The following is a 144,179-nucleotide window of genomic DNA, read 5'->3' as shown; positions in this document are numbered from 1 at the left end:
TATTTATGATGTTAGTTACGACTTGTACTTTAAAATTAACCTATTGAACAAGTCATTAGCAAGTTATCTATAATTAAAAAATATTATTATTATGTAACCACAATTATTCGTACAAGAATCTACAATACTTATACCCCAACCAAATACAGTATATGCGTACAAGATCACAAATTAAATAATATTCCACAAATGTTATAACAACACCATAAATTGACGTTATCTTATCACAATAGGTTGTACCAAAAATTCTTTGACAGGTATGATATTTCGTAACAAAATCAAAATATGACGTATGATATTTCGTAACCAAATCAAAATATGACGTACTAGAATCAACAATTGTTATGCCCAAGCAAAATACATGTCTAAAATACCCAAAATTATGTAAAATTACTACAATTGTTATGACAACACCAAAATTTGTCATTTTTGTTACCACAACGTGTCATATCAAAAGAAAACATATGTCATATACCACAAATTATATGACATAATCACAATTGTTGTTTTCTTACAACAATGTGTCGAATCAAAGGAAATTGATTAAAATATTCCGTAACAAGACCAAAATATGTCGTACCACAGTCACAATAGTTATACCCAAGCAAAATATATGTCTAAAAAATCACAAATTCAGTAACAATACCATAATTTGTCGTTACCTTAGCACAATGTATTGTACGAAATTTAATTCCAGCCACATTATTTTTTCAAATTTTAAAATTTCTGTCATATTATCCTAAATTTTCAATTCCATCCATATTATTTTTTGAAATTTTAATTTTTTCCTATACAATACCTCAAAAAATTAAACTAAAAATGAAATTCTTGATCAAAATTTTGATCCAAGAAATTTACCAAAAAGTAAGTACTATACCAAATTTTTTTAATACAACTATAATTTTCTCTCAAAATATTTCTCCAAATCAAATTCTCTCTCTAAAAAATTTAATCCAGAAAATCATAACCCTCCAATTTTTTCATCGAAAAATAGAAGTTCACTAAAAAAATTAATTATCCAACTGTCACAAGACAAGAATTTGGGTTCAACCTTTCTGGTGAAATGGGTTGAGTATGACCGTCAAAAGTATGACAAATTTTAACTTAAGTTTTATTTTTAAATTTTTTGTTAGGATGATCGATCTAAACCGTTAGGATATCAAGTCTTGCGATATCTAACATTGTTACTAAAATCAGAGATTATCGGATATTGCCAAGTACATATCAGAAGATATTAAAGTTTAATAATGTCATGTTGATCAAATTGGACTAGAAAATTGATCATATTGAACAGTCTAACTTTATTGGTTAATTAAATTAGTTTTAAATTATTTTATTATTTTTATAATTTTAAATTTAATAGTTTAGAAAGTAAAAAAAACATTCCTAAAAAACCCAATTTCTAGCATTTCTAGTCCACCCAAATTAATAGTGGACAACATGTGAAAGCCTATTAAAGATAGAAGAGAGAGAAACTCAACAAGAGAGTGAGGGATGACCGGTTAGATAGGTTGCTCTTTTTTAATTAAAAAATTAAACGGTTAAGATTAGATTATCTCAAATTCAAGAGAATATATAGAAGGTGTGTACGGTACACATTTACTAAGGGGTGTGTATCATAGGTCTCCTTTTTTTGTTAAAAGGGGAAAAAAATGGTTACAATCACTTAACATTTATTTTTGCTTTCTCTCGACTTTAAATAGACTTCTCATTAATTAGTTGATGTATGCGTAGAAGGGTTCTGACACCTGAATTATTTGAAAAATTTGCTTGTTGTACTACAGTCAACACTGCGTAGTGGTAACTAATTGGGGCTAGCTCAGTTGGTCAGGACTCTTGCATCTCACTAAGAGGTCAGGAGTTTGAGTCTTTGCACTTACGTGTGGACGTTTTTTTTGTTGTATTTGTTGGGTTTATTTCTCCCCTTAACGGGTCTTGTAATTGAGTTGGGCTAATAGTGATTATCTCATGTACTCTCACACAATGGATGTAGTGTCCCGTGATTTGTACTTTGTACTTTATAGATGATATAATATAATGATCTCTTCTACCGATTGGCAAAAAAAATAAAATTATGTAGTGGTTGTTAATTTCAAAAATATTAAACCATCATTCTACTTTTCATTGGGCTGGGGGACCTTGTTTGTTACCTTGATTTGAGTTCAATTGGGCCCATTCTTATACCCACCTGGACCTCTAACTCGGCTGACACTCAGGCTATTTTCATTGGGCTGGAACGGAACTTGTCACCTTGAAGTGGGCTTAATTGGGCCCATTCTTAGCTCTCCTGTCAAAGCAATATGTCTTGCGCTCAATTGGGCCCATTCGTGTCACCTTGAATTGGGCTTAATTGGGCCCATTCTTAGCTCTCCTATTAAAGCCACAAAATTTGTCTCTGTCTGCAAATACATATTTGACATGCAATTATAAATTCAGATTTGCAATTAGTTTGACGGGTGGGTTGAGTGAACTTTCACTCCAAATAAATGGGTTGGGTTGGTTGTGAGTGATAATTATGCAGCTAATTGGATTTGTAAAATGGATCAAGGATCCATTAAAAACTCAAATCCATTTACATTCCACACAACTTATATTCTAAATCCCTCGTTTGATACGCGCTATCACGTCATTTGTTATCTAAGGAGATGAATAAAACTTCGGTTCGATTAGCTTGGTTCATTTACAGTAAGTCTAGGTTGCTTGGTCTCAGCCCCCAACCCATCCCCCGATGCTAATGTGCCGGGTGGGTCCAACGTCAGCTACATCAAAAAAATAAAAATAAATAATACTCCCCCAAATTCAACCCACATGTCTCTCTCTGTCTCTCTCCACTTATTCCACAGATTCAACCCACCTCCACCCTCTCTCTTTCGACAAATGACCCACCACACCACCACCGAACTCCACCGACTACCACCCTCTCTCTCTCTCATTCCGACTATTGGAATGGTGCCCGTGCCTCACGTCAGGGTTGGGAGCTGAGATCGGACAACCTAGACTTATTGATTTATTTAAGAGGGCTCATTGAAACAGACGACGAAGAGCCAATTGATCATCCTACGTACGTTGTCATTGTGTATTTAGAGAAGGCCCCCTCCCCCCATATTTCCCAACGGACGCGATCAGAAGTACAATCTGACAAAGTTATATACCACGATGGCTCCACAAATTTTTCTCGTTGGGAGGAAAAATGAAACGAGTTGCACATTTGGCCTTTTTTTTTATTGAAATTCTGTTAGATCAATTATAAAGAGCATAGGAGTGGAATGTAGAATAGTTTCTCAAATATTACTTTGCATGACACTGCGATTACAAGATAATAGGAGTAATAACTACTAACAAATATGAGCATTTTGTTAAGTAGTTGAAAGATTATATTTGACTAATGCCGTCACTGTTGTTTTTTTTTTTTTTTTTTTTCAGTCACATTTTCTAAATTTTTTGTCTTTAGTAGCTTTACGGCACCTTATTTTGAACTCTTTTTTTTAACTTCGATCCATGTAATTGTATTCTTAATTGTTTTAGTGGCCAAAAATTGTGTCAAAAAACCGCACAAAAGATTATTACTAGCCCCTGAAGCACCGCCATGCACGTAGGACTAAATAATCAATCCTATAGTATCCACAGTTTCTAGAGAGAAATTAAAATTAGCCCAACGCCGGCCTTCCATACTGCAGTAAATTCTCTGATCCAGGATTATGTAAAAGAACGAGTAAAGGACCACATGGTATTATTTATTTATTTATTATTACCATATGGTAATATGGTAGTATTTTAATCATAGTACCAAGTTGGTACTGGGATTAACCTCGTAGAGTCCATCATATATGGAAGGACAGCAAACTGCCAACCCTCACTGCTCCCAAAGCTACTGGATTGAATTGGATTGGAGTAAAAAAGTTAAACTTCAGACTTTTTTGGGTTGCCTCAATGAGTCAAATTTTCCTAATTCCAACATGTATCTATTGGGGTCACCTTACTCGATCCTATGCGTAAGCGTGTAAAACTATGAAAGGGGCCGTAGAAAATAGTCCAATATGCAGTGCGCAAGGAATTCATGAGGAAAAAGAGAAAGAAGGTATCCATGGAAACTCCAAAGGGTTTGGCCAAGTGTGTATAAAAAAACAAATAAAAGACTTGTCTCTCAAGAGATTGCAAGTTTGAATCCTCGATCTCAAGGCCAAACAATTTAAATTTTGGGACCACTGCAGGTTTGTCGGGTCGTTAACTTCAAGACTCCGGAATCAATCGAGAAGAAGAAGGGCAATATGAGTATGACAAGACAGTAGATATATTTAAATCATATACCCTCCAACCCAACATTGCCATAATCTTATTAAAAAAACAAAAAAGGAGAAGAAGAAGAAGAAGGTATCCATGGGTTTTAAAGACAATATGAGTATGACAAGACGGTAGATATATTTAAATTATATACCCTCCAACCCAACATTGCCATAAAATTTCTAGGTGAGGTAGGGTTGCTTTTGCATCTTTTCGGGTGGCCTAAGTTTAAGTAAAATTGATAAATTCACTGTTTCCACTCCATTTTAGCCTGAATTATTTGAAGCAAAAATAGCAAATGCACTTTGAGTTTGCCATTATTGTGTGTTTCTTGAATCTTTGATTTAACTCTATTGCTACCCTTTGGAGGCCAATTTCTTGATTCAAACCTAATTTTTGTGTTTTTAGATAAAAATAGTCTACGAACACAATTTTAAAATACAACTCAGAACACAACTATATCTGCAGATGCGTTTCAAATGTGTGTTGAAAAATAGTGAAACAGTATAGTACTTGATCCTATATGCACAGTAGCAACATTTTTTTTCTCTTAACAACAATGTTATCTCACTTTAGTCTCTCAATTTATTAGTAATTACTACTGCTTCTTCTTCTTCTTCTTCTTTTTTCATTCCGCTATTTTGTAGTATTATTATGTCAAAACTTAGGATAAGGGTGAATGCAAGAAGACTGTTCATATAAAGATCTGGCCTTAAATTTTTTTATCCAGATATATATGCAGATCATTTTAGGCATTACAGTCACATTTTGATGAAAAAACACATTTGAGCACTATTATGGGCTCTTGGACAACAATCTGTCAATCTTCATACCATTGAAGTCTAATAAAGGGCTAAGTTGAAAGGTTTAGGTAGTTTACAGTGGTCAAATCATATCAAGTTTCGTAGTTTCCGGGTTAATTCGATAAAAATGTGACAAATTAAGGGGACAAGATGTAATTAATCCTAGATTAAAAGTATAGATAAAAAAAATTAGATTACCCTTAAACATAAGGGAGATTGCAAAAGATGCGTTTTATTGTTTGTTACCTCTTGCCATGAAGCGTGGTTTAATTTTCAAGATATGTAACGGTAATGGTTATGTATATATAAAAAAAAAAGGTCTCACAGAGTATCGAAAATAAAGTAACTTTTTTTTTTTTTGCCCCTCTAAATTCTTGCTGACGATCGAAGAAAAGTTTTAAAGCATGTAAGTGGCCACAACAATTAAGTATATTGGCGTTATTGACCATGAATCGGACAGTGAAGCAAATACAAATAAATTTTTGTTTACTATTTTTGTCCCCTCGATAAACCCTCTTTTAGTTTATAAAATTTTCATTTGCCGAGGAAAAAAAAAAATTATGGAGCCATGTGTAAACGTGTTTTGAATATATAATTTCGTGGCAAAATGAGGACTGAGGAACTAACGCTTGAGTAAACGCTTGTGATGGAGACGTATGTGATGACTGTTTACATACCACCTGGAATTTGTTATGAAAGAGAAAGGAAAATGGCAAGAAGATTTCATTCTTTCACAATACCTCACTTTTAGTTATCACTAGCTAGCACGGCGAGCACTTGCAATAAATAATTCAATAGTGGCCAATATGCTTGAATTTCGAATTTTTATATATGAATGAGCCGACTATCTCGTATAATAATTTAAAAATTGATATATTCTGTTAACTGAGCTAGCCAGTAGGAGAATCTAAATCCAAAAAAGATAAATTTAAGTTGGCTTGGCGATGTGGCGTTGCTAGAGCTTGCCTTAGGAAAAAGTTACTTTTGGTTAATTTGTACCATACAAATTTTATTTACTATTTATTTTTTGTCAATCATAAAAGAGATCATTATAACATCATGATGTACGAATTATAAAATACAAATCACGAGACACTACATCAATTAAGTGAGAGCTTATGAGACAATTAAGCCCAACAACTAGACCATTATAAATCCACCCAACTACAAGCATTTACTTGGGAAGGAATAATCTTAACGAAAGAATATCCACACGTAAGTGAAAAGGCTCAAACTCCTGATCTCATAGTAAGATACGGAGTACAACAGTATTGGTAATCTGCTAGCCCTAGTTGGTTTGTACCATACAAATTAGTGGGCCTGTTTTCGTGAAAAAGACTCTGAGGGCGACAAGCGGACAAGGGACATATCACTTGAAATTTTCAAACAAAATTTTCCTCATTTCCGCGTTAAAAATTAAATTGGTCAAGCCACACAATCAAGATAATTTAAATTTGAAAAAATCCTAATATTAGTTAACTCATTCCATGATTTATGGCTTTGGTCAAATTTTGGATTGAGAAAAATGAAGCATATCTCTTTGATTACAGAAATCAAATTCAAAATGATTTTGTTAAGATATTTTTACTATAGACAAAGAAGATATCTCGATGATAAAGATATCTCTATTACCAAAATTATTAGCCAATATTACCTTAATAAGTTTAGGTAACATATTTAACGAAAATCAAATTAAATATATTCTAAGTTATTGTTGAAAAATATATGCATGATAATTTGTTGAAAATTATATGCATTACTATTTATTATTTTGATGATTATTTTGATGAAGTTTTTATTTGGCAAAAGAAAATCTTTTATCTCAAAGTTCTTTTTCGGACAAATTTTTCTTTGCCTTGATATATTGCATAAAGTCTCTTGGATTCATAAAGACTTAGTGAGCTCAATACATGCTTTAACGGATTTATTTAGATGAAATTTTGAGCCACAGGTTGACGAACCGGCTGACAAGCCGGCTGTCTGAACAGAGAGCTGTGAAAACCGGAGACCATCGGATGACCCACCGGATGACCGGCCGGTCGACCACCCGGAGACCACTCTGTCAACCGGCCAGTGTAAAATGGCCTCCAACGGCTAGTTCCAACGGATAGTGCTCCCACTTCTCTCCTCAACAACTCTATTCACTTTCCAATGGCTAGGAAGCATATGAAGGGCTATAAAAGGCATCAAGAACTCATTAATGAATACCCATACAAGCTACAACATTCCATATTATTGCAAGAGCAATTTCTCAAAAGATCAAAGTCAAAAATTCTCCTTGTCCTTCCACTTTCATATTTTTCTTGAGAGAAAATTTGTACAAGTCGTGAGCGATAATTTTCATACCTTCTTCACATACTTGTAATTCCTAAGCGAGTGTTTGAGTCAAATACTTGAAAGCTTAGAAGACCAAATTCGGGTTGGAATTTGGGTGTTATTGTTTTTGAGCGGTTTTCGGAGAAAACTCTTGCGGTTGCACTAGCTCATCGGTTAAGGTCGTTGTAAGCACCCGCAAGACTTACAAGTTGTAATCTTTCAAAGATTAAAGGAACCTTCAAGTAGTTGCTTGAGGAGAAGTGGACTAGGCCGGACCGTGGACAAATCCGGACCGAACCACTATAATCGGGTTCTATCTCTTTAACTCTCTCTCTTTTACCTGCTCATATTATCTTGGATATATTTGTTAGAGATTATTAAGCAACCCGATTCACCCCCCTCTAGGTTGCAATTTTTGGGTAACAGTTATCATGACCTTTTTTCCCCAAAGGTTAATTAGAAGAGTTCCATTGATAGAAGGAAGACCATTACATAAGGGGAGAGAGTTTCCACATACAAATAACTCCCTCACACAACACTCTTGGCCACACATGCACTGAATCACAGAGTTACCAATACATCTCATCTAACTCACACCGAGTTCAACAAACAATTAACCCAAACAACACCCACAAAGGGTTAGGAAGACTCGCAAATGGGAGAAAGACCCACATAGAAAAACAAAGTTGAAACAGAAAATAACACCAAAAAATCCAAAACCTAACCCTACTAGTGTAAAATACGAGAGAAGAAAATGTTTTATTGAATTCGATATATGAAACCTTACAATGAGCCCTCTATTTATATCGGAGAGAGAGCCTAATTATAGAATGAAATCATACTAATTAACTATGGAAGAAAATCATCCTAATTACAATCAAATCACAATCTCAAGATCACGATTTTATTTATTATCCGCCACACTACAGATCTGCCACCCTCAAACCACCAAGCTAGCAAGTATATGCGACCATGAATGGCAACGCCACTACCAGTTGTTGTAGACGACAAAGCCACCACCACGACCCACAGATGCAACCACAAACGACTGATGCCACCACCACCAGACGCCTCAGACAACAGAGGTGGACGAGGAGGAACTAGTCACCATCAGAACCGCAAGCAGATCTGACGGGAGATAGAAAAGAACAGGCCAGGGAGAGGGAGGGAAGGAAAAAAAGAAGAGAGAGGGAAAGGAGGAACCAGATGGAGGCCGGCGGAAAAGATCCGATTAGGGGAAGAGACACCCCCCCCTCCCGCCGCTCTATTTAGGGTGAAAATCCTAGGAAGAGGTAGGAAGCTAGCAGAGGAGGCATCTAGGGTTCAGAGAGAGAGGGTGAGAGAAAATTATCATAACTTACCTTAGGTAAGATTATTGTACTTTTATACTTTTAAGAGATAAAAGTTCATTATGATTAATCCCTTGATGTGTAGCTTGGGCTAGCTTTTGAAGGAGTGATTTGTTTGATTTGGCTCTCACATAAACCATGAAAGGTGGATTTTCCCAATCAATTATTGCTGATTTATACCATAGCGTACAGTAACGAAAATGGACCTTCTTTTTTTTTTTTGTCCTTGTCCAAAAGGGCTCCATGATCTCGAAAGTTCTAATCAATATGTTAAAAAATATACAGTATTGTTTAAATACGAGTTCTTGTGTCTCTAAATGAAATTCTAAAATTAAAAGACTGAAATGGATCTCATGTATGTGACTTTAACCATCATTACACTTGGTGTTTTCCTTCTTTTTATGCAAAGAGGAACAATTTGACCCTTTCAATTTGATTCTTATCTTATCAAGTAGATGTTAGTCAAATGGTGTTTTACAATTCTCTAATATAGAGTTTGAGCGCAGTGCAAAGATTGAGAGCGAGAATGCAAAAATGTTTTGAAGAATTATGAGAGTAGCTAAGATTTTGATCACTAACAGTTTTTGGTACCGGAGTCGCATAGCATCAATACTCTGTAACTTGATAAACTCAAACCCCAAAGACGTTTAGTCAAAGGTTGTAAGAAAGCAATAAGTGTTCCTTCATAAGATTACAGATTCCATACTCACGGAGGTCAAATATTCCAAATCTTGCGGCCACTGAAATTATACCCAGTTGTTATCTTTAAGGCTTTGGAATTAGTCGAAGTACGCATAAACTGGTCCGGACATCTGATCTTGATAAACTCAAGGGGAAAGGCAAGCTTCCTCTCCTGAGGACAATCTTCCAGCTACGAGTGCCATCGTCACAGATCTTGCATAGAATCTTATAGTGCATCCATTTCAATTAGTTTACAGAAGCATGAACTCATTCTATTTGTTGCGGTGTTCCACTAAACCTCCTTAAAAAATTAGTGCTTATTTGTAATTTTTAAATTTAAAAATAATGAACATATTGAAATAATTCTTTGTGCAATATGGATATTATTTGATAGATCTCAATTAGATCTTTTGAATTGTGCAAAAAAAATTGAAAAATTATTTTCGTAAATACATTTTTTTAAAATTTAAAAATTAAAAATAAGTAATTTTTGTGAATCTGGGTTAAGATAATCTCCTTCTAGATATGCTTAAACACGAGTCGCTGGATCTAAAGGATAGGTCAACATATAAGATTTCAATTCTGTTATTTTTTGTGGATCTGGATTAAGATAATCTCCTGGCCTCTATCCTTGACCTTGAGTGAGAGCCAGATCAGACCACCATCGATCTGTGGTTGATTTAGAGCTCTAGCTTCCACTTTTGAGGAAGACGTCGGCAGTGGAGTTTTGGCAGCTACGTAGCGGCGACAGCAGTGACGAAATTGATGCTCCAGCTTGATCTAGATTTCGATAGACTATACCGAGTCACACAACGTCCCAGAGTGTGCTTACGCGCCAAGGAGACCCCTTGTCCTACTTTTTAAACGTTAATCATCGCCTAATAATTTGAGATCATTAGCATTTATCGTTGTTTAATTGGCTTAATTCAATGGCCGAAAAAAAAAAATCCTTCGGCACAAAATCAAAACAAAGAATTCTTTTCATATGTTTCGTGACGTATGTCACAGTCATGATCCCCTCGTGAAAGTATAACCAAATTATAATGTTGTAAAATGATCGAGCTCGTTAATTTCCAAGGCCAATGCATAAATTATTTATACGTAAAAACGTAATATAATCGGACATTGAAATCTATAAGTTTGAAAGAAGATTTAATTTAATTCTTTGCGAGAATAATTATTTCATTAAGCCTGCAGAATGAACCAATAAATCTGGTTGAATCGTCAAAAGGAGATCGTAGTACTCATCATTTGGAATGATACACGGTACTATGAGGATTTATGTATAACCTAAGAGATCTTGAGGCAACCCATCATATGGTACTTAAGTGATACTCTATATTCTTATAATGTATAGCCAATAATGAAAAGTCGTACCGTATTTTAACGTTAAAAATAGTAGTAGTTTTGTCTATAATTGTTTAATTATTTTGCATCAAATTGAAGATCTTATTAGTTCCACGAAGCGTTAAGAGGATATTGTCATTTATGAACATTATTATCCCCATAATATTACGAACGCGACAAGAGAATCATCGAGAAAAACAACCACGTGGAAGGATCTCCTATCCAAAAGCCAAAACGTCGGCCCGCATACTACACTACTATATCAATTAGGAAAAGATTGGTACCAGTACATGCAGAACTCTGTGAAAAATCAACTCAATTCGATATGTATAGGTGCTTGATCCAATCTTTTCATTTTTCATTCAGATTTGAGGATCTTTTTTAAAAATCACGGTTCGAATTTTTCGTGCGAGACCCGTAGTGAGCCCCACGTCACTGTTGGTACGAGATCACTCCGTGTCGGTGGCCATAGGATTTTCGTGAGAGGAATGTCTTTTTTTCTTTTTTCTTTTTTTATTCCTTTCTCCTCCTTGCGGTGGGTGCAATCAATGGAATGCTGCTACTGGTACAACAACTTCAACACAGACAACATGTACAGCGCACGTTTGGACCTATCTCGGATCCAATAAAGAGAATCGGAGCTGCTCATTTTGTTCAATATATTTTTCTTAGGGTCCCTGTAAAAAATCAGCTCCATCCAACATCGATAAGGGCATTTACGAAGCGTCCAAAATCGCTTCACAAATTTTCTAAAGCAATTTTGGACGCTTCGCAAACACTTTTATCGTTGTCGGATGAAGCTAATTTTTTGCAAAAACCTTAAAAAAAATATATTAAACAAAATGACCGGCTTCGATTATATTTGTTAGACCCGAGACAGGCCTAAACGCGCGTTGTATGCGCTGTCTGTGTTGAAGCTGCTGTACCAGCAGCATTTCTGCAATCCGGTACAAGCCGTGACGCGTAGGTGCCAGAAGGTCGTTGTGGAGCGGACGCGGGGGGGCTGCTGCTGTCCCAATTTTGGGGTTCATCCTGGTCTCGCTCCGATGATCTGAATCGTTCACTTTGTAGAGCTCGTCAAGTAGAACAACTATACAAAAAATCAGCTTAATTGGATATCATTAAGTACCTGATAGGAGCCCATATAACTCTCAGTCCATGGGTTACAGTGGATTTGATCCAGTGTTTCGGATCCATTCTTTTATTGATAAAAAGGTTCCGATCAGGTACTTAATGATATCCAATTAAGCTGATTTTTTGCATAGTTATTTTATTCGACGAACTCTACAAAGTGAACAATTCAGATCATTGAAACAAGACCCAGGTGGGCCCCAAAATCCCCTTGGGGACAGCAGTCCCCCCTCCCTCTTGTGGAGCGTCTTCGGCATAGTGACTTACAACACGTGTCGTCCTTCAATTACCTCGTGCTTCGGTTACCTCGTCCTTCACGGCGGTGTTAAAAAGGTGTGAAAACTTATTTCGCCATTTTGCGCATTCGAACTTTATTTTTAAAACTAATAAACATTTTGAATTATTTGTGTAGAGCCTAAAGTAGGCAGGTAAAAAATTTGTGTACATTCTGTGCACAACATAATACACTTATGGTCTGTCTCGGTAGTTCGGACGGATTCCTAGACTTTGGGAATATTCTTCAAGGTTTGGAGTTTGATTCTCTATCGGGTGAGTATTCTGAAGTAAGTGGGGGGGGTCATGACTAATGTTGCAGTGCTAACTCCTCCAGAGGTTTGAGTTGTGCAACAGTGGCATAGCCAGAAATCTATGTAAGTGGAGGCACATTTTAAACACATTTCAATCAAAAAAATTTGTACTAAACAATGTTAAAACGTTTGTGCTAAGAATTAAAAAACCTAACATATTTATAAATATAGTAGATTATATATAGAATATAAAAACAATTGAATTGCTTGAATTGTCTTAGTGTATCAAATCTAAGAGCAATTCACTATATAATATTTAGCAATATTGCTCCCATTGTTAATAATTGCTAAAATATAAAACGTATAGCCCATAGTTTAGGCATTTTTGAATTTTGGATATTATGCATTAGAGAAGTTTCAATTAGTTAGTGACTGTTATTGTAAAATGATTGAGCTCGTTAATTTCCAAGGCCAATGCATAAATTATTTATACGTAAAAACGTAATATAACTGGACATTGAAATTCTATAGGTTGAAAGCAGATTTAATTTAATTCTTCGCGAGAATAATTATTTCATTAAGCCTTCAAAATGAACCAATAAATCTCATTGAATCGTCAAAAGGAGATCGTAGTACTCATCATTTGGAATGATACAAGGTACTATGAGGACTTATAACCTAAGAGATCTTGATGCAACCCATCATATGGTACTTAAGTGCTGCTCTATATTTTTAGGGCTTGTTTGATAACCTAAATTCAGCACTTAAAACTGAATCAATTAAGTAATAAGTGATTCAGTAGGTTTGATAATCACATTTTACATTACTTAACAAATTAAGTACCACTTAAAATACAGGCTAAAAAGTTGAAAAAAATTAAGTAGCTTTGAGCTACTCAATTCTAGCTGAATTTTTGTGTACTTACATTCAACCACCACTCCACCACCAACACTACCAGCACTACACCACCACCACCTCCACCATTCCACCACCACCACCACTCCACCACCACCCCTTCCTCTACTACCACCACCACCACATCATCACCACCAGCTACACCACCACCGCTCCTACCACCACTACCACCATTACACCACTTCCACCACCTACGCCACTCCTCCACAACCACCACTCCACCACCACCACCTACACCACTCCACCACCACCACCACCACCACCACCACCACCACCACCGCTCCTACCACTACTTCACCACCTCCACCACTTTACCACCATCATCACCACCGCCGCCACTCCACCACCACTACCATCACTACACCACCATTCCCACATACCACTCCACCACCACCACCACCACCACCATCCCTCCTCCACCATTACCATAGGTATATTGGGACTGTTAGTAAATTAAAAAAGAATTGGAACAAAATTAATTCATTATTTTTTTAATTCAGTACTTAATACATTTATCAAACAGCTTTTCAACTTAAAAATTTCAGCATTAAGTTTTCAGTACTTAATTTTTCAGCTTTCAGCTTTCAGTTTTCAGTTTTATCAAGCAGCCCCTTAATGTATAGCCAATAATGAAAAGTCGTATGTATTTTAACGTTAAAAATAGTACGGAGTAGTAGTTTTGTCTATGATTGTTTAATTATTTTGCATCAAATTGAAGATCTTATTAGTTCCACAAAGCGTTAAGAGGATGCTGTCACTTATGAACATTACTATCTCCATAATATTACGAACGCGACAAGAGAATCATCGAGAAAAACAACCACTTGGAAGGATCTCCTATCCAAAAGCCAAAACGTCGGCTGGCATATTACACTACTATATTAATTAGGAAAAAGATTGGTACCAGTACATGCAAAGCTCTGTAAAAAATCAGCTCAATCTGATATATGTAGGGTGCTCGATTCGATCTTTTTATTTTTCATTCAGATTTGAGGATCTTTTTTTTTTAAATCATTGAACGGTTCGAATTTTTTGTGCGGGACCCATAGTGAGCCCCACATTACTGTCAATGCGAGATCGGTAACTCCCTGTCGGTGGCCATAGGATTTTCGGGAGAGGAGTGTTTTTTTTTTTTTTTTTTGCCCTTTCTCCTCCTTGCGGTGGGTGCAGTCGGTACAAGGTGGGTGCAATCGGTACAAGCCGTGAATGCGTAGGTGCCAGAAGGTCGTTGTGGAGCGTCGGCATAGTTAAGTTCCCCTTCGCAACACGTGTCGTCCTTCAATTACCTCGTCCTTCATGGTGGTGTTAAAATCGTGCGAAAATTTATTTCGCGATTTTTGCGCATTCGAAACTTTATTTTCAAAACTAATAAAAGTTTTGCATTATTTGTGTGGAGCCTAGAGTAGGCTGGGAAAATGATTTGTGCACACATAGCACACTCATGGGCTGTCTCGGTGGTTCAGACGGATCCTAAGGTTTTGAGAATATTCCTCAAGATTTGTGGTTCGATTCTCTACAAGGTGAGTACCTGAAGTAAGTGGGGAGTCATAACTAGTGTGACCGCGCTAACTCCTCCACAAGTTTGGGTTGTGCAACAGTGGCGTAGCTAGAAATCTATGTAAATGGGGGCACATTTTGAACACATTTCAATCAAAAAAATTCGTACTAAGCAACGTTAAAACGTTTCGTGGTAAGAATTAACAAACATAACATATTTATAAATATGGTAAATTATGTAAAATATAAAAACAATCGAATTGCTTGAATTGTCTCAGTGTATCAAATCTAAGAGCAATTCACTATATACTCCATCCATCCGGATTTAATAGTCCATTGTTCAATTCTAACCGGATAAAAAATGAATTATATCTTTAAATTGTAATGAATTTTATATTTAATATGAATTTTGTTTGGTAGATCTTAATTAGTCATATAGGATAATGTTTTCAAAATTACATAAAACATTATAAATTATAAGATTTAATCGATTGAAAAAGAACACGAACTCCAAAAAAAGACTATTAAATCCGGACAGAGGGAGTAATATTTAGCAATATTGCTCCCATTGTTAATAATTGCTATAAAACGTATAGCCCAATATTTAGGCATTTTTGAATTTTGGACATTATGCATTAGAGAGTTTCAATTAGTTAGTGACCGCTATTTTTCACATTAGACATCTCATTTCGCTAGTGTAATGACAATTTTCAAATATGTGAAACAAAAAATTGAGAATGAAAATGATATTCGATATGTCTTACAAAGATTAAAAGTAAATTTATGAAATACAATTAACTAGACAAAATATAAAATATACATTTTAAAATCTTAATTTTTTTTTAAAAAATTGAGTGGGGGCACGTGCCCCTGCTCGTCTCATGCTTCCTCCTCCGCTACTATGCAATCGAGTCTAGTTTGTAGCCTGGCGGTAAGACTATTTCTCTGTTACCTAAAAAAAGAATATCTGTGCACGTAATATTATCGAGCTGGAGCCTGGAGTTGAAAAAATGGAGTGCATAGAAGAAAGTTGACACAAGTTTGGATACAGTAGTAAAGTGACATAGTTCAATGTGTGTGGGTCTCGTGAACCTCATATTCATTGAATGATTCTAGAAGCCTTTATATTCGGATTTGTGTCTTTCCCTCTACAACAAGTTAAATTTTCTGCGTATAATAAAAATGGATATATTCAAATCTTAAAAAAAAAAAAACAAAATGCAATGAATTTGACGTTCCAACGACTCATGGGACAAATCTCAATCGTTTGTCAAACAATGGGAATATTCCTAAGTTTGGAAAATTTTAATTGGTTCAATTTACTATAAACAAGGGATCTTAATCACGTGAGAATTATGATTAAGCCGGTTTTGCACTTTTGCTTTTTCTCCCCAAAATAGATAAAGAAATGGGGTAAGCCGGTCTTGCTTTTCAGAAAATCTGGTCTTGATTGGATTGACATTTTGGAATTAATTTTTAACTCTCGATACAGTTTTCAATAAATTTTTTTCTTTATCTCTCTTCACTCATTATCACTCCAACTCTCAAAAATAACTTTCTAAAATCTAAACCAAACAAAGTGTAAGTTTCCCGACGGAGGGATCCGACCGGATTCCCGACTGCGTGCCGGGCCCACTCCGACCACCGGACGGTTGATCCGAGCCGTCCAAAAATTCTAAAAAAAAATCCGAGTGGGCGTTAACGAAAATCAATGGCATCCAACGTGTGTGGGTGCCCGATCCAAACACTTGATTTTTGTGTGTATATACACTCTATTTTTGTGTGTATATATACACACAAAAATGAAGTGTTTGAATCTGCCACCTACACACGTTCGATGTCGTTGATTGTTGCGTGGGCCCACTCGGTTTTGCTTTTTAAAATTTTTGGATGGCTCGGATCAGCCATCTGATGGCTGGAGTGGGCCCGGCGAGCCTTCGAAAATCCGGTCGGTATCCCTCCCGTTGGGAACTGTAGCACCTCTCTTTGCTTTTTTCTCCCCAATGTTTCTCTTTTGACGCAGGAAAGGAGAACATTTATTAAGATCATGATGGCCTTTTTTTAGCATTGAGTAAACAACATCAACTAATTTGTGAAAAGGTAAAGTTGTATATATGCTTTATTTATTAGTTATTTACGAACTTTATGTTCATGTTCATGTGTTGAGCACTTTCGTGGTTTGATTTTGTTACTTATTTTTGTTTCGTTTTGGTATTAATTAACAAAAATAGTTTTAGCATTATTATTTTTCATTACTAAACTACTCCCTCCGTCCGGATTTAATAGTTCTTTTTTGGAGTTCGTGCTATTTTTCAATCGATTATATCTTCCAATTTATAATGTTTTACGTGATTTCGAAAATATTATATTATAAAACTAATCGAGATTATCAAACAAGATCCATATTCGATATGAAATTCATTACGGATTTAAAGATATAACCCATTTTTTAGCAGGTTAGAATAGAACAATGAACAATTAAATCCGGACGGAGGGAGTATTAATCTATCATAAGATTTTCCAACTAACTAACCCGAAAGGAACGCAGCAACACTATATTAGAAATATACGGGCCGAGATATTTAGAGAGAAATATAGAGTGAGAAAATTATTGTATCTTTTTTTTTTTTAAGGACAGAAAGCTACTTAAATTGGTGAGGAGGAGACATAGCTACTAGAGATAGATAGCTATGTTTTATCTGTCATATGTTAAGAGAATGTAGAAAGGTTATACGTTTTGGCTCTACTACTTTGATGATTAGAAATCAAATATTGATTAACAATTGGCCGAACCAATTTGTTTTCTTACAAAAATAATGAGTTGTACACATTGGATTAGAACTTGAAAATTTCTTTTTTCGCCCTTTTGAATTACAACTAAAAAATACTTCACCCTTCTTCCTTCTCTTGTTTCTTCTTCTTCTTCTTCTTATTTATTTATTTTTTTTATCTTTGATTGTTAATATAATCTGTTTATTTTTTATTTTTATTTTTTGATCTATTCTTACGTTGCTCAGTCAAAATTCTCAACACGTGTATACTTTGCATATATAACCAAACCCTTCCTCACTCTTAACTAGATCGTGAGTTTTAAATATAGATAAAGGTAAGATTGACATGGCTTGATGATTACATTAGGCACCCTATGTTTATTGGCTTTTTCGCCCCTATAGGCAAAGATTGGGGTTGTTCGATTACAGAAATCAAATTCAAAATGATTTTGTTAAGATATTTTTACGATAGACAAAGAAGATATCTCGATGATAAAGATATCTATATTACCAAAATTATTAGCCAATATCACCTTAATAAGTTTAGGTAACATATTTAACGAAAATCAAATTAAATATATTCTAAATTATCATGACTTTTTTTTTACCAAAGGTTAATTAGAAGAGTTCCATTGATAGACGGAAGACCATTACATAAGGGGAGAGAGTTCCCACATACAGATAACTCCCTCACCCAACACTCTTAGCCACACATGCACTGAATCACAGAGTTACCAACACATCTCATCTAACTCACGCCGAGTTCAACAAACAACTAACCCAAACAACACCCACAAAGGGTGAGGAAAACTCGCAAAGGGGAGAAAGACCCACATAGGAAAACAAAGCTAAAACAGAAAATAACACCAAAAAACCCAAAACCTAACCCTACTAGTGTAAAATATGAGAGAAGAAAATGTTTTATTGAATTCGATATATGAAACCTTACAATGAGCCCTCTATTTATATCGGAGAGAGAGCCTAATTATGAAATGAAATCATACTAATTAACTATGGAAGAAAATCATCCTAATTACAATCAAATCACAATCTCAAGATCACGATTTTATTTATTATCCGCCACACTACAGATCCGCCACCCTCAGATCATCCTAATTACAATGAAATCGTGCAGTTTGACCTGGCTTGATGATTACATTAGGCACTCTATGTTTATTGGCTTTTTCGCCCCTACAGGCAAAGATTGGGGTTGTTTGATTATGGTTTTGAGATAGGTTTTTGAAAAAATAAGTGAAGATCGAAAGACAAATGGAGAGATGAAAGCAATATGCGAAGAGAAAATTTATTAAAAACTATGTTAAGAGAGAGGGTGATCATGGGAACGCCAAGTGAATAAAGTCGGCTTGGTCATTGTGACTTGGTCACTAGGCGCCCTATGGTTGTGGGGTCATTGTTTTGCTGTTAAAATGAGTACTTAATTGGGATTGGCTTTTCAACAACATCAAACACTCACAATACAAATTTTCAGAGGGTTATCCTTTAAATGTACTTATATAATGTTGTCATTTTGTGGAAAATTTGCTTGGCAAGAAACAGGAAAGTCTTTGATAATTAATGTTGATATCAATCCATATGAAATCTGTGTTAGCAGTCATGATCGGCTTTGCTGATAATATTGCTCTTAGTTTTACTTCTATTGCGTGTGTGAATCCAAGACCTATAAAGAATTGTCTCATGGACTTTTCCAGGCACGGGAAAGCTCAAATTGAACACGGATGGAAGCACTAGTGGCTTAGAAGACTGCACATGTTTAGAAGCGGAGCTATGGGGTATCTGAGATGATCCAGAATCAAGCGTTAGATTGCACATTTTAACTTCTTGTGTACATCAAGCGTTAGGTTACTGAAAACAACTTAAAAGATACCAAAAAAACAAAAAACAAAAACGACTTAACATTTGGCGACAACTTATTGGTTAGTGAAAACAACTAGACAAAGGACTTGTTGTTGACAAATCGTTAGTTGTTTTTACTAACCAATAAATTGTTGAAAAATGTCAAGTTGTTTCCACTAGCCAATAAGTTATATATAGATGGGTATGTGAGTGAAAAATTGTTCAAAAATGTCAAATTGTTTTCACTAACCAATAAGTTGCTGCCGAATATCAAGTTATTTTCACTAACCAATAAGTAATAACTTTTTGTGCAAAATTATTAGCGAAAACATGGCCTTAACAACTATTTTTATGGGAAAATGACGGCTCAGGACGTGTTCTAATAATTAATACCCGCCAAGAACATGCTGAGAACATTTGTTAATACTGAAAATATCCTTAGCGGATATTAATTATCAAAACACGTCATTGACCGTTATTTCCCCTATTTTTATCAGCTGACATGCGTTGGTTTGAAACTTTCAATATCAAGCGTAGAGCTAGCTTTTTGGATATTACTTTACCAGAAAGAAAATTATAGACAGAAAGTGATCGTCTGGGAAGGTGAAAATAATTATTTTTTCTTATATGCGTTTGGTTAAAAGTATTTTTTTGGGTATGAATCGTACTAATTAACTACACACATTATGAATTAAACTTTTAAATTTTCCTCCAACAATTTGCCTGCATATAAATTAAAGATCAAGCGAAAATAAAGTCATAATTATAGAAGAATTGACATTAAATTATTAAATACTCCATATAATTCGAAAAACATAAACTATTATACCTATTTTAAATTCCTTGGGTATGTGCATCACTCCGTGCACGCATAGATAATACTTAATAGACAGGACAAATGAGAAAATTCATAATGAAAAAGTCTCATATATAAACACAATTTGGATCTGAAGTTTTAACAAACACGGCCTTAACTATAAACTACAGCAGTTAACCCCAGGGCCCAACGCAAAGCACACGCTTTGTGTATGAGAGAGAGAGCTATAGACGAAATCCTGCAGTGCAAGGTCCTGCAAGGCATTTGTAGGGCGCACACGGATCATTGATCTTGATAGTAAATGATTGAGATATAATTTTTAATTATGATCGGTAAGAATAATTTATTACCGATCATAATTGATTTTTAATCTGGACCGTTGATTGATGAGATCAACGATTGTGCGCTGCACTATCAACGGTTGTGCGTTGCACTACAACCTCTATAGGGCACTCCGCCATACAGGATCCTCGGGTCCGCCATAGACACAGGTGGAAGGAGAAATATAGAATGAAATATCTGGTCCTAGGCTGGGCTTTGGCCTTTATGTTGTGAGCTATGTCCCTATGGGTGTCATCGGTTGGTTTCTTGTCAATCGATAGTTTGGGTCTAGGATTAGGCGTAAGATTATTCTTTGAATTTGATGTTGTCTTCTTGTCCCTATTGATCTTTATAACAATTTCAAATATTAATGAATTTTTTTTACCTTTCAAAAAAAATAAAATAAAAATCTGATTAAATAGTGTCAGAGTGGAAAAGGGAAGATATATATTAATAAAAGAGATAAACTTTTCTTTTAAATGGAATATTTAATATAACTGGGTAGTCTAAGTTATACTTTATTTTCGTATTAATATAATTGAGTTGATCTTTATTTTCGTTATACTTTGTTTTTATATTAATATATTTGAGTTGATTTTGTTCGTGAAAAAATGTAATATTTACTAGAAGTACGGCACAAAAATCTTTTTTTTTTTTTTTTGTTTCGACGATCAAATTCACTCTCTGGTTCAATCAAAAATAGGGCATTAACGTCACGATTAGACAATTCGTAAAAGAAATTACTTTGTTTTTCCTTCGGGCTAATCCCAGAAATTGAATCCTGATAAATTATGTGAGGATCAAATATACTCACCAAAGAGAGACTACTTGATTAAAATATTTATTTTATTTGAATTTTCCCTATATTTTTACCATTTTCACTGTTATTGTTTTTTATTTTCTTAAAATTGTCACTCTTCTCATATCCTAAAACTTCCAATCTACTCACCAAAGAGAGACTACTTTATTAAAATAACAAAATGGATTTTGATCTATAATTTAACACAAACTTGGCCTTAGCATTCCTACAGACACATCATATTTGCACAAATCCAACCACAATATTCTATTTTACGTATATGAGTACAAATGTGGTTTGTACCAATCAAAAAATTAATTATGTTTTTTAATTTATAATATTTTTTATATTCAATATGAATCTTGCTTTATACGATCTTAATTAATTTTGTTAAACAAAAATTTTGAAATTATAAAAAATATTACAAATTGTAAATATAATAAATTTTTTGAGAGGTGCAAATAGAAACAGACAACAAACCGACGGAATAGTGAGAGAGCGGAGAAGGGAAGAGATATTGAGAGAGAGAGAGAGAGAAAACTGTTCTTTACTGTAGTAAAATGGAATGTAGTATAGTACGGAGTGAATATTACTCTGAATATAGTTTAGTTACGCATAGAAACTAGAAAGCTATTGAGAGAGAGAGAGAGAGAGAGAGAGAGAGAGAGAGAGAGACTGCTCAAATACTGGAGACGGACGGCTCACAGAGAGAGAGAGAGAGAGAGTCAGAGAGAGAGAGAGGCAAAGGAAGATCTAATTGGAGAGAGAGTCAGAGAGAGAGAGATCATCAATGGGGTTTACAGCAAAGGGCAAGAGAGACAGCAACAACAACAATGAAAGCTGGGGACTGGGCTTTTTCCTAGTCTTCTTCCCCGACAACGAACAAGAACAATCATCACCCATTGACAATATCAAAAACACCACCATTTCCAATTCCTTCAAATCCACCATCCACAGCAACACTCCTCCTCCTTCTCCAACACTCACTCGCCGCCCCGCAGCCTCATCTTACCCCCTCCTCCTCTCCAAAGCCCAATCCACCATCTCCATCTGCGCCCTCCTCGTCTTCCTCTCTCTCCTCTTCTTCACTCTCTCCTCCTTCGAACCCACCTCCACCCCCTCCTCCTTCTCTACTCGCCGCCACCTCTCCTCCTCAAACCACCCCCAATCCCTCCCCAAACCCATTTACCAAAACACCCCCCAACGCTCACCTCACGCCTTACAAGGCCTGGGCGATTTGTACAGAAAAGGCACCAAAGCCATGAACGACCTCACTGTCGGCCACGTCATAGAATCCGTCACGGAGCAAGAACTCCGTTTATTCCTCAGATTATTTTACAAATCTCCTTTCTCCTCTAAATCAGACCTTTTATTCATTTTCCCCTCTCCATCGCATTCCTCCGCATTCCGTTCAGTAATCTTTCAAGAAACCGAGTCGTTTTTCAAACTCGTTAATCCAACCCAGTTCTTCAAACCCCCCGAGTCAACTAGTTTTGATGATGAAAGAGAGTTTTTGGACAAGGAGAAGGAAAAGGGGGAGACAATTTGGGGGAGGGGGATAAGGAGAGAGAACTTGACTGAGTCGACCCGGGCGAGTTACGGCTCGGTGGTGGGTTTCGTGGTGGACGAGCTCGACCCGGAGACCTCGCTCTCGGGTTTTTTGGACCACGTGCCGATGAGCATGAGGAGGTGGGCGTGTTACCCGATGCTGTTGGGTCGGGTACGGAGGAATTTCAAGCACGTTGTGTTAGTGGACGTTAAGGAAGTGTTGCTACTCGGTGACCCGCTGAGTCGAATCAGGAACCGGAGTCCCGAGTCCGTTCAGCTGTTATCTACCGAGGCAGGCGGTGCACATAATACCAACAAGCAGCACGGGAAGAGAAACGCGGCGAAAACCCAGTCGCGGAAGCCGGTGAACTCGGCCGTGGTTTTGGGCGGCACCAGGGGAGTCCGGCGGCTCTCGAATGCCATGCTGACGGAGATAGTCCGAGTCACGACCCAACACAAGAATAAGAACTCGGTGACCGAGTCGGGGCTGTTCAACCAACTCGTTGGCAATGAGTTCATACTGAAGAATGTGAATGTGGTCAGGTCGGCCGAGTCGATTCCCGATTTGAGTTCACTCACTGGGTTGAACTCAAACTCCGGTTCATCCCTGTCTTTATCAAATTATATCATGCTTCGGCGTGGTAATAGCAATAGTGATAGTACTTCTATCATTATGAAGCATGTCTGTGGACTAGAATTAAATTCCTCGGTTTATAGCGATTGTTTGTAAATGTGGTAAATAATAAGTTCAATTTATTTAATTGGAGATTTTGTATCCCACACTTTTAGTTTTCACACAATGTATAAAACATTTTACGATTATATTCTCATAGTTTTTTATTTATTTATTTATTTTAATGGTAGTTGCTTTGGGTAGTTTGGTGTTGAAATGTTGATTTACTTTTGGGCGTAACCAGCCAGGATTCATAACTGGGGTGACACTTACAATTGTGCGGTATTTTAAATTAATCATTCATAATACCAAAAAACGTACACATTTTTAAAGTTCAGTCGTTTGTCATATAGCAGAAGTAATTTAACGATCTATCAAAATGAAACTCGATGTTCTTTTCAATCCCGATAATTGCCCGGAGTCATTCTAAACTAAATTTCAAAGATTTTTTTTGAAAAGAATGATATTTCTATTGAATTGGACTGAGAGAGAGAGAATAATTTTTCTCAGCCGATGGAGCGATGTGCCACTCCTTCCCACCACCTTCCCATCAATTGCCTCCGCCACTGCGAAACTTCGCCCATATTGCATGTTGAAATTTTTTTTTTGGAGGAGGGGGAGACAGAGACTTGTTTTCTTTTTTTAATCTATTTTGTTATTTTAGGGGAATAGGGCTTCGATTTAAACAATTCTATTGAAAATATACCGAGCAATCTTGTTTTGTTTAAACTTTTTAAAAAGATATCCGGGTAGAAAATGTCTCGATTTGTGTTCGATAGTATAATATTTCTAGCAATGGCGTATTTTCTGAAGGCAACAAAAGAAGCTTAAATAAGATAGACAAATAGCTTAATATCTCTGTACTTTTGCATTTGGCAAGACTAAAATTAGGTGCTTGAACCTGAATCATCTCGTTCGCGTGTTTGAATTAGAGTCAGAGAGTGAAACTGTCTTTGAAACACATATTAAGCTATTAAAATCCTCGAAAACGAGAATTGAGAGCGCGTGAGTGCTGTTCGAGGATTGAGAGCAGGAGCACAAAATATTTTGGAAGATTATCACGTATGTAACTAAGATTTGAACTAAATTATAATGGTTTTGAACTGTAATTTCTCAGAACTAGCGTAATTTTTAGTGGAAGTCAATTTGGAATTAGTCAAAGGTTATTGTAAGTTCATTGAACTGAATTCCAACCGTGTTCAGAATTTTTAAGAGTAATAATGATTATGAATCTGTCATTAATTACTTACCCGGGATGCACCGTGAATTATCTTCTTTTTTTTTTTGTTTAAAAAATAAAATAAAATATGTAGCATTAATTGGATCTCTGTTCAACATCAGTTGGACTGGCGAAAATTTACTTGGAAAATGAGGATTTTTTTTAATAATTTGGTGTATTTATTATTGACTCATGTCCAACTGTCAATTTTCATTGATTGACTGTTCACATGGAGAGCATTCGGTCGCATATATTGCGAGTTCCGTTTCGGTAACCAAAAACGCTTATTTTTTGTGAATTAGTAATACGGTCTTGCTATTGTCAGCCCACGGGACTGACGATAAGCACACTAGAAGGTAAGAAAAATATGTATTGCTGTTTATTTGTTACACCCTTTAATATACATTCACACACCTACTATTGCCAGCCTATTGGGCTGATTTTAGAATTTTCCTTAGTAATATATTAGGAGATCAAGCAAAAATTCATCTCAGTTGAATAATGATAAGTACCCGATCGCAAAATTCCAATTTTACTCTATCCATCTCGAAACTGTAGATGTAGACTTTTCGATTAAGCACTTAATTACTGATATATGAACGACTTGAATTTTTGCATGATCCCCTATCAAAATAATTCATAAAAAATATATTGTTTTGATTCAAGAATTATAACCCGCAATGGTAGACATCCAGCCCCTGTTCGTAGAGGATTCCATCCCTGCTTTTATTAATCAGCATTACTAGTAATTTATATTACACTTAAAAAAGAATGTTTTGCGTGACAAAGCGGAGAGATCTGGGAGTAAGCAAGGAAACCGCAGGCCGAGAGCGTGATTTGGTGCTGCTTTCTAGAAAGAGAAAAATACACACATGTAGAGAGAGAGAGAGTAATCCCAAGTGTCAGCTCGCAAGAGATTTCTTTTTTTTTTTAGAATTTTCTAGTCTCAGCGCAAATGATTTGTTTTAGTTAAGAACGACTCGAGATGTGTTTAAGCTGGCCCGGACGTCCTCACTGTCGAACAAAAAGAGAGAGAGAGATAGAGAAGGAGAGTGAGAGTCATGGAGGGAATGTGAGGCAACTACATCTATGAAGGGGATTGGGAAGGGAAAGCGCATTGATTAAACCCCCCATCCCCATGTGCTTGGTTGTTGTTTCCACCTCTATGCATTTGTTGCTCCTCGCACAGAGGGAGAGAGAGCGCGCATTTGTTGCTCCTCACACAGAGGGAGTCGCTGTGAGTGTACCGAGTTATTTTTCGGCTGTTAAATTTAAAATATAAACAAAAATTCACACAATTTAACGGCCGAAAAACTCTTCGGCATAGAAACACAGGAATTTTCGGGACAGAGAAGATCGGACCCTGAAGTATGGACTGTTTGTTGTTGTGTTACTAGTATTATATAGGAGTAATAATTTTGACTTTTGGTATTAACTTTGCCCAGCTTTTCCCAACTAAACAAGCCTAGCTTCTTATTAATTAACCATATGAATAAATGCAGTAAAACAAAATGTAAGCATCAATGCAATAAATGCAGTGTTATAAAAAAATAAGGCTGGGTTTAGGGACTACGGATCCTTATTGGAGGTAAATGTGGGTATTTTTTTGGAGGGGTCTTTGAAACTACTGTCCACTAAAGTACTAGATAATATGTATATAATGCAAAAGAAGTTACAATCTCAATAAACATTTCACGGATATCATTACGTTTTTACGAATATCAAAATACTTTGCTCGGATACAGTATTTTTTGCACATTATTCATCTCCCTAAGGGTTGTGATTAGCATTTCTCTTTTTGGATTCTCTCCACCATTTTCATTTTTGTTCACGTCAAGAACACCAAATTGTCAAAAAAAAAAAAAAACCAAATTGTCAAGATCATTCTATAATTTTGAAATACATTTATATAAAGAAAATAAACTTTATATCAATAAAATAAATTTTGATCCAGTGTGTTAATTTTTTTTTTTTTGTAATTTCAACATAAAAGCGTACTAAGATCACATTAATTTACAATTAATCAACTTAATATTTGAAGGGTTAATGTTCTTGGCGAGATTTAGAAATAAGTACTCTGGGGGATCCTAATTCTCTAGGTTTTTTCCATATCGCAATCTCTACTATCTTTCAGCCTTAAAAGCAATGCATATTGCCTTTTCCTATAAATAACTAAACTGATAGGATCCTCTTTAACTACTAGAAAGTTATGTGTGACAAGCCTTTCAATAAATTGATGTCAATTTCGAAATAAATTTATGTTAAAATATATTATCATTAAGTTGTTTTATTTTTATTTTTTCAACATAAATATCTTTTGAAAATCATCTTGACTGATATCGGATTGACATGATTTTAGCGTGTTTCATGCTTCCGACAAATTTTAAAAATAAACGATTTGAATCATTGAAGCAAATGACTGTAGTTTGTAGAGCTAGAGGCTCCCAACCCTATTAATAAAAGAAGGAAAAAGAACCCATCGAGATCTAGTATTTATTATTAGAGGGTAGTGTTTTTAATGAGTTTGGAAGTGCAAAGTGTGTGGAGAAGTGTGTTGGAGGTTATTTGTCACTCCCAATAGTACTGTTCTTTAATTTCCTTCATTTAATGGACACAGGTAGTATTATCCTAGGTCGGTAAAAGGAAAAGGAACAATCTTATATATAAAAAAAGTTGAAGCGATTAATAAATATAATACAACAAGGACCAAAATAATTCAAATAATATTATTTATAGGACCATTTAATCCTTTGTTGGCAAATTCAAGATACATCAAGTTAAGACAAATGGTGTGAGCTCCAAGAACGGGAAGTAATCTCTTATTTATTTAGTTTTAAAATGTGCTAAATTTCTAATAAAATACTCTATCCGTCACTTAATTTTAGTGCATTACAAAATTGTGTATTTTTTAGATAAAAAAATAAAATACATATATCTATGCATTATTTGTCACTTTTTTTTTTGCCAAAATTTAAAGATCTGATTGCGAAGTTTAAAATTGATGCAAAACAGTTATATATAACTTAAAACCCCACAATTAATATGAATGGTAAGTCTTAGGCTAAGCATTTTTTTATTTAGCGACAACTACGTATTACATTAATTTTGATATATTGTTCCTATCAGCCATAATTGCTTGAAAATATGTTTACACGAATGGCTAGTTTAAGGCAGCGACAACTACGTATTAGACCAATTTCGATATATCGTTTATATCAGCCGTAATTGCTTGAAAATAAGTTTACAGGCAATTACGACAGAGAGAGTGACATTAATCAGACAGAGAGAATGACATTAATCAACGATCGACAGGTGCAATAACTTACGTACACATATTTGACCAAGACTGTTAGACGATTCTAGACCTTTTATTAATTTACAAAATTCACGTACGTGAAAAGATTTTCTCGAATAATTGAAATTTATATGAGGCCTGTTATAACAAAAAATTAAAAAAAAAATCAGAAGAGGCCATTGTCAAACCATTTGGACTTTGGATGCTCTCTCACCCATTTTAATAAGTGCTTGATCATTTATCCAACTATAGATTGCAAAAGCTAATTAAGCCACCGACACCAACATAAATGTGTGGCACGTGGCACGACTCAAGTCATATGGGACAATAACTAGCCTTTATGATTTGAGGTGTACATGGTGCACTGCGGACCCCTTTTGCCTTCCACATTCAGAGAGAGAGAGAGAGAGAGAGAGAGAGAGGATCTAAGGTTATTTGAGTGGACGTGGAGAGAGACAGAGAGACTCCTGATCTAAGGTTATCTGAGTGGACATGGGGAGAATTTTAACTCTGTTGACTGTTCTTATGAGAGAGAGAGAGAGAGAGAGAGAGAGAGAGAGAGAGAGTCCTCTATAGTTATTTGAGTGGAGATCATGGGGAGAATTTTAACTCTGTTGTTAATGGGTTGGGTATGGAATGAAGTTCCATTATCGATCTATGACTTTTCTGAGTCAACAAAAAAGGTCGAGAGATAGATATGTGCATCTGAACTGAACAAATTAAAGGACTAGGCTCCTCTCATGCTACTGCGCCGGAAAAGTTAGGCTAGTTGTGGATTTTTCCCAAACTTATTTTAACGATGGAAATCGTTTACCTTGTTGAGAATATAGATGAGTTCTAATAGCTTATCAAACGGTACTCGATCAATATGAATTTTTTTCCTATATTGTCTGATGTTTGCAAATAGCGATGAGGTCTAATAACGGTTCTGATCATTGAATTGGACCTGTGAATAGCCCACGACAAGCTGGACTGCCCAGTCCATCAAAATGGCTGGAGATCAAGATCTTCCTATTAACCAAAAACTTGAACATGAATTTTATTAGAGAGAGAGAGAGAGAGAGAGAGAGAGAGGCTTGTGGCTGTCACTATTAATGGAGACTGGAGAGTACGTTGGAGACAAAAAAGAAATTACTCCCACAAGTATTGTACAGTGGAAACAAAAACTTTAGGCTCCACATGAGTGATGAAAGGGACACTGGGAAAGATTTTGAGTGTCCTATTGAATCTTTCTTCTACACCGTATGTCTCCTCCTCCATTCCATGTGGCCCATTTCCCTTTCCTTACACACGTGTATAACATTTCCCACACACTTGCATTATTGATTACTACAGTACTCCTGAGTCCTAACTTAATTAATTGGGTTATTAAATTTTCACCAAGAGAAACAAGGTTAGCTGAATGACAATGGAATGGGATATGCTGCTGAATATCCATGTAGAGCGGTCGATCTGGATGTTTATCTCGACAATCGACGGCTCGGAACTTAATTGAGTAATGGACGGTTCATATATGTTATGCATTCAAATTCAATCCGAGCCATCCGCTCGAAGATGAACTGCCGGTCGACTACTCGGCACTGCCCGTTCCAATGACAATTGGTGCATACAATATTACGCCCCATCGCCTGTCGTGGATTTTCATAATCTTCCTATGCTAAAACCGGATAAGCACCCTTTTTTTGGATGAGAATGGGATAAGCACTTCGATTATTTCTTACTATAGGCACATGTGAGGTAAAAAATTAAACAATATCTGTGCAGCTTGGAGTTGGATTTACCAATAACCATCTATTTTTCTGTAAAAAAAATATGGATTATATCCACCTGGTACCGAAGTGGGAGTTCTTAAATTCCACCATTTTCGCTCCTTTTAGGATAAAATTAGTAAAATCCCACCTTTATTTTCTCGTAAAGATGTGGATATCCAATGGATATCGGTTGGATTGTCAATTTGTCATTCCTAGCTATTTCGACTTATAATAGAGGGCATCAATCATGTTAATACTAGAAATAATTTATGGGTTTGGCCCACCATTATTTACATCTCTTGCAACATGGTTGTTACGTAAATTTAAGAAACCAACAATATTGGCATCTATGCTTATTTATGCATATATACCAATAATATACGTATATATGCTTATTTGATTATATGTTGACAAAGTTTGATTATAACATCTTAATGGTTAAAGAGAGAATCTTTTTTTATCACGTTAAAGAAAAAATTAATTTTATTTTCTCGCTTTAAAGAAACAATCAGAAGATATGAAAGCTACGTACAACTATTTTCTTCCATAATTTATATCACCAGATACTTCAGATAAAAGTGGATGCATGCATACATATATAACGGGAAAAAAAGAATTGAGGCTTATGACATATGTTAGTGAAAAAAAAAAAACATATTTTAGAAAAATTGATTTGGCAAAGAGTAACATAGTGGTGAAAATTTTGATCTTGTAACATGTGCTCTCCAACTGGAAAAACCTATTTTCAGACGAGAAAGTGGCCTATTTTTGTGGGGCTGACGGTATTTTAATGTTGAAAATGTTAAACTATTGTTTGATACGGTGCCCGGGTGCGATTACGCATCTTTAATTCTAAAGTTACGAGGTTAATGACTGAGCAAACCTACAGAAACTCTAAGGAATTTTTTTAACTGTGAGTGTGGAACTTGCAAGCTTGAAGTAGTAAGAACCTTATTTGCTGCCATGTTGCTATTTGTCCTGCCCATTTTTTTCCCCAAGTTACAACGTAATATTCAAAGGCAATTCAAGACTGAAGTCAAACACAAAAAAATTAAGAGAACACGCGGGCTGTCACAAGTCACATCCCGCACAACGTTTTCACGGTTCAAATTATTAATGAAAACATAATCGAGGAACTACCTTTTACCTTCTAATATTGAACCCGAGATTTCTGTTCTCGTGAGCTCATCTTAGGACACCAACGTTGGCGTTGAAAAAGAAGAAGTTCGACTATCTCCTTATCAAGTTAATAGAACACGCAGACTGTCACAAGTCACATCCGGCTCAATGCTTTCACAGTTCAAATTATTAATGAAAATCATAATCGAACGACCTTTCACCTTCTAATATTAAATCCGAGATTTTTGTTCTCGTTGAGCTCATCTTAACACACCAGCGCTGGCATTGAAAAAGAAGAAGAAGTTAGACTATCTCTTTATCAAAGCAAGATTGAACCATAGATTGTGATGGAACACTGATGATTAATCAAAGTATATTGGAAAATACATTGCATTGCTCCACAAGTAAACAATTAACTTCTTCATACTTTCTTGATGTGAATTTGAATTTTAAACTCTCTTAATTTTACAGATGGCTTTCTTGAGATGACATGCTTCTTAGTCATTGGTCCAAGAAAACCACCCATGACCTTGATATAGCAAGTATGTGGTATCATATTGTGATATCTTCTAGTTTAATTATAAAGAATGACAAAGTATTGAGCTCTCTTTTGTTTTCTTTTGATAAAAAAACGGTGAGCTGGGGCGACTAGAATAATTTACGCCTTTTGGGCGTGACCATATGGAAATCAATCACCTTAATTTTGGACCATTTGTTTTGTGTATAAGGAAGAAGGGATTAGACTAATTAACAAATAGTGTCCCCCTTTTATTTTGCATTTAGTTGTCGAATTAGTTTGTTCTTTTTTTGTTTCCGATCTATTTCCTCCACCATAGCAAACCCTATTAATAATTGTGGACTTTTCCAATAAATTTACAAATCCTAGAAACTAAAATAGATTGAAGCTATTATAATACCATATGCTTTTATCAAAAAGAAAAAAGAAAAAGTACTATATGCTTTGAGCTAGCTTTGCATCTTTCAATCCTTTCTCTTTTGTAAATCAGGGGGAGATGATCATCTAAAACATTAAACCAGCAAGAGTCATCTTTCAACATCGCATATAACTGGTTAACCTAAAGAGTTGATCGAGTGAGAACGTGATAGCAAATAAGAATCTTATCATCCTAAGCTCATATGTTCGACCTCCATCGCTAGCAAAGAGCCCGTGGAGCAACCAGATGTTTGCCCGGCCGTTGATTTCGGAGTTCCGAACTTAATCAAGATGCACGTAAGTTCACCCAGACGCCGGTTATTAAAAGAAACATTATAGAACTGCTAATCATAATTTGGAGATGACTCGTCATTACAAGAAGAAAAGTTTGAGATACCATCAACAAAGTATGTGGGGCCACTCAACTTGAAGTTTACTTGTTCACAAAAACAAAACATATTTTTAATTTCCTCACCCCTTTTTTTCAGGTTACAAGTGGCAGTCGCACATTGAAGGAGTATTCTTTTTGGTCACGGGCAATTGACCATATATCATTTCTCAATCCACCATCGTTAATGCTATCGGCGCCGCCAGCATTTGAACTGCTGGGTACTGACAGGCACGTCCGATTCAATCTTTTATTTTTTATTCAAATTTTAAGAACGCTTTTTTTATAAAATTATTGGAACAGTTCAGATCATCCGTGCGGGACCCGAAGTAGACCCTGCATGTCTGTCGATACTTTTCGGTACTCTATTGGTCGGTAACAATGGTAGGATTCCTGATCCACAATGGTATAAAAACTTGATGGTTTTGAAGTCTAGAAGGTTACATAAGCCCTGAAAGGCACATGCACTCACGGGTAGCTTATGAGCTGAGCTGAGCTAAGGGATTCTTTCTACTTGCTTTCACACGAGAGACGAAATTGCAACAAATTCATTCACGGACACTTGTGTACGTACATATACATATATAGTCTTGGAAACCTCCCGAATAATGTCACGCACGTCATATGTGATTTTGAGTCATCGGTGTTGTTCATCATATTCAAATGTAGTTTTAGAGGGATATTTGACTCTTTAATTGTGCCGAAACAAGTTGCGCGCGTCTTGTGCAAATATAAGGCACTCGCTTGTAATAGGATCACACACTATATAGAGTTATACTAACCTTACTGTTGATGACTTGATTCTTGACTATATTAAGTCGTCAACAATAAGATTAGTGTAACACTATATACCGAAATAATCTTTCTGCCTAAAAAAAGTTTGTGGGCATATAGCTTTTGTCATTTGTTTTACCTTGATACCTAGCTAGGTCGAGGGACTTTTCATCTTATGGACTTAATACTCATCGATCAAATTTGTTCCGACAGGGGCTCCATCATATCCCCATATTCATATTCTAAAGAACTCCCTAGAAAAGGCATACTTCCTAAGATAGTCACTAAAGTTTCCAAAAGTTGGATTTTCTAAGGAGGTAGAAAGCTTCTACTTTGGAGTTCAGAAAAAATACAATAATAGAAGAATCTAATTCGGGACCCCTGTAGGATATGTGTACTCTCACTATCAATATGTGGGAATAATCCACTTATGATCACTTCAACATTTTAGTATCAAATACAATACCATTTTCTATTGGCCAAAAAGGAAAGGATGATATGAAATACTAGCAGTTGGTGCTGTGGATAAGCAGTGACTGGTATAGTGGTATCGTTGAGATGACGCTCCGAAAAAAACTGTGGTCCATAGCTTAGTAGGGGCATAATGATCATTGGACCGAGCTCCCATCCAGTCTGGTTTGGTTTGTGCCTTATGGGCCTTCTCCGAACCCCACAACAATGATAGAAATCGTTCATTTTGTGAGGTTCGTCGAGTAGGTCACTTGCCTACAAAAGTTAATCGAACATCGATAGGTACATAAAAACACAACAGACTTGTACAAGAAAAAAAAACCCGGGCAATTGAAATTTTAAATTATTTTTCCATTCCCATTTTTCTTGTTCAAGTCTGTCTTGTTCATGTACCTATCGGTGTTTGATCAAACACTTTTTCTACGTGGATGACTTACTCAACGAGCTCTACAAAATGAACATCTTAATCACTGCTGTGGGCCCAGGAAGGGCCGTCGAAGGCCCAAACCGGAAAAGAGAGAATAATAGGGGATGGAAGCTCGGTCCTTGATTATTATCGAAGGGGACAAAATTCCAAATGGTTATCTAAACAAAAAACAGCTTAGGTGAAGGTGATGGTTTACCTCTCACAATATGCATTCGGCGAGGGTACTAATCAGTACATTAATTGTTAGCTGGGCCAGTGAAATTCAATTCCCATTGCACTGCTCATGGACAGCCACAAGGCGCTCTCTCTCTCTCTCTCTCTCTCTCTCTCTCTCTCTCTCGCCAGGCACCCCTATCAAGCGGGGTGCCGAACAGCATTAGCGCGTTTATCTCGGCACAAACGGTTCGAATTGAATCTAAGCGCATTCAATCGATTTCTAAGATAAACGGCCAAATCGGCCGCTCGGCACCGGTGCCAAGTGGGATGCTTGCCAAACGGCTCGGATTGAATCTAAGAGCATTCAATCGATTTCTGAGATAAACGGCCGAATCGGCCGCTCGACACCGCTGCCACCCCGCTTGGCAGCATCTCCCAATCACAAGAAACCTATGTAATTATACACTCCTGTAATGATACTATATATTTGAGCTTATATTCGATTTGGGGAACTTAATGGAATGCCACAATTCATCAATTTCCACATTGGTGGCTGAATTTGAACTTCGGGGAGCTTCAATAATGGAGTTTTTTTAATCTCCTGTTATTCTCTAAACAGCGTTTCCCCAAAATTGAGGTACAAATTTGTGAGGATAGATCATTAGCCATCTAAATAGACATGAATTTGGCCTCATTTATGCTGTGTTTGGATAAAAACTTTCATGAGAAAATTATGCAAATGAAAATAAGAAGGCAAAGGAAAAGATGAAGTCAAAAAGGCTAAAATTCAATTTCTATTCAGCTTTGTCATATTCTACTTCCGCCAATAAATATCTGCACAAATTCATGACCCAAATGCAACTTTATTTGGTCTTCGACCACAAACTGGAAAATTTAAAATCTCCAAAGAATATTTAGCAACAGTCCTACGGACAGATAACCAAACACATTTCCGGCACTGAAGCTGTCCGATGTACGTGGGTACCAAAGTGCATTCACGGGACCCATGTACATCGCACGGCTGCAAACATGTATGGGTTTGGCTGTGTACCGAGCAACATTAGAGGTCTTACGCTCTTAAGCAAGACTATCTATCCATTCTAATTAAATCATATTGGAAGCATAGGACAACTCTGAAGCATAGGACACGCGTACATTACCCCCATCTTACAAGCAACATAAAATTCATGTCTTTTCAACTAATAATTGGAATCTATTACAAATGCAACAAATATACACCATTCCTTTTGACAAATAAATGAAAAACAAGAAAAATGGACTCCGAAAACCACAAACACCAACCAAATCAAAGAATTTCACCAGCCTGCGGTCCCTGAAACTATGATCGGAACCAATGCAGCAGCAGTCAAAAGAGGGTGGATAAAAAACGTCACTCTTCATGCGGGAATCACAATATAATCAATACCGGCACTAAAACCTAAGATCGTCATATGGCATGGACATACTCAAAATGCTAGATACGGAACATCCAACCACTTTGCCTAGAAGAAAAGAGGCCATAACAAACGAGGCACTGAAAATGAAGTTCCAACGGCAGAGATATAACTTACTTTTGGCGAACTCAAATTTCTAGAAGAGATCAAATTTCTTCTTATGCATGTCTTGCTTCCATTTCGGTAATTTATAAAATGCTTCTTTCGTCACCCCGAATATAGTCTGGAATTCTTCATCAGACAGATAAGCCTGAAAACCCAAGAAGGAAAATTCTAGAAAACTAACCAAAAGGAAACAGGAAACGCATAGATAATAAACAAATAATATCAACCCACCTCTCTTCGTTTGAAATCAATTCCGGTAACCGGGTTTTCCGAATGAGCCTTCAGCTGTTCATAACTAAATGTACTTCGATTAGTTTCACTACCATTTTCATCCTGCTCTGCCTCTTGCTTCGATTCTGAATCATTCCCATTGCTCTCCAGCACAGTCTCATCTGCCACTGTGTCCACTTCGGAATCTTCTTTAGAATTCTCCACTTCTGAAAGTTCATGTTCACTCTTTGCTCCAGCTGCAAGCAGTACTTCAAAATTGTCAAAAGAATACACATTTGCAAAACCATGAGAGCAAGCGCTGATGCCAAAAGAAGAGCATAACGATGCTATTTGCTACTCCCATGTCCATACAGATATTAAAGTACATTGTAAAGAAAAGTTGTTCCCATATTGGGCATTCCTCAAGAATCCAGAGGATGACTTCATTCTTATGAATGAATGGCCAAGTATAAGCCCGCTTCCAGAATGCTCTTCCTAGAAATTCGAGGGAATCACAGTAAATACCCTTAAACAATTTTAATTTGTCAACTCATGTTAATTACGAAGTCAATAGTTAGTGGAAATATTCGAATGAGCCAGAAAGAGAACCAACCAGATGAAAATTGAAGAATACCAACAGGTGCTTCTATGAAATTTGGTACAAACATAATACATTGAAGGAGATGCTGCAAAGAGTTGTACATAATGGAGTTGTAGAGATAGCAAATGAGATACTCCCTCTGTCTCATTTAGTTTGTCCATCTTTCCATTTTGTAGTGTTCCAAAATGCATTCCCATTCGAAAAGAGTGTCAAACATAAAACTTGCCATTTTCAAATAGTATCCTAACAAAGGATTAGGAATAAGTAATAACTTTAAAAGTGGAGAGAAAGGGGCAATGTTGAAATAAACACCTTTTAATTTCAGTTAAGTTGGGAACTCCTAAAAGCGCCGAACAAAATGCAATGGAGGGAGTATAAGGCATAAAGAAATTAGCATTGTGGTTCCAATACCTGGAGGGCTAGCTTCAGATGGTGGACTTCTCGTGGATCGAGCGGGAGAGGATTCGGGTGAGCGCTTCTTTTCGGCAGTAAGAACTTGCGACAAAGCAGCTACTGCAGCTGCTCTCTGTGATCCTTGACTTGTGCTTGACGATCTTGGAGTACCACCACTTTTGGTGCCTGAAGATGGATTAAACGCAGAAGACAAGGCAGCTAACGCTGAAGCTCTTTGAGTTGGTCCACCCTGACTTGATCCATTGGACTTGTCCGGGCTCTGCAATATAAAGTTCGGGAAAAAAAAAAAAACCAAAGCCACCTATTTAGGAAAAAGTGGATACTACAACTCTTGCACAATCATGAGCAAGGTAAGAGAGAGAACAGAAATTCTAGCATTTAACAACCTAACTCTATTTGCGAGCATTTCGGACTATGAAAGTTTCGATTGCAATTTAGTGTAATACACCAGAAAACTTTGTTGACTAAGAAAGTGATTGAAGTGTGTTCAATTAACAAGGTTAAGAAACTATTAGGACACTAGGTGGTTTCTGACATATACACAAGTAACACAACATAAAAAGTCCATCCTTTATTAGTTGCCACTTGCTAGTGAAGTCCACTCAATTAGAGAAGCAACATGCCATGTTACAGCTATAGTTTGAGACATACTTGAAGCAGAATTTCAATCCCTCAAAAGAAACTGAACCACCATATAAGTTACAACCGCATCTTCTATCTGTTACAGGTCAACCAAACTACACGTAGATTTAATAAAACAGGGATTTTTGTTGTTTTTCCTTCTTCCTCAACAGCAAGAGGCCATCTATGTGCGACAGTATAATAAGTTGAAAAATGTTCATTCAGAGAAGACCATGAAGAGATTCAAATGGAAGCAATACAGCCCAGTCTGCAGACAAGCAGCACTGGCTGTAGTAGATACACCAATCTGAGAAACAAAAAGAATGGAAATTGAGTAATAGTGGTAAACTGAGCAATCCACAGAACATATAGATCTAATAATAATTTGAAACATACTAGCCTACATTCCTAAACAATATCACGTCCAAAAGATTGATGAAAAATTGAAAAGTGCCTCAACCTTTGCCTCACAAACTCAATTGGAGTATAGTAACCACAAACAAAATATCAAGTTATATAGTGTTAAATCCGACCACATAAAAGGAATTAATCAACATACGAGTTATGTGCCTTTCAACCAAAAACCGAGATCGAATGTGTGGACAATTGAGGGTAAGTAGGCCAGTTTTGAAGCCCTATGCGAAGTGTGGTAGGCCATCAGATTATGTGAGATCACCAGGGGTGGACAGGGTGGGAACTGAGGCAACCAGAGAGAAGGATAGAAGGATAACAAGAACCAAAGTGGCCAGCTTGCATGTTGGTGGGCAATTCCTATTTACATGGGAGTCAACAATGTGAGGCCAGTATAAAGTGTCACATTCTTTGTAGAGACAACTGGACAAGTGGCTTACCCACTGTCTGACAACCTGGATTCCACCTTCGGTCGTAGTGCATAAATCCTCAGAGGCCTTATGGGCCCCAAAGGTTGCAAAAATGGTTTATTGCTCCACAGGTGAGAAATCGTGTGATGTGTCCATCAAAAAATGGTTGGTTGCCACTTGCTGTACAGACTGTGCCATGTGTTTCAGCTAGTGTTTGCATTCTTGTGAAAGTCTCTCACAAATTTTTTTATTTTTTATTTGAGAGGAAAAGGAAATTTGGCCGGAGAAAGTCTCTCATGATAACACTGTCAAAGGTCCAAGTCTCTCAGGCTATCCTTCGGCAAAATAGCTTGACCCCAGAGGGGAAGAAAGTGGAAATATGTGATTCTCTTCAGAGATGTCTCACAGGCTGACACTTGGGTTTGTTGTTTGTAACGGACAATGATTTAGCCATGGTGTGGCAATGATGGATGCATGTAGCACAAACTTCAAAGTGACTCTGATGAAGATGTGTAAATCGTATTGGTCAAGCTAAATATTAAAGCATTTTTGTACAAATAAATTGGGGTTTTTACCTCCACAGCATGACCAGCCCCAAGGAGTAGCATAGCCTTCTTCTGGAATGAGTTTCCATGAGCCTATATCACAGAGAGAACGCTACGATGAAACTGATGAATGACTGAAATGAGACAACTTCCTCAATACCATGATAGCAATTCCCTTTTCGAGCAAAGTAAGTTAATGGTGCAAAAGTGGAAGCATATCCGAAAAAAATAAAAAGAAGATAATTGATCAATTTTTTTTTGTTTCGGACAAGTAATAACCAATTAACCAAAGTTCCAAACAATATTTAAAATAAGACTAAGACAATATAGCTAAGCAATTTCTTTCAGTGTTGCATAAGCAATAACAAGTGAACCAAACATTATTCAGGACAAGAAAAAACTCTACTCCAGATTATCATTCTTCCACCATTTGTTACTGAACCACAATTGATCCAAAGTTTCTGTATGGTGAACCCAACAACAATTTAGTTTAAAGTTCAGCTTCTAAAGATTCATGATTGCCCTCATATGTCTTTGCTCATACCAAGAAATACATAGGCTGTGTTTCTTGCTTTTAGATTTTAGTCACACTGCCACATCCAAGTAAGTGTCAGCTAATTATGATTGAATGATTCTCCTAAGCTTGCAATGTTTCTCATTCGCCTTCTATAACTCTTATGTTGTGGTCGAAAGTTTCACTCCTCATACTTGCATATGACTCGGATTTTCGTCATTGAAGAAATAATGTGACCTGATTAGAAGCCAAAAGATAAAGAAATCTCATTGTCTCCCTCACTCTTAAATTTCATTTATGTTTCTTACTACCTCTTGGATTCCTTGATAGCCTATTGCTTCTATTCATTTCCAACTTTCTGTGCCCACAGTGAACAGTACAAATTCAGAGTTATCTCCACCCAAGGACACAGTTGTCTTATAAGCTGATCAAAACATGACAGTTATAAAGAAAAAACAAAGTTAAGTTGTAGCACATACAGTAGCTTTTACAGGATCCCATGAAAAGTACGAAGTGAAGAAGCATGGTTCATTTCCTTCCATGACTTTGTATAGTGGTACGTATGGAGACAATCCCTCTAGAGATGCAGCCACATCTATGTATTTCTGCAAGGAACTTTAATAGTCAACGAAGTACAAAGCAGAATGTGAACTTTTGGGAGTAGCATAAACAACTTGAGCAGTACCTGGCCAATTTCAAAAGCACTTTGCTTCTCTTTGGATTCCACAGACTGGCCAACCCAAACAAACACTTCAGCATGTGTGTCAAGTATCAAGACATCTTCAGTCAACAGGTCATCTTGAGAGAAGTTGTAAACTTCTTCAACCTGCCAAATGAAAATAACAATCAGATATAAAATTTACGAACAGCCAAATCAATATGCGAGGGAGTTAAATCCTTATTCAAGTTTTCTAACGCACCTCAAACTTTCCTGGGGATCCACATGTCAGCAAGCAGATAATCAATAGAAAATGTTAGAAATTCATGGTGTGATTAAGAACTTGTTACAATTATATCCAATCAGAAGAAATGCCAAGTTTACATGGCACCAATGGTCCTTGAATAGAAAGCTACCTTCTTTATCGAAAGAGAATGTGAACAAGTGGGGATCTCTGACTATCTCATGAGTTACTTTTTTGCTTGTGTAACTTTGTTTCCCTCCAAGAGCAAACCAGAAGGATGAGTTCTCAGTTCCTTCTTTAGCAAATTTCACAGCTACTCCTGGCTGAATTTATAAACCAAATGAAACTTATTAATTAACCACAACCTATCAAGGTGCAGAAGATATTGTACTTTACAAGTCTCATCAGCTTGTCTGAAAAACACACCAAGCATGACCATGTATAGCGCAACCCCTTAAACAATCTAAAGTGCATATATTTGAAATAATGTCGTTTAAAATATCATACGCCCATAGGCATTTGCAAACTGCCATTCTCGAGATCATTACTTAAGGAAGAAAAATGCTGATACCGTTCATTCATTTTTCATAACTGGAGAACTTCAAGAAGGAAAAACATGAGAAACTAGATAAATCTACTCAAAACTTATTGTATCGATGAACACCGTGTTATCCAAAACTACTGGGACCAGAATTCAGCATACGTACTTTATTGATGAAGTGTCAAATATTAGTCAGGAGTCGATAGCAATTGATCTACATCCCACCTATGGAGCACGGGTACCGGTACGCGGTACGGGTACGGTACGGGTACGGGTACGGGAAACGGCAAAACCCCAAAAAAGTAGGGTACGGGTACGGCAGGGGTACGACACATTTATTTTTTATTATGTTTTATAATTTTAATATGCTTGAGTTTTTATGAATAATGTATAACTCATGTATAATCATATCATTACATTAGTTATAATTTTTTTTTTATATTTCTTAATAAAATACAAATCTAAAAGAGACCAGGGGTTGAAGTGCAAACTTTCATATATTTAGGGACCAGATTGTTGCATATGTTAATGTCTAAGGACTGGAGTGTAATAACCCTTTAAATATACGTATGACTCTGAATTAGGGATCAGAACTTCACATAGCCGACTCTCCCTCTGACTCTCGCCGTCGACTCTCTCTGTGACTCTCGCCGTCGATCATCATCATCGTCCGATGTCTCTCTCTCTCGTCATCACCATCAATCATCATCTCGCCGTCGCCAAAGTCTCTCTTCTCCGTCCGACGTCTCTCTCTCTCGCAGTAGCAGTGGATCAGATCGACAGGTCTCTCTCCCTCTCTCTCCCTCTCTCTCTCTCTCTCTCTCTCTCTCTCTTCTTTGATCTTCTTCTTCTTTGTCTGCTTCTTCTTCTTCTTTGCGTACCCATCAGAGTATTTTGCGTACCCATGCCGTACCCTAAACATACGAACGTACCCGGTGCGTTTCCGGCGTACCCGGTGCGTTTCCGGCGTACCCAGTGCGTACCCGTACCCGTACCAGGTACGTGTACGCCATTGTTTCTGGCGTACCCGTGCTTCATAGCATCCCACAGAATTGCAGGGACCTCGCCCTCAGCTAGCTTTTGTAACAATAATGTCTTAGCCCTCTAAGCTAGTGTTGGACACATAATAAGACTTCAAAAAAGAATGTATACAAAACAACAACATATCTTAGGGCAGAATAGCTAAAAGCATATTTGATAGGAAAATGCTTGTGATGTTATCCAGGAAATGAACATCCAGATACAAGAGCAGATGCCAGAAAAGAGATATAATGGCCCAAAGTGGTGCGATTTGCATCTCATTCCATGTCAATTCCCTCTCTGTTATGTATCTACTAGGGTAAAAGTTCAATCCCCATTGTCAAACCCGTCATTAAATATGGTTTTTCCAATTATCTCTAGATCTGATCCTAAAATCCAGAACTCTCAGCCTGGTCATTCTGAAATGAGGATATTTGGACAAAGGATTTGCATGAGCACTGGGAGGCAAGCAAAAAACCCTTTTCATTCAGCATGCTCCCCCGATAATCAGTTTGCTATTAGACGTTGAACAGTAAAGCAGTCAAGCAGATTTTGTTCACCAATTTCTGCTTCTACATTTGGGTTGCACTCTCTTGATGCAATCATATACAACGAGTATGGGGAGCAGTGGTCCTTATTCCAATTCCTAGTGATCCAGGCATCTCACCATGTCATGCAGACATATATGAGCTATAGTCAGTTTAGTGCAATTGTAATGGCATGGTAAGTTTGGATATGCGCATCAAAGACAACCTTTCAAGACTCAGGCGACGGGAAATCCGAAAGCAAGGGCTATCGTCTCTTCAAAAATAACAAAGGTAAAAAGAATCGGATCTACACCACATAAACCTCTTTACAGGGGTTCTCATCAAAGCAATGTAATAGGAAAAACTCGTCAGGTATACTTATCCAGAGAATAAGCAAATAAAACAAAGAAAACCATGACAGGGATGCCAACAACATGCCTAGACTCAAATATGAGGCTTGAGAAAACCTTTTGCTCCATAAAAAAATAACTTCCACTACCTTCATGCAAAAGTATGTATGAGAATAAGGGAATACATAACAAGCAGGACATATGGTTCTAAATTCTTGTAACACACAATCTCATGAACTTAATAGGCATGGAAGACATGCGAAGTAGGGCTTTTAAAACATCAACACACTCTAGAGTCGAGCCAATCAAAACATCTTTGAGATAGAGGTAATTCTAAGCCAGAGTCAAAGCCTACACAACGTTACTGTCATGAAAACAGCATACCTTCAAAAATTCTGCAACTTTTGAAGCTAGTTGCTGCTGCTCAAAGGTGCTTTGATTTCCATGCCAAGTGAATATTGAAGAGCCAGATTGAAGAAGGAAACATTCATTGGAGTTCAATGATGTTGCAACCTGACAGGAAAGAAAATATATTTACTGATACCCTCAATTCTGTTAGATAACTCTTGTCATATGCGAGGAAAAAAGGACTAATGAAAAATAATAATGTAACGATAACCAATTACTAGCGTATATATTTGTAGCCAACAAGCCAATAGAAAATCGATTAAGGGGGTTTGGACATATCTATTGTAGATGAACCGATGCAATAGTTAGGTGGAGGTATATGGTTATGGTTGAGAGTAACACGAAGAAAAGGCAGACCAAGATTAAAATTAGAGGGGGCAGTTCCAAAGGATCTAGGCTTTTCTAATATCATGGAAAATGATGCCCTCGGCGGAGCTCAATGGAAAAAATGGATTCATGTAGCCAACCCCAATCGATTGGGACTTAAGGCTCTATTTGGTTGGTTACATATTTGTACCCAATAATGTGAACCATCAGTACTCCTTTTCTACTTTTCTAATCCAGTTCTTCTCATCATCAGCTTACTTTGGGCTACATAGCTTTTCATCACCCAGTTACCACTGAAGGCAATCACCATCTTACACCGTAGGATTTTGTCTATTTCCCCTAATCAATTAAGTTAAAACAAAGCTAATCTTCCATAAGGGTGCAGTCATTAGTTGTCAATGGCAAAAACCTCTTAATTCTACAGAGTTGAATAAAACTTCGATTTAATGAAATGGAGGAACCACTTTTGTGTCTGGACATATATGCCATGTTGCGTGTTGAGCATACATGCTTGGAGGACTTCAAAGAGGTCGTGGCTTCACATAACTGAAGGGAAAGTGTAATAGACAGGTGTCACAATCTTTCTGGAAATTTTGTAAAATAGACCCAGAAACACTTCCAACCCATCTTCACACACGTCAAAGAAAATATTCAACCGTAAAAAAGGACAGAAATTCAAGACCAGCTTAACCCACTTTCTGGTATCTTAAGCTTAACTGGTAGCCTTTCTTGCTATGATCCAAGTCCCTAATTCTTTGAAAGATTACAAAGACTAAAAGGACAAGGAGAAAGGCACAAGTGCCTATCCAAGACCCAAACCCTTGATTGGCAAGATGCCAACCAAGAGGAAAACCCCAAGGCCAAGTCCCTAATTCTACCCTATGAAGCACCGACACTCCTAAAGGTCGGCGTGACACGCGGGGGACACGGCAAAATACGTATGGGACACGCGTCCCGTCCAATATATTTAATTCATGATTTTAGGGGGACACAACGGGGACACATATGGGGACACGGTAGACGGTTAAATATGCAATTTTTAAAAAAATTTTGGGAGGTAAATGTGTATTAGTTCAAATATTGTGGGTTGAAAGTGCAAATAATGTATATATGATGCTTATTCATATATTGAAGCTTCATGATTATTCATCTAACTATGTTTCTACTTGTATAAATATGTATTATTTATTTTGCCGTGTCCCCCTACCGTGTCCGTGTCCCATTTTTTGGGAAATCCTATGTTCATGTCTGTGTCCGTGCTACATACTCTAGAGTTGAGTTTTGTTCACCCTCCTTAAAAGAGGATGAACATTACCCTCCTTCCTATTGGTTGAAATGGTGTGGATCCCACCACAAAGTGATGTCATGCTTACCAAAAAGTGTATTGCATGGTAAGCATGAAATCACTTTGTGGTGGGACCCACACCATTTCAACCAATAGGAAGGAGCGTAATGTTCACCCTCTTTTAAGGAGGGTGAACAAAATTGCACTCCATACTCTACCTTCGCTTTCCTTCATAGTCAATTTTGTTTTTGTTAATTTGCTCAAGATTTTAATCATCACGTGCCAAGTAATTGTACAAGGGACCAAGGATTTTCTCTCTCTACGCCCCATTTAAGCGGTAGAGCCACAGTTCACGATCACAAACTCAATAGCTTCCCTAGGACCTCCAAAACAATATAGTTTGCTAATGGAGCAATACAATGTACTGCAACTCAGCATAAAGATATCTACAAGAGTCACGAAACAAAACCTCACAATCAGGTAAAAGGGCTAAATGATCAATAGGCACATACAGCATCAATTTGCACAGTTTTATTGTTGTGCACAGAAGTTCCAGATATCCGGAAGAGCGCAACACAATCAGCAGTGTAAGTTTCATCGTTTAAGCCTTTGTCCGCGATGTAGGCTTTGTAACCAGAGCTCATTCCACCCTGATAAAACCAGATCAGTTCAAAGAAATTAAGCAATTTAAAATAAAATAAAATTGAAGAAAGTATCTTTGACCAGATATTAATCCATGTAATTACACCGGAAGAGTACCTTAAGAACCACCATAGGCTGAAAGATGGCAATAAATTGTGGTGGCTCTTTCCCCTGAAATATGCAACCCTATACAGACAAAAAAGAAAAGAAAAGAAAAAACAAGCGGTCTTAACATTGTATGCCAAAGATAATAAAAAGCGAAAATACTTTGAGATACCTGTACAGGTCTCCCCTTTAGTGAATTGAACATATTGGTAGCTAAACGAGCAGCCATCTTCTGATCCTCCTGAAGTTGGAAAGGCAACCAGGTTATCAAAGCTATTAGAGAAAAACAAATTCAAGCCCCCACCAAACCATGATTGACCAGCAACAGAATGAAAAGAGAAATTTGTATGCATAGGTCCATATCCTCATCGTCCAATAACAAAGAAGAATGTCAGGTTTGAAGGAAGGACATAATGAACAATGATGACAGATTTGATGGGACGTAAACAATATCAAATTCGAACGGGTACGGATTTCAAAGAATCAAGTAGCAGTGCAAGGTACACCAATCACTTTTTTTTTTGAAAGGCAAGGTACACCAACGCAGATTTTTAGACTTGAAGGGATAAACATAATGCTGAATTCTAATAGTAGGAAGGATATCACAGAAACAAGTAGCAGTGCAACACGTGCAAGGTACTCCAATCTAATTTTCAGTGATAGAAGTTCGTTTTCCATACTTCAAGAGTTATGAATCAAGAAGCACGAACACATACAGATCTGGAAATGAATACAGACACAGACACATGACATGTCAACTCTCATAAATGGGACACATACACGGGAGGGGGATACGGAAAAAATAATAAGTAGATATATCTGTAACTCTACATATATTGTTAGTTGATACTAATAAGAATATTGTACCCCAAACACCTAAAAGGCTAAAAATAATGAAAGCCAACACTATGATGGATGAAGAATAGATTTTATCTTCAGGATACACTTGAAATCTTGGTTTCTTTATTGCTACCCTTGATATTCAAGAACTACAAGAGTTTCAAAGAGGGCATAGATTTCAGAAGCACTGGACTTAAGATTTCATGAGAGAGAGAGAGAGAGAGCGCATGACACACTATTGACTTCAAAGTATCAAAGCAAATACTTGTGATAACAATTCAATGACTGTCTACACATCGGAAACAAGGATGAATTCACATAAGCAATTTCACAAGCCATCAACGATAAACCAACACCAACCAACCAATCGAGAAAACATGCAAAAGAATTAATAAAAAAATCTATCTTCAAAACACCATAATGGTCTATGAAGTTAGTGCCTCTTGTGAAGGGAGAGGTAATGATATTTCCCGTAAAAGTAAGCAATGAGAAGAAAGTCCTCCCTCATCCCCAACCACTGAAACACAAGTGTGCGAGCTCGTGCGCGCCACAGACAAAGTGATGCAGTTCTTGATAACTTCTCTCTCTCTCTCTCTCTCTCTCTCTCTCTCCTCGGTAGTTTGGGGCAACATGGCCTAGGTCATTGAGGTGTCTTTGTCTGATACTTCTTCTATAAGGGTTGACTTGGTCTCATAAATCACATCACAATCAGATATTTCAAAAGAAGGGGAAACAAAGAACTGAATATCTGGAGGGACAGCAATAAAGGGTACAGACGTGTCTAAGTTACAGTGTTCATTATGCAACATGAATCATTTCTTCTCATTACTTCAAAACCAAAGAAGTAAATTACCTCAATGCTATCCTTCCCAATCCAACAACACAAGTAGAAATCTTCTTTCTTATCACCAGAATGGTAGGTGTAAAGAACGATGTAACAATCTCCACTGTAAAATTTTCCAATGTCCTCCAGGGGAACTGGAGTCTTTGCACTGCCATCAATGCGCCATACCTGGAAAACCAACAATATTGAGTATTCCTACAAACAATATAGCAATATTAGCAAGCCAAACAAAGTCAAATAATCCCTAGATGAAAACAATTGGGTTACCAGACCTCAATTTTTCCACCTCCCTCAAGCAAAGGTGGGACTTCCTCATTAACAGGAGCACCTTTTGTCATTCCCTTGACTCCAACACCTTGTTGCTTCAGCAAAGCTACAAGTGCACATTACGGTTTCATGCTCAGTAACAATTTCCAGCAAATCCATCATTGCATTTCACAACCACGGAACAAAATTTACCTGCTACTTTTCCTCTTCCTTCCTCACCGGTCGAAGGTACTGCCCCTGATGGCCAAGAATCAAAGTTGGACTTGAATGCACGTGTCTCATAACCTTGAATAATCCGGGTGACACGCGTTGACTTGGGCCTATTGTCACTATTGATGAATTCCTGCAGATCATATCAATGAAAGAGAATGAGCTTTTTGCAAAGAGTGTTCAGTTATGAATACCAAGTTTCTACCTCAGCAGCTTGAGTGGCAGCTTTCCTGTCCTCCACTTGTGTTACCCGACCAACCCAAACAAATACCTCAGCCCCACAGTCCAATAGATAGCATTTATTGTTTTCCAACATAGATTTGGAAAGTTCACCATCTGCAGGCTTAACCTGACCATCAGTGATACTGCAAAAAGTTGCACTTTGAAACTTAGCACCTCATGTTGATGAATGCGCATTGTGACAACATGATGTTAATAGCTTGTACCACATTGGTTGAATATCACCTCCAAAACTAGTATATGAGTTTGAGTGCGTCAACATAGTTATCAGAGTTAAGTTCTCGGAATCTTTTGGACAACACAAGACTCTCGCATTTGGTTGCCCCTTTGTTTGTACTGTAAGTTCACCTTGATTTGCTGTGATCCCTATGTTAGGGATCATTTTAATTACCTTGCCAAGGACGATTCAAGGGTCATACATGCAGGAAAGTGTTATTCACATTGAATATTATCAAGTCCTAAACATACGACCCTGGGGGCCTCTTCAATCATTGCCAATTAATTTTAAATTGGATGTCGTAACACATCTCAAGAACAGACTCAACCATGGGAGTTTATATATACAAGTGGCCTGATATCATTTTTGGCACATCTGATTCCTACTTGAGTATGAGAGCAAAACTAGAAGAGGATGAAAAAATACCTGTAAAGTTTAGGAGGAGTCTTCTCTGGAATAACGTCATCTTCACTAGCAACCTTTTTGCTAATTGGAGCAAACCCACCAAAGATGACCCAGAATTCACCAGAATCAGACTCAGTATCCAGCTTCCCATCATCTGGCTCAGTCATTAAACATTTATATACTCATAAGTCAAAAGTGAATATACAGGAGGGAAAACCAAGGATTAGAACAGATGGCAAGGACCCAGCCTTCCAAAGTACAATGAGGGTGGGAGGAAGATGCCTTTTATAAGATGAAAGAGAAGGAAAGGAAATGAAAGAAAACCAAAATATACGTCGAAGTACATACGGCAAGACATATTATTTTGCTAGACAGGGAAAGACATCCACAAAGCTTCAAATGCATGTGACCTTACCAACGATTGCAACATCACTTGTCCCCTCGTGATACTTGTCCTTTAAAAATTGAATTACTTCCAATGCCTTGGCCCTCTCCTGGATATTGGAGTTTGCACCATTGAATTGAAAAATCTTATCTTTTGTGTCCAGGATAAACACATCATCGTGATTCAGTGAGGAACGAGAAAACGGGACCTGGACATCAAAGATCATATCATTCCCTCAACATAAAGCATATTATTTTCGAAAAGAGGCAGATAATGAGCTCAGAAGTTCATGTCCGAAGGGCCCATACCTGCTTCAATCTGACAACTCGTTTCCCTTTACAAACATACAACCGCGTTTCAAACTCTTCCTCCTCAGGTTTCTTAAACCCTGATGCAATGCCACCCTCCAATGGAATAATACATGGCTTGAAGTAAGATAGAAACTTGTCAGACTCATGACCTTGGAGTTCTCTGTGCTGTACAGCACGCCCACCAAGAATTGCATCAAGTTCAACAGTTTTAATGGCTGCTGTTCCAGATTCATCCTATTACATCCGCAACAAAAAATGAGAAACAATCTGAGAAAAAACACAAATAATTGAATAGTAAGATAAAGTATACCTGGCTTGTATCTTTCCCAAGCCAGAAGTGTATGTCGTACAAATAAGCGCCTCCTTTTCCAGGGCTTGTCTGCAGAATTATGACAATCATAACAATTGTAACTGCAGAACATCTGTAGATTCAGGGGAACTAGAAAGTGCATGGGAAATAAGTTAATATGGTAAGCACCTGTAAGACAATGTAGGAATCGCCCGAGTAGAATTTACCATAATCAGATTTTGGCAAAGGAACTGGCTGGAAGTTCTCGATTCTCCAAATTTCAGTCCCTCTATGAATTGTTAAGTATGAATTCCAAAGTGAAAGTGAAATTGGGGCATCCTTAGCATATAACAGATTACATGCATGCACACAGCAAAAACTGTAATCCTTTCTTTCTTTCTTGTCTACAGTGAAAGTGAATTATATATCAGGAGATCAGTCACCCGCATTTCAAAATCAAAGGTAAATGAATAACCCGCTTTTCAAACATGTGGAGACACTAGGAATGCACATACACGCTGAGTAAAACAATGCCCAATTCTTCGTTTCTTACTGGAAATTGAAGCGGAACCACACACATGGAGACAAGAAAGCAAAATTATATGTCATTTATTGTTTCTTATTAGCAGTGAAGGGAAACTCTGTATTTATCGTTCACAGTAATCATAGTAGGATACAATCTCTGGCCAGCTCCCTGAAACGCAGGTTCCAAAGCTTTTGCCGAGCTAGACATTGCGTGAAAGGCAAGAACACCTTTCGAACTCCTACTATCTGCAAAACTCCACCAAGTGGCTACTGCACAGAGAAAAAGGAAGTGGCAAGGAGATGAAAAAAATATCAAGAAACTGCAAGATATCAAGCAAAACAAGTGTCAATGGTCATCTACTTTAGCTACAGCAAGCAATACAACCATTTGTATTGGGTCACAGGAAATCAATCACAAACCAGACTTTGTAACCATAGAATTTTAAATTTAACAGGTTTAAAAACACTGTGCATTAAGAAACTAAAAGGTTAAGACAAAATTACAAAGCAGAAGACAGTAAAGGCTCCATGACCCATTGGGAAATATGGGCTGATCCTTCTGGATATTGGAACAAAACTAAGTTATGCACTCTAACAGAGTAATAAGAGTGAATTACTAATTTGTTTTAAAATAGGAACATCCTGTATTTGATTTTCAACAGCTCCCTAACCGATAACCACCATGACACATGCATATCCTTGCCCTATGCTGAGGAGTATAGCAAAACATGAAGGGGTTTTGATGGTATAAATAACTGATGGACACTACTCAATAATGGCTTAGCCTTCACACCATCTTGATTTCATGTTGGTTGCCACTTAACAAAAAGTCCATAACAAGTCGTCGTCAACAATAGATCAAAAAGCAAATATAGACGGAAAAGCAGCATAGGATGTTCAAATCTATCATACTCATACAAAGATCGGCACTAACATTTTCCAATAAGTAAGAATAGTGTTGAATGTTACAGCTCAGTACATAGCCCCGTTGTAAAGCTGCACCATTCACTTGCGCTACCATCACATGCATGAACTTATCTTTCGCACTAGTAGCAATCCAGTCAGACTTTCTTCTTCTTTTTCCTTGTCTTTCGATTACTAATACCAACTAGAATAACACTAAAGTTTACTTATTCCTCCACTAAAAGTTTTCCCCTCATTTCCATTGACTATTTCCCAATGATCCATCTTGTGGTGATCCATCAGATCAGGTACCATCATTAGTTCCATATCAATCACCCAACGGAGGTCCTCTGTACCCAAATTTGGGTGTGCCCATGTACCAAGTGAGTTTCAGCTGCAGGATCATGTTTTGAGATCCATGATCCGGCAGTTGAAACTCACTTGGTACTTGGGTACACCCAAATTTGGGTATAGAGGATCTTGAGTGCCAATCAACACCCAAATATTTACTAAAGCTGAATTCTTGAAAGATCTGATAGTAAAAATAGAAGCCAGCAATAAACCTCCACCTTCTTGTCAAAATCCAGAATGGTCCTTGGATGTCTTAATACATGAAGGACTAATCCTCAAAACGAATGCAAGGTCCATTATTTGGAATTGTCTTTCCTATCCTGTGCAGGAGTGAAGTAGACCCAACAAATTATCTCTGAGAACTTTCATGATGCATTAAGAAGGGCTACATTGTTTCACACTCAACAAACTCATGTTGATGATCCATTTGGGATTCTTCTACATAACTACAGTTATCACGTTGGATTGGAATGGTCATCAAATGCCACGTGGGATGGAAGTCAAAAACATCTTTGGATTAAAAACCAATCATGTCAAGCAAAATACAGGAAAAAGCAGGACACCCAACCCACTCCCTTTTCCACTAACTCCTAAAATCCACAAAAATCCAAACTGGATTATGCAATGATACATTTCACTTACATGACTGTAGAAGGCTATCATCTAAAACAACATTCCACTCCTCATTCGACACTGGCAGTGCTTTTTTTCTTTTTTCCCTAGAGTAAAAATCGTCGTACAAAACAACTTCAAGAATTTCCATAAACACTCTACGAGCCCATTCAATCGTCACGAAACAGAGCTCAATGATATAAAGATCGAAAGTTGTCAAGAGAAACCAACTACAAACTCACGATATCCAGAGATCTTCTGTTCAACTCCTTCCGACAACACTTTGAATCACCTAATTCCTGTGGCTCGTGAGTCGTTTCAATTACGTCAATGCCTGTCTATACATTTACGTCAAAGGATATCACCTTTTCCAATACTAAAAAATACAGATCAAAATCGTATTCATTTCAAACGATGACTCGGCCTAAAAAAGGACGATATTAAACACATCCATCAAATGAGCGAAAGATCAAAACAATCAGAAACCACAATTATAATTACAATTAACAACAAATCGTTCGTCACAACAGCCAATTATCTAGCTGTTTAAGGAAAATCACACAATCTAGCTCGGATCAACGAGCGAAATTACAATCGTTCAGCCAAATTGAAAAGCAGAAAACGAGAGATCTAAAATGATAAACAGATGAGGGGATTGAGGTACCTTGTGAGATCGCTGTAAGGCGATGAGGAGGCCAGGCGTGGAGAGAGAGAGAGAGAGAGAGAGAGAGAGAGGGAGAGGGAGAGGGAGAGGAGAGTTTGAGGGGGCTGGCAATATAGAAAGAGGGAGAGATTGGAGGATTGAGTACTGTAAAGGGAGGAAAAGTGAATAATTGCTGTTTGGTTTTCTTTTTCTTTTCTTTTCTCTCTCTTGCTTTTTGGGCTTTTGAGATTTGATGCTGAAGGGGAAAATGGGAAGAATTTCCGAGGGAATATGCAGGAATGGAGAAAGAAGGAGATAAAAGGATCTTATCGGGAAAAAATATAGTTTGGAGAGAGAGAAAGTGGTTTAATTTTAGAGAGAGAGAGAGTGAGGGGACGAGGAATGAAAAGAGGAGAGAGAGAGAGAGAGAGAGAGAGATCGCTATTGGAAGGCAAGGATCCGGTGACGGTGGCGCCGCCCGTGTTGGCCTTTCAGGTGTGTTTTGGAATTTTGCGCTCTGTTTTTATTTATATATTATTATATTTCCTGGTTTGCGGGAAATGCTGAAAATGTAGTGACAACCGTTAATGGTTTGTCGAAAATTAGGAAAGAAAGCAGAAATAGAAATAAATTATTTATGTACCAAAAAAAAAGGAAATAATTATTAGTATTTGGTTTCTAGTAATTTGGAAACGGAACAAAAAATAAAATAGTAGTGAAGTTTAAGTTTCATTCTTGCTTTTACTTTTTATTTTTTCCAAAACAAAAAATGAAACAAAATTATTATTTTCTCTCTTTATTTTTCTATTATTTTTCCTTCTATTTCGTAACTTCCAAACATTGTAAACCTGTGTATTCCTTCTATTTATATTCTCTCTTTTTTTCAAAATCGTAGTCTCGTACGAAAAAAATGTCATTTTTTAATAAAAATAATATGCCCTAACACCCATTTAAAGATCTTTCCTTGAATTGATGTACGCAAAATTAAAACAAAATATGCACAAAAATACTTTATTTTTATTTATAAATATAATGTTTACAATAGAGTAAAACTATGATACATAGGAAGTATTTAAAACTTTTCTATATATAGTACAAATTAAAAGGCAATAGCGATGTGATTTTTTGTTCTCTCTTTTGTTCAATTAGCTAGGAAAATAACTAGGGTTTTAAGACCAAATAGAAATTTCTCCCAAAGCTGAAACTTAATAGTAATGTGTAACCATATTTGTTGGCGAGGACGAACTTACCTCTTTTCGAGTCCTATTTTCCAAGCTAAAAAATACGTACAAAAGAAGATCTTTAGGGGGAGACTGAAACATTGTGCTATGTTTTGACAGTTAATTAGCTCCAGTTAGTATACATTTTGTGTGCTCCCCATGTAAATGGGGGGGCCTATTGAAGAAAAATTGTAAACTATATATGGTGGCCCTAAGCATTTGTCTCCCTCGATCATGTTTCGAGTCTTTGGACCATCAAGGGAGAAATATATTCACAAAAAAAAATGCTTTTTGTTGATGGGTTTTTTTTTTATCTCGGCTCCTTTACGGTTTGAATGTAAACTGTAAGATGTAGTCGTATATCAATCGTCGAGAAAATCGTCCGTCTCAACAACTAATCAATGGTCCATATTTATGCATGATTTTTACATGTAACAAAACCTTACCGAGAGGAGTCTTTAATAGTAAATCAGAACTATGCAAAATTCTACGGAACGACTACGATTGCAGGGACTACCTTCCGCTGTCCAAAACCCGGTTTGAGAAAGCCTCCTGGTTTTTTTTTTTTTGCCTTTCCAAAAAAATAGCTACAGCGTTGTGTTTTTGAATCATACTTATGGCCCCCATATTTCCCTAGTGAATGCAGCAGTACTTTTATGGACTTTATTATTTGCTTTAAAAAATTGGTTTTATAACTCTATTTTGGAGTAAGACTCACTTTGAGTCAAGTGGAATTATTAAAACTCTTCATTGTCCATGTTTCTTACCGTTAAGATTGCCCTAATTGGTCACCAGTATATATATTTTCCCTATTGCTAAGGGGACCAATGGTTTTTGAACTGATGGGTATCTACGGGCACGCGGGGCCTACTCCGGGTCTCGCAATGATGATCTGAGTCATTCAATAATTTAAAACAAAATCGAGTGAGTCTGTGAAAAATCAGTTCAATTCAATATGTGTAGGTGTTCGATCTAATCTTCCATTTTTTCATTTAGATTTCAGGAATCTTCCATTTTTCATTTAGAAATAAGTATAACGGTTGGTGCCCGAGTGTTTATTTAGTTTGTCTAGAGAATACAAAATCATGTTATTTGTCGTTCGCTATTAACATTCTCGTTTTTACCTTAACGATCATTCGGAACAATCACCTCAGAGCTCTCCTACCTATTGTGAGTGTCATGTATATCTCTTCATTGGAAAAGTACATACACTAGTTCGGATTTGAGAAGTCATGCATACATACAATTTGGGTTCAAGATTGTGAACATATTATTTGAGTCGACTCTGATTTTATGCAAGATTACATTGACTAAATATCTCAATATTCGAAAAAATTTCGCCACAACAGTAAAGCACTTTTTATGCGAAAATAAACAAAGTCGACCTGAATTAATGTATGCACTTTTTGTTCATCAATCATCTGTTTAATTAGATTCGAAATTTGTATGAGTCATATCTCCTATTTTAGCATGTGCATTACGTAAGTATTTTACAAGCAAAGTTTCTGGTCTAGAAGACGAAGAAATTGAAAAAAAAAAAAGTGTTTCTGACAAGTGGTAACGTTCAATTCGTTCAACTGCTAAAAAAGGTTTGAGAAAAAAGGGGTTTGGCCGGTGGATAGACCAGGCCACAAGTTTGAAGCAAATTGAAAACTGAAAACGACCTTTCATTTCGGGTATTAATATATTATCTATATCTATATCTATATGAGTGCTCTTCAAGTCACGACGTCCGGATTTTAGCTAAAATCTAGACCACGATCTCAGCCGTTGGATTGTGTTTTCAATGGTCCGGATTTAATGGCTTAGAGCAAAAGTCCGGACCTTAATTAAAATATGGACATCCTTACTTGAACAGCCGTGTCTATTTCTATATCTATATATTATGCATATGAGATTTTTAATTTATTTACTTGACCGGCACGTTAGTTTTTTTTATAATCAAAAAGGGTGGGAGGGGTGTTCAGCGTAGCAACCCCCTTTAGGAGTGACCATAGGGGCTCCCTACTCGCTGTGGAATGTCCGGTTCGAGCCATAATCACTTTCCGTGAGGACAGACTGTCACCACAACACCACCTAGGTACATGATGGCAAGGGAACAAATCCCCCATTCCATTGCCACTGACAAGACTCGAACCTGAGTCTTGCCTGGAAATGAAGGAGGCTTTTGCCATCCAGGCTACCACCATTGGTGGTTGGCACATTACTTTGATGGAGCCAATTTTTGACTGTCTTTGATTGGGTATTACCCTAATGCCCTGTTTGGATCAGTATTTCATGAATTTTATTTTATTTTATTTCAGTTATGACTTTTTCACTACTGTTTAGTTTCAGCTAGAGGAATGCCCATTACATCAGTTTGTTAATTAGTCACATGAAATACAATTGAGTAATGTACTGTAAACCACACTTGTTTCGTGACCAAATCTAATTCCACAATCATACGATGAAGTCATAAGATAACACGGTTGTATCATACAACTGTTGGTAATTGATAGATTGCAAGAATAGCGGTACTCGAACATACTATATATGAGTAAAAGGTTAAGAATTAATTCACCGTAAATATATACCAAGAGGGCAAAAAAGATAAGAATATTTGAAAACGGATGTGAAAAACTAACTAAAAAAACAGTGTTTACCAACTGTTATGAATAATCGTAGCAATTATATGTTCACTGCATATTGTTGTAGCAAAAGCAATGATAATAAAGTCATCAACTTTATTTTTTTTAAGTATATAAAAGGAAGAAAAGCACAATAAGATACCTAAGAGACAAACAAAATAAACAAGACTAAAAACCCAACTACTAGAACAGGCCCAAAAAATAGCATTCCAGGTCACAAAAGAGGCTCATTTTCTGTACGAAATATATACACACCCCTCAACTGCAAAGCTAAACTATGAGAGAGCAAGCGAAAAGGACAAGATATTATTAGAAGGCACGTTGTACTGATTCTTGTAGCCTCATCAATGGTGTTATATGCATAAAAGGAGGTAGTCCGTCTCCCGTGAGGGGGTTCTCATTTAAGTTAAAATGTGGATCCCTTTTTTTCGATTGAATTTCGATGATTCGAACCGCTCAATGTGTTTAGAATGTGATTTTAAGGGTACCCACGAGAAATCGACAAAAAAATAAACAAGACTAAAAACCCAACTACTAGAACAGGCCGAAAAAATAGCATTCCAGGTCACAAAAGAGGCTCATTTTCTGTACGAAATATATACACACCCCCTCGCAAAAATATGAGAGAGCAAGCAAAAAGGACAAGATATTATTAGAAGGCACGTTGTACTGATTCTTATAGCCGCCTCATCAATGGTGTTATACGCATAAAAGGAGGCGGTCCGTCTCCCGTGAGGGAATCTTCATTTTAGTTAAAATGCAGATTCCTTTTTTTCGATTGAATTTCGATGATCTGAGCCACTCAATATGTTTAGAATGTGATTTTACGGGTATCCACGAGAAATTGGCAAAAGAATGACCTGAAAGGGCTTCATCCGAACAATTGTGAATAATTTTTTATTGAACGGTTCAAATAAAAACTTCTCAAATCAAGCCATTTTCGGTCTTTTTTTTGCTAATTTATAGCGAATACCTTTAAAATCATGTTCTGATTACATTAAGTGGCTGGGATCATCGAAATTCGATTGAAAAATGAGAGAAATAAAGAGGTCTGCATTTTAACTAAAATTAGGACCCCATCATGGGAGACCGATTGTAAAATGAGGGAACCATTTGAATAAAAAAAAGTTAGTACAGAAAGGGCATTGAGAGTTGGAGTGGTAATGAGTGGAGAGAGATAGAAAGAAAAATTTATTGAAAACTGTGCCAAGAGTTAAAAGTAACTCTCAAAATGTTAAACCAAACGGAGTGACAATGTGCATGAAATCCACTTCATTTTATCTTTTTCCTGCCATTAATACATCATCACTTCTCTTTTTAAACCTTAAACTCTAGACGTCGTTCTCTATTTGACCCTCCGACTATCATATCTCTTTGTTTTCTTCCATGGAAATCACTTCATGACATTAATCCCAAGGGGTCATGCGAGAACCATAAGACTCAGGCAAAACTTAGAGCCCGTTCCAGAAACGAAATAAGAACTTATTTTTTGTGTAATAAAAAGGCTTGTTTCTGAAAATAAAAAGGCTGCTACTTATTTTGGAAGAATTTATATAGGTACCGACCGGCCGGGGAGGGAAATCGTATCGGCAGCCGCGCCAGGCCGTCTCCGGCCACCGGACGGCCGATCCGAGCCGTCCAAAAATTCTAAAAAAAAAAAAACGACAGGGCTTACGCGGGAATCAACGGCATCCGAGGGTGTAGGGTGCTTGATCCGAGCATCCCTTTTCCGTGTATGTTGCTTGATCATATATACACGGAAAAGGGGTGCTCGGATCAAGCACCCTACACACCTCGGATGCCGTTGATTCTTGCGCGGGCCCCCTCGTTTTTTTTTATAGAATTTTTGGACGGCTCGGATCGGCCGTCCGGTGGCCGGATACGGCCCGGCGTGGCCGCTGGTACGATTTCCCTCCACCGGCATCCATTATCATAGCAACAGTTTTATTTTTTGTATAAGGCAACTTCAAACTCAAAAATTATGTGTTTACGCAAATAATTTTCCTACCACTATGGATCTTGTTTGATAGATCTCATTGAGATTTTTAATACGATGCAAAAAAAATTGAACTTTTTTTTTTCATTTGCATTATTTTTGAGTTTGAAAATGTGAAAGAAACTTTTTATTTGAATTTTGTGGAATGACCTTTCTTATTTTTGAATGAGAAGTGGCAAAATAAGTACTTATTTTTTAAGAAGGTTTCCGGAACGGAGCCTTAGTACTTACACGGCTACTATAATTTAAAAGGTTGAAGGGGTAGGCACACGTATTAAGTGGGCTTAGCTGAAGGATCAAGTTGAAATAACTTTTATTGTAAATTTGTTTCTCGGTTCTGTCTAACTCAAATCATAGGTACTTGTGTTGTGCATGCCTGGTTTGATTGTTTAGCATGTATATTGTATATATTTGAGTGTATGAGACAAAGGGAAGAGTAACACAATGAATGTTAGAGTGAGAGAGAGAGAGTTTCCGGTTGTGTGAACTCCATATTTTCCGGTCTTAAAGTGAAATGATATACTTCTCACCATGGACCGGACATTCTAATCACATTAAAACTTGGTGTCTTTGTGTATGTGAACTCTGATTCCCAACAGTGTACCGTAAACACAAAAAAATACAATGACTCATCATTACAAAAAATATTTGATTTTTTGTTATGCTTCTTCAAGTTTTGTAAGTGGAAGATGTGTGAGAGAGAGAGAGAGAGAGAGAGAGAGGAGGTATGTGCTGCCCTTCTAGTTGGGAAAGTCGTGAGTTGTGCTTGCCCATCTGGTTGGCAACGCAGTGAGGTCCCCAGCTACTTCTTGTAGTGATCACAAGCTTTACACAGTGTTGAGCACTTTTTAGTTAAAAAAAAATAAGTGATCCAGGGTGTGTATAAAGGTCTCGTAATATATATAGCCATGGATCCTACAAGCCCCCATCAAATCAAATTGACACCACCACATTCAGTGAGAAAGAGATTGTTTCGCATGGGAAAGATGTTGGCTGCAGCCATCACTATTATAATCTCCTAACGAGTTACGATCACCATCTATTGCCTTACAAACTTTGATCGAGAAATACCGCGCACTGTGTTTTTTTTACCTCATATGTTATGACAAATATTTCACACGCTATTTGGCTATCACTAAACCCGAACTTTGATTCGATCTGCTTTGCAGTATGTGATGTTCCTTTGATTGTTTCCTCTCTTTCTGTTATGGATTTCCTTTGTAGGTGCTATATGGCTTTCTTGAATGAAATTTTTGATGAATAAAAAAAATTAATTGTTGCAACAACTCACCACTGTAAGACCAATTTGGTATGTCCTTCCCCATAGCCAACCCAAAAAAAAACCGCTACTGTATACTGTAATAAATTAGAGTCAATAAAGTGATCCTGTGAAAATGGTAAAAAATGATTCTCCAGTATATGCTTTACCAAGGAAGGCAGGGAAAAATAATAAAATTAGAAAGGGTAGTGCAGGCTTTTCATAGGGAAAGGTAAAGTTAAGGAGAAGGGGGTACATACTGGGCCTGATAATAACGAAACCGGCCCCCAAGTCCAATCAGACTGTAAGACCAATTTGGAATCGTAAGTGTCAGTCACAACTCACAGGTTTTTTTTATATTTATTTCGACAGTCAGATATTCGGCCAACTTACACTCATCTCGACTAATTCTTTTCTCAATCTGGTCAAAGATGCCATCCACGCTAGGAGATTCACAAGAAGCTTTTTTCTTGCGGCCTGACCTCTAAATTCGAATCCTAATCAATTGTGTGAGGAGCAAACCCATCACTCACTCACAAGTTTCGGACCCCTTGAAGTTGGCAAATGTTATTTATCTTCCACAAATTTGAATCAATTTGGAAAAAAGTTTGCTAGACTAGAATGCCCTCTGATTTCTAAAATTAATAGATTGAATAATTTTTAATTAGCTCTCTGTTTCCTAAAAAAAAATGAGTTATGAATTATTGAAACATCATCGTCTAAACAAGCTTTGCAAACGTGATTTCGAAACTTAACGATGTTTAACAAGCTTGGTTTGATTACCATTTGAGCAGACAGAGCTCTATGGGTTGGTGATTCATTCAGATCTACTTGAATTGGATCGGAATAGAGCTAGTTTGCAAAACAAGGAGCCGTTAGTGTCGTCCGATTGGATTTAGTTGGAGGGCACTCCGATGCCCAAGTAGACATTGGGAGAGGAAAAAGGCAAGAGTACAAATTTTTTTTTTGACATAAAAGAGAACTTCATTTATATAAAGCATGATAACACCAGGAAAAAAGAAACAAGAAATATTACAACAGTTTTATCACAAATATGAAAGGAAAAAACAAACGTAGCAATAAACCTCCATAGCCAAAGCTATCATTAGATTCTAGTAAGCAAGTAACCATTGAACGAGCTGCAATAACCCAACCATCCTCCAGTAAGCAAGTAATCATTCAATGAGCCGCAATAACCCAACATCCGATACCAAAGCCTTCTCAAACCAAACCGCAACCAAAAGCTAAATGGAACGCGCCCATTAAATGATGGCCGAAACATATGAAGAATATGAGACTAGTGCTTGCGATAGAGTGAAATGTGGATGAGAGTGCCCATGTGCGATAAAAAGAAGAAATGACACCACTAAAGGAAGTGCATGAGTGAGGTGAAACATAACCGGTGACTACAACCAACAGACTCGGGAAACGGGAGAAAGGATCGATTGGGACGGGAAAGGAAAAGCTTCACCAGGGGGGACCTATCGAATCCCAACAGAGAACAAGAAAAGGACCGATCGGGATGGGAAGGGGAAAACTTCACCGGGGGACCAATCGAATCCAACAGAAGACAGGAAAAGGACCGATCGAGACGGGAAGAGGAAAACTTCATCGGGGGGACCGATTGGAACCAAATAGAAGATAGGGAGGACTGATTGGGTCACACACGGCTACCACGCACACATGCAAAAGGTAAGAACCCCAAATCTCAACAAAAAACAGAAAATAAAACAGAAGTCGGGGCCCCAAAAATAGACCCAACGGCAACGGGAACACTAAACTCCACATGCAAAAACAAAACACAGTCACAGAGAAACTAAGAAGACTAAGAAGACATCTCTCTGCATCTACTGCACTTTAACTTGATATAGATGCAGTCATTGATCTACCATCCATTGGAACCAATAGGTGGCAGGGGCGGCGGCTAGGACAGTGACTGCAGCCTACGGCCGCTCGCCGACAGTAGAGCGGACCTGATCAGAAACGGAATGAGAACAACGGCCGTACGGCGACAATGACAGGAGAACGAGCCCATACGGACGGTGGAGGAGGAGTGAGCTGCGCAGATTGGAAACAAAAGGGAAAACCTAGATTTGGATTTACGGGTGGAGTGGTGGGGGAGGAGGCGGCAGCCTCCCCCCTGACGGCTATTGATGGACGAGAGAGAGAGGGAGAGAGAGAGAGGAGCTGAAAGAGAGAGGATTTTTAGAGAGAAGGCAGAGCCTCTCTCTCTTCCTCTTTTTAGTAGACTTACTATGAGTACAAATTAAAGATCTAGAAATGGGCTATCCCCTTTAGGAAATTTCCCTTAGACTCCGTTCAGTTGTCAGGAATGTTGTACAGGAAAGTTATTCTCAGGAAAAGTCAAGTAAAGTGAAGTAAAGGAAAAAGAAATCTATTTTCCTGTGAGTGTTCATTTGACAAAATTTTTTTGCAGGAAAACTAAAGTTTAGTGGTTCATTTGTCGGAAAAAGACACTTATGAGAAACTTCTTTATTTCCCACGGCTAAAAGTAACTTTGAGAACTAATACATACCGAAAAATGTATTTTATCTAATGCAAAGCCTTAACATGAAGCTTAAAAAATAAGTAGATGATAACTAAATAAACAAATGTTAAATAAATATGCTTGATTAGTTGCCGATACAAAAACTCATTGATAAACTGATGATTAGTAAGTACAAAACAAAACTGAATACTAATGACAAGATAAATAAATACTTCAAAAAAAAAATCAATTACTAATTTTTTCTACAACAATTATCTTAGAAAGCATAACAGTAGTCGAAATTGTTATTGCTCACGTAAATTTCAAAGTGCATTTCTAAGAACCTAATTCGTATTTTTTTTGGTATTGGCGTCATTCGTTTTTTTTCTTGCCCTCCAATTATTTTGGCCCCACAATGCAGAAAACTTTCCCGCAAAATCCTATGCTTTTGGCCGGATCACTTTTGCAAGAAAGTAAATCTTGTAGGAAAACTTAAGAACATTTTTCCCACTACTTTCCTGGCAACTAAACACTACAAAAGTTATGAGAAAGTTGATTTTTCCATCATTTCCTACACTTTCCTGACAACTGAACGGAGCCTAAAGCTTTGTAGAAGATCTGTACTTGCTCCCCAAGAAAGTCCATACTAGGCATGAATCCCGTGAGTCGTGACTTCACCCGTAATTGTCTTAGGTAGGTGACATCATGCATGACACTTCGTGTCCACGTGCTCGAAATGTGACACCGGAACATCAAGATAAATTCGCTTGGCAGTAGGGTCACCTGCCGGGTCAGGCTTGATCTTGTCCAGCCAGGTCCTACGGTTTCCAAGAGCTGGACTCGCATGTGACGGGCTTGGTGAATGGTTGGGCTGCACCAAACAGAGTGGGCTGGCCGTATTGTCAGGCCCAATACTCCACTCTATTCAGCCCACTACAAGCTGCAAATGTGACGGGCTTAGTGAATGGTTGGGCTGCACCCAGTGAGTGGGCTGCCCGTATTGTCAAGCCCAATACTCCGGCCCACTACAAGCTGCAATCAAATCGATCACGAGGTGACCTCAAGCAATTTAAGCTTATCATACGGTATATGAGCTTAATGAGTCGATAGTAAACCTCAAAACTTGTTCAAAGTTAGTTTGCTTATGTGCCAAGACAAACGCCAGTTGCGGTAGAAAGTTTTGTTTTGTTTATACCGCTGTAAAAGAGAGAACCAAAAAAATGGGAAATTGTACTCAGACAAATCAAGATCTTTTCCTTCTTTTCTCCTTTATTTTCTTGTCCCTCCAAAAATTCAAGATCCAACCACGGGCTTAGGGTTTAAACTAAGACATGATTTTCACGTTATGCTTGTAGTGCAAAGTTGATACGGAAGCTTCTTCAACAAGGGATTCAAAATCACATTTGCCTAGCATTCAACCACATTTTGCAAGTGAAACATTAATAGGAACATCCAGTGCTTGCTTCTCCACCAGAATTCAGATGTAACTATAGATAGGAATAAGAAGCTTTTTTCTCTTCTTTTTGTTTGTTTTGGTAAAACCTAAGTTCCCTTCTTTTTCTCTTCTTTTTGTTTTGGGATTTTTTTTTTTACCCAAAAAAAAAAACCTAAGTTCCCAAAGTTGGAATCCTCAAATCCAATTAATAGTATAGCTACAATGGAACTAGGTTAAATTTAAGCCAAATCTCATTTGAAGTTTTCCCTAACAGAGACACCAAAGCTACATTGTACCTCTTGGATCCTCCTATTAACAGCATTTCTGCACTGTCAACCGCCAAATTCCACACATATATGTATTAACGTACACGCATAGAGACTTCTTATTTCCAGATTTCAAACTAACTTATCTAGGGGGCTACTGCAACAAACCAGTCAAGAACAACTGCAGTTTCAGTATAAAAATGTAATTCTGAATGTAGGTCCATAGCATGACTTTTTCAATTAATAACCAAAAGCTTCCTATATTGAGGAAAAAGTCATACCAGTTATGTTTCTGACAAGAAGAAGTCATATATACCAGTGCAGGAGATGTGGCTTACAACAGGGTCCGAGAGAAGTGGTAAGCAGGCAGTCTGACCTCACTTTTTGTGCATTGGCTAATTCTTGTAAGTTGAACCCTCACCGCAACATTGGAAGCGGATGACACTTGTCATCGCACCAAGTCATAACGTTTAAAAGTTCCCTATAGTGGTCGCCGGAAAAACCCATACATAAGTACGGTGATACTGTCAGCCATCTGCAAAGAAAATTTACAAGGCTTTAACCCCTTGATTTACAATTCAATTCAGATGCATGAACAAGCATTCTGCAAGTAGATGCGTATTACATAGCAAACACAATTCCAATGGGAATACCATTACCGTTGAAAACAAGGAATAGAAACAATGGTTCTGCAATTTCTTTGCATTTTTTTTGACTCATAAACTAGCATACTAGCGCAACATATTTCTTCATAGGATTGTAAACCCAAGTCTAACATATAGAGTACGAGTGGAATCAAAACTCATATAAGGTAGGATATAATTACCAGTAAACACTTAGGCACCAACAACCCTAGTTTTCGATCATTGGTGTCTAACATGTGGTTCAACAGAGTATTACTCGGGAAAAAAAAATAAAAATGGTCGTGTAGGGAGTAGCAAGGGCATAACAATGAGGAAGTTACCTTTTATCTTTTACAAGTATATAAAAACAGAGAATACTTGTTCCCCACCAATTCAATCCTATTGTCACTGTCAGGCCCATCCAACGTGCTTATTACCTCTTGAGAATCCAAAGACTCTTAAACCACCAAGTCGCACTGTTGCACAAAAAAACAAGCCCCACAAAGAATACTGGAAATCTTTAATAAACATGGAACCAAAAATGCCTTATCGACAGTAGCTAAATTTCAAATAAGATTTACAGATAAAGTTGGCCTAACATTAAGAATTCCTTTCCCCACCAAGGGAAAAAAGGACAGAAAAATTACAAGAGATAAGAAAACAATTGTATAATGTGCTATAAAATTTTCTCCTGAAAAAAGGGAAAAAGTGAGGTAGGGAACATGTTACTATCTCATCAATAGGGGAAGCTACAACAATATCCACAACAGGGTATTGAAGTGTTATCAAATCGAAAGCAAGAGATAAGTTCGTATGGAATTCAAAATCATAAACCAAACACTACAGCACTCTGATTCTTCATCTCATCCTCCTTACCCCTCTTCAGCAACTTAGGCCTTGGCTTCATGGGCTTCAAGTAACAAGCTTGAAACCTAACCATAGCTCTTAAAACCTCCACCAACCTACCCTCAATCTCAACCCCATGAGGCTCAAGAACACACAAAGCTCGTGCAATAGCCTCCATCGTGCTCATGCACCCGCTAAAGGGCTCCTTCCTTAGAATCAATTCCGAATCAAATATGGTCCCGCCTTCTTTCCCAACATCATAATCTAAACAAACCCGTACTGCAAACTTTGATAAAAAGGGTAAACTTGCTTGTACCATCTCCTTAGCGTGCTTCCAGGTCGCATCGAAAGCAATGAGAACATACTTGCTTATGTAAGAACCACGCAATGAGGATTGACACTTGCTAATATCAATTGCAGGCGATGAATCTGTACCTGAGAAAGAGTGATGACCATCGTTGTCAAAGCGAGACCCCCAATCATCAGTGTCAACCAATCACTATATTCCAATTATGTACATGTGATGACTGCTAAACTGATTCATTCACGATTTTTATCTGAGGAATGCAGAATCTTTTTCAGGACAAAAGAATTTGGTATGTTTTAACTGTCAATTGGAACCAAATGTCAAAGAAATGATGGGGAGAAGCCAAAATTTTGGAAAACTCATACATGCTTTAGGTACAAGTGTGTAACCGTGTAAGCCTGGTGGAACTTACGAGCCCAACACAATCAGAAGTAATGCTCTACAAACATAAACTCTCCATGGTGTTTCCCTAGATCGCAAACTCAAATATGTACTTCTAGACATTAACGACTAACGTTCTGGAATTATCATGGTTAGAATAGGAGAAACCTTCAATCCAAAAGTCAAATTTGTGAAGTGTGAATCTGGGAGTTTCACACCTATCCTGCCCCGGTATACAATTAGAAGTCCATATGTATATCAATTATTAAATCGAAATTCATTCCCACGAGTGGTCATCATTTAATGCTCAAAACCTTCTTCCAAATCACTAGTTGAATTATCATCCAAATTCTTTACGATCACTCCAAAGCCAACTTTTGGACTCTAAACACAACCTTTTTGAACTTTGCCCAAACACTTCCTCAACTTCTGAATTCAAATCAAGAGTAAGTCGACCATCAGAATTTCTCTATACTACTGTAGCCAAGTGGCAATAAGATCAAGGCGCCTCCTACCAAGTTATTGTTTCAGTATTTTTGTTCATCCTTACTTATTTTTTCGTTAGATTCACCCTAAATTATTTGAATTTGTCGCTCGTCTCTACGAAAGCAATATAAAAAGTAAAAAGTTGCGACCAACAAAAAAAAGAAAAAGAAAAGAGGATTGCTTCTGTCTGATTTTTTTTGAACTAGCTGTCTTTGAAGTTTGAAGTAGTATCTTTTCTTGCCAGTCATATCTAAACTTTTTCAAATTCGATTCTTTTTCCATATGTTTTTCTGATTCCACATCGAGTCGAATGATTGCTTTTAAAAAAATTTAAGAAAAATTAAACAAAATATTACAAAAAGCACATAATACCGAACAAAATAAATGGATTAAATAGACCAAAATCCATATTTTCACTAATTTCTAGGCAGGTCATTATCCTCACATACATAACTAAAATAGTAGAACTACTTACCGGGAACAACTTAAGTGTTGCCACTAGAATGTCGTCCAATAATATAGTGGAAACGCACACTAAACCAGTAATTTAGGGAAAACTACTGCTGAAACAGAAGCCGTACCAGGAAACAGATACACGGCGCTATACGGTCGACTAGGGTTTTCAACGGCGGCATTGTAGAGAGAATCGAGGAGAGGCGAGTCGCCGAGGCGTAAGCGGCGGCCGACTAGGGTCTGGCAGTGGCGGAGGCACTTGGCGAGGACGGGCACGGTGGCGAGCTTGTGGCGCTGCTCGTGGGGGTGGTGGAGGATCACGACTTGGGTGAGTGTTGAGATGGATTCGGCTGGGATTTTTTCGCAGAGGCACACGTTTACCGGCCTGTCGCAGCCTCCGCTGCAGATTCTCCGCCGCGTGGTGGCGGTGGTTGGCGGATCGGAGGTGTGGAAGAGTGTGGTGAGGTCTTGGTCTGGTTCCATGGTTTAGCAATTCGCATTGAGGAATGAGGATTGAGATTGATTCGCGTTTGTTCGGATTTGTATTCCCAATTGCCAAACAAGCCCTAGCCGATTTGTTTTGTCCCTCCAGTTTAGTTTACTATTTCAGAGTCAGCCCTCGCTTTTTGTTTCCTTCAATCTAGGCCATTAAACTTCCTTCTTCTTTTTTTGGGAGATGAAGTGCTACTATTAAACTTTCACGGGGATTGTTTATTGTTTCCTTCAATCTAACTATCTAAGACATTAAACTTCATTTTTGGCTGAATTTTTTTAGGAGGTTAAAACGCCATTAAACTTTCACAAGAATGCTAATCTAGTAATCTTTCTACTTATATCAATGGAAACAAGGGGTGTGTTTACTATTCCCTTCAACTTAAACCATTAAATTGCTATCTATTTTTTTGACCTTCCATTCATGGACAAATATGCATTCTCTCTCTCTCTCTCTCTCTCTCTCTCTCTCTCTCTCTCTCTCTCTCTCTTTCACACACACACACACACACACACACACACTAAGAGCTAATAGAAATATATGCATTCTCTTCAATGTTTGAGATCTGCATTGAGAACAACGTAAATAGAGATTAACTTTTTTTAAAAAAAAATTTGAAAAAAAATCTAGAGTTCAAGCGGGATATGAACTATTAATGTATCAAAAGCTTGAGTGATAGTCTGGAAAAAAGTGAAAGAGGAGAAAATGGTGAGGAATAGCATACCTAGATTTCAGCAGCAAAACAACTCACATTTTTCTTTAAATTTTCTGGAGAGGTAGGGTTTAGTTAGATAGAGAGAGAACTTGAGAAGGGCTAAAGTAGAAGATCCATAAGTACATGAGAGAGAGAGAAAGAGCTTTTGCGGAAATAATTTTAATTTTTCCTTCTCTTCCCTAAGTTTCAAACAAGCATTAATCTCATATATAAGTTCCAAATGCATCATTTGAGGGCCCAAAAAGAAGCATTGAAAGTTGATGGACGGATTTGTCATGTTAGGAAAAGTTTGATGGGCAAAATGATTATTAAGCCTTTTTCTACTTTGGCCTTTTGGCTTTTTCTGTGATTTTACCGCCTTACTTTTTTATTAATGCCAACTCTCTGTAAGTATATTTTTGATGAATAAATATTTTTTGATGTAAAAATACATTTATAAGGGAGTTTATAGAGTAACACAAAAAAAAAAAAAAAAGTGTCAAAATTATTATTATTATTATTATTTTCTCAATAAAAAGGACCTTCTTCGTGCCGCTGCCCGCCACGGCTGAAAGTGTGCTCTCCTCTCTCTACACTCTGCGGAAAAAAGCTCTTCGGAGAATATACATATAGGCTGTATTGTATATGCTCCATATACGTATATAAACACATATGTATTGAAATTGATAGATACATAGATGGCAACTTCGGAATTGGATTCAACCTCAGCACCAACCGCCGTTCGTCCTCTGGATATTTCCCAGTTTCAGCATACCCCTTCCTACTGGTTCTCTCTCTCTCCCTCTACATATATATATATATATATATATATATATATATATATATATATATATATATATGTGTGTGTGTGTGTGTGTGTGTGTGTGTGTGTGTGTCTATATATATATATATATACACGTATACATAAATATAGATATTGCTATTCCAACAAATTCTTCTTGGATTTTCTCTTGCAATAGAGATTCTCCAAGATCTCATGATAAAAACTCGTGGTAGAACTCACCCTTGAGAACAAGGGAGTGAAGGGACCAATGGAGTAGTTGCCTTTAAATAGCTTGGGTTTTAAGAGAACTTGTGTTAATAGGGGATAACATAGATGGGCACATCCTCAGAGTGGCATGTCAGCTATAAAAAGCTTGATCTTGTTTCTGGTTTTCGGTGCTCTATTTGTTCCGGACTTCCGGGTACTTTCCGAGTTGAGGTTGTAGGTATGTGGAAGACTATATGGGGTTGCTCCGTTGCTGTATAATGTAACCGTATTGCTTTTTTAGCTTTGTCGTTGGGGAAAATCTCTAGCTATGTCTGGTAGCTACTAAGAACCAAGATACCTATGAGTCTATGAGACTCTTAATACCTTGAGATAGACAAAGTTGGTAGGTATATATAATCCTGAATAGTACCTTTTGGGAAACCTATGTTTTCGAAAGCCCCTTGCCCCTACCCATGACTCCACTTGTTTCCCCTCCCAGGCTCCCACCATGAAAGAAATCAAGCCACTTCTTGGTTTGAACGGATCTGTTTGAGATAATTAAAAATCAGCGTATCAAAGAACTTGATGTATCAAAGACAAAGAGTCATTATTTCTAACTTATATTTCCCGTTAAAAGATATGGCAAAAGTGTTTTGAACCTTAATGAGCTATTACATTTTTATCATTTTTGGTTTAATGATTAATTTACAAGAGTAAAAAAAGAGAGGGACTTTTCTCCTTTTATAAACTGCAAGAATGCATGCTGAATCCTAGATTCCTAATCAATCAAATAATGCTGAATGTTCTTTGTTCTTGTTTGGTTTTTTCCTTTTTTGAGTGAGGAGAATGTGTATCTGCTTTGCAAAAAGCTATGCACAAGTGGGGTAGCTGATGCTGATGGATCTGACCTATATGTGGTGTTCATCTCCAATGAAAAGAAGCAGGTTTGTAACTGTATATTTTCCATACAACTGGCTGTTGTATTCCACTAGGTTTTGGAGAATACATGAAACGTCCCCTAATGATTCCCATGTAACGATGACATTGATGTCTGTAATGGACCTTTCTTAAATCATTTTACATGACTGTTGTTTGTCAGAATGCTGGGTGAAAGCACCGAAGATCGTATTTAACAAATACACTGTAAAAGTGAATCTTGACACCAAGTTTTCACGGACTTCTCGTTTGAGCTATGAGTTCTTTAAATCTTCATTGTCCTATTCTGCCTTATGGCGATTCATTGGATACATCATCCTGCACTGGCATACTTCTTGTATTGATTACGAAACCATATGCTACTCAGCGTGCTTAATTACTAAGAGAGTTCTCCCATTCCTTGAATTTAGTCTGCTTTACTGGCTCATAACCTGGACCTATTTTCAGAGTTTGAATTTTAGAGGTTCCCTGAATTCACAAGAAAAAGTGACCGATTTCTTGAGTGTTCAAGGTTATTTACAAATAATACTTGCGTTTGGGTTGGTCTTGGAAAAGAGAATGCCTTTATTGATTAAGACAAGTGGTGACAAGGAAATGCCACACTTGTCCCTTGGGTGACGTCTCTACCAATGGGTCTCTTTCACTCTGATCAAATTTTGACAATAGCCTTGCCATTTTGCTTGAGCCAACGAGAAGAAGGATTCCTTCTCGTGCATGTTATAGCATAAATTGGATTGGCCGAGGTAAAGCCCTTCTCAATTTGAATCATTTGATGACCATTGTACAGGTTCCATTGTGGCATCAGAAGGCTAGTCACAGAGCTGATGGAGTAATTCTATGGGACTACCATGTCATCTGCATTCAGGTGAGAACTAAATCTCATCATTTTTCTGTTGGTAGAACACTGAAATAGGTTTTTTCCATTTACTTTCCTGCATGAATGTTGTTTCAACTTTCTAAACCTTGAAATTGCAATGCTTATACAGAGAAAGAAAGAAAGCCACTCTTCTCCTCTTGTGTGGGATTTAGACTCAAGTCTTCATTGTCCATCTCCTTTGGCCTCCTATGTATCAGAAACCATCCGGCCATCTTTTCAACTTTTTGCTGATTTTCAAAGGTAATGTCTACTGATCTTCCGTACATATTTTTTTTCTTGGCAAGTGTATACCAGAGTTTGTGGACTCAGTAATATGCCCAACAATACATATAATAACACCCAGGAGACGATATCACTACAATTAGGCAGATGAAGCTTATGTTTTAACAAACTTGTTACCTTAGGATTCTTGGAAAGCCTCGTATAGATTTGGCATCTTGTTTCATAGATGAAATCACAGCAGAAATAGTACTGGCTTCCCTTGTCTTTTGTCTGTCACTTAAAAAATGTACACCAACAAATAAAGGAAGGGAACAATCCGACTAGAACTAGTGATTTTTGGTGGGTACCTTGGGTGTAAAAATGTAACACCAACAAATAAAGGAAGGGAACAATCCGACTAGAACTAGTGATTTTTGGTGGGTACCTTGGGTGTATCATTCTGTCAAAAAATAAAGCAAAACATGATTATACTTCTGATTCTGTAGGAAATGAAGTGTTGAACCTATCCTACTACTGTATCTAAAGAAGTCAAAGTCAAACTTTCACATAAGTAGTGTGAACAACAGAAAAGAATTGATTTGGTAATTTTAAACTAACATCTGTCAGTTTAGGGAGGGACCATTTGCCCCACATCCACCAAATTGTTTTTGGTTGGGTATTTTCTAATTGCTACAATACTCTGAAAGCCAGTCTGAGGATCAGGTGAGGCTGTGCCATATGGCTAAAAATTCAAATTCAAATTTTGGTTCTTTAGACAACCTGGTACTTTTTATGTATCCTGGTGCATTTAGCTTGGGGACTTCACTCATCTTATGGCAACTCTGTTTTACAAAAGCTATAACTTGGAAGTGTACGCACATAATTGCATAACTTGAATTGTTGGACTTGCTTGTTCGGCGTATGCCCCGCTAGACATATTAGGCATGGTATACCTCAGTTCTGGACCAACATTGGTATCTCATTCCAGAGGAGTCTGTGTTTAATACACAGCAGCAGCACTCTTCAAGTATCCAGTTCTACTCTTGTTATTCTAACTCCAAATTATCCATTTCTTGCTATGCCTTGTCATGATTTATTTTGTTGGCCCTCCTTTCCAAAATTTCTCTTTCATCACGCTGGGGAATTGATTTTTGTCATGTACAGTTTTAGATTTCTTGAAACTCAATTGGAAAAGTATATGAATTGATTGCTGCTTTGCAATCTCAGGTTCTTCCGGGTTGTGCATGCTCCAATTTTCCTTCGTTTCTTTGCATCTGATAGAAGACACATGAAGGATTCTCTAGGAAACTGGACTGCTAAACCACCTGCATATGGACCAATAGTTGCTGAAGGTAAGTTCAAGAAGCAGTTTGACTACAAATTTATGCCATTTAAAATTGAATTTACAATTGTTGTTAGGTTTGATTAATTCATGAAAGTGATAGTCATGTGAATTGTGTTTGACATGCAGCATGTGATGCAATCTTTGCATTTTCTGTGCAGATATTTTCTTTTATCTTTCATGATGTCTATGTTTGGTAGTAGGTTGCGTATAGGCTTTAACATCTTTCTCCAGAGTTACTGTTTGGAAACGACTGCTCTGCATATATAGTACATAATTTATGCTTGTGCCTAAATTAGCTCAGCTCAACATGCTTGATTATTACAGTGAGGATTATTGAAAGATTCCAACATGGTTTATCTTTTCTTGACATGACTTGGTCTCATGGTCTAAAAAAGGTGTAGCAGCCTTTTATCTAGTTGCATAGCCCACATTTTGATGAATATAATGGCTGCTTTGTTCTTTAACATCGATTGTTTACTATTAGTTTTGGATGTTATCGTTGATCACTAAATTTGTTACACGAGCACAAGTTTCGAACATCTTTGTGGATGTGTTCTCCTTGGAGTGTATGTGGGTCGGACTTAGGAACACGGCTGGAGAAAGGTTTAATAGAAACAGCATGGAATTATCGGGATAGGTGTGCATTGCATGCATGTCTACTTGGTACTTGCTAGTCTCCCAGAAGCTACAGTGGATTTCATCAACAATATCCCTTCCAGCATGTGTAGAGATTGATCTATATTTCTCGATGAGAAGAAACATGGAGGGTTTCGTCTCTCAAGGGTTTCACTTATCTGTACAGTATGAATAAGCCCAGGATTGCATTTTAAGAGAGTGAGGTAATAGAAATGTACCATGGTGTGCTCAGATATCCCCTGGGAATTGCGCGATTACATTTTTGTAAGCTGCAGTTAAACTGAGACCTCGGGTTTCGGTCTTGAATCCTTTAGGGCCTGTTTGATTGGTCTTGGTGGATTATATTCCCCATGGGATTGTATTATGGCACTTGAATGCAACACTTAGTGGACCGACTTCATATTGGTCTGAACATGCGATATAGGATACATAGGGCAAATGATATTGGCAATCTCTGACTGTTAATTGAGTGAGATTAATTATCCAATGGGTGTATATAACTGTAGATCTGTTCAGTTGTAGTCCAACCAACGAAACATGTCTTTAATAGTGAGTTTATCTGAGATTCACTTAGTGCCATCATTGCTACTATGGTCCATGGTTGGTAGAACTTCCAATTTGTGTCACAAATGTTATTTAACCGGAATTCAATGAACTGTACATTTTTTGCTAGAGCAACCTAGTGCCTATTTTCACTTTGGGCCCGCTTCTTTGACAGGATATGACTTATGAGCGTCAAATTGGACTATCTAGTCAAGAGGACCATCTATTCAGTGTTTGATTAAAATCTTTATGGTCCAGAATTAGTATTCATCGAATCATTGGATGCATAATCCCCCGAATCCTGGTATATATACCATACAACGGAGAGTGTAGTATTGTTAATCTCATCACTAATAATCCCATGAACTACGTATCACATGGCATTGAATATTTACATATACCCTTTAAGTAATAGTCCCATCAAACAAAGAGCCGGTCGGTTCTAATTATAGTGTTATGAATAATATTAGTGGCACACAATCATAACTGATCTAACTGCGCATCCGGGACGAATATCTCTCTCTCTCTGACACACTTACACTGACACACAAACACATACAGAAACACAATCACACGAGCAACCATAGTTATTCCTTGGAAAAAAGATTGTCATGTGATCTGAACATACTTTGCTGTTTGGCTGTAGTGCAATTTTGCAGTGACATGCTTTCTACTCCTGCTAATTTCTCCTATGCTTTTGCAGATGGAACTGTGCACAACCTGAACGAGTACATGGAGATCATTGCTGCAGACGTAGTGAGTAACGTAGGTAGTGATTCGATCATTGCAGTTCGTAGTCATAAACTTGGCATTGTGGTCAATGAAACCCAACTAGAAGAATTTTTCTCCCTGGATGATTTGTGAAATCTCTGCGAGACATGCATTATAAACTGCATTTCGATGAAGCTACTTAGCCTACTTTCCAAATTGATTGAACCTCAGGTGTCAAATCTCACTTCGTAGCACATATTTACAAGACCAGTTTGGTTCTTATTTTTTTTGGGTGGTAAATACGAAACCAGTTTATATGGTCGTAAGGAAGTCCCTGAGTTTTTCGGGAACCGAAGGGAGCTCATAAAATAGAGCCATATGTGAACTTATAGCATAAAGTTATCCATAACATGATACTATTATTTCTCTCCCTTTGTTCCAAATTGCTAGACCAATACTAAAAGACATGCAATTTTGAAATCAGAAAATAAAATACTTCCGTGTATCATTTTTTAAATATCTTTGCACCATATTAAAGAGTTCTTGAAGTACTTTAATTTGGCGTAAAGAAACTTGAAAAATGATGCTTGGAAGTACTTTATTTTTCAAACCGAAAATGGCACGCTGGACTAAAATCGTAATTCTAAGTCATTTTCATTGGGTAGAAGTTGTGAGGATTTGATGGGTTGGCTGTGAGTTTGTGATTGTAAAATTAGGCTTGTAGTAGTATAAATCTGTATGTAGTTTGCATATGGTGTGTGAATTCAGTGTGAGGTTGAGAGATTCTAGTGAGTTTGTTTGTGCATAATCAATCACTCTGAATATTGCTATAGCGCAAAAGAATTCCACTTTAACATCTTCAATTCATCTCTAACTCATTTCAATAATTACCCTTGAGCAATATCCATATATACTAGTTATATAGAGTTAATTTAACAAGAGGAAATACCGCTCATTTTATGGGATAAAAAACCAAAATGAGTACATATTTTAGGTACGTAGCAATAGTTTATTTGCGAAGTAATCTAAGATTAGAGAGAGGAAGAACAAGAAAACAAATACCAGTCCAGGATAAAGAAGCCAGGGGAGAACCTAGCCACCTTCCTTGCGGAGGGCTAACCTGTTCCTCATCTACTGGGCTAAGAGGACATGAGCCCCACTCAGCACGCCGGGCCTCCATGTTCATCCACACGCCCCTCTCATCACACGGGAAGGTAGTTAACTTGGGGCATTCTTCTTGGTGCAAGTAAATTAACTTTGGAAATACTCTCCTCAATTCGCTCCAATCTATCTTTAATTTGCTCAAGTACTTCAAACGCAATATCTTCACGTTCCACTTCAAACGCAACATCTCCACGACCCGCTGCTCCCTTTGGTGTATCTGTGATTGGCCTAGATCGCATAGTTGCCCTCTACTAATGTAGAGTTTCTTTAGTCCCTGTATTTTAGAAGGCCACAACCAATCAGTTAGACACTTTGTAGGGAAACACTGAAGCTAGCTCTAGTTTCTGCAATCTTGGAGGAAGTATCACAAGGCCTCGTCTGAGTAGTTCCATGCTTGCTTCTTCTTGACTTAGTATGCGGCTTTCACCTAGTAAAGAGCATCCTCTCCATGATATTGTCAACTTTTGCAAGCCTTTAAAATTTTGTAAATTATCAAGGTCCCACAGTTTGCGAAAGTCTTTCACACTTGCGTAGATGTTAAGTTTTCTCAACTTCTGCAGTCTTGACAAATTGTGAAGAGTACACGATTGTTTGTTGTTATTGTTGAAATCTCCAATCAAGAATCCCTTGAGGACTTCGAGTCTTGATAGTTGAGCAAGACTCTCGGGCATGTGTTCTAAAAAGTAACACTCGGACATGTCCAAGTGCATCAGATTCTTGAGCAAACCGATATTGTCAGGAATCGCCTCAAGATTATGACATGCTCGGAGATCTAAGATCTCCAAATTCTTGAGCTCTAAAATGGATGCGGGGAGCTCTGTGATCATCGAAATTCCTCGAAGGCTAAGAAACGTTAAGCTCTTCAGATCCTTCAGTCCATGGAGAATTTCGGCGTCTGCTAGTTCAATGTGGTGCATAGCCGAGCTCTGCCACCTTCCAAGATAAAGAATTCTGATATTCTCGATATTATCAAATATTTCGGACTCCCAGTTAATAATGGCTTCACCAACGTTGATCAGACATGTGTGCCCCAATTCATGACCCCGATCATTTTCAAGATCCAAATCAAGATTATCATTTGAAGTAAATCCACCAGCTTTAGCTGCTTCGTATAAAGCAGAACGAACAGAAATGCTCATTCTGCAACTGTCTGGTGCCAAGGAGCAATTTTGCTAGATAGGTTGGATGAAGCCCTTCTCAACAAGCTCATCAAAGAACACATTCCAACGCTCATAAGTGGAAATCCAGAAACCTATGCCTATCCACAGGTAAAATATCGTCGTTCTCTTTATAACTGCCGCTGGCGGGAACTTGAAGAAACATAACAAAAAATGCTTGCATGGCCAGGAGAGCTCATGGAAAGCTTCCAATAGGCCATCAAAATCACCAGTGTGCGTATCCTCTGGCTTCTCGTAGAAGCAGTGCGAGATTCCATCTTCGGCCTCATTTATATTAGGCCACCGCTTACGATGTGGGTTGGAATCGGCTGGACGGATTTTCACATGCGAAGAGATCTGCAACCTCAGCTTCGCGACGTCCTTCCGGAGTTTGTCAAAGTCTCTTAGACTGCCGCCCAATGTTTGTAGCTCCTCAAATTTCTCGTGGGCCGTGTTGATTTTGACATTCAGGTGCTCCATGTACTTCTTCGCCTCTGCAAAGGCCGCCGAATCGGCGAGGAGGAGATTATTACGGATCATGTTAGAAGAGAGGAAAAGAGCTCCACCGTGGTCCATGTACTTATTCGCCCCTTCAAAGGCCGAATCCACGAGGAGGAGAGATTACGGATCGTTTCAGAAGAGAGGGAAAGAGCTCCACCGTGGTTGTCGTTTTTGTTGGTGGTTGCAGTACTGGTGGAAGCTGCTGCATTGTGGTGGTGGTGGTGGTTCTCAAGCGGTTTGGGTTTGGAGACAAAAAACTTGGCCTTGAAATTGGCTACCAAATTTCGTATTGGGCAGGACTTGGATTTGGCTTTGGTAGAATTGTTGATGGTTGGAGTTTCACAGGGTGACGAGGGAGGAGGGGCTTCACTGCTAGTACTGGCCATGCTCTTTGAGAGAGAGAGAGAGTTGGAAAATTTGACGTACGAGAAAATCAAGCAGATGGTTAAGGCGCAACACTCTTACTCGGGAGAATGTATAAAATTTCTCAATTGATGCGGTGATGTTCTGAGCATGACTTTGTATTCCTCTAAGCACGGCACACCAAAGTTGAAATTTCAATGGCCCTAAACCATGACTCAGACCTTGAGTCTTCTTCCCACTTGCCCCATGTCAGTTTTCACTGAAATTGACACGATGTATTCTGTATATTCCAAATCTATTTAAAAGTTTTCAATTTCCCCCCTCTATAGAACTGCTGATTTTCTTTGGTGTGAAATTTCTTTCAAAAACATGATTGAGTACGATTTGAATAAGGGTTGTTTTTATGTTGTATCTGTGTCCATTTATCAGTATTTAGTTGTGTTTTAGCGGCTACGTTAATTTCTTTATCACCAGGTTTTAGTTTGAGAATTCACTAATAATAACGACACCGTGGCACGCGGTGTTTCGTGTCCTGTAAGCACCCCTCCCTTTCCCCAAATTCCTTAGGATAAATTAGGTTAGGATTAACGGAAAAAAAAGAAGAGAATATAGTTTGGAGACTTCACATGCAATATATTCTTTTGCTGTTGGTTGATTGATGTGTTATGTTAAGAATTTACAGTATTTATCACATTTTGCTGAGTACATATCATTTTTTTTTTATCGGCGAGTACATATTGTTTTTGATATAGCATAATGACAAAAAGGATTTATTTTGGTTATTGGTTTTATTTTTTTCTTGAAAACGAGCTCTTGCAAATGAATGAACTTTGCATTTAGACGAATCCTACCTTAGCCTGATTACGCAAATATATTGATGGACACAAATGAACAGCAAGAAGAAAATTACAAACCTATTTTGGCTAATTTTAAACCTATTGCTAGTATATATAAAGAGGGAGGCGACGGACGATTATTCCGTCCATGAGCCTCAACGAAAGGACTATTTACCTTACACTGTGATGAGTGCGATTATTTCTGTCTTGTTTAAGTCTTTTGACAGAAGTCGAAAAGTACACCTAACTTTTGGTTTCAGTTCTTGTCGACGGGCCTATTGGCCATACACTGTGATGAGTGCGAGTTTGTTTGTCCATACATTGTAATTGAATTAATTAGTGAGTTTGTTTGTGCATATATAATCTCACTGAAGGATGATGCTATGGTGTCCTCAGTCATTTTGGAGATACTGTAATTTTTGGCATAATTTTATCATTATGAGTATAACTAAATCCATTATAAGCATAACAGAACTCAAATAAGACATAATCAAGAAATATCCAAAAAACCAACCAAGGCGTAACCAAACCTAACTAAGGCACCTTGCTATGGTTTTGGTTATACCTTGTTATGGTTCTGTTATGCTTGTAATGAGTTTTGATTATGCTCATAATGATTTTGTTATGCCAAAAGTTACGGTGTCCTCAAAATGACTGGGGATACCAAAGTCATTCCCCTAACTGAATGCTTTAGCGCAAAAGACTTCCACTTTAACATCTTCAATTGATCATCTCTAACTCATTTCAATACTTACCACAACCTCTCATGCACTGTTTCTAAAAAAAAGAAAACACTACAAAAGAAAATACTTAAAGCTTTCTCAAATGCAATCTTACACTGATTACCGCGAAGACTTAGACAAATAACCCTTGAGCAATATCCATACTAGTTATATAAAATTAATTTAACAAGAGGAAATATCACTCATTGAACTGAATAAGAGAATTAACTAAAATGAGTACATATTCTAGGTAGCAATAGTTCTTTTGCGAAATAATCTAAGTTATAGAGATGAAGAACAGGGAAAAAAAAACAGGATAAAAAAAGCCATGGGAGAACCTACCTTGCTTGGGGAGGCTCCACTTAGGAGTAAGTTACAGCCAATACCTAACTCTCTCTTAACTTGGGGCATCCTGAGCTTAAGGTTGGATCAGATCCCGACATAGAACTTGAGCTGATCCTGCCGCTGGTTTTGAGGTACTTCTGCAACTGCAAGTGCGAATCAACGGCCTCCATGTTCACCCACACGCCCCTCTCATCACACGGGAAGTTAGTTAACTTGAGGCATTCTTCTTGGTGCAAGTAAATTAACCTGGGAAATAATATCCTCAGTTCGCTCCAATCTATCTCTAATTTGCTCAAGTACTTCAAACGCAATATCTCCACATTTAGCCACTTCCCTTGACCTTTCTGAATTTGGCCTAGATCACATAGTAGCCCTCCTCTAATATAGAGTTTCTTTAGTACTCTGTTCATTTTGGCAGGCCTCAACTAATTGGTTAGATTTGCCGTAGGGAAACACCGAAGGTCTAGTTTTTGCAAAATGGGAGGAAGTGTCAAAGAGACCGGTGGTCTGAATAGTTCCATGCGTGCTTCTTCTTGACTTTGTTTGCTTCTTTCACCATGTAAAGAGCATCCTCCCCATGATATTGTCAACTTTAGCAGGTGTTCAAAATTTTTTAAATCATCAAAATCCCACAGTCTGCTAAAGTCTTTCACACTTACGTAGATACTAAGTTTTCTCAACTTCAGAAGGATTGACAAATCTTGCAGAGTGCATGATTGTTTGTTGTTCTTGAAATCTCCAATGATGAATCCCTTAAGGACTTCGAGGTTTGTTAGTTGAGCAAGACTCTTGGGCATGTGTTCTAGAAAGTAACACTCGGACATGTCCAACTGTGTCAACCGCCGGAGCAAACTGATATCCTCAGGAATTGCCTCAAGATTATGACATGCTTGGAGATCTAAGATCGCCAAATTCTTGAGCTCTAAAATGGATGCGGGGAGCTCCGTGATCATCGAAATTCCTCGAAGGCTAAGAAACGTTAAGCTCTTTAGATCCTTCAGTCCATGGAGAATTTTGGCGTCTGCTAGTTCAATGTGGTGCGTAGCTGAGCTCTGCCACCTTCCGAGATAAAAACATCTGATATGCTTGATATTATCAAATATTTTAGGCTCCCAGCTAATAATGGCTTCACCAACGTTGACTAGACATGTATGCCCCAATCGAAGGCCCGTATCATTTTCAAGATCCAAATCACGATTATGGTTTAAAGTAAATCCCCTAGCTTTAGCTGCTTCGTATAAAGCAGAACGAACAGAAATGCTCATTCTGTAACTCTCTGGCACCAAGGAGCAATTTTGGTGGATAGGTTGGATGAAGCGCTGCCAGGGCCGGCTCATAAGTTTTGGAGGCTGGAAGCGAACCTCTTGAATGAGGCCACTCTATACTTTTCATATAAAAGTGGTCTACAAAGAGTCATAAAAAAAAAAAAAACCAATACAAAAAATTTATCATACCTCAAAATCTATCATTTGAAAATTATTTTTCTCGCACTTTTTGCTGTAAACGCCTTGATTAAGTCTCCATAGTCAAGCTTCTTCTCCAATTCCTTCTCGATAGACAACATAGTCAATCCATTTAATTTTTCTTGAGGCATGGTTGACCGAAGATAATTTTTGATCAATTTCAACTTTGAAAAGCTTCTTTCCCCGATGCAACTGTAATCGGTATAGTCCACAATTTGGGCCTATTTTGTGGCTCTTAAATTTTAATTGGGCCTATTTTGTGTAAAGGAGGCTAGTGTAATTTTTTTGACAATATATACATACATACATACATACATACATATATATATATATATATAAGAATCCTAAAAATTTAGGGGCCCTCGTTTTTAATTTTTTTCGGGGGCCAGAAGCGCCCGCTTCCTTCGCCTTGGCTATAAGCCGGCTCTGAGCGCTGCTCAACAAGCTCATCAAATATCATATTGCTATCATACCGATCATCCTCAATGAGAACCGAGGTATATCCTAGGCCTGCCCACAGGTAAATCATCGTGGTTCTCTTTATAATTGCCGCGGGTGGGAACTTGAAGAAACATAACAAACAATGCCGCCATCGCAGGAAGAGGACATGGAAAGCTTCTAATAGGCCATCAAAATCTCCGGTGTGCGTATCCTCTGGCTCCTTGTAGAAGAAGTGCGACATCCTGTCCTCGGCCTCGTTTATATTAGGCCACCGCTTACGATGTGGGTTGGAATTGGCATGACGGATTTTCACGTGCGAAGAGATCTGCAACCTCATCTTCGCGACCTCCTTCTGGAGTTCGTCAAAGTCTCTCAGACTGCCGCCCAATGTTTGGAGCTCCTCAAATTTCTCGTGGGCTTTGTTGATTTTAACATTCAGGTGGTCCATGTACTTCTTCGCCTCTGCAAAGGCTGCCGAATCCACGAGGAGGAGATTATTACGGATCATGTTAGAAGAGAGGAAAAGAGCTCCACCGTGGTCCATGTACTTCTTCGCCTCTCCAAAGGCCGAATCCACGAGGAGGAGATGATTACGGATCATTTTAGAAGAGAGGGAAAGAGCTCCACTGTCGTAGTCATTTTTGATGGTGGTTGCAGTACTGCTGGAAGCTGCGTTGTGGTGGTTGTAGTCAAGCGGTTTGGGTTTGGAGACAAAAAACTTGGCCTTGAAATTGGCTACCAAATTTCGTATTGAGCAGGACTTGGATTTGGCTTTGGTAGAAATGTTGACGGTTGGAGTTTCAGAAGGTGATGAGGGAGGAGGGTCTTTACTGCTAGTACTGGCCATGCTTTGGAAGAGAGGGGAGAAAATATGACGAGAAAATCAAGCAGATGGTTAAGGCGCAACCCTCTCACTTCTTGGGAGAAGAAAGTGTTTTGGATGGTTTTCTAAAGCTCAGAGCAGAGGTGAGTATACCCAAAAGAAGATCTGAAAATTCTTACTGTATATTGTAGTATTCTCATTATCCAGTGTCTTTATGCCACCTGGATGACAACAATGATTTTGTTTGGGAATTGATTTTGCCACTTTCCTTCTCTCACGAAACAAATCATCTCATAAAGATACAAAGTGTAGGCCTAAACAAATCGGATCAAGCATCTAAACATATCAGATTGAGCTGATTTATCATAAGGCCCACTCGGTTTTATTTTTTAAAATTATTGAACGGTTCGGATCATCTGCACCCCTTGGGTCGGTATCCATACGATTGGTGAATATCTTTAAGGATGCTGAATTTGGCGCTCCACTTCTAACGTGGAGTTACTAATAACTTCATGTATAAAATGTAAGCCTGCGTACAAAAGTAGAGCGCGAAAATCAATTTCCTTTTTATTAATGTCTCTATTTCTATAATTAAAGATAAGAAATTGATTTTCGTGCTCCACTTAAATAACATCCTTCAGCGAATTATAAAGAGTCACGCTTAAGCAAAAACTTGACATTCAACTCTCAAAAAAATAAACAGCATATTAGTCTAAAGTCCAAATGAAACACCGCTATAGGAGCTTTAGTCCAGCTTAAGTTTCTGTGATGTATAGAGTCTATTAATAAAAATATTTTAGAATTTAGAATCCGTGAAAAGACAAAATTGCCATTAATGAGACAAGGACTTTGTTTGGCTAACACAAAAAATATCTTTTTTCATTTAAATCTATACACTTGTAATAAAAGAACCAACAATGGTAAGCCAAGTCATGACTTGAATTTACGTTATTGGCCTCCGAAGTTTTCGTTCCTGTTTTGTCCTTGCATGTGTGGAGCTAGGGTTAGTTTTGGTATTTCGTCTTTTGTTTTGGAACGATGGCCTTTTGCTTGGGAACGATCGAGAGGGAGAGTGTCGAAGTCGATTTTCTGAATTTCACTCAGCAGATTTGTACTCTCTTTACTGATTTCACTCAATTTTTGTACTTAGTGAGCCGATTGAACTGTTCTATGTGATCATCATGGCATTGTTCTTATGACTGTTGCTAAGCAAACGATCGGGAGCGAGAAAGTCAAAGTCGGTTCTTCGGATTTCATTCAGCAGTTTTGTACTCTTTTCGGATTTCACTCAATTTCGATACTTAGCGAGCCGATTGAACTGTACAATGTGATCATCACGCGCGGCACTATTCTTACGGTTGTTGCTATCTTTAAAGGAGAGGCGTGATTTTGTTATCCAAATTCCTCATATTCCAAAATTATAATATTTCAACATTCACTAACCAAATTTGCCTATTTCGTGCAGGTATCTCCAATTCATTTGGCTTTGGTGGACATAATATAGTGGTTGTTTTCGCTCCATTCAAGCCCTAGATGAAGGTTAATCAAAGTAGTCTCCCTCTTCACCTTTTTCCTTTTGGAAAGATTTGATTTTGGTATCATTTTAATCGTTCAAAGCATAACTACAAAAAATTCGAGTACATCACGGTTTCGTCATCTTATGATATTTGAATGATGGCTGTTGAAATTGAACCGCTGAACGTATTCGAAAAGTATACAATTGGTGGTATGGACAAAAATAACATATGTGTATTAACTTCCCGACTACCAATTAAATCAATGAGTACGCATAAACGTGAGAAGCACGAGCGTTAAACTAGTTGTCTTAAATGAGACAAGGCTCTTGTTTGGTTAACACAAGATATATCTTTTTTCGTGTTTTTCGATCTTATTGCACTTTCATGGAGTATTCTAGGATTTTAGAGTGCACTTTTCTATTATAGGATACCTTAGAGTTTTAGGCACTTTCATAGAGTATCCTAGGATTTTAAGCACTTTCAATGCCGGTCAACCTTGGTCAACATCAGTCAACTTTAGGAGGGGTTTTTGTAAATTCTGGACAGAATGTCCTTTAGATTTTACGGAAAAATATTTATGCCCTTATTATAACCCTAATCCTTATAATACGTTCTCCTACTCAATTTGCCCAAAAATAAAATGTTCAGAATCATTATCCCAATAAAGTCACCGAGCATTGATTTCTTTAAGTTAAAATGTTCAGAATCATTATCCGAATAAAGTCACCGAGCATTGGTGGGGTCCAACTTGGAAATGCCCCCAGTAAAATCACCAAAGGCAAACCACCGACAAAAGTAATTGAGTTCCACTCGTTAAAGCAAATCCATCATATCCATCTTGTGCACATCTGACACAGTGGATTTGATTAGGAGTGACGTGAATCGGATCAACGTGACTATTAGCGTGAATTGTTTATCTCAAAGAGGTCTAAAGTTCGAACGATTTTAATTACCAAAGTGGGTCCAATAAAGTTACAAAAGCACACAAATGAAATTTGAAATTTGTGTATAATAGGCACTCTAAGGCCATTTTGGATCCATCAATTCACATACCTAAAATATTTCAATTGTTTATCTTTTTTATCAGTAAAATCAGTATTGTTAAAACAGTTAGATCAACACTTACGAAATTTGGAGGAGGATCGAGTTGAACTCATAACCTCTATTCTCCTAGCACTTAAGTGTACTCTTTGATGCCGTTGGACCAAAGGCCTATTGGCTACAATATTTCAGCTGTTTGCCGGATTCAAGTCAAATTATGGGAGAATCCTAGTTGTGAACCTGATCCAATTCAAATAAGGTCCAACAGGCACTCCATGCCCTAAAAATAAGGTCCTGATCTCGATTCGTAACTTCTTGCTAGCAAATCTTCAACGGTACTACATAATTTCAGCATTTTTCCACAACGAACAGAAGGGGTATTGACCAAAACTTATTGATCAGTCATCGCTCAACAAAGAAGGAAAATAGAAGAGGAAGCAATTCTATATTTCATTCTCACAACAAGCTACCAAAAAGCTCAACAAAACTATAATATGAGTACATATTCTAGATAGCAATAGTTCCTTTGCGAAAGTAATCTATAAGTAATAGAGAGGAAGAACAAGAAACAAAAATACAGGATAAAGAAGCCATGGGAGAACCTACCTTGCTTGGGGAGGCCCAACTTAGGAGTTACAGCCAATACTTAACTCTCCTTTAACTGATCTTATATCTTAGCGAAGCACATAAGCTTCCACTAAACCTAACTAACTTAGTTGTCTCTCAACTACTGGACAAATGTTAGAATCATCCTGACCTAAGGTTGGATCAGAGCCTGACATAGAACTTGAGCTGACCATGCCGCTGGTTTCGAGGTATTTCCGCAACTGCATGTTCGAATCAATCACCTCCATGTTCATCCACACGCCCCTCTCATCACACGGGGAGTTAGTTAACTTGGGGCATTCTTCTTGGTGCAAGTAAATTAACTTGGGAAATAATATCCTCAGTTCACTCCAATCTATCTTTAATTTGCTCAAGTACTTCAAACGCAATATCTCCACAGTCCACTGCTCCCCTTGACGTTTCTGAAATTGGCCTAGATCACATAGTTTCCCTCCTCTAATATAGAGTTTCTTTAGTTCCTTGAGTTTGCCGGGCATTAGCCAATTGCGTAGACTCATCATAGGAAAACATTGAAGATCTAGTTTCTGCAGTTTGGGAGGAAGTGTAGCAAAATGAAATGCTTCGGCTACGTTTTCAGCTTGAGCTTGTAAAGAGCATCCTCCCCATGATATAGTCAACTTTTGCACGTCTTCAAACTTTTCTAAATACTCCAAGCCCTGCAGTCTGAGAAACTCTTTCACTTTTATGTAGATGTTAAGTTTTCTCAACTTCAGTAGTCTTGACAAATCGCGCAGGGTACAAGATTGTTTGTTGTTGTTGAAATCTCCGATCAAGAATCCCTGAAGGACTTGGAGGTTTGATAGTTGAGCAAGACTCTTGGGCATGTGTTCTAAAAAGTAACACTCGGACATGTCCAAATGTGTCAAACTATTGAGCAAACCAATATTGTTAGGAATCGCCTCGAGATGATGACAAGCTCGTAGATCTAAGATCTTCAAAAGCTTGAGCTCTAAAATGACTGTTGGAAGCTCCATAATCATAGAAATTCCTCGAAGGCAAAGAAATTCTAACCAACACAGATTCTTCAGTCCATGGAGGATTTTGGTGTCAGCTAGTTCAATATGGTGCGTAGCTGAGCTCTGCCACCTTCCGAGATAAAGACTTCGAATAAATTTCATATTCTCAAATATTTCAGGCCTGCAATTAATAATGGCCTCACCAACATTGATCAGACATGGGCGCACTTTTAGACCACTACAAACGAATCCAGGATCCAGATCAAGAGAATCATTTGAAGTAAATCTTCTAAATTTAGCTTCTTTGTAAAAAGAAGCACGAACAGAATGGCTCATCCTGCAAGTGTCTGGCACCAAGAGGCAATTTTGATAGACAGGCTCAATGAAGCCCTTTGCAATAAGCGCATCAAAGATCTCATTGCCAACATCCTCTTCTATTATGTGCGGAATAATCCCATCAAAATCTCTTTGATACAAGCCTCTACTCCGTAGATGCCACAAAATAAGTCCCTGCCCTATCCACAGATAAATCATCGTCCTTTTCTTTATAGTTGCCTCCGGTGGGAATGCGAAGAAACATAACAAACAAAAAAGCAATGGCTCGGAGAGCTCAAAGGAAGCTTTGAATTGGCCACCGAGGTAATCATTGTGCAAAACCTGTGGCTCCTTGTAGAAGAAGTGCGTCATTCCATCCTCGGCCTCGTTTATATTAGGCCACCGCTTACGATGGGGATTGGAATTGGAAGAACGGATTTTCACATGCGAAGGGATCTGCAACTTCAGCTTCATGACGTCCTTTCGAAGTTCGTCAAAGTCTCCCTGACTACCGCCTAATGTTTGTAGCTCCTCAAATTTCTCATGGGCCTGGTTGATTTTCACATTCATGTGGTCCATGTACTTCTCCGCCTCTGCAAAGGCCGAATCCACGAGGAGGAGATCATTACGGATCATTTTGGATTTGGTTTTTGTTGAACTGTTGATGGTTGGAGTCCCTCTAGATGATGAGGAGGGGCTTCACTGCTGGCCATGGTCTTTGAAAGACTAGAGTTGAAAATTTGATCAGAAAATCAAGCAGAGGTTTAGGGGCAACCCTATTCCTTTGGTGGTGGTGATGTATGTTTTGGAATTTGGATGTGAATGGTTTTCTAAGCTCAAAGATAAACGATGTCCATTTATAAGCACCCAAAAAAAAGAAAAAAAGAAAAACGATGTCCATTTATTCAAGAATGGTAGGCTGGTAGCAGTATTTGGATGTGGAGTTGAGCACTTGGCTTGCCAGTTGCCACGTAGAACGAGAAGTTCCATGGAAGGGCCACTGCAACAACAGAGAAGGGGTTGGGAGAAATCGACAAATTTAACATCCTAATTATGTTGACAGAGTTATGAACGGGGAAAGCACATTCCAGCTATATTGGCACCTACAAAACCTCGACAATCCTATACCACCAAAAGACCCAAAACAGACACAAGGTTGGCAAGGTACGGTTGTGCTCATTCTTGTTGACAAACTAAATTGATAAATAACCTAGTTATCATTAGTGTGTAAAAAACATCTAATCCTAGCATGCCTTTACGTGTATAGATTATAAAATTTGGTGAATAGGAAACCTATACAAAGTAAAAAATTATGATATGAAGCTTTGTTGGCAAGCTGTGAGTGGTGGAAGGGTATCACGTGGGCGTGCCGCTGGTTTTGAGGTATGTCTGCTACTGCATGTGCGAATCAATGGCCTCCATGTTCATCCACACGCCCCTCTCATCACACGGGGAGTTACTTAACTTGGGGCATTCTTCTTGTTGCAAGTAAATTAACTTGGGAAATAATATCCTCAGTTCGCTCCAATCTATCTTTAATTTGCTCAAGTACTTCAAACGCAATATCTCCACGTTCCACCACTCCCCTTGACGTTTCTGAATTTGGTCTAGATCACATAATAGCCCTCCTCTGATATAGAGTTTCTTTAGTCTCTCGGCAGGCCTCAACCAATTGGTTAGACTTGCCTCAGGGAAACACTGAAAGTCTAGTTTCTGCAAAATGGGAGGAAGTATTAGAGGGCCTTGTGTGAATAGTGCTGATAGTATTCTTCTTTCTTCTCCAAACTCTTCTCCAAAAGAGCATCCTCCCCATGATATTGTCAACTTTTGCAGGCAAATAAATTTTTTAAAATCATCAAAATCCCACAGTTTGCGAAAGTCTTTCACACTTATGTAGATGTTAAAATTCGAAGCGGCAGAAAAGAGAATTTTAATGCATTTCGATTCATTTCCATACAACAGAGGATTCCACAAAGAGAATCCAATTTATAATCTACAATCAAAATATAAAATATTAAAATGTATATCCTATCACCACGTCAAAATGGAAGGGATAGACAATAAAATTCCTCTAGCTAATTCAGCCCTCTTCCTGCTTAGTCCAGGGAGTTGCTGATCATACAGAATTAGGTCCACATAAACACGAGCGAAATATTGATAATTATGAGGATCCCTGAAGGACCTGGTCTAAATTTGCAGATCACGGACTCCAGTTACCTTCTCCAAGCAAGAAAGTAACCCTTTTTTTTCCAATCGAAAGCAAGACAGTAACTGATTTTTGTTTCTTTTTGCTCCTTGACGGCTTGGCCGACCAGGCCGAGACATGATCCGTGACATTTATATTGTAAAGAAGACAAACTATGGGATTCAAAACTGACATTCGAATCCTGGAAGATAGGTATAAAAAAAAGGTTTGAATCCTTGCATTTTCCTAAAGTTTGAATCTCAGTATCTCCCCAGAGAGCAAAAACTACAAAGTAGGTATGCATTCAACCATATAGTATAGAAGTTTCGAAGCTTTTACTGCTAGAATGTATTGGAGACTAAGATTTCGTAACAGATATGAATAATGTAGATGAGCATGCTGTTAGGGCATTAATTGCCCGAAAGGATGAGGTGTTAGGACATAGGCCCAAGAATGTATATCAAGCTGTCTCACATTCTCTCTCTCATACCATGTTAGAGCATCGAATCCCAAAAACTTTAGCGGATAGGAAACGAGCCCAGCAATGTGTACTTAGCCATCCAAGACATGCAACCAAGATTAGCCAATGCCATTTTATTCAAAGGGAGACAATAACTATACACCATTAGTCACAAGTTTCCTCCATGATCACAGAGGTCGACCCACGTCACAAATCCTGCACAGTTACACTAAAACTTGTGCTATCATCTACTCTGATAAAATATCCAGAAAGTACATAAATAAATGGGCTTATCCAACTATTTTTGTTGAACCATAGAATAGACATTGTGATCTGAACTTGAAATAAATGAACACAGTGAATAAATACGGTAGGCCATTGCCACAAAATAGCTACGACTAATCACCCTAAACTGAAATCTATCCATATCCTATGTGGTTCATTCCGGACGTAATCTCACAACATTGAATCTCCCAAATTCCTGCTACTTGGCTACCCAGAAGATTAAACAAAAGTGAGCTACTCAATGGAAATACAGCAATCAATCAGAGATGCATACCCAAGACGTCAATTACATTGCATAATCATGAGAATGAATAAGGGAAAAATTGCAATAAACTTGTCAGTATAGATTGATAGTCCAAGCAGCCTTGCTCGACAGCAAGATCGACGTTCTTCTGCTCCACCTAAATAACCAGAGTCTTGAATATCCTTCCATAAAGCAACCTCAGTGAAATACTCGTCATGCTTGATTTCTAGTTATCAATTGTTTATTTGGGAAATAATACAAGTTGCAGAGAGGAAGAACAAGAAATTAAGAAATACAAGATATAGCAGCCATGGGAGAACCTACCATGCTTGGGGAGGCTTCACTTGAGTAAGTTACAGCCAAGGTTCCAACTCTCCCTAAACAACTGTTCTTATCTCTTAGCTAAGCACTTAGCTTACACTAAACCTAACTACCTAAAAGCTATTACTCATCTATTGAACAAATTTTACAATCATCCTGATCAGAGGTTGGACCGGATTCCACCATAGTCCATAGAACTTGAGCCGATGTCACTGGTTCTGGAATATTTCTGCAGCTGCTCCTGAATATATATGGCATTCTTGTCCATCCACACACCACTCTCATCACACGGAAAGTTAGTAAGCTTGGGGCATTCTACTTGCTGCAAGTATATTAGTTTGGGAAATAATATCCTCAATTCGCTCCAATCTATCCCTAATTTGCTCAAGTACTTCAAACGCAATATCTCCACGTTCCAGTGCTCCCCTTGGTGTTTCCTTGATTGGCCTAGATTATATAGTTGCCCTCCTCTAATGTAAAGTTTCTTTAGTCCCTTTATTCCGGCAGGCCTCAAGCAATCGATTAGACCCTCTGAAGGGAAACACTGAAGGTCTAGTTTCTGCAATTTGGGAGGAAGTGTCAATGGGCTCTGACTGAGTCGTGCCATGCTTGCCTTTCCTTGACTTTGTCTGCGGCTTTCACCTTGTAAAGAGCATCCTCCCCATGATATTGTCAACTTTTGCAGGACTTCAAAATTTTTTAAATCATCAAAGTCCCAGAGTCTGCGAAAGTCTTTCACACTTACATAAATGTTAAGTTTTCTCAACTTCGGCAGTCTTGACAAATCGGAAAGAGTACACGATTGTTTGTTTTTGTTGAAATCTCCAATCAAGAATCCCTTAAGGACTTCAAGGTTTGATAGTTGAGCAAGACTCTCGGGCATGTGTTCTATAAAGCAACACTCGGACATGTCCAAGTGTGTCAGACTCTTGAGCAAACCGATATTGTCAGGAATTGCCTCAAGATTATGACAAGCTCGGAGATCTAAGATCGTCAAATCGTTGAGGTCTAAAATGGATGTGGGAAGCACCGTAATCATAGAAATTCCTTGAAGGCTAAGAAACTTTAAGCTATATAGATTCTTCAGTCCAAGTAGAATTTTGGCGTCTGCTAGCTCAATGTGGTGCGTAGTTGAGCTTTGCCACCTTCCGAGATAAAGACTTCCGATGTAGCCTTCATTCTTAAGTATTTCAGGCACCCAATTAATAATGGCTTCACCAACGTTGATACAACAATAAGGCCCCCAATGAAGATTCCAAGCTAATCTAGGATCCAAATCAAGATTATTATTTGAAGTAAATTCATTACTTAAAGCTTTTCCGTATAAAGCAGAACGAACAGAAAGGCTCATTCTGCAACTGTCTGGCACCAAGGAGCATTTTTGGTAGATAGGCTGGATGAAGCCCTTCTCAACAAGCTCATCAAAGATCTTATTGCCTTCATCCTCGTTCGTATCCCCCATATAGCTAAAGGAGTTCATCCACAGGTAAATCATCGTAGTTCTCTTTATAGTTGCCGCTGGTGGGAACTTGAGGAAACATAACAAAAACCTACGCAATCTCCAGGGGAGGTCATAAAATGCCATCAATAGGCCATCGAAATCATTAGTGTGCGCAACCAGTGGCTCCTTGTAGAAGAATTGTGTCATTCCAATATCGTCGGCCTCGTTTATATTAGGCCACCGGTTACGATGTCGGTTGGAATCAGCAGAACCGATTTTCACATGCGAAGGGATCTGGACTTTTAGCTTTTTGATGGCCTTTCGTAGTTCATCAAATTCTTTCTTCTTTTTTTTATGTGTAACGTCAAATTCTCTCTCAGGACCACTCCGTAATATTTGTAGGTCCTTGAATTTCTCATGGGCCTGGTTAATTTTCTCACTCATACGGTCCATGTACTCCTTCGTCTCTGCAAAGGCCGAATCCACGAGGAGGAGATCATTATGCATCAGTTTAGAAGAGGGGGAAAGAGCTGCTCCACCGTGGTGATCGTCTTTGCTGGTGGTTGAAAGGATATTCACCTGCGTAGGGATCTGCAACTTGAGCTTAGCAATGGCCTTTCGGAGTTCTTCAAAGTCTCTTTCACTGCTCCGTGAGTTTTGTTGTAGCTCCTTGAACTTGTCACGGGCCAGGTTGATTTGAACATTCATATGGTCCGTGTAATTCTTCAAGGCTGAATCAACGTGGAGGAGATCATTAGGGATCATTAATTCAGAAGAAGGGGGAACATCTTCCCCCTGGTGGTGGTGGTCATTTGGTTTGGTGGTTGCACTGTTGGAAGCTGGATCAACGAGGAGGAGATCATTAGGGATCATGTCAGAAGAAGGGGGAAGATCTTCTTCCCCGTGGTGGTCATTTCGTTTGGCAGTTGCACTGCTGCAAGCAGCATTGTGGTGGCTGTTGTCAACCGGTCTTGGTTTTGAGACACAAAATTTGGCCTTGAAGTTTGCTACCAAATACGATGGTATGGAGAAGTTGGATTTGGTTTTGGCAGAATTGTTGATGGTCGGAGTCTCACGAGGTGACGAGCGAGGAGCTTCACTACTAGTACTGGCCATGCTCTTTGAAAGACAAAAAGTTGAAAACTTGGCGAGAAAATCAAGCAGACGGTTGGCGCTACCCTCCTACTTGGTGTATAGTGGGTGCATGGAGACGTATGTTTTGGAATGTTTGGGTGTGAATGGTTTTCTAAAGCCACAGATGAAGATAAGTGATGTCCATTCGTTGTGTGTGGCTGTTAATAATTTAATTTCTGGACAACTAACTTCAAATCCACCCGGATAGTTTTTGTCACGACCCGCCTTTTTTTTTACAAATAAACTTCAAAATACCCTATATATTATGCACTTAAATAAAAGACTAGAACATATCCCATGATTCTTAAGCCTTCGGATCCATCTTGAAACCTGAAAAATTTGGGTTGCAACAACATGAGCCACAGTTCGAGCAGGAAATATGCTAAATGAAAAGATATGAACATGCAAAGCTTGATATACAAAATATACTCTTTTTATATACAAGTATTGAAAAGTTTTCTTGCTTCTTTCTTCTTCAATATTTACGAGGAAGTTAAAAAAAATCCCAATTCAAAGTCAAACTAACACAATAAAATAATCTATGCATTATATTAAGTGTTTTCAATTTTCCCTTCCCTTCAAATACTCAAAAGGATGCTATTAAACCACGAACTCAAATCAAGTCCCGAATAAAGGAAATTACCCATAAAAGTCGATACGGAAAATAACAAAGCTCATAATAGAATAGCCAACCAAATCGAATATCAAATTTACTCAACACCGAGACATAATATTATATGAGTTGCTCACCGATGCAATCACCAACCAACCGTGATGCAATCACCAACCAACCGTGCTAGACGTCTCCAGCACATGCACTTTACGGTCTACTAACCCGAAGGACGAAGCAACCTACCCCGCGCGGGTTTACGGACTTTCACCGACGGCGTCACAATTGACCCGAGTTCCCCGGTGACCCAACTCAAAATCCCAAAACTATCATATTCTAAAATATCTCAAATACTTGGCTTTAAAGCCCAAATCAACTAAAATTCCTCGAATACTCACCCAAATCCGTCAACTTCAACTAATATAAAATATACCCGATATATTCTCCACAAACACAAAAAATTATTCCAAACAGCTCACATATATGCAACGAGTATACAAAATCATATATCAACAAGTCCCTCTCCTTAGCCTACTAATTGCATTGGGTAAAAATAATCCACCCGTTACAAAACAAAAATTGCCCATTTAAGTTGCAATCTTTTCATCAAACACATGGTGTGCGTGTCCATAACTAGCACTTGTCCTAGTATCACTTAAAATGCATGAATTTCCACTTTAAAAGAAAACCCCATACCAATCAAGATCAAAAATACCAAAAACTAGTATAATTTCGATCATAGCCACGAACAACATTACCAATCTCTGACCTAACCTCGTGTACAGTGAATATAACCAAATACATAAACTAGGGTTTACTCTATTAATCGATTAACTCTAACCAAAGCTCAAATTAAGTGCACACCAAGGCATATACACACCCATATTTAATCACTTAGCATAAATCCTACCTCAAAGAGAGAAATCCCCAAATTGATGAAATCCCGAAATTTGACCAATTGAGATATTGTTCGGATAGATGCGTAGCCCTTTGTCCGTAGATCACGTTTTCTTTTTGCCTTGTTGCGAGATTCTCGAACCTTGGCCTTCAATTTAGCATTTGAACCATGAGGGTTTGAGAGAGGTAAAAGAGACAGAGGAGAAGACGCAGGAAAAAGGAAAAAGAAGAAATTAGAATCGGCCGGTCTCTCTCTCTGATCCTTTTAAGTGTAGTTATTACACTACACCCCCTCAACTACCTTAAGCACTTTCTCAAGTCCTAAAATTTAATAAGTAGCTACACTAATACCTCATGAGCTATAAAAATAAATAGTAATTACTCATAAAAATTAACCACCGCGGGTCTCTCAACACTCTCGTCCTATGGCTCACGAACTCGGGCCCACATGACCAAACATACATCTTCATATACAAAATAACATTCATTGCGCACAAAATTATCTAATTATAATTCCACATACCAACATCAATAAAAAAAAAATTAAAATTAAACACGGGTCTCTACAGTTTTAACATTTTATTGCAAGATTATCTTTCTTAAAATAAATTTATGGGATTCATGTTTGTAAGACTGCTTCAGCAACTGTATGGAAACGATCAAATTGTATTATAAAAATATGGAGATGTAACATCCGTTGTTTGTTATGATGCAGGTTTTTTTAGAATTTTTAATTAAACATGAAAACAACATTAGGCAAAGTGTCTTTAAGCAAGGTTGTCAAAACTAAATATTCAAATTGTGTATATTTGTTTTTTTGTATATGGTATCCGCAGTTCACCCTTCTACCACGCATTACTTCTTATAAGGCAGCTTAGCTTACAACTCTAGCAAAAGAAATAATGTCAAAACTATTCTTGTTAATACTAAAGTCTTTAATGAATTAGTACAATCTTTGACACTAACAAAAATAGTGTTAACATTATGGGCATCCTTTAGAATTATAAAGAGTCTTCGTTGACTAATCATTGATCTCAATTTTTTGTTGGAAATGGATCATTGATCTTGGGGACTGCTCCTATGGAATTTTTTTTCCATAGGAAAACACCACTTTTAGCCTCGGTTTTTTTTAAAATTGAGATTATTTCTCTCTAAACAACCACGATTGTATAATAAAACTGAGATGTTAAATTGTTAAAGGTCACGGTTTTATCATTTTTAATCATGATTATTACCTTTTTAGTCACGGTTTTAATCACGGTTCTATCACGTGATTAAAATATAGAAACTTTTAGTTACACCTTGATAAACTACGATTTTGAATGCGAAATTAAAAGTGAAAGACCACATCAAATCGATGACCGAGATCTTTATCTATCTTTCTAGCAGCGACAAGGCCGCGCATGGGCGCTACTCGTGTAGTTGCAGTCTTGCAGTGTCACTTTCCTGTTTGGAATGTGTAATGACAAAGAGTCAAAGAGTAATAAATTTTGAGTGGCTGAGGGGAAATTAAAGTGTAGGGCTAATTGGCTTGGCACTATGACAGCATGGTGGTGAATGGTGATACGAAAAGACATTTATTATTCCTTTTTTCTATTTTGTGGTTCTTCTGTCTCCAGCGTAAAATGGAATGGGACCATTTATTCTGGAATGCGACCAATTATGCCATTGTTATGGAAAGGGCCGCTGCACTCAATTAAACGTGTCGGCAAGAAGTGACACTTATAATTGATTCAATTCCAAAATGAATGGTCCCATTTCACAAGAGATGAGGTTAAATGTGTCGACAAGAAGCGACACTTATAATTGGTCCCATTGCGTGCATCCCCTAAATAATGCCCATAGAAATGATTAGAGTGGCTGACCTCACCCTTCTAGTCTACCACGCATGACTTCCTGTAAATCAGCTCGCGACTATCCACCGAAGGAAATAATGTCAAAACATTTTCTGTTACAATAAGTCTAGGTACACTACATCCAACCACTACACCATTCACTACATGTTTTGTAGGGCTCACCCCGGGTTCCAAAAAAATATAGAAAAATATTCATAAATTTTAAAATAATATATTATGGGGTCCTGTAAAAAATCATCTCCAACAAATATCGGTAAGTATTATTTCTTGATTCATAGGGGTAAAACTGTGCAGTTAAACAGTTTCGTCCCTACAAATCAATAAATAATACTTACCGATATTCGTTGGAGTTGATTTTTTTACATGACCCCATAAAATATTATTATAAAATTTATGGACATTTTTCTGTATTTTTTTGGGACCCGGGGTGAGTCCCATAAAAAATGTAGTAGATGGTGTAGTGGATGGATGGTAGTGTATGTAGCATCTCTCGTAATGCATTAGAAATTCTTATTACACTCAAGCACTAATAAAAATAGTTTTGATACGTGGGCATCCTTTAGCGAATTAGTATAAAGAGTTATTACCGTTCAACATAGACTAGATATTCTTATTTTTTTAGTGGAAAAGCAAGAAATGCATTAATATAAGAGATCGGTTACAAGGAAATACAACAACCAAACTACATCAACACACCATGTACAAAGAAAACTAGGCAAAAACGGGAAACACTGCCGAGGTCCCGGTCCAAAAAGTTATATCCCCGTACGGCCCAAAAAGGTATATCCCCCCGTAGCTGTTGCAGTAGAGGTATGCGTCAGAGCGTTCTTGGCTAAGCAATGGGCTCGGTGCACCTCCTTGCGCTCGACATTTTTGATCCTGCAAAAATCTAATTTTGAAATATTCAGGCCAATGTTGCACAACAAAAAAGTGTCCCTGAAATGGGACTCGGTCCTGCAATCTGCAAGGTAGCGTTCAAGGACCATTTGATTGCCAGAAGAATAGCCATTAATTCGGTTTGTAGAGGGCTGGAACTGTAGCAAGGGATCGAGTATTCCTTAAAAATCAACTCATAGACTAGATATTCAACTCTCAGAAAATGATCGTAATCATTGATCGTTGGGGGGTCCAACTGGCTACATTTTCACAATAAAGTCACCGCAAGAGTCTAGGGCGGTAAATGAGCCGAGCCGAACCGAGCATTGTTGAGCTCAAGCTCGGCTCGAGCCTTAACAAGTCAAGTTTAGTCATTTACTAAAAGAACATCTTTAGTTGAACTGAGCCTCTGTTAACAAGCCGAGCTCCGGTCGACCTATTTACTAAACGAGCCGAAAACTCGAGCTCAGCTTATTTAATAACGAGCTGAGCTGAGTGTTAACAAGCCCAGCCGAGCTCACGAGCTGCTTGGTTTGTTTATAGCCCTATGCAAGACTAGCCACCGGCAAAAAACCTTTGAGTTCCTCTCTATTTTTTTTTGTGCTTCGGAATATAATCTATAACAAATTTGAGTTCCACTCATTGAAGCAAATCAATTATATCCATCGATTACACCGAACTTATCTGGTACAGTGGATTTGATTAGGTGTGACATGAAGCTTTTTACGAAATGTAACTTGTAATCATAAGATTAGCATGATGGGTAATCTTGAAGAGGTCAAACCTACGAACGAATTTACAAACGCCCCACAAATGAAATTTGAAATATTTGGACCCATCAACATGCATACCTACAATAAATTCAGCCGTTTGCCGGATTCAAATCATATTATGGGGAAATCCAAGATGGGTCGGGTTCACCCGATCCGAGTCAAATAAGGCCCATCAACAGGCATCGTGCCCTAAAAATAAGGCCCTGATCTCAATTCTTAACTTCTTGCTAGCAAAGCTTCAACAGTTCTTAATTTCAACATTTTCCCACAACAGACAGAAAGGGCATTGACCAAATCTTATCGATCAGTCATTGGTCAACAAAAGAGGAAAAAAGAAGAGGCAATTCTATATTTCATTCTCACGAGCAGCTACCAAAAAGCGCACGTTGAGTGGTAATCCCGTGATAGGCACCGTGCATTTGACTGGAGCTCAAACCTCACTACAACAACGATGCTTTTGCCGAGCAAAAAACAAAACAAACTACCAAAAAGCACTGAATTTTTTTGGAAGAGATGGATAGTTAAACCGTTGGTTGACGTAAACAATACATTTGAGCATGTCGTAGATAGCAGACATGAATCTGCATCACCTCAAAGCTTGATACCAGCAAAAGAGAAGAGCAAAAGCTGGATTAAATATCGAACGTTCATGATTTCTTGTCGCTGAAACGATATATAAAAGCCTATACATTTCGCTTGTTAGTCGGCTGCTTGCTGCTATAGCGTTTTCCCCTTATGAAGCATCAACTCTAGCAATGTGAACCATTGCTTAAAAAGCGCAAGCATCTAGAGTGAGAAGATATATCCGCAGAAGAAGTTGAAAATGAGCAATAGGTAGGTTCAGGTTCCATCTTCACTGTCTGAAAGCAAGCACTTTTGTATTTGCTCCCTAAGAAGGGAACACACAAAAACGTATAAGATCCTAAGAAGAGAACACACAAAAATTTATACGATGCAAGAAAATTGGAAAACAAAATTCTTGGACCATTTATCCATTTTCAGATGTGGAGGAGCCACAAATACACGCGGTCTCCAGCTAACCGCGATCATTGAAAATACTCTACAAAAAATTACAAAGTTCCACATAGCCTTGAGCTATGTTAAATGTAGAAAATACCCGTGTTGGACACTCGACACTAGGACAAGTTAACACATTTAGTCGGACATACACCTAGCAAGCATTTTTGAAATGCAAAGTTATCTTGACCTATGCGTGGAACTCCAATATAGTACGAAACATCCTAAGGCACTTTTTAAACACTATTTATCTGACAATACAAAAGAAATATATTAAGAAATTTGAATATTTTGGTGTATCTTGGAGTCCTTAACGGAAATTAGATGAGGCGGACACTTAAACAAGTACCTGCACAGCCGCACCCAATACCCAAGTCCATGGAACATAGGCCTCAAGTAAGGCAACTTACGCAAGATAAATTAAGGTCTCGTGTGAGAAACAAGTCATTTACCAATGAAAACAAAGCTGACAGAGGGGTTGGAATGATGTCAACTGAAATCATCCCTAATCATCCACAAATTATAGGCATGAAGTACATGTAACTGTACTCAACATTATAGGCATTATAGGCATGGAATAATTATAGCCCCAAATGTTTCCACACTTAATTGTCCATTCTCAACATCATCAATAAAGGAAGCTACAAAGATATCCATAACAGGGTATAAAAGTGTGGCCAAATCGAGAGCATTCATATTCAATTTAAAATCATAAACCAAACACTACAGCACTCTGATTGTTCTTCTCATCCTCCTTACCCCTCTTCGGCAACTTAGGCCTTGGCTTCATGGGCATCAAGTAACAAGCTTGAAACCTAACCATAGCTCTTAAAACCTCCACCAACCTACCCTCAATCTCAACCCCATGAGGGTCAAGAACACACAAAGCTCGTGCAATAGCCTCCATTGTGCTCATGCACCCGCTAAAGGGCTCCTTCCTAAGAATCAATTCTGAATCAAATATGGTCCCACCTTCTATCCCAACATAATCTAAACTCACCCGAATGGCAAACTTTGATAAAAAGGGTAAACTTGCTTGTACCATCTCCTTAGAGTGCTTCCAGGTCCCATCGAAAGCAATCAGAACATACTTGCTAATGTAAGAACCACGCAATGAGGATTGACACTTGCTGATATCAATTGCAGGCGATGAATCTGTACCTGAGAAAGAGAGACGATCATCGTTGTTAGAGTGAGACCCCCAATCATCAGTGTCAACCGATCACTATAGTCCAATTATGCACATGTGATGACTGCTACACTGATTCGTTTATGATTTTTATCTGAGGAATGCAGAATGCCAGAATCTTTTTCAGGACCAAAGAAATCGGCATGTTAAGTGTTGATTGGAACCAAATGTCAAAGAAATGACAGAGAGAAGCCAAAATTTTGGAAAACTCATACATGCTTTAGGTGTAAGCCTGGTGGAACTTACGAGCCCAACACAACTAGAGTCTAGAAGTAATGCTCTACAAACATAAACTCTGTGTGGCATTTCCCTAGATTGCAAACTCAAATATGTACTACTTCTAGATCAACGACAAACGTTCTGAAATTATCATGGTTAGAATAGGAGAAACCTTCAATCCAAAAGTCAAATTTGTGAAATGTGAATCTGGAAGTTTCATACCTATCCTGCCCCAATATACAATTAGAAGTCTATATGTTCATCAATTATTGAATCGAAATTCAATCCCACGCGTGGTCGTCATTTAATGCTTAAAACTGCAAATTTCTTTTCTATTCAGCTCATAGTTGTCAAAACCTTCTTCCAAATCACTAGCAGAATTATCATGCAAATTCTTTACGATCACTCGAACGCCCAATTTTTGGACTCTAAACACAACCTTTTTGAACTTCGCCCAAACACTTCCGCAACTTCTGAATTCAAATCAAGAGTAAGTCGACCATCAGAATTTCTCTATACTACTGTCGCCAAGTGGCAATAAGATCAAGGCACCTCCTTCCTAGTTATTGTTTCAGTATTTTTCATCATCTTTACTTATTTTTTCATAAGATTCACCCTAAATTATTTGTCGCTCGTCTCTACGATAGCAATATAAAAAGTAAAAATTTGCGACCAACTAAAAAAAAAGAGGATTGCTTCTATCTGAACTTTTTTGAACTAGCTGTCTTTGAAGTTTGAAGTAGCTATCTTTTCTTGTCAGTCATATCTAAACTTTTTCAAATTCGATTCTTTTTCATATGTTTTTCTGATTCCTCGCCGAGTCGAATAATTGCTTTTAAAAAAATTAAAGAAAAATTAAACAAAATATTGCGAAAAGCACATAATACCGAACACAATACATGTTTTTGTGCCAAGCTAAATGGATTAAATAGAACAAAATCCATGTTTTTTCGAATTTCTAAGCAGATCATTCTCCTAATGTACATAACTAAAATAGTACTATTAAGCGAAAACAACTTAGCTATAGTCATTAGCATGTCGTCCAATAATATAGCGGAAATGCACACTAAACCAGTAATTTTGGAAAAACTATTCCCGAAACATAAGCCGTATTAGGGAAAATTTCAAAATAGCACCTGACATTTTACATAAATTACGCATAGGCACCTGACCTTTTAATATTTTCAAAAAAGCACCTGACCTATTTAAAAACTCATCAATTTTCCATCGGCCGTTAACTTTCTATCCAAAAACAAACGGAAATGCTGAAATGGCCTACACCTAGCCATTTACGGGGAAACCAATATACATCTTGGGAGAAAAATACATTACTCTATTGATTTTTTCCGCCAAAATCCACCTACAATAACAACTATTTTTACTTTTTCTATAACTTTTAGTTTAGTTTTTCTTTTCTTTTTTTCGCGTTTGTTAGTTTTGTGTCAACATTTTGTAACTTATTGATTTGTCTAAACGACGAATTGGAAAAGTGTGTGTGTGTATATATATATATATTACTTTTACCCAAATATTTTAGAAAATAACCATTTTTAAGTAAAAAAATTGACTTTTTTTCAAAATATTTGGATAAATATATAATTTTTTTTTTACTATTTTGATTCGTCTTGACGAAACGAATTAGAAAACAAAAAAAGTGAGACACAAAACTAAGAAACATGGAAAAAAATTCAAATGAGAACAAAACTAAAAGTTATAGAAAAAGTTAAATAGAATGGGGATGTCCCAATATCTCCAAACATCTCCTTCTTCTCCTTTATTTACTTCACACCATCTCAAGCTCTACCAAAAAAATGACACAAATTTGGTCATCAAAAATGTGCAATAATCAGTTCAACAAAAACAAATAATTACAATAACCAAAATGAAGTCTTATAAGATTACGCCCATAACAAACCATTGGAACTCCAAGACCCCATATGTGGATTTTGGAGGGAGAAAATCAGTAGAGTAATGTATTTTTCCCCCAAAATGTATATTGGTTCCCTCCAAATGGCCAGATGTAAGTCATTTCAACGTTTGTTTTTGATGAAAAGTTAATAACAGGTGGAAACTTGATGAGCTTTTAAATAAATCATGTGTTTTTTTAATAATATTTAAAGGTCAAATGCCTATGCGTGATTTGTGTAAAAAGTCAGGTGATATTTTGAAATTTTCCCTACTAGGAAACAGATCCCTGCCATGAAACGGTCGACTAGGGTTTTCAACGGCGGCATTGTAGAGAGAATCGAGGAGAGGCGAGTCGCCGAGGTTTAAGCGGCGGCCGACTAGGGCCTGGCAGCAGCGGAGGCACTTGGTGAGGACGGGCACGGTGGCGAGCTTGTGGCGCTGCTCGTGGGGGTGGTGGAGGATCGCGACTTGGGTGAGGGTCGAGATGGGTTCGGTTGGGATTTTTTCGCAGAGGCACACGTTTGTCGGCCTGTCGCAGCCTCCGGTGCAGATTCTCCGCCGCTCGGCGGTGGTTGGTGGATCGGAGGTGTGGAAGAGTGGGGTCTTGGTCGGGTGCCATATAACTTTCACGGGTATGGCAATGTAGTAATCTTTCCACTTTGTTTGTAAATCTCGCGTGGGTAGCTAATATGTGAATCTACGTAAGCTGGAGAAGTTCAATTGGTTGATAATTCGATCTAAAAGAGAAAAAATGAGTGATCTAAGGGAAAAAGCAGGAGGACAAAAGAGACAAAAGCAACTTTTCCTAGATGGATTGGGTGAGGTCAACCTGGAGAAGAATGTACTTCTTCCTTAGAATCAATGCTCACCACTTTCTCTCTCTAGAAAAGACTGTCTCTATCAAATCAGAGGGAATGTCTAGGGTATTTATTGGGCACCTGGGCCTTGGTTAGACCCAAGATGGGGTGCCCAGTAAAATCCCAACACTTGTCCCTTTTGTACCTCCAAGTCGCAGGGGTGACGTCACCGAGCGCAGGTTGACCCCGCGGGTGCGCCCCTCCTACGACGAGACTGCCTTCTCAAGTCACAATCCCACGATGATTGTTTTTTTCTCAAGGTTCCCTTGGCCTGCCTTGTGACCAAAGTAGGACTCTTGACACTCTAATGAGATCTCTCTATTATCTTGGGGTCCCTTAACTCGCGCGACCCCACCACAATGGTTCTCGTGGGTTGCTTTACCCATGAGGGTTTGGCCTGCCCTACGGGACTTGTTACCCTCCCTCGTGGGCCCATCTTCTTATCGCGCGGGACCCCGCGTGTGCTCCCCTTTCCGTGTGTCAGTCCTTCTGGCCCCTCCATATGTCACTTTGTGGTTGGTTAGTCAAATTTATTCTTGGGTTGATGCTAGTCAAATTTATTCTCAGGTCAACGGTCATAATTTTGACCGCACCTGCACACTTCTATTAATTGGATAAGAGGTATGTTTATTGTTTCCTTCGATCTATAAACCATTAAACTTTTTTTTACTGAATTTTTTGGGGAGTTAAAGTGTTATTAAATTGTCATAGGTATGCCAATATAGTAATTTTTCTACTTCTATCAATGGAAACAGGGGTATGTTTATTGTTCCCTTCAATCTAAACCATCAAATTGTTATATATTTTTTCGGCCCCTCATTGATGGAAAATAGAAAATATGCATTCTCTTCCATGTTTGAGATCTACATTGAGAACAAAGTAAATAGAGATTAATTTTTTAAAAAAAAATTGGGAAAAAGTCTAGAGTTCAAGCTGGATAAGAACTAACAATGTATCAAAAGCTTGAGCGATAGTCTGGAAAAAGGGAAAGAGGAGAAAATGATGAGGAATAACATACCTACCTTTCAGGCGCAAAACCACTCACATTTTTTTTTGAAATTTCTGAAGATGTAGGGTTTAGCTAGATAGAAAGAGAACTTGAGGAGGGCTAAATTAGGAGATTCATACGTACACAAGAGAGAGCGCTTTTGGCAGGAATTTTTTTAATCTTCCCTTCTCTTTCACAATTTCCGAACAAAGCATTAATCTCATATAAGTTCCAAACACATCGTTTGAGGGCTCAAAAAGAAGAAATAGAAGTTGATGGATGGATTTGTCATGTTAGGAAAAGTTTGATGGGCAAAATGATTATTAAGCCTTTTTCTTTTTTTGCTTTTTTTTAAAATTTAATTAAAAGGACCTTCTTCGTACCCGCTGCCCACCCCGGCTGAAACTGTGCTCTTCACTCTCTCTACACTCTCCGGAAAAGCTCTTCGACTTCGGAGAATATACATATAAGACTGTATTGTATATGCTCCATGTACGTATATAAACACACACGTGTGTGTGTGTACTGAAATTGATAGATATATACTCCATGGGAACTTCGGAATTGGATTCCACCTCAACAGCAACCGCCGTTCGTCCACTGGATATCTCCCAGTTTCAGCATACCCCTTCCTACTGCTACTCTCTCTCTCTCTCTCTCTCTCTCTCTCTCTCTCTCTCTATATATATATATATATATATATATATATATATGAATATAGTTATTGCTATTCCAACAAATTTTGCTTGAATTTTCTTTTGCAAGAGAGATTCTCCAACATCTCATATCGAACGCATAAAATCACGCACACACTGAGCACTGTGAGGAAGTCAGTTTCACCGGTATTGGTACCAAGGACGGACCGAGTGGCAGATCTGGGCGACCGTCCTACCCACGTTTTAAATTTTTACTAGAATTATAGTAGTTTTTTTCTCGAAATTTCAACAATTATAAAGGTTGGCCCGCCCAAAATTGATAGGATTGGTGGTATAGATTGAACAAGAAATAAGAACAATGGAAAAAAAAGAGAGTTTCAGATTGAGAGCTCTCGTCTCAACTGCTTTTCGTTACAATTTTCAACATGCCCTTCACAGCTTCTTCTTCCCCTCTTTATACACGAAACCAAAACAAGGAAAAACTGACTCAACTAATCCACCTCAACTAACCCAGCTCAACTAATCCCTCACTTTACATAACTAATTAAATTACAAACTAAATGGCTCAAGCTTTACTCAGTTGCGCTGCACGTGTTCTCCCACAGTCCAATTAGGCCCAAGACGTTGAGGGCTTTGCCAAATTCAGTCTAGCAAAGCCACCTTTATTCGGTAGTGTATCAAAAATATTGGGAAAACAAGGGAGCAGTGGAGTAGTTGCCTTTACATAGTTTGGGTTTGAACATAACTTGTGTTAATAGGGGCTAACATAGATGGGCACATCAACATAGTGGCACGTCAGCTATAAAAAGCTTGATCTTGTTTCTGGTTTTTGGTGCTCTATTTGTTCCGGACTTCCGGGTACTTTCCGAGTTGAGGTTGTAGGTATGTGGAAGACTAAACGGGGTTGCTGTATAATGTAACCGCATTACTTTTTTTAGCTTCGCTGTTGGGGAATATCTCTAGCTATGTCTGGTAGTGAGACACCTGAGACTCTTAATACCCTTAGATGCACAAAGTTCTCATGGTAGGTATATATAATCCTGAACAGTACCTTTTGGGAAACTATGTTTTTGAAAGCCCCTTGCCCCCTACCCATGACTCCACTTGTTTCCCCTCCCACCATGAAACAAGTCACTTCTTGGTTTGAACGGATCTGTTTAAGATAATTAGAAATCAGTGTATCAAAGAAGTCGCTGTATCAAAGACAAAGAGTCATTACTTCTAACTTATATTTCCTGTTAAAAGATAAGGCAAAAGTGTTTTGCACCTCAATGAGCTATTACATTTTATCCTTTTTTGTTCAATGATTTATTTATAAGAGAAAAAAAAGTACTTTTCTACTTTTATAAACTGCAAGAATGCATGATGGATCCTAGATTCCTAATCAAGCAAATATGCTGAATGTTCTTTGTTCTTGTTTGGTTTTTCCTTTTTTGAGTGAGGAGAATGTATATCTGCTTTGCAAAAAGCTAAGCACAAGTGGGGTAGCTGATGCTGATGGATCTGACCTAAATGTGTTGTTCATCTCCAAAGAAAAGAAGCAGGTGTGTAACTTTATATTTTCCATATAACTGGGTGTTGTATTCCACTAGGTTTTGGAGAATACATGAAACGTCACCCTAACGATTCCCATGCAACGATAAAATAGATGTCTGTAATGGACCTTTCTTAAATCATTTTACGTGACTGTTGTTTGTCAAAATGCTGGGTGAAAGCATCGAAGATGATAGTATTTAACAAATTCACTGTAAAAGTGAATTCTTGACACCTAGTTTTTACGGACTTCTCGTGTGAGCTATGAGTTCTTTAAATCTTCATTGTCCTATTCTGCCTTGTGGTGATTCATTGGATATCATCCTGCACTGGCATACTTCTTGTGTTGATTACGAAACCATATACTACTCAGCGTGCTTAATTACTAAGAGAGTTCTCCCATTCCTTGAATTTAGTCAGCTTTACTGGGTCATAACCTGGACCTATTTTCAGTGTTCGAATTTTAGAGGTTCCCTGAATTCACAAGAAAAGGTGACTGATTTCTTGAGTGTTTGGGGTTATTTACAAATACTTGCGGTTGGGTTGGTCTAGGAAAAGAGACTGCCTTTATTGATTAAGACAAGTGGCAACGAGGAAATGCCACACTTGTCCGTTGGGTGACGTCTCTACCAATGGGTGTCTTGCACTCTGATCAAATTTTGACAATAGCCTTGCCATTTTGCTTGAGCCAACCAGAAGAATGATTCCTTTGCATGCATGTTGTAGCATAAATTGGACTGGCCGAGGTAAAGCAATTCTCAATTTGAATCATTTGATGACCATTGTACAGGTTCCATTGTGGCATCAGAAAGCTAGTCACAGCTGATGGAGTAATTCTATGGGACTACCATGTCATCTGCATTCAGGTGAGAACTAAATCTCATCATTTTTGTGTTGGTAGAACACTGAAATAGGTTTTTCCATTTACTTTCCTGCATGAATGTTGTTCAACTTTCTAAACCTTGAAATTGCAATGCTTATATAGAGAAAGAAAGAAAGCCACTCTTCTCCTCTTGTGTGGGATTTAGACTCAAGTCCTCCTTGTCCATCTCCTTTGGCCTCCTATGTATCAGAAACCATCCAGCCGTCTTTTCAACTTTTTCCTGATTTTCAAAGGTAATGTTAACTGATCTTCCGTACTGAGTTTTTTTATTGGCGAGTGTATACCAGAGTTTGTGGACTCAGTAGTATGCCCAGCAATACATATAATAACACCCAGGAGGCAATATCACTACAATTAGGCAGATGAAGCTTTATGTTTTAACGAACTTGTTACCTTAGGATTCTTGGAAAGCCTCGTATAGATTTGGCATCTTGTTTCATAGATGAAATGACAGCAGAAATAGTACTGGCTTCCCTTGTCTTTTCTTTTCTTTGTTACTTAAAAAATGTAAACACCAACAAATAAAGGAAGGGAACAATACGACTAGAACTAGTGATTTTTGGTGGGATCCCTTGGGTGTATCATTCTGTCAAAAAATAAAGCAAAACATGATTATACTTCTGAATCTGTAGGAAATGAAGTGTTGAACCTATCCTACTACTGTATCTAAAGAAGTCAAAGTCAAACTTTCACATAAGTAGTGTGAACAACAGTAAAGAATTGATTTTGGTAATTTTAAACTAACATCTTTCAGTTTAGAGTGGGACCGTTTGCCCCACATCCACCAATATATATATTTTTTGGTTGGGTACTTTTCTAATTGCTACAATTCTCTGAAAGCCAGTCTGAGGATGAGGCCGTGCCATATGGCTAAAATTCATATTCAAATTTTTGTTCTTTAGACAACCTGATCCTGGTGCATTTAGCATGGGGACTTCACTCATCTTATGGCAACTCTGTTTTGCAAAAGCTATAACTAGGAAGTGTACACACATAATTGCGTAACTTGAATCGGTGGATTTGCTTGCTGGGTGTATGCCCTATTAGACGTATTAGGCATGGTATACTTCAGTTCTGGATCAACATTGGTATCTCATTCAAGAGGAGTCTGTGTTGAATACACGGTAGCGGCACTCCTCAAGTATCCAATTCTACTCTTGTTATTCTAACTCCATATTATCCATTTCTTAATAGAGTCCGGCTCCTCTCCAATCCATAGGGAATTGGAGGATCCTCCAATTCCAATTCAATGGTCAAGATTACCCTAGTAACTCAAGCCCCAAAGTTGATATGGTATTCTACGGGCACCCAATTACTCCCAAAATATTTCTTAATTACATAAGCGTCTTCTATCCCCATTTTTTTTGAATGGCGAAAAAAATTCATTAATCTTCGAAGTTTATAAAAAATTCAATTTTTTTTTGAACTGCGTCTTTTCTCCCCGTTAAACCTGCCTTTGAAAAACTTTTTATATAGCTCATGAGGATTTTTTCGACCGATATCATATAGCTCACAAGGGTTTTTTTTACTAATATTATATCGATAATATTTTTATTTCAGCATGGTTTTTTTCGCTGATATTATCTTGTTATGTAGCTCATGAATTTTTTTTTACTGATACTAGTGTATTTCCACTTGTGCTTCGCACTGTGTTGTGTGCTCATTGATGTAGTTGTTCTTGTATGTAAAGAAAGTTGAAATTAAAATTCAGTTATGGAAATTAGAAAAAAAACGTATGAGTAAGTAGTTGAATGTAAGATAATTTTTATAGAAAAAATATTTTAGAAGAAATGCAAAAGGAGATGCAAAAGGAGTTATTTGATTAACCTTGTGAATCTGATAGTTTTTTGAACCTGCACCAATTATTACAGTTATGAAATGAAATTTTACTAATGTTTGGAATTTGGGAAATATTTGGGGAGTAATTGGATGCCCGTAGAATACCATATGAGCTTTGGGCTGGAGATACTAGGGTAATCCTGACCATTGCATTAGAATTGGAAGATCCTCCAATTCCCTATGGATTGGAGAGGAGCCGGACTCTTCTTGATATGCCTTGTCATCATTTATTTGTTGGTCCTCATTTCCAAAATTTCTCTTTCATCATGCTGGCGAATTGATTTTTGCCATTTACAGTTTTAGATTTCTTGAAACCCAATTGGAAAAGTATATGAAGTGATTGCTGCTTTGCAATCTCAGGTTCTTTCGGGTTGTGCATGCTCCAATTTTCCTTCGTTCCTTTGCATCTGATAGAAGACACATGAAGGATTCTCTAGGAAACTGGATTGCTAAACGACCAGCATATGGACCAATAGTTGCTGCAGGTAAGTTCAAGAAGCAGTTTGACTACAAATTTATGCCATTTACAATTGTTGTTAGGTTTGATTACTTCGTGAAAGTGATAGTCATGTGAATTGTGTTTGACATGCAGCATGCGATGCAATATCTGCATTTTCTGTGTAGATATTCACTTTTATCTTTCATGATGTCCATGTTTGTCAGGGCTTATGTTTGGTAGTAGGTTGCATATAGGCTTTAACATCTTTCTCGGGTATGTTACTGTTTGCATATAACCAAACCAAACCAAACCAAACCGAGCTTTATGTCCCAATTACTTGGGGTCGGCTACATGAATCCTTTTCCTCCATTGAGCTCTGTGAAGGGCCACTTGTTCACACAAACCTACTATACTCATAACGTTGCGTACCGCAGTATCTAATGTCAATTTAGGTCTACCCCTCCCCCGTAGCATTGCTACCCAAAGCTATCCTATCCGCTCTCTTAATACTGCATCTCCTAGTCTACGGTAGACATGCCCAAACCACCTTAGCCTATTTTCCCTTAACTTCTCTTCTATGGGTGCTACACCTATTATCTTGCGAACCGTTTCATTTCTATTCCTATCTCGTCTAGTCTTATCACACATTCACCAAACATTCTCATTTCCGCTACACTCATCTTGTTTACCCGTTGTTTCTTAATAGGCCAACATTCTATCCCGTAAAGCATCGTTGGTCTGATGGCAGTTCCATAGAATTTTTTCTTAAATTTTATGGGTACCCTCTTGTCACATAGTACACCAGTGTTTTAAATGGCGAAAGGCGCACTGAGGCGCAACGGTCCCCTGGGGCTTTAGCGTGCGGCGCGCTCTTTATTGACGTGAAGTGCAAATTTTTTTTTCTTTGCAACGAGACAAATTTTATTAGAACAAGTTTTCAACACAAACAAACACTTGTAAAACTTTCAAATGTCATAAAACATAACATGTCAATAGTTAAACGAAAGTACCAAACACTAAACATAACATATCATCCATGAAAAGGTAACACAATAATGTTTAGCCTTAGGGACATACCATAAGGATTAAAGGCAATAATATCTAGAGGCATACAGAGACATGGAAGGGACAGAAATTTCGATTTCAATTTTCTACAGCCTACCTAATCTGAAATTTTGATTTTCTATTATGGAGAGAGAGAGAGAGAGACGTGGGAGAGAGACGTGGGAGAAGAAGAAAAAGAAAAAACAGAGACATGAGAAGGTGAAGAAGAAGAAGAAGGGAAAAAAGAAGAAGAGACGTGATGAGAAGAAGAAGAAAAACAGAGACGTGAGAAGAAGAAGGAGGAGGAGGAGGAGCAGCAGCAGCTTACCTGGAGCTGCTATCTCTTGATCGAACAGGAGGAGAAGAAAAAGAGCAAAAGCTGCTGTCGGTGAAGCTGCTCTACTGGGTATGATCGATTATGGTTGAAATCGAATTAAAAGAAGAATTATTCAGTGCATCACGAACATGTTATGTATGGGTGAGAGCCGTCAGATCTGATTTTTGGCTCACAGACGAAAGGCGCATGCCTTAGGGTTCCGCGCTATAGCCCACATCTTCGAAGCGCATGCCTTGCGCTTCGCTGCGCTTTGCGCGCTTTTTAAAACAGAGTACACCAATAGCGCTCCTTCACTTGAGCCACCCCACTTGGATTCTATGGGTCACAATCACATCATTGGCAATCTCTCTATCTCTACTAATAATTGAGCATAAGTACCTTAAATGATCACTCTTAGGTATCTCCTGGTCTGCATATATGGTACATAATTTATGCTTGTGCCTAAATAAGCTCAGCTCAACATGCTGGATTTTATAGATTTTATTACAGTGAGGATTTTATAGATTTTATTACAGTGAGGATTATTGAAAGATTCCAACATACGCAACCCTAGGCTATTCTCCGTATTTCTTGTTTGCCAGTTTTGTAGTATTATATTTTCTTGACATGACTTTGTCACATGGTCTAAAAAAGGTGTAGGAGCGTTTTATCCAGTTGCATAGCCCACATTTTGATGAATATAATGGCTGCTTTGTTCTTTAACATCTATTGTTTACTGTTAGTTTTGGATGTTATCGTTGATCGCTAAATTTGTTACATGAGCACAAGTTCCAAACTTCTTTGTGGATGGGTTCTCCCTGGAGTGTATGTGGGTTGGACTTAGGAACACGGCTGGAGAAAGGTTCAATATTGGGATAGTTGTGCATTGTATGCATGTCTTCTTGGTACTTGCTAGTCTCCCAGAAGCTACAGTGGATTTCATCAACAATATCCCTTCCAGCATGTCTAGAGATTGATCCATATTTCTTGATGAGAAGAAACATGGAGGGTTTCACTTATTTGTATAGTAGGTATAAGCAGTGGCGGACCCAGGATTTCCACAGAGTGGGGGCACCTAGTAGTAACCTTAAGGAAAAATTGAAGTTAAACACAACTTATTTTGATAACCATGGGTGTAAGTCCACTTGTGCACACCTTGACTGATCAAGGGACCTTGAAATTAACGACCAAACAAGCTCTCGTGGCCCTAAAAAGGGCTTGATAGCAGCAGGAAAGTTTTGTAATTGATATCTTAGGAAGAAGCAAGCCTTTACGTTTTGGGACCTTAACCACCAGACCAACCCCTTGAGTTTAATTTAAGCACAAATTATGGAAAACTGAATTTAAATCTCCATCATTTAGTAGAAAACAATTACAAGTAATTAACCCACTAAAGGACTAGTTTTCCCAAACAAACCCCTACCTTTCCTAGTTTAGTTAGCCCCAATCAAACTGTTCAAATGTAAAATACCTCCGGTATAGTTTCTAATCTCAAATTAAAACCTCCACTTTGAACTTGAAATAATCAATCTGCCCTATGCGGCGTGTGTATGGAGAGAGAGAGGAACTCTGGAAGGACGACTGCGTGGAAGAGTTCAATGGAAGAAGAAGAAGTCTGGAGTTGGTGGGGGCACGTGCCCCTGAATAGGTCCGCCACTGGGTATAAGCCCAGGATTGCATTTAAGATAGCGAGGTAATAGAAATGTACATGGTGTGCTCAGATATCCCCTGGGAATTGTGCCATTACATTTTTGTAAACTGCAGTTAAACTGAGACCTCGTGTTTCGGTCTTGAATCCTTTAGGGCCTGTTTGATTGGTCTTGGTGGATTATATTCCCCGAGGGATTGTATTATGGCACTTGAATAATTGAATGCAACACTTAGTGGACCGACTTCATATCGGTCTGAACATGCGATATAGGATACATTGGGCAAATGATATTGGCACTCTCTGACTGTTAATCGAGTGAGATTAATAATCCAATGGGTGTTGGTGGTTTGATAATAGTTTAATTGAGTGAGATTAATAATCCTTCACTGTCAGTTTTCTTGGTACATTTGGACCCAGATCTTGGTTTGGTGGCACACTAAATGGGTTTGCCCACCTTTGATAGCAGATCTTTTGTGTTGGTGGTTTGATAATAGTTTTCGTAACTTGGAAAAACACATTTGGGAAGCTTGCTTTTATGCAACAATTTGGTCCATTTGGATGACGTGGAATGCGTATATTTTTAAGGATGCGACTGCAAGATCTGAGGAGGTGGTGGATATAATCAAGTTTAGGGTGGCTATGTGGATCAAAGTCAAATTCAATATTAGACTGTACTCTGTAGAGGATTTCAAAAGTTTTTTGGATGGTATTCGTTCGCTAAAATTGTAATTGTATGGCGTTAATCATTCAACCCCCTGCTGGATGATTTGCGTCTCTCCCTCCCCAGGTTGAGTCTAAGCATGTGTGCTCCTCAGTTTTCCCTCTTGATGTATCCTTTTGAGTGTTATAAAATTTCGCTTTTGCTGAGCAAAATAATAATAATAATAATAATCCAATGGGTGTATACAACTGTAGATCTCTTCAGTTGAAGTCCAACCCACGAAACATGGCTTTAATAGTGAGGTTATCTTGGATTCATTTAGTGACATCATTGCTATTATGGTCCATGGTTGGTAGAACTTTCAACTTGTGTCACAAATGTTATTTAACCGGAATTCAATTAACTGTACATTTTTTGCTAGAGCAACCTAGTGCCTATTTTCACTTTGGGCCCACTTCTTTGACAGGATATGACTTATGAGCATCGAATTGTACTATCTAGTCAAGAGGACCATATATTCAGTGTTTGCTTAAAATCTTTACGTCCAGAATAAATATTCATCGAATCATTGGATGAATAATCCCACGAATTCTGGTATATACAATACAACGAAGAGTGTAGTATTGTTAATCTCATCACTAATAATCCGATGAATTACGTATCACATGGCATTGCATATTTACATATACCCCTTAAGTAATAGTCCCGTCAAACAAAGAGCCGTTCGGTTCTAATTATAGAGTGATGAATAATATTAGTGCCACACAATCATAACTGATCTAACTGTGCATCCGAGACGAATATCCTCTCTCTCTCTCTCTCTCTCTAACACACACACACTGACACGCAAACACATACAGAAACACAATCACACGAGCAACCAGAGTCATTCCTCGGAAAAAAGATTGTCATGCGATCTGAACATACTTTGCTGTTTGGCTGTAGTGCAATTTCGGTCTCTAAAGAGATACTGGCTTTCTTACTCAGTAGTGCAATTTTGCAGTGACATTCTTTCTACTCCTGCTAATTTCTCCTATGCTTTTGCAGATGGAACTATGCACAACCTGAACGAGTAGATTGAGATCATTGCTGCAGACGTAGTGAGTAACGTAGGTAGTGATTCAATCATTGCAGTTCGTAGTCATAAACTTGGCACTGTGGTCAATGAAACCCAACTAGAAGAATTTTTCTCCCCGGATGATTTGTGAAATCTCTGTGAGCTACGACTTACACGCGTTATAAACTGCATTTCGATGAAGCTAGTTTCCAAATTGATTGAATCTCAGGTGTCAAATCTCCCTTCGTAGCTCATATTTACAAGACCTGTTTGCTTCTTTTTTTTTTGGGGTGGTAAATACGAAACCAATTTATATGGTCGTAGGGAAGTGCCTGAGTTATCTGGGACCCGAAGAGAGCTCATAAAATAGAGCCATATGTGTTTTTATGGCAACTTATAGCATAAAGTTATCTATAACATGATATTATTTTACTCCCTTTGTCCCAAATTGTTGGACCTGTACTAAAAGACGTGCAATTTTGAAATCAAAAAATAAAATACTTCTGAGCATCATTTTTTAAATTTCTTTGCACCATATTAAAGAGATCTTGACATACGTTAATTTGGTGTAAAGAAACTTGAAAAATGATGCTTGAAAGTACTTAATGCCTTGTTCCTTTCCGTTTTTGAAAAATATTTTTCAACTCAAAAAATACTCATTACCCCTACTTCAATCATTACTCTTCACTCATTATTCATATTTTCAATCATTATTCTCATTTCTATCTCTATCTCTTTTCACTTATTACCTTTACTTTCAATCATTACTCTCATAAAAAAAATTCAAAAATTTCTTAAAAATTCATCCAAACACAACATTTATTTTTCGAACCGAAAAATTGCACGCTGGACTAAAATTGTAATTCTTAGTCATTTTCATTGGGTAGAAGTTGTGAGGGTTTGATGGGTTGGTTGTGAGTTTGTGATTGTAAAATTAGGCTTGTAGTAGTATAAATCTGTATGTAGTTTGCATATGTTGTGCGAATTCAGTGTGAGATTGAGAGATTCAGACAGTGAGAGAGAAGGCTGTTGCGTGAGCTAGATTGATGAACAAAGTGATGTTGTGATTGAATAAATTAGTGAGTTTGTTTGTGCATAATCAATCTCTCTGAATATTGCTTTAATTTAGCGCAAAAGAATTCCACTTTAACGTCTTCAATTCATCATCTCTAACTCATTTCAATACTAATTACCACAACCTCATGCACTGTTTCTTAAAAAAAGAAAACACTACGAAAGAAATTATCCTCGAGCAATATCCATATATACTAGTTATATAGAGTTAATTTAACCAGAGGAAATACCGCTCATTCTAGGTATACGTAGCAATAGTTTATTTGCGAAGTAATCTAAGTCATAGAGAGGAAGAAACAAGAAAACAATACCAGTCCAGGATAAAGAAGAAAGGGGAGAACCTAGCTACCTTCCTTGCGGAGGGCTAACCTGTTCCTCATCTACTGGGCTAAGAGGACATGAGCCCCACTCAGCACACCGGGCCTCCATGTTCATCCTCTCATCACACGGGGCCTCCATGTTCATCCACATGTCCCTCTCATCACACGGGAAGTTAGTTAACTTGGGGCATTCTCGTTGGTGCAGGTAAATTAACTTCGGAAATAATATCCTCAATTCGCTCCAATCTATCTTTAAGTTGCTCAAGTACTTCAAACGCAATATCTCCACATTCCACTGCCCCCCTCGATGTTTCTGAATTTGGCCTAGATCGCGTAGTAGCCCTCCTCTGATATAGAGTTTCTTTAGTCTCCCTATTCTTGAAGGCCTCAACCAATCGATTAGACCCTCTGAAGGGAGACCCTGAAGGTCTAGTTTCTGCAATCTGGGAGGAAGTGTTAGAGGGGCTCGATTGAGTTGTTCCATGCTTGCTTTTTCTTGACTTTGTAAAGAGCATCCGCCCCATGATATTGCTAACTTTTGCAGGACTTCAAAATTTTCTAAATCATCAAAGTCCCAGAGTCTGTGAAAGTCTTTCACACTTATGTATATGTTCAGTTTTATCAACTTCGGCAATCTTGACAAATCGGAAAGAGTACATGATTGTTTGTTATTGTTAAAATCTCCAATGAGGAATCCCTTCAGCACTTCAAGGTTTGATAGTTGAGCAAGACTCTCGGGCATGTGTTCTAAAAAGTAACACTCGGACATGTCCAAGTGTGTCAACGAATAGAGCAAACCGATATCATCAGGAATTGCCTCAAGATTATGACATGCTCGGAGATCTAATATCTCCAAATTCTTGAGCTCTAAAATGGATGTGGGAAGCTCCGTGATCATCGAAATTCCTCGAAGGCTAAGAAATGTTAATCTCTTCAGATCCTTCAGTTCATGGAGAATTTTGGCGTCTGCTAGTTCAATGTGGTGCGTAGCCGAGCTCTGCCACCTTCCGAGATAAAGAATTCTAATATTCTCGATATTATCAAATATTTCGGGCTCCCACTTAATAAACGGTTCACCAACGTTGATCAGACATGTGTGCCCCAATTGATGACCCCGATCATTTTCAACATCCAAATCAAGATTATCATTTGAAGTAAATCCACTAGCTTTAGCTGCTTCGTATAAAGCAGAACGAACAGAAAGGCTCATTCTGCAACTGTCTGGCACCAAGGAGCAATTTTGGCAGATAGGTTGGATGAAGCCCTTCTCAACAAGCTCATCAAACAATACATTCCAACGCTCATTCCAAAACTCATTCCAAGACCGCCAAAACTCATTCCAACGCTCATTCCAACGCTTATTCAAACGCTCAATCCAACGCTCATTCGGGGTAATCGTGATTCCTAGGCCTATCCACAGGTAAATCATCGTCGTTCTCGTTATAATTGCTGCTGGTGGGAACTTGAAGAAACATAACAAACAACGCTGCAGTGGCAGGGAGATGTCATTGAAAGCTTCCAATAGGCCATCAAAATCACCAGTGTGCATATCCTCCGGCTCCTTGTAGAGGAAGTGCGTCATTCCATCGTCGGCCTCATTTATATTAGGCCACCGCTTACGATGGGGGTTGGAATCGGCAGGACGGATTTTCGCGTGCGAAGAGATCTGCAACCTCAGCTTCGCGACGTCCTTCCGGAGTTCGTCAAAGTCTCTCAGACTGCCGCCCAATGTTTGTAGCTCCTCAAATTTCTCGTGAGCCTTGTTGATTTTAACATTCAGGTGGTCCATGTACTTCTTCGCCTCTGCAAAGGCTGCTGAATCCACGAGGAGGAGATTATTACGGATCATGTTAGAAGAGAGGAAAAGAGCTCCACCGTGGTCCATGTACTTCTTCGCCTCTTCAAAGGCCGAATCCACGAGGAGGAGATGATTACGGATCGTTTCAGAAGAGAGGGAAAGAGCTCCACTGTGGTCGTCGTTTTTGTTGGTGGTTGCAGTACTGCTGGAAGCTGCTGCATTGTGGTGGTGGTGGTTCTCAAGCGGTTTGGGTTTGGAGACAAAAAACTTGGCCTTGAAATTGGCTACCAAATTTCGTATTGAGCAGGACTTGGATTTGGCTTTGGTAGAATTGTTGATGGTTGGAGTTTCACAGGGTGATGAGGGAGGAGGGGCTTCACTGCTAGTACTGGCCATGCTAAAATTTGAGGAGAAAATCAAGCAGATGGTTAAGGCGCAACACTCTTACTTGGGAGAAAGTATAAAATTTCTTAATTGATGCGGTGATGTTCTGAGCATGATTTTGTATTCCTCTAAGCACGGCACACCAAAGTTGAAATTTCAATGGCCCTAAACCTAGACTCAGACCTTGAGTCTTTCCACTTGCCCCAAGTCAGTCTTCACGGAAATTGACACGAAGTTCTCTATATTCCTTTTCCACCAAAGTTTGGTACACCAAAGCTGAAATTTCAGTGGCCTTAAACCATGACTCAGACCTTGAGTCTTCCCACTGGGCCCAAGTCAGTCTTCCCTGAAATTGAAACGATGTATTTTGTAGAGGACTGCCTAGTGGATCAATCGAACCGTTGAAACTGACTAAACCGATCCATCAGCGAACCAAACCGATGTATGTGACTGATGGAAGTGGATCCATATACACCCAATTAGGCGGATCGGGTCCGGTTCAATCTGAACCGATCTGCCCAAAGTAAAAAAAAAAAAAACTTGTCGGACCGCTTTTCTACCATCTCTCCTAAAACTAATTGGTAATAGGAAGGGTTTTAATTAAGTCTTTAATGACATTCGACATCGCTCCCGCAAGTCTGTTTTTAGAGTGGTTGCAGGGAGTGACATTGTGTAACTAAATCCATAAGGGCACTCCGGGCCCAACAATCCCTCCCTCACAATGACTCTCCCGCGACTTGAACCTATGACTTCCTGGCTCTGATACCACTTATCGGACCGCTTTTCCATCATCTCTTCTAAAACCAATTGGTAGTAAAAAGGGTTTCAATTAAGTCTTTTATGGCATTCGACATCGCACCCGTAAGTCTGTTTTTAGAGCGGTCGCAGGGAGTAACATTGTGTAACCAAATTCATGGGGGCACTCCGAGCCCAACACGTGTAAACACAAATTTAACACAAAACCCTAACCTAACTCTGTCTTACACATTTACTCCGACGGTCCGAATTAAGACGGGAGCTTAATTAGTGATGACATTGTGGATGCATGAGAGTTAAGTATGGGCTCCAATGCCTATTGTAATTTCTTCTACTAATTTTGACACTAATTAGGTAATAAAAATAGTCCCTTTTAGCGAATTGTGAAGAGTTATATTAGCGTTAAATTAACATGGACTAGGATAGTTCTTATTCATTGATAATTGGACATGCTCCCAGTAAAATCACTGAAAGGCAAGCCACCGACAAAAGTTCTTGAGTTCCACTCGTTAAAGCAAATCGATCATATCCATCCAGTACAAATATCTGATACAGTGGGATTTGATTTGGTGTGAAATGAAGTTTTTTTTTCCTAAAGAAATTAACTCGTAATCATATGAATCAGATCAACGTGAAAGTTGCATGAGTTGTTATCTTGAAGAGGTCTAAATTATGAATGGTTTTAATTATCCAAGTGGGTCCAATTAAACTTACACAAGCCCACAAATGAAATATGAAATTTGTGTATACTAGGCACCCACAGCCATTTTGGATCCATCAAATTACATACCTTAAATATTTCAGTTGTTTATCTTTTTTATCAGTAAAGTCAGTATTGTTAAAATAGTCAGATCAACACTTTGGAAGTTTGGAGGAGGATCGAGTTGAACTCATAACCTCTATTCTCCTAGCACTTAAGTGCACTCCCTGATGCCGTTGGACCAAAGGCCTATTGGCTACAATATTTCAGTTGTTTGCCGGATTCAAATCAAATTATGGGGGAATCCGATCCAATTCAAATAAGGTCCAACAGGCACCCCATGCCCTAAAAATAAGGTCCTGATCTCGATTCATAACTTCTTGCTTCAACAGTACATAATTTCAACATTTTTCCACAACAAACAGAAGGGGCATTGACCAAAACTTATCGATCAATCATCACTCAACAAAGAAGGAAAATAGAAGAGGAAGCAATTCTATATTTCATTCTCACAACAAGCTACCAAAAAGCTCAACAAAACTACAAAATGAGTACATATTCTAGATAGCAATAGTTCCTTTGCGAAAGTAATCTATAAGTAATAGAGAGGAAGAACAAGAAACAAAAATACAGGATAAAGAAGCCATGGGAGAAACTACCTTTGCTTGGGGAGGCCCAACTTAGGAGTTACAGCCAATACTTAACTCTCCTTTAACTGATCTTATATCTTAGTTAAGCACTTAAGCTTCCACTAAACCTAACTAACTAACTTAGTTGTCTCTCATCTACTGGACAAATGTTAGAATCATCCTGACCTAAGGTTGGATCAGAGCCTGACATAGAACTTGAGCTGATCATGCCGCTGGTTTTGAGGTATTTCCGAAACTGCATGTTTGAATCAATGGCCTCCATGTTCATCCACACGCCCCTCTCATCACACGGGGAGTTAGTTAACTTGGGGCATTCTTCTTGGTGCAAGTAAATTAACTTGGGAAATAATATCCTCAGTTCGCTCTAATCTATCTTTAATTTGCTCATTAAATTATTTACACAGCTAGTTTAAACATTTGTTTTGTCTGGTGTATATAATATGGAGATGTAACGTCCGTTGTCAAAACTAAATATACAAATTGTGTATATTATGATGCAGGTTTTCTTTGAATTTTTAATTAAACATGAAAACAACATTAGGCAAAGTATCCTTAAGCAAGGTAGTCAAAACTAAATATACAAATTGTGTATATTTGTTTTTTTTTGTATACGGTATCGGTGGTTCACCCTTCTAAGTCTACCACGCATGACTACTTTTAAGGCAGCTTACGACTCTAGCGAAGGAAATAATATCAAAACTGTTTTTGTTAGTACTAAAGTCTTTAATGAATTAGTACAATCTTTGACACTAACAAAAAATAATTTTAACATTATGGGCATCCTTTAGAATTATATGGAGTCTCCTTTGACTAATCATTGATCTTCTTTTTTGTTGGATGTGCTACAAACCAAGTAACCGAAAGGCAAGCCACCGACAAAAATTCTTGAGCTCCACTCACTAAAGCAGATCAATTAGATCACTTAATAAATTTTTGCCTATAAAAAAAAAAATAGATCACTTAAGGCAAGCCCCAAAGCGACTGCTTGCTCGTCTTGTCTCAAGGGAGGGGCCCTTTATGTTCAAAGTCTTAGCTGCCTCAGCTGGAAAGTGGAAAAGAGAGACCCTGATGCTTGCCAGTTGCTGCCTCGTCTAGTGAAGCTGCAATGAAAATGACTTAGAATTACGATGTAAAATGATAGTCGAATTTCGTGATACGATTGATCTCATAATTTCAAAACCTTTTTGAGGTCCTCTCATGTGTCGCAAAATGTGACACTAGTTAGCTAATAAAAATAGTCCCTTTAGCGAATCGTAAAGAGTTATATTAGCGTTAAACATGGACTAGGATTGTTCTTATTCATTGATAATTGGACATGCTCCAAGTAAAATCACCGAAAGGCAAGCCACCGACAAAAGTTCCTGAGTTACACTCGATAAAGCAAATCGATCATATCCATCCACTACACGTATCTGATATAGTGGATTTGATTACGTGTGACATGAAGGTTTTTTTTTTTTTTTTTCCCCTAAAGAAATTAACTCGTAATCATATGAATCGGATCAACGTGATTGTTAGCATGTACTGTTATCTTGAAGAGGGCTAAAACTATGAACAATTTTAATTACCAAAGTGGGTCCAATATAGTTACAGAAGCCCACAAATGAAATTTTGAAGTTTGTGTATAATAGGCACTCAAGGCCATTTTGGATCCATCAATTTGCAGACGTAGTGAGTAACGTAGGTACTGTGATTCGATCATTGCAGTTCATAGTCATAAACTTGGCATTGTGGTCAATGAAACCCAACTAGAAGAATTTTTTTTTGGTGGTAAATACGAAACCAGTTTATATGGTCCTAGGGAAGTTCTGAGTTTTCCGGGACTCGAAGAGAACTCATAAAATAGAGCCATATGTGTTTTATTGCAACTTATAGCATAAAGTTATCCATGACATGATATTATTTTACTCCTTTTGTCCCAAATTGCTGGACCTGTACTGAAAGATGTGCAATTTTGAAATCAAAAAATAAATTACTTCTGCGCATCATTTTTTAAATTTCTTTGCACCATATGAGAGAGCTCTTAAAGTACTTTAATTTGGTGTAAAGAAACTTGAAAAATGATTCATGAAAGTACTTTATTTTTCAAACCGGAAATTGCACGCTGGACTAAAATCGTAATTTTAAGTCATTTTCGTTGGGTTGAAGTTGTGAGGTTTGATGGGTTGGCTGTGAGTTTGTGATTGTAAAATTAGGCTTGTAGTAGTAGTAGTATGTAGTTTCCATATGTTGTGCGACTTCAGTGTGAGATTTAGAGATTCAGAGAGAGAGAAAGAAGGCTGTTGTGTGAGCTAGATTGATGAACAGAGTGATGTTTGGATTGAATAAATTAGTGAGTTTGTTTGTGCATAATCAATCTATCTGAATATTGCTTTAATTTAGCGCAAAATAATTCCACTTTAACATCTTCAATTCATCATCTGTAACTCATTTCAATACTAATTACCACAACCTGATGCACTGTTTCTTAAAAAGGAAAACAGGCTTTTTTTTAAGAATGGTCCCCAAAGTATTTCCGGATTTTCAATTTCGTCCCCATTGTACAAACCGTGTCATTGCATCCCCAACTTATTCAATCCGAGTTTGAATGGTCCGCATAGCACACGCCGTTTAGACTTGCTATCTAAACCAGGGGTATTATAGTCAAAACACCCATCCTCTCACGTTCCACCCTCTTTCCCCTATTTTTTCCATACTTTCCCCTATTTTTTCCATACTTTCCCATTCTCTCCACTCTCACTCACCTCTCCACTCTCACTCCTGATGTACGAAAAACCCTAGAAAGGATGGGTCCTCAAAAATCAACTCTCTGATCTTAGAATATTGTTCATCTCGAAACAGTAAGAAGAAGAATCTTGTACGATCTTCAGTGCTGTGAAGATTCGGTGGTGGTAAAACCCTACAAGAACAGGTAATGTGCATTGAAGTCAAAAAAAATTTCGACACTTTTTTCTTCCTTTTGGTATATAATAATATGTATGGGTTGTTGCTTTCTTGGACCCATTGAATTATAGATTTTGTGTATGAGTTGTCCATTTCTAGGGACCCATTATATTATATATTCTGTAAAAATATGCATTGTTGATTAGTTTTTTTGTTTTCTTTTGGTTATATCTTTATGATTTTGATTAATTTTTTAACACATGGTTGGTAGATATTGTAGACACCCCATTCTGGACTGTTCAGATAATGTTATTTGTCGATCCTTTATTGCCCCAATGATGATTTTAGTCGAAAACAGTGTGAGGACAAAGGTGTGTTTGAGCTTTGAACGCCCCTAACCTTTCTCAAACCCATTTCAAACCCTTCAAACCAGAGCCAAACAGCCCCAGCAAAACCCAACTGGCTTACGCCAGTGTCTTGAAGGCGCACGCCAGTTAGCTGCCACATGTCAGTCATCGACCGTTGACTCAGCTACAACTGGCGCACGCCGGTCTATATATGGCGCACGCTAGTCAAATCCAGTCAAATCAACTTTATTCAGCCACATGGACGAGACTTTTGTGCCACCCTGACGTCGGCCACAGTCTCCCTGATGATTACTCTCGGCAGAGGCGTTCCCTCTCACTCCTACACCCCCCATCAACTAGTCCCATGCATTTAATGCATGGGAAGGCTCTCTTCTTGACCCAAGCCACCCAAACAGGCCTTAGCACCAGACTGATCTCAGTCTCTCTCCTCTATAAATACCCCCCCTTGCATTCATTTGCAAGGGGCTAGCCTCATTAAGAAGCAAAAAAAAAAAGGCTTTCTTCTCCTCTCTTCTTGCTCTCCATTTCTCTTCTTCCATTGAAAGAGAAAGGAAAGCAACCTACCTCCATACACCCTACTGTCATACAGCCACCTTCTAAGCCTCCATCTTCAACCCTTAAGCTCAATATCCCTTTCAAACCTCAATACGAAGGTATACCACCTTTGGGTTCTTTTCTGTTTTCAACCCCTGAGGGGAACCAGTAAGGCCCAGGCTGGTAAACAATACTAGTCCTGGCCTTAAACTGGTAAAATACAACAATCGTATGAGGTGACACATGGCGCACGCCAGTAACAATATGCCGTACGCCAGTCATGGCAGCACGAGCACTACTGGCGTGGGGATCACAGATCACCATTTCTGTCATTTTTATCTTTCTGTCAATCACCCTTGCATGCTAAATAACCAGCTTACTGCTTTCTGTATCTAGAACTGTTTAGCTGTGGTAGTTACTGCTTCCTCCTTCATATTATTCAAAGGGCCTCTGGGATTCTTCTGGTCATGTTCCAGAGCCCAGATGATGCAAAGCCATGCATTGGATGATGGTCACACCTGCGTACGGCATCCCATTACTGGCGTATGGCAGTTGTCCCACGATCCAGTTACTGGCCCTTGCATCTTAGTTCGGTCCTGGCCTCTTCTATGTCCCCACTCTGTTTAGGGGGTTTCTTGTTTATTTTTATGGCTGTCAGTTATTTCATCTGTCTGTAACTATGTATTTTCTGCTCTATTAACTGCGTGGTTTGCCCTGGGTGTGCGCTGGCCCCTTTCCAGAGCCCAGAGGGTTGCAAACAAAGACTGTGAAATCTGATGAGTGGAGTACGCCAGTTGGGTTGTGGCGTGCGCAGGTCTTATCAGCCTGCATTGGTTCGGCCAGTGCATGCTGGTATGGATCCTGCTCATGCCCCTTCAGGGCGGTGTGCACCAACTTGTTCGGGTTACTCAGTGCTTGTTCTCAATCTATGTTTATTATTACAAGCAAGTCATCCAATAAGCATTTTGTCACATAATCACAACTTGTTACAGTTTTAACCCCCATTAACTGCTCCCCCGCCCTAACTGGCTAAAAATGATCAAATGAGAGAAAAATGCAAATGTTTTACAAAATGCCCGAGTAGAGACCGATCTTCGGATTGGGCGAGAGGGGGTGCCATAAAACCCTTCTCCTCTCGTAACTTGGCTCAAGAACCTCAGATATCGAAGGTGACGACGGTCCAGTCTACAAGCCTTTTTCAAAATCAAACAAATGTGACAAATGTTTTCGAGTTCGGTTCCTTGGGTGCTTCACCGCTAAAACCCGAGTGGCGACTCTGAATCGAGGCGTTTCGCCGCGCTCTTCCGACAAAGGGGCCGCGCCAGTTTTCCCGAAGCCTAATTTCCGGGGCGCGTGCCCACAGATATTTATTGATTTTCCTCCCTTTGACCTTTTGCATGCAGGCCCTATGTTGTCTTTTATGTTCTTAGAAATACACCATGGTGGGGTATTTACTGCTAGGCCAAACAGAGCATATGTTGGGGGTAAAATAGATGTCATAGATGGAATTGACTCTGACCTGCTGTCTCTCATTGAATTGGAAGGTATTTCCCAGCATTTAGGGTATGGACCACATGTTACTTTCCATTATAGGGTTTCTGGGCTTAACTTAGATATTGGGCTGGTACATATGAAAAGCGATGCTGATGTTGTTGCTTTAGTAACATCCTTGCCTCCTACTAGAATTGCAGAACTGTATGTGGAGCACATAGGTGGGGTGAAGTTTTTGGAGAGCCAAACAGGATCATGTAAAGCAGATGACTTGGTGATTAACATTGATGATTTGTTTGTAGATGAGGCAGTGATACTTGGTGAGGAAGTGGTACATGAAGAAGAATTATACTCTGATGAGTCAACAGAAGATGAGATGTATAGTGATGGGTCATATTCTATGTCTAATGATGATGCATTATATGAGACATTTGTGGATGATGCGGTAGAATTTAGGGGAATAGGTGAGAGTAGTCAGAAGAATGTACCAGAGGATAATGTAAAGGGTGAAGAGATTGTTCTTAGTGATGCTTACTATGACACAGAAGATGAAAGTGCATACAGCTCCTCAGATGATGACAATAACACTAAAAAAATAAAGGAGCATCAGTTCAAGAAATTTAGAATTGAGCATGATAATGAAAACTCCAAATTTGAAGTGGGCATGAAATTTTCTTCAGCTGTAGATTTCAAAGCTGCCGTGAAACAACATGCTATTAAGAATCAACGAAATGTGAAGTTTGTGAAGAATGATAAGACGAGAGTGAGGGCAAGATGTCAAACAGGATGTCCATGGGAAATGTATGCACACAAGGTGCTAGCTGAAGAGTCTTTCCAACTTAGAACATACAGACCCAAGCATAAATGTCTTACAAGCTATACCAATAGGAATGTCAACTCTTCCATGATAGCGAAGAGGTATATGGATGACCTCAGAATCAACCCTTCAATGCCTATCAAAGCCTTCAAAGAGAGGGTGAGGAAGGAAATGAAAGTTGATGTATCCAAGTCCCAATTGTATAGAGCAAAGAGGAAAGCAACCATGCTCATTTATGGGGATGACATTGAACAATATGGACGGCTATGGGACTACTGTGAAGAACTAAGGAGATCAAACCCAGGTTCAACTGTAGTAATGGATGCCCCAGTAGATGAAGAGACTGGCCAACCAAGATTCAACAGGTTGTACATTTGTTTTGCTGCATGCAAGAGTGGATTCATACATGGGTGCAGAAAACTAACTGGGGTTGATGGATGCCATTTGAAAGGCCTTTATGTTGGCCAATTGCTAACAGCTATTGGGGTTGACCCAAATGATGCTATGTACCCAATAGCATATGATGTAGTTGAAAAGGAAAACAAAGACACATGAATGTGGTTTTTTGAACTCTTGAGGATTGATCTAGGAATTACACCCAGTAATGAGCCTGAGTTCACATTTATCAATGATAGGCAAAAGGTAATAAGATTTTTATGCTTTATATTTATTAACCATTCCACTAACAATTTTTTTTTGTCACTTTTTTGTTTGTCTTTATTTAAATTTTTTTCGCTTTTGTTAGTTTTTTTTTAGTTTTACCCAAATATTTTGGGAAATAATAACTTTTTAGCAAAAAAAAAAGTCGACTTTTTGATTATTATTTTTACTTAAAAGTGGTTATTTGCCAAAAAGTGATCATAACTTTTAGAAAAGTTTAATGGAACAACATACCACTTTACATGTATTTGTTGTACATGTATTATTAACAATTGCCTGACTTCACACTTACCAATGAATGGCAGGGGCTACTTCCTGCATTGGCTAAAACATTTAATTTCCAAGTGCAGAGCACAAGCATTGTTGCAAACATTTGCTCAGTAACTTCATGAAGATTTTCAAAGGCCTGTCACTTGAAGAAAAATTCTGGAAGTGTGCCAAAGCAACTCATGTTGCTCAATTTCAATATGCAATGGAGGTCATGAATAAAGAGAATCCTGATGCATGCAAGTGGTTGTAGGCTGAACCTGCAAGGTACTGGTCTAGATCTCACTTTAAGGATATTGTCAAATGTGATATGGTATGCAACAATATGTGTGAAGCTTTTAATAAAGCTATACTTGATGCACGAGACAAGTCAATCATTGAGATGTTGGAATGGATTAGGTCATATCTAGTTAATAGGAGGGTTATTAGAAGGGAATGGATTAGGAGACTAACAGACCCTATGTTAACTAATATTTACAATATGTTGGAGAAATTTATGGATGAATCAAATGAAAGTATTGCTGACTGGTGTGGTGAGCTCAATTTTCAAGTAAGGTGTCCATATGGCCAATACACAGTAGACTTGGGAGCCATGACTTGTTCTTGTAGGAAGTGGGATCTGTGTGGGATCCCTTGTCCTCATGCTATTGCAGCCATTGAAAACAAGCAACAACAACCAGATGAGTTTGTCAATCCATATTATTCTAAGGAAAGTTATGCAAGGATATACCAACCTCTGATAATGCCCATAAATGGTCATCAAATGTGGCCTAAAACTGGATTTACCCCTATTTTGCCTCCATTGGAGAAGAGAAAATTTGGTAGGCCGAGAAAGTCTAGAAGAAGGGATCCAAGTGAATACATTGACCCAAAAGATAAATGTAAGCTTAGGAGGATTGGGCAGAACTCTGTTTATTGTAGAAAGTGTGGGAAGTATGGTCATAATAGGAGGACATGCACTGATACTGGTGGGCGTGAAACAAATGATGGGAGTGCTGAAGTTACTGTAATGGTAAGGGCTGAAACAAATGATGGGGCTGGTGAAGTCACTGGAGTGGGTAATGGTTCAAATACTGGAGTGGGCAGGGCTGGTAGGGGTTCAAATATTGGAGTAGGCAGGTCTGATAGGGGTTCATCTTATGGATTAGGTAGTGGTGGCATGGGTAGCAAGGGTGGCACAACAGGAGTGAGCAGGGCTGGGAGAGGTTCAAGCATTGGAGTGGGAGGGCTGGTAGGGGTTCTCAAAATGGAGTGGGTAGGGTTGGCAATGGATCAAACAATGGAGTGGGCAGGGGTGGTAGGGGTTCACACAATGGTAAGGACAGGGCTTCAAAGGTTGGAATGGGCAGGGGTGGCAGGGGATCAACCACTGGAATAGGCAGGGCTTCAAACCTTGGAGTGGGCAGGGGTTCAAGCATTGGAGTGGGCAGAGCTACAAACACTGGATTGGGCAGGCCAGCAAGCATCGGAGAAGGTCAAGGTGCTACCCAACCTCAATTTGAAGGCACAAGGGTTCGCACAAGGGGATGAGGCACTGCAATGTTAGGCATTGGTGGGAGGTTTCAATGGAGAGGAAATGAGGTAAGACTATTATTTTTATGTGCATAACAGTTGAAAGTTGATAAGTAGTTATAGCAATAATAGTTACTCATACATAATTACATACCACCTCTAATGCAGGCTAATGTACCTTCAAACTATGCACAAGCTACACAGTCTTCACAAATTGTTGGTGGCTCAACCATTACTAAGTCTACGACAAGAGCTGTCTTCAAAGGCCAGAAATTTGGAAATCTTTCTTCTCTTTAGTATGATGGAAACTGTAATGAACTAAGTTAACTTGCACCTTCTATGTTTGCTATTGTTAGGAAACTTTAAATGTGTTGGCCATTGTTTTGGGACTACGTTGGCCAGTATTTCAGGTGGTAGTTGGCCATTATTTTGGATATGTCTGGCCCATTATTTTGGGAGATGTGTTGGCCATTATTTTGGTATGTCTTGGCCATTGAACTGGGTATATGTATTGGCCATTGTTTTGGGACTGTGTTGGCAAGTATTTCAGGTGGTAGTTGGCCATTATTTTGGATATTTGTGGGCCATTATTTTGATATGTATTGGCCGTTGAACTGGGTATATGTATTGGCCATTATTTTGGGTATGTGCTGGCCATTGTTTTCAATTATCTTGGTTGAACCTTTATGCTATGATTGTGTATTTGTGCAATTTGTGTCTGGGCTGTGTTGGAAAGTTATGTCAACCTTTATTTGGATGCTCTATTTTCATAGCCAAAGGCTCTGTTTTTTTTTATTTTTAAAGTTGGCTAGTGCAATACAGTCACCCTAAAGTTAGTCCATTTCCATTCAGAAAGGTTAAAGTAAAAAGGGTTTGTTTAGAACTTGCATCAGAGGTGCTCATCTTCTTTTTTTTTGTTCTTTTCGTTGTTTGGTGAGCAATGCTCTGTTTTTGTTGTGAATATACATGAGAGAGGAGACAGATTTTCCCTCCAATTCTCTAGGTGCCTAAAATGGTGAGATGGAAGGGAGAATGGGTGTTTTGACTTTAATGCCCCTGGTTTAGACGGTACGTCTTAACAGTGTGTGCCATGGGGACCATTTAAACACGGGTTGAACACTTTGGGGATGCAATAGACACGTTTGTACAATGGGGACGAAATTGACAATCCGGAAATACTTTGGGGACCATTCTTAAAAAAAAGCCGCAGGAAAACACTACAAAAGAAAATACTTTAAAGGAGTTTTTAAATATCCATCCCCAAACCTCATCCCATGTAAGTATTCATCCAGCTCATTTTGAACAGTTATATTTTCATCCTCGCTTTTAAATGATTCCAAAATTGCCCTTTATTATATAGATACATTAATTATTATACATAATATATGTATATATAGGCAAAGATTTTGGGGACTAAAAAATAATCTTGAGAGTCCTCTAGCCTAATTTAAGGATAATCACCCGTAATTAATTCCAAAAATTCAGCAAAACCATATCTAATCCCAAAAATTTGGCAAAACAATTTACCCCCCCTCCCCCCAAAATCCCATTTTCATTTGCAGGTTTTGGGAGAGGCCAGCGGCCTCTCCAACGGCTTGTGCTGATCCCCGCTCTCCTCGACGCCGTCGATTGTCTCCACCTCATCCGTCGTGAACGGCCGGTGTTCCACAGAGAGGATAGGAGGGGCGCAAATCACCGCAACTCCGGCGTGGAATCTACTCGGCGATCTACGTACTTCGGACTCGAAGACACCAACTGGTTTTGCCGTTCCATTTGTTCTTTACATTTTTTGGTGTTTCAATGTAAGTTAAGGGATAATAATCCCATGATTCTCGGTGAATTACCTATGCATGTGTATATTCCCAAATTTTGAGTCGGTGGTTGAGAGGGGTGGTGGTGGTTTAAGATTTCATGATGTATTTACGTAAATCGCCTTGTGTTTTTACGATTTCATGGTTTAGTTATGTATTTCATTGTTTATAAACTATTGAATCGGCGATTGAATATTCATGTTTTTTTATTGTTGTCTTGATCATTGATTTTTTTGTTTGTTTATGGCTTGTTTGAGTATTCATGGTTTATTTTCAGAAATAAACCATGAATCCGCAATTGAATATACATGGTTTTTTGTCGTCTTGTTCATTTAGAGATAAGCCATATTTTTGTTTGGTGCAGAAATAAACCATGAATCCGCAATTGAATATACATGGTTTTTTGTCGTCTTGTTCATTTAGAGATAAACCATGTTTTTGTTTGGTTTATGACTTGTTTGGGTATTCATGGTTTATTTGCAGAAATAAACCATGAATCGACGATTGAATATTCATAGTTTTTTTGTTGTCTTGTACCACGAATTTGAAATTGATTTTTTTTTTTGTTTATGGCTAGTTTGGGTATTAATTCATGGTTTTCTATCATCTTGTTCGTCATAGAGATAAACCATGTTTTTGTTTGGTTTATAACTTGTTTGGGTATTTATGAATCGACGATTGAATATTCATGATTTTTTTGTCGTCTTGTTCGTTGATTTTTTTTGTTTATGGCTGGTTTGGGTATACATGGTTTATTTGCATAAATAAACCATGAATTTGCGATTGAATATTCATGGATTTTTGGTCGTCTTGTTCGTTGATTTTTTTTATTTTATGACTTGTTTGGGTATTCATACCATGATTATCAATGAAGGTTTCCATAATGATCCACGGATTGAATGAAAAAGAATTTCTGTTACTTTTGGGAAGAGAATAACAAAGATTTGAACTCCCTACTAAATTAGGAAATGATTGAATATCTCACTAATTGAGGAAGACAATATACACAAATATGGATATCTTATTAAAAAGGGTAATATAGGTAATTCACCATTCGGGAGGATGAAAATATAACTGTTCAAAAAGCACGGGATGAATACTTACATGGGATGAGATATGAGGATGAATCTTTAAGTCTCCCGAGCAATATCCGTATATACTAGTTATATAGAGTTAATTTTACAAGAGGAAATACCGCTCATTCTAGGTATACGTAGCAATAGTTTATTTGCCAAGTAATCTTAGTCAGAGAGAGGAAGAACAAGAATACATCGTTTGTTTCTGTAAATGGAGGACATTTTTTCATCTTCCTTTTCCTACTTTACTTTTGGTCTCTGAGTTCTTTTTTCTTTTCCCTTTTAGGTATGCAGTTCACCATTGTAACTTCACGAATTAGCTTGTCACTTGTTGCAAGTACAGCGAATGTTTTTCTATGACCAGTTGGATTTCAAGTTAGTCGCGCGTGGATTTGGAATTGTTTCTCTCTCTCTCTCTCTCTCTCTCTCTCTCTCTGCATGCTTGTGCGAATGCTCACACTCGTACTTGGGTGTGTAAACTTTTATAATCCAACGGCCAACTTCAGTACGTTGGTTAAAAAACAACCTTGTGGTGGTTGTGTCTGTCCTATTGATGAAGATTTCCAGCAAATCTTTCGGAGACTGTTTATGGACAAACATCCAAAAAAAGGACACACGAAAAATGGACTTGTATTGTAGGTGGTCAATACAAACAAGTGTTATTCTCTGAGATTAAAAAAAAAAAAATGCATTTATTCGTGTACACAACCTAAACTATTCCAAAGCATTAAAATAACACGTGTACTGGCACTACGGCATGACCAGAAAGAAGAAAAGCATATGCACAAAAACGATAAATATCACATTTGAATAAGAGCGGTTGTCCGAAAACCACTGAAGATCATTTCGGACCGGATAATTCTTCTGGGCAGAGATTGGGAGTGGAATCAGGAAGGGTATATCCATTAGCAATTATCCAATCATTATTAGCCACCATGCGGCTGGTTTTGAGGTATTTCCGGAACAGCATGTGAGAATCAATGGCCTCCATGTTCATCCACACGCCCCTCTCATCACACGGGGCCTCCATGTTCATCCACACACCCCTCTCATCACACGGGAAGTTAGTTAACTTGGGGCATTCTTCTTGATGCAAGTAAATTAACTTGGCAAATAAAATCCTCGGTTTGCTCCAATCTATCTTTAATTTGCTTAAATACTTCAAACGCAATATCTCCACGTTATACTTGTACTGCTGCTCAGCATCATCCAGAATTTGGCCTAGATCACATAGTTGTTGTTTACACCATAATTTAGTATTTTAGTCTAATATGATCGATTGGGTCAAAATGTTACACGTGTCAACACGTTTTAGACTAATTAATAAAAATGCAATGTAAAGCCTGTTAAGGAAAATCAAGTGGACTGATCGACGGTTGATATTCAACTGAACACGTTTCGAAATTTGCATCACATACAGATCGTGGGCAAGATAGTTAAATGCAAGCAGGCAGTTGAATTAATTACAACGATTGGAACATGTGAGATCATGGAGAACTGGAGAAGTAACCGCCTCGTGCAGGCGGTGGAGCAAGAATAGGAAGCATGGAGCCACTTAATTCAAATCGAAGGAGGGAATTCCATATGATTTGAATTTCAAGTCGATGACAGCCTATAAATACAAGAATAGAAGATATTTAGGACCCCCAATCAAATCGCCCAAAGGCTTCTACTTTTATCTGTACTTTACATTTCTTGCTCTAGGAGTAGCTTGTAACATAACTGTCTGTTCGATTGTGTTCTCATAGTCGATTGACTTCTACCTCGAGGAATAATAAAGTCCATTTTGTTGTTCTTCTTTCATCTCCATTCACTTCAATAAGTTTGCTTCCAGAGAAGTCCTGAAATTTGGCAAGAAACCAAACTCCATCACCACAAACACCCACATTTCCAGCACGCTCAACAACTCTTAGTCGATTCGTCGACTATAAGTAAAATAGACAAACAATTTTGGCGCTAGAAGGAGGGCACTTACTAATTTGGAAGTAATGGCACCAGCAACAAAAAAGCAAGGCGACCGACCAACAGAGCCTCAGAATGAAGACTTGGAAACCCAAAACGATGTGATGCATCCTGAACAAAGGATGCCAGAGAATAGCCAAGGAAATGGCTTGAGTGCGCCAACGGATATACGGAGCCTTTCCAGGCAGTTGGCACAGGTTTTGTCTAACCCAGAAGACGAAGCGGCACAGGAATTGATTACCCTAATGAGAAGGGTGGTTACACCCCCATCTATCATAGATGTTGATGCAAATGGTGTAGTTCATGAACAGTTGCAATCCGGTGATTTGCCTAGACAGGCCCCTCAACAAGTATATTCAAACCCAGCATTTAACTCAAATATGAATATGCATAGTCGACCATTTGTAGGTCCAACTGCGTTATGATCCACAAGGCCAACCAGTTTTAATCAGAATGTTTCATCTATATATGAAGTTGGAAACAGTAGTGGGAATGGTCAAAATAATGGTCTAAATCCTAGTCAGAATCCTCAAAATGGTTTCACAGGGGTCCATGTTATGAACAATGGTCAGCACATATACAATTCTGCACAAACTTTGCCAAATCATGGCAATTACACGTACCATACTATGCTAGCTATGTCCAATAATGGAAATAGTGGTCAGTACGTTCACAATTTGCCAAATAATGGCAATGGAAACGGTCAGAACGTCCCTTTCGCACAACCTCACGTACCAAATGTTCTTAGAGCCCCAGATCCCATGAATATTAACAGGGCACAAATATTAGAAGTCATTCAAGATGTGTACGGACCAGGCTGCGCAGAGTAGAGAAACCTATGTTTAGGAAGCCTTACCCACATTGGGTTGACAATGTGCCTTTACCAAGGGGATATAAAATACCTGAATTATCACTTTTTAGTGGTATGGAAAACCAATCAACAATCGAACATGTGGGCCGGTTTTGCCTGCAGTTAGGCGAACTGGGCTTGGATGATATTTTTAAATTGAAATTGTTCCCGCATTCATTAACTAAAACAGCATTCACGTGGTTCATAAGTTTACTAGCAAATTCTATTCATACGTGGCAAGATATGGAAGAACAATTTCATGCTCAATACTTTAGGCACGAACCAGAGGTTTCGATTGCTGATTTGGCTAAGTTAAAACAAAGGCCAAATGAAACAGCAGAACAGTTCTTAACTAGGTTTAAGAGATTAAGAAACCAGTGCCACTGTAATGTGCCAGAGACCGAGATAGTTCGAATAGCTCAAGATGGTCTTGAGTTTAACTTTAAAAAGCAGTTTAATGGATCTAATTTCAAAGATCTATTTGAGCTTTCTATGAGAACATCTCAATTTGAAGCTATTCTGCAGGAAGAAGAGCAATTAAAGAATATATCTCTAGGAACGTATTACCAAGATGTAGAAGGAGATATTGAAATCGATGTAGCACAAGTTGTTGGAAAGACCCCCATAATTTGTGACACTTTGGTTAAAGCAGAAAAACCAATGAATATGCCTTCATCCCAACCCAATAGGCGTGGGGGGCAAGCAAATTATAGACAGTATTCGTTTGACTTAGCACAAGCTGACCAAATATTTGATGAACTGCTGAAACAAAAGTTTATCACTCTCAGTCCTGGGCATATTATTCCTTCTGATAAAGATAGAAAAGGAAAAGAATACTGCAAATGGCACAATTCATTTAGGCATAATACTAACAATTGTGTTACGTTTCGGAATTGTGTACAGGATTTGATCCAGAAGGGGTTGCTGCAGTATGCAAAAGGTGACAAGGACCCGATGGGTATTGAATCCAACCCGTTTCCAAAGATTGAAGTGAACATGGTGACGGCCAGCCTAGCTAAAAGGCTGGGTTCCAATATAGAGAAACAAAAGCAAAGAGATGAAGATCAAATGCAGACTGAAGAAGAGTCAGCAAAGTCTCATACCTCCAGGTTCCCAAACGATTACCTCTGTATCAGGTGTGGACATGAGGTCCAATATGGAGAAGCAATTATAGCAGAAAAGGAGCAGAAAAGTGCATTCTCCAAGTCCGGACTAAGGTTCAACACAATGGGGGGAAATGATCTTCAGATATATGTTGGGGCCAAACTGATTTATGAGGGAATAGACCCAGGGCTCTTCAACAGGATAGAGTCAGAGCATTGTTATGGGCCAGATGATGGACCATTTCTATTCAGAGGACACCCAGTGGTGCCTGCAAGGCCCGGGGTACCTTCTTGCCAAGACCTTGAAGCAATGGGGTACCAATTTCCCAATCGAGGGAGATACCTTAATCAAAGGGGTGTTGGTTCCAGGAGAGGTATTGGACCACGAGGAAGAGGACCTTATGGACATGGGTGGCACTAACCCAGGATGGTAATGCCGCCTAATCATTATCATGAGGATTGGAGCACGCTTAACCACCCAAAATTCCCAGCAGAGGGTTGGTATACCAAAGTATCTAGTTCACAAAAGAGAAGGCTTCAAAGGAAATTTGCAGCCAGGGCTTATGGTGATCCATGGGATCATGTTTTCGAACCACGAGAAAGATTGGAACCATCAAAGGTTTCAAACATGGTGTGGACCCGAGAGCAAGGAGAAGCCAGTGTGCAGGGAAAACCAACTCTCAAGCATGGGGGGCAAAAGAGTAATGCTGCAATTTCTCCCTAGTCGGCTGCCCAACCGAAGGGTAAGAAAGAGTTGAAGCAGAGTTTGAAGAAGAAAATGGAGGAATTCCAGAAACTCATGGAAGCAGACGATGATGATCTCTTTGACGAGGGTTCGGAACAGGAAGACTTGATCAAAGATGCTTCCCCATCTCCACAGAGATCTGCAACCTTTGGTGAAAGTCTGGCCGCAATCCAATTCGGGTCAGTACCTATAAATTGTCAGTGTAATATGATTTTAGTTCTGCCAAAGCAGTTCAAGGCAAAACCAAATCAGCCTATGAACTTGGCAGGTGACGTCGAGGATACCACCCAATCGACTGTAAAAATAATGGATAAAGAGAAGCGTTCTCAGTCACAGCCCATTAACATCGAGACGGATGAACACGGGAATAGTATCGTGGTTTTTAGAACACCTGATGATGCCTCCATAAGGCATTTGAGACCACTATATATTAAACTGCATATGAATGGCCAGCCTATTTCAAAAGTGTTGGTCGATAATGGGGCAGTAGTCAATATTTTACCCTCCAGAATGATGAAAGTCTTGAACAAAACCAATGATGATCTGATCCCAACAGAAGTTACAGTTGGCAATTTTGCTAGGGGATGTTCTCCTGCTAAGGGGGTCATATCTTTGCAACTGCAAATTGGGAATAGGAGGATGAATGCAACGTTTTTTGTAATCGATTCTTCATCTAATTACAATGCCTTACTAGGCAGAGATTGGATCCATATAAATAGTTGTGTGCCATCTTCTTTGCATCAGGCTTTGATCTTTCTGAAGCAAGAAGAAGCAGCGGGAATGGAGGTCTTTTGGGCAGACCGACATCCATTCAAAGCAGAGACTAACAATGTGGAAGCAGATCTCTACAACGAACATTTGTGGCCAACAAGAATAGAAGACTCAGAAGTCAGATCTAATCAAGTTGGGGTAACTGAGAGCCAATTCTTCACATACATTAAGGAAGGGTTCCAGGAGCTGAGCAAAGATTTCGTCAGGCCTAACATTATATCAAGGCCTGCCAAAATTGATCAACAAGTTTTTAATGTTTAGAAATCTATTAAACACAGGAAGTGAAGAGTTGGCTACTGTTAAAGCCACTTTTAAGAGGTTATTTTCTTTTCTTGTTGACAGAAAGTTGCAAGCAGACGAACCTATTTCTTGTAATTGGGCTGAATGTGTTTTTGATGATAGCCCATTAAACATGAAAGAGTTAGGCCTAGCAAACTTGAAACCAGCACCGGCTAAGCTGGATGATGATGGGGTCCAAGTGAAGGATCCCACAGAAGAAGTAAATCTAGGAACTCCAGAAGATCCTAAGATCACGTATGTAAATGCCACTTTGCCTGATGAAATAAAGGAAAAGTTTAAGTATTTGTTGCGTAAATTTAAAGATTGCTTTGCTTGGAGTTATGATGAAATGCCAGGTTTAGATAGATCTTTAGTCGAGCACAAAATACCTATAAAAGAGAATTATGTACCTTTTAAATAGGCGCCCAGGAAAATGAAAGATGATGTTCTTCCTCAAGTCAAAAAAGAAATGGAACGTTTATTCGAGGCAAAATTCATTCGACCGGTCAAATATGCTGAATGGGTCTCAAATGTGGTCCCAGTGTTAAAAAAGAATGGGAAAGTTAGAGTTTGTGTTGATTTCAGAGACCTAAATACCGCGTCACCAAAGGATGAATAGCCAATGCCTGTTGCTGATTTGCTAGTCCATGCAACGGTAGGGTATCAAATGCTGTCCTTCATGGATGGCAATGCTGGCTATAATCAAGTATATATAGCAGAAGAAGATACACATAAAACAACATTCAGATGTCCTGGATACATAGGAACGTTCGAATGGGTGGTTATGGCTTTCGGATTGAAAAACGCAGGAGCAACCTATCAAAGAGTTATGAATTTGATCTTCCATGATTTTCTACATAAATTCTTGAAAGTTTATATAGATGATGTTGTTGTAAAGTCAAATTCAGTGGATGAGCACTTACATCATCTTGAATAGACTCTGGAAAGGATGAGGCGTTACAATTTAAAAATGAACCCTTTGAAATGTGCGTTTGGTGTTACAGCAGGAAACTTTTTGGGATTCTTGGTGCATCAAAAAGGGATTGAGATTGATAAAACTAAGGCTGATGCTATCTTGAAAGCACAAGCCCCAACCAATAAAGAAGAGCTCCCACAGTTCTTGGGAAAGATTAATTTCCTTCGAAGATTTATTGCCAATCTATCTGGGAAGACAATGGCATTCTCATTGTTATTAAAATTGAAGTCAGAAAAGGATTTCAAATGGGAACAAGAGCATCAGAAAGCTTTTGATATTTTAAAACAATCATTGGTGACGCCTCCTGTTCTGATGCCTCCAATAAATGGAAAACCATTGAAGCTATATATATCAGCAACACACGATTCGATTGCAAGTCTGTTAGCCCAGGATAATGAACGAGGCCGAGAGCAATCAATTTACTACCTAAGCAAAAGGTTAAATGATTGTGAAAGAAGGTATTCATGTGTTGAAAAGATTTGTTTGGCATTATATTTTTCAGCAATTAAATTAAGGCATTACCTTTTGTCAGCTAGGGTAAAGATCATTTCCCAAACTGATATAATAAAGTACATCTTGACTAGGCCCATTTTCAGGGGGAGACAAGGGAAATGGATATTAGCCCTAATCGAGTATGACTTTGAATACGTGCCTTAAAAGGCAGTAAAAGGACAAGCTTTGGCAGATTTTCTATCTGAGCATCCAAATTTACCTTTGGAAGAGGACACCTTTGAGGTGCATTTTTTGGAGCTTAGACCTTGTCATTTGTCTTTTGATGGTTCAAAAACAGACAATGGAGTTGGGGCAGGTGTTGTTCTGACATCTCCAAAGGGAGAGATGTTCCAGTTTTCTTTCCAACTCGACGAGAATAGAATTCTGACCAATAATCAAGCAGAATATGAAGCCTTAATTATAGGTTTGGAAATAGCAAAAGATTTAAATATACGATATTTGAAAGTCTCTGGGGATTCACAATTGATCATTCGACAAGTTACAGGGCATTATAAGTGCAATCACCCCTTATTGAGTTTACAGCTTGAGAAAGTTCGATGTCTTGCTCAAAACTTTGATGAGATATGCTTTCAGCATATTCTGAGACTTCAAAATAGTGAGGCCAATCAAATGGCTCAAGCAGCTTCGGGAGTCGAGATTCCTGAAGGGGACACAGAGAAAGTAATTAGAATCCAAAAGAGGTATTTACCCTTCTCAATGGAAAGGGAAAAAGATCGATCGGATGTGTTTGTAATCGATGTTTCTGATGATTGGATGATTCCAATAAAGAATTACCTTCTAAATCCTAATGAGCAAGTAGAAAGGACTGTCAAGTGCAGGTCCATTAACTATGTTTTGCTAGAACAGGATTTGTATAGAAGAACTTCTGATGGTCTGCTACTGTTGTGTGTTGGCAAAGACCAATCGATGAGAGTCATGGGAGAGGTCCATGAAGGAACCTGTGGTGCCCATCAAGCGGGTGATAAAATGAGATGGTTAATTAAGAGACACGGGTATTATTGGCCAAACATCCGAGCTGATTGCATTCAGTATGCTAAAGGTTGCCAACAATGTCAAAAGCATGGACCAATCCAAAGGATACCTGCTCATCAATTGCAATCGATTGTTAAACCTTGGCCGTTCAGAGGTTGGGCAATCGATATGATAGGAGAAATCCACCCAGCATCTTCGTTACAACACCAATTTGTTGTAGTGGCAACTGATTATTTCACAAAATGGACAGAGGCAATACCTTTGAAAGGTGTTTCACAGAAACAAGTGGTTGATTTTATGGAGGAATATCTTTTATGTAGATTTGGAATTCCTGAAACCATTACTGTTGATCAGGCGTCTATATTCAATGGTAGAGAAGTTGTCCAGTATGCACAAAAATATGGGATACGGATTTTGAATTCTACTCCGTATTATGCCCAAGCTAATGGGCAAGTTGAGTCGACAAACAAAATTATAAAGAATACCTTGGCAAAGGTAATCGATGATAACCCAAGAGAGTGGCATTATCTGTTGCCCAGAGTTTTGTGGGCATATAGAACATCACAAAGGGAAAGTACTAGGGTAACACCGTTCGAATTAGTGTACGGGCACGCAGCAGTTTTGCCAGTCGAAATTAATGTTCAGTCTTTAAGGGTGGCACGACATTATGATCCAGACTTGAAATATGAAGAGGCAATGTTTTTGGACATCGATGGGCTGGAAGAAAGAAGGTTGCATGCCCTAAACTAGATTCAAGCCCAAAAGAAAAGAGTAGAAAGGGCTTACAACAAAAGAGTGAAACAAAAATCTTTTGCAGTCGGGGACTTAGTTTGGAAAACAATTCTCCCAATCGATTCAAGAAGGAAGAAAGGGAAATTTGGGAAATGGCCTCCAAATTGGGAATGTCCTTTCCATATTGCTCAAATCTTACGAGGGGGTGCATATCATTTGACATCAATCGAAGGGGTTCTTCACGAAAGAACCATTAATGGTAAATATTTGAAGCATTACTTTCCGTCTATGTGGGAGAGCATGAGTTAAAACAAAATTTTCATTCCATGGTCAGAGGCTGCCCATGGGTAGGGCAGCATTACAAGAGGCAGTCCAAACAAAAGCAAAAGATCCTTAGAAGGATCTAACAAAAGAAACAAAAACAAAAGATCCCAAGAAGGATCTAACAGAACAAAAGGGAACCCAAAGCGAGAACCCAAAAGAAAAAACCTACTAAGAGAAAAGATCTCAAGTGAGATCTAACAAAAAAAAAGACACCAGGACTCCCCCACAAAAGAAGGCCTATTCTTTAGGCCATTCTTTCCACTGACCAGAGGTGCCAGCCATGGAGGACCTGATGTCAGCAGGATCGATCGAAGGAGGCTTGTAGTCGATGGTGTCCCAGTTGGCCACCACAAGCTTGATGGCGGACTCCATCTTTTCCAGTCGAAGCGCCATGCCCTCCACTCGATCGTGGACAGCCTGAATCCTTCGCTTGCACTCATTATGGTCTTCCATGAGCGCCTACGAGAGTTCGGTGGCCAGCTGTGTGATGTGGGCGGGAGTGATTTGTGCAGCAAGAGGAGTAGAGGAAATGTTGTTAGCCATAGTATAGAAACACAAGTGCTTGAACTTGTCCTCAGTGTTGATATTTATAGACCAAAGAAGATCCAAAGACGTGGGTCGTGGGCAGTTACCCCGAGGGAAAATTAAGAGACGTGACAGCTGATAGGGTTAGTGGGCTCTCAATGGTAGTTTCCCAAAGTAAGGCGGCTGAAATGCTGCAGCACTGCATTATTTGTTGTACTTAACTGTCATTTATTACTGTGCATGTTCCCTAAAAGTAGAAGGGAAACGTCACCATAATCATAACGTAGTGTTGCCATGATTATAGGTGCCCACGATCCGGATATATAAGGATCAAGGGTTTTGATTGTATGGTTTACTCACATCACATTTGTAAGTAAAGGAATACGAACCAATTATATGAGGTTTATTCCTATTTGAACATTTATGTAAGTTTAGTCCTTAATTCAAACATGTGAGTATTCCTTGATCCAATCCAAACATCTACAAAGTGGTGTTCAGAGTCATTCCAAACAAGAAAGGGGCCATGGAAGGCTTAACACTCGTTCAGTTGCCATTCAAAATATTGGCATACCACCTGCTGATAGGTAGAAAACAAACAGCAAACAAAAGTACTTATAATTTTGTACTGGTAAGATTAGTCGATTGACAGTCATTCATGAAGAAAAGAGGACTTAAAGGCCTCCCATTTAACTACAAGTTCATCACATTTAACTCTGTTTCTCTGCAAGTCCTCACGGGCAGCAGAGACATGGACTGAGACTCCTTTGCCCTCCTCTGCTAAGTGTTTGAAGTCTTTGTCAAGTTGGCTTGCTATTACCAGAAGATTTCCTTTCTCAGCCTACAGTTGACCCAATCGATGTAACAATTCCTTTTCTTCCTGATCAATAGCCACAAGTCTCGACTTCAAAGTCGAAGCATCAGCATGCATATTCGATAACTTCACTGTCAGGTTAGAAAGGTTACCAATTAAGTCCTGCTTTTGACTTATTTCCTGCTGGTAATATCGGAAGAGGCTGATATTGTCACCCATTGACGATGCATAATTTTCCAAGATGATTTGTTCCTTGAGAGGGAAGACGTGCCTTTGAGACATGGATTCAACACAGGCACTAAATTCTGTGGACTTCACTGTCATTAATTCCTCAAAAGGAAGCTTTAGGAAGTCAAAGAAAACTTGGATTTCTTTCTGGGTCTCTGCACTGAGTTGAAGGAAGAAGAAAGAGCTACTGGATTCTGAAACTTCAGTGAGGGATCGAAAGACTTGAGAAGTCGACTCTATCTCCTCCATCAGATGGTCCAGTGAATCACTAGAAGACTTAACATGAGCAGAGTCCTCAACACCAACAGGATTTGTTGCCATTTTGTTCACTGAGCGAGGAGATGTGTTTAGAGCAAGGACCTTTGGAATACTTGCAGGGATCATACCTGCTGGTGATAGGACTTGATTCCCAGAGGGATTACCAGAAGGACTAGAGGCCACATCCTCTGCACCTTGCCCACCTCCTTGGTCAGGATTGATTTGGGCAATGGGGGCAATCTGAACAGGACCCTCTACTGGTCCTTTCTTTTCCAAATCCTTTTCGATTGGTGCTGATGGAGCCTCCAAATTGGTTACATTCGCCACCCGTGGAGAAACCATTTCCTCCCTACCGTCGCCCTGTTGATTTAAATCAATCTTTTGAGTTTGTGGAGGATTAGGGTCAATAGTGGTTTTCCGCCCTGGTACAGCATTGACCACATCTGTTGCAGGCTGATTTGTTGTGACAATGGGTTGTCGAGTGGATTGTACACCAAGCTCAGCAACATTTGGCATCAAAGCCGAGCCCTCACCAACTTGCATAAAAAGACTGTCGTCCTGCAGCAAAGGATTTTCTTGATGTAGCAGTTGTTCCTGTAACTCTGGCAACCAATCAGCCTGATCCAAAGGGTCTGATACTGCTGTATCAAAAGATTCATATTGATCAATTCCCAATTCGGTGTCAATTATATCTCCTGCTGAAAAGGAGGATTTCTGGACTTGTGAGGATTTTGAAGAATTTTCTTCTTCCTCCATTTCTTCAAAGGCATCTACAATTTTGGTCCCCTTGCCTTTCTGTAAAAGAAAGAAAATGAGAATGGAAAGACTTTTGAAAAAAATGGAATCGATAAGGGAAAAGAGAAGATGAGAGTGTACCCTTAAGGCCAACCCTTTGTCACTCGAGCTTTGCTTCTTGGTGGGCTTTCTTGTTGGTTGCTTTGTGGGGGTAGATACTTCACCAACCTGTCTTTTAGGTCTACCAGTGGAAGGACTTTTAGAAACCTTTTGGCTCACACCTGACGTGATTTTGAGAGTTTGTGTCTGTGACCTGGTTTCGGAGTCCTTGATCGATTCAGCTTTCCTTTTCCTGGTGTTCCCACTTGGCACAGATGATATGGGAACTACTCCTGCATGAGGCATAATGGCCTTAGAAGGTTCATCATCAGGCAGTCGAGCTGTTACCTCTGTCAAGGAGGAATACCACAATGATTAGTAGAAGCATGACTAATTGGAATTAAAAACCAATGAATGGCTGTGCTTACCAGCCTTATCCTGGAGAAATTTGTATTCAGGGTCAAGCCTGTACAGGCAGTCTGAAAGTGGAGCACTGAAATAAAGGGCCTTCATGGTCGACCACCATTCATCAAAAGCAGGAAGGGTCACATTATTGGTCTTGAAGTCCATGAACTGAAAGGCTTTCACACGGTGTTGAAAATTGCTGACCATCAAGGATATCAGTTGCGAGTCCTTGGCCTTAATCGTGGGCCTGCTTGAAGCCATCTCAGCAATGTTGGGGTGAATAAAAGGCATTGGAATGCCTTGTGCAAGGCCAAATTGTCTAGCACATTGACAAGGAGAATAATTTTCGAAACCACAGTTCCCAAAAGGAGTATTATTTTAGGCAAAGCCAACCGGGATAAGTCTTGGAAGAAGGATGCTGGCCCAGAATAACCGTTTGGACTGAGTCATTTTCTCTACAAGTCGAGGAGAGGCTGTTGGAATGTCCTCAAAGCATGGCCTTAGTCTTTCAGATGCAAATTCAAATTTATCGAATGGACAGAAAACAGGCCAATTCTTTTTGTTATCTTCATAGAAAAAGGTGAAATACCTTTGGAAAGAGGATTCCTCTATCTGAGTCAGAAAACCTAAAAGATGTTCAGCATAACTACGACATGTCTGCAAGGTTTCGTCTGATCGAAGAGGATTATTTAGCTTAGGTTTTAGTTGAGGAAAGTATGCATACAACCAAGCTTGGAAAATCCAAAAAGGACCACCACAAGAATCTGCT

The 144,179-nt window shown here is 38.4% G+C and overlaps 10 protein-coding genes and 1 pseudogene across 13 annotated transcripts; 3 read left to right on the top strand and 8 right to left on the bottom strand.

Annotated features, from left to right (window-relative positions):
- Positions 1-22,053: 22,053 nt before the first annotated feature.
- LOC131319351 (uncharacterized) lies at positions 22,054-23,784 on the top strand. Its single transcript, XM_058349566.1, has one exon. The coding sequence runs from the start codon at positions 22,200-22,202 to the stop codon at positions 23,685-23,687; it is 1,488 nt and encodes a 495-aa protein (XP_058205549.1). The 5' UTR covers positions 22,054-22,199; the 3' UTR covers positions 23,688-23,784.
- Positions 23,785-35,258: 11,474 nt separating this feature from the next.
- Positions 35,259-53,089, bottom strand: LOC131319349 (villin-2). 4 transcript variants are annotated; one of them, XM_058349559.1, is made up of 24 exons: positions 52,620-53,089; positions 52,198-52,293; positions 50,242-50,359; positions 49,754-49,853; positions 49,586-49,654; positions 49,273-49,509; positions 48,995-49,172; positions 48,601-48,733; positions 47,923-48,082; positions 47,700-47,850; positions 47,513-47,613; positions 47,250-47,408; positions 45,729-45,797; positions 45,569-45,637; positions 45,322-45,459; positions 43,174-43,302; positions 40,524-40,674; positions 40,370-40,380; positions 40,135-40,275; positions 39,929-40,054; positions 38,966-39,028; positions 36,946-37,207; positions 35,955-36,190; positions 35,259-35,868 (listed from the first exon to the last, which is right to left on the bottom strand). In XM_058349559.1, exons 3-24 carry the CDS (start codon positions 50,295-50,297, stop codon positions 35,755-35,757), a joined length of 2,853 nt encoding a protein of 950 aa, XP_058205542.1. In that variant the 5' UTR covers positions 50,298-50,359; positions 52,198-52,293; positions 52,620-53,089; the 3' UTR covers positions 35,259-35,754. The 4 variants fall into 4 exon arrangements, with proteins under 4 accessions (XP_058205542.1, XP_058205543.1, XP_058205544.1 ...); XM_058349560.1 differs by having other exon boundaries at positions 52,198-52,289; XM_058349561.1 differs by lacking the exon at positions 52,198-52,293 and having other exon boundaries at positions 35,259-35,602; positions 35,736-35,868.
- An 11,951-nt stretch (positions 53,090-65,040) lies between these two features.
- LOC131319042 (tRNA-uridine aminocarboxypropyltransferase A) lies at positions 65,041-67,581 on the bottom strand. Its single transcript, XM_058349141.1, has 2 exons — positions 67,113-67,581; positions 65,041-65,792 (listed from the first exon to the last, which is right to left on the bottom strand). Exons 1-2 carry the CDS (start codon positions 67,465-67,467, stop codon positions 65,338-65,340), a joined length of 810 nt encoding a protein of 269 aa, XP_058205124.1. The 5' UTR covers positions 67,468-67,581; the 3' UTR covers positions 65,041-65,337.
- A 1,133-nt stretch (positions 67,582-68,714) lies between these two features.
- On the top strand, positions 68,715-74,650 carry LOC131319041 (protein N-terminal glutamine amidohydrolase). The gene is made up of 6 exons (XM_058349140.1): positions 68,715-68,958; positions 70,001-70,106; positions 70,886-70,963; positions 71,085-71,215; positions 72,404-72,528; positions 74,404-74,650. Exons 1-6 carry the CDS (start codon positions 68,870-68,872, stop codon positions 74,562-74,564), a joined length of 690 nt encoding a protein of 229 aa, XP_058205123.1. The 5' UTR covers positions 68,715-68,869; the 3' UTR covers positions 74,565-74,650.
- A 573-nt stretch (positions 74,651-75,223) lies between these two features.
- LOC131319391 (disease resistance RPP13-like protein 4) lies at positions 75,224-76,714 on the bottom strand. The gene is made up of 3 exons (XM_058349618.1): positions 75,902-76,714; positions 75,532-75,849; positions 75,224-75,238 (listed from the first exon to the last, which is right to left on the bottom strand). Exons 1-3 carry the CDS (start codon positions 76,712-76,714, stop codon positions 75,224-75,226), a joined length of 1,146 nt encoding a protein of 381 aa, XP_058205601.1.
- Positions 76,715-79,924: 3,210 nt separating this feature from the next.
- LOC131319390 (uncharacterized) lies at positions 79,925-82,250 on the bottom strand. The gene is made up of 2 exons (XM_058349617.1): positions 81,371-82,250; positions 79,925-80,775 (listed from the first exon to the last, which is right to left on the bottom strand). The coding sequence occupies exons 1-2, from the start codon at positions 82,248-82,250 to the stop codon at positions 79,925-79,927; spliced, it is 1,731 nt and encodes a 576-aa protein (XP_058205600.1).
- A 3,241-nt stretch (positions 82,251-85,491) lies between these two features.
- Positions 85,492-87,318, bottom strand: LOC131319388 (disease resistance RPP13-like protein 4). Its single transcript, XM_058349616.1, has one exon. The coding sequence runs from the start codon at positions 87,316-87,318 to the stop codon at positions 85,492-85,494; it is 1,827 nt and encodes a 608-aa protein (XP_058205599.1).
- A 756-nt stretch (positions 87,319-88,074) lies between these two features.
- LOC131319387 (disease resistance RPP13-like protein 4) lies at positions 88,075-89,007 on the bottom strand. Its single transcript, XM_058349615.1, has 3 exons — positions 88,900-89,007; positions 88,718-88,794; positions 88,075-88,570 (listed from the first exon to the last, which is right to left on the bottom strand). Exons 1-3 carry the CDS (start codon positions 89,005-89,007, stop codon positions 88,075-88,077), a joined length of 681 nt encoding a protein of 226 aa, XP_058205598.1.
- Positions 89,008-90,054: 1,047 nt separating this feature from the next.
- On the bottom strand, positions 90,055-94,663 carry LOC131319037 (disease resistance RPP13-like protein 4). The gene is made up of 2 exons (XM_058349138.1): positions 94,273-94,663; positions 90,055-93,082 (listed from the first exon to the last, which is right to left on the bottom strand). Exon 2 carries the CDS (start codon positions 92,732-92,734, stop codon positions 90,338-90,340), a length of 2,397 nt encoding a protein of 798 aa, XP_058205121.1. The 5' UTR covers positions 92,735-93,082; positions 94,273-94,663; the 3' UTR covers positions 90,055-90,337.
- A 4,715-nt stretch (positions 94,664-99,378) lies between these two features.
- LOC131319385 (tRNA-uridine aminocarboxypropyltransferase A-like) lies at positions 99,379-104,408 on the bottom strand. The gene is made up of 4 exons (XM_058349613.1): positions 104,315-104,408; positions 103,036-103,172; positions 102,370-102,781; positions 99,379-99,942 (listed from the first exon to the last, which is right to left on the bottom strand). Exons 1-4 carry the CDS (start codon positions 104,406-104,408, stop codon positions 99,491-99,493), a joined length of 1,095 nt encoding a protein of 364 aa, XP_058205596.1. The 3' UTR covers positions 99,379-99,490.
- Positions 104,409-105,284: 876 nt separating this feature from the next.
- LOC131319038 (protein N-terminal glutamine amidohydrolase-like) lies at positions 105,285-114,244 on the top strand (annotated as a pseudogene).
- The last annotated feature ends 29,935 nt before the right edge of the window (positions 114,245-144,179 follow it).

This window comes from Rhododendron vialii, chromosome 3a (genome assembly GCF_030253575.1).
Source record: "Rhododendron vialii isolate Sample 1 chromosome 3a, ASM3025357v1".
NCBI classification, from domain to species: domain Eukaryota; kingdom Viridiplantae; phylum Streptophyta; class Magnoliopsida; order Ericales; family Ericaceae; genus Rhododendron; species Rhododendron vialii.
The sequence above is the reverse complement of the archived record's forward strand: the minus strand, read 5'-3'. Positions and strand labels throughout refer to the sequence as shown.

Coding starts and splice junctions, on each gene's coding strand:
- LOC131319351 (XM_058349566.1), top strand. CDS start 22,200: ATGGGGTTTACAGCAAAGGGCAAGAGAGACAGCAACAACAACAATGAA.
- LOC131319037 (XM_058349138.1), bottom strand. CDS start 92,734: ATGGCCAGTACTAGTAGTGAAGCTCCTCGCTCGTCACCTCGTGAGACT.
- LOC131319390 (XM_058349617.1), bottom strand. CDS start 82,250: ATGGCCAGTACTAGCAGTAAAGACCCTCCTCCCTCATCACCTTCTGAA. Junction 80,776..81,370: donor AGAGCCGGCTTATAGCCAAG/GCGAAGGAAGCG, acceptor CCTTGGTGCCAG/AGAGTTACAGAATGAGCATT.
- LOC131319387 (XM_058349615.1), bottom strand. CDS start 89,007: ATGTCTCGGCCTGGTCGGCCAAGCCGTCAAGGAGCAAAAAGAAACAAA. Junction 88,795..88,899: donor TACTTTCTTGCTTGGAGAAG/GTAACTGGAGTC, acceptor CTGTATGATCAG/CAACTCCCTGGACTAAGCAG. Junction 88,571..88,717: donor ATCCCTTCCATTTTGACGTG/GTGATAGGATAT, acceptor CATCTACATAAG/TGTGAAAGACTTTCGCAAAC.
- LOC131319349 (XM_058349559.1), bottom strand. CDS start 50,297: ATGTCTAGCTCGGCAAAAGCTTTGGAACCTGCGTTTCAGGGAGCTGGC. Junction 45,798..47,249: donor TTGGGAAGGATAGCATTGAG/GTAATTTACTTC, acceptor TTCCAACTTCAG/GAGGATCAGAAGATGGCTGC. Junction 37,208..38,965: donor GGGCTGGTCATGCTGTGGAG/GTAAAAACCCCA, acceptor TTTATATTGCAG/AGCCCGGACAAGTCCAATGG.
- LOC131319391 (XM_058349618.1), bottom strand. CDS start 76,714: ATGAGCATTTCTGTTCGTTCTGCTTTATACGAAGCAGCTAAAGCTGGT. Junction 75,850..75,901: donor AGAAACTAGAGCTAGCTTCA/GTGTTTCCCTAC, acceptor TCTAAAATACAG/GGACTAAAGAAACTCTACAT.
- LOC131319388 (XM_058349616.1), bottom strand. CDS start 87,318: ATGATCCGTAATGATCTCCTCCTCGTGGATTCGGCCTTTGCAGAGGCG.
- LOC131319041 (XM_058349140.1), top strand. CDS start 68,870: ATGGCAACTTCGGAATTGGATTCAACCTCAGCACCAACCGCCGTTCGT. Junction 68,959..70,000: donor CAGCATACCCCTTCCTACTG/GTTCTCTCTCTC, acceptor TCCTTTTTTGAG/TGAGGAGAATGTGTATCTGC. Junction 72,529..74,403: donor TGGACCAATAGTTGCTGAAG/GTAAGTTCAAGA, acceptor ATGCTTTTGCAG/ATGGAACTGTGCACAACCTG.
- LOC131319042 (XM_058349141.1), bottom strand. CDS start 67,467: ATGGAACCAGACCAAGACCTCACCACACTCTTCCACACCTCCGATCCG. Junction 65,793..67,112: donor CGCCGTGTATCTGTTTCCTG/GTACGGCTTCTG, acceptor ACTCTTTCTCAG/GTACAGATTCATCGCCTGCA.
- LOC131319385 (XM_058349613.1), bottom strand. CDS start 104,408: ATGTATATTCTCCGAAGTCGAAGAGCTTTTCCGGAGAGTGTAGAGAGA. Junction 102,782..103,035: donor TGGGTCTAACCAAGGCCCAG/GTGCCCAATAAA, acceptor TTCACATATTAG/CTACCCACGCGAGATTTACA. Junction 99,943..102,369: donor TGGCAGGGATCTGTTTCCTA/GTAGGGAAAATT, acceptor TCTCTTTCTCAG/GTACAGATTCATCGCCTGCA.